The sequence below is a fragment of the Nelusetta ayraudi genome, unplaced genomic scaffold, assembly GCF_046127955.1.
Source record: "Nelusetta ayraudi isolate G7.1 ecotype Tasmania unplaced genomic scaffold, CSIRO-AGI_Nayr_v1 ptg000120l, whole genome shotgun sequence".
Taxonomy (NCBI): Eukaryota; Metazoa; Chordata; class Actinopteri; order Tetraodontiformes; family Monacanthidae; genus Nelusetta; species Nelusetta ayraudi.
This window is the reverse complement of record NW_027466170.1, coordinates 2,607,639-2,745,254: the sequence shown is the minus strand read 5'-3', so window position 1 is coordinate 2,745,254 and position 137,616 is coordinate 2,607,639. Positions and strand designations below refer to the sequence as shown.

Here is a 137,616-nt window from a genome sequence, read left to right as displayed (position 1 = left end):
GGTGTTGAAGCTAGTGTTGGTGCTGCCACCCTGTACAACAAGCAAGGACATGACATGACCTGGTGATAGCTCTGCCTCTTTCCACTCAAAGGATACTGATTGGTCATGTTTGAATAATGCAGGACAGGCGCACCCGTGATTGTCATACTATGGAAGGAAAGAATATATACATTTATAACCTCATAATAATAATAATTATTATCATTATCATTATTTGCAGATGATCTGCACTGACAGAACGGGATTAAAAATGATCACACCATCACCACCATTGCACGGCTGGATGGTTCCTGTCCCCGCGCCACAGAATATAACTCATTTCATGGCCCCAAAGAATTGAACCAAGCACAATTGGAGGAATAAACGGGCAAAAGAAAGCTCCCCCACCCCACCCCCCACCCCAACCCGTCTTCCCCCCTTTCACCAACCGGCGAGCGCCGCATCAGAGGGCACCATCCGTTCAGCCCGCGTGCGCGGCGTAATAAGCCGACACGCTCCCGGCCGGCGGGTCACTCCTGTCAGCACCGCCGCGGCACACAATATGTTCACATCTTGACGTCTCGACTCTGGAGCTTTAAAAAGCCATTATAAGCCCGTGGAAAGAGGAGCTCAAAGTAAATTGTTTCCTCCAGCAGGTTCTGACGGCGCCGGCGGAAACACGTCTCACGGTTGTGCTGTGTGGTTAATAGTAGCTTCATTTTTTTCTCTCTTTTTTTTTTTTTTTGCCCTCCACCTTCACAGGAACCCCGCACGCCATGTCAGCAGTATTTACATTCCGGGAGCACATGTGACATTTTAATATGTCACGTCAAAGCTGGCAGGAAGTGGCAGCGCGGCCTGGCATGAATTATGAAGCGCTCGTGGCTGCAAACACGACGACGTCGAGCCGCCCAACCGAGACCTCGGCATTCCATCACAGAACCTTGTTTCCTGCATCTTAAATATGCTTCATTTATTCATCCATTCTGCTTCATGCCTGACGCGCCTAGAAGAGCCATTTGAAAAATGCCAGAGACACAAAGGATGATTTTTTTTTTTTTAAGGGCAAATTCTGACTCGTCAGTTCAAGTTCTAGACGTTTTTTTTCCCTCTCCTTCCTTTCTCTCGGCTGTGGTCGTCGCCTTTGCCGCTGCGTTTTGTTGCTGCGTTTTGTTGCTGATTCAAGGATGAAATTTGAGAATGGACAAAATTTCGCTCTTTCTTTTCTCTGGGTGCAGACGTGGGCAGGTTGCAGGTGTTGGATGTTACTGGCACGTAACAAAACTCCAGGGGCTCTGCCGGGGAGAACCGCTGCGCTGGTATACGCTGATGAGTTTTGCCAGCCAGTCAGCAGCTTTGTGAATGTGCTATCACTGCACATTAGATTGATCCAAACAAGCACTTAATACATTGCTTTCTGGACGGGGGCGCACGCTGGACGTGCAGACAAAGAAATCAATCGGCCTGATTGAGGACAGGGAGGCGATAGCGGAGAGAGGAGCGAGGGGTGGAGCCAATCCGGGCCGGGCCGGGCCGCACGCTGACGGCCCTGTGCGGTAATCAGGTTCTTTTATAGCGCTGCGCCGCAGGCAACTGGCGAGCCAGTCGTTGCTCAATTTAATCAATACCACAGCGGCGAGCAACCAGTCGGCAAGCCACCGAAGAATGCGGAAGAGTAGAGCTGAAGATAAACAGGGCTAGCGCTAGCTTCCGTCACCAAAGCCACGCTGAGAGTTGGCAGAATGAGTGAGGGACTGTTTTCAAGTGAGAGCGTCTCACACTGGCTTTGTTGTCTGAGTGAATCTGGATTGTCTTGGCAAGCATTGAAGGCAAAGAATCGAATCTGAAGCTACAGTTGGTAGAGACACAGTGATGCTAGCGACAACTAGCCCAACAACGACAACGAAATCTTCTTAACAGCTCGCGTTTTTCACTGATTAAAATGGTTGCTGTGAAATTCCAAAGAGACCACTTGCTCCACCTTATCCACTCACTCAATTTCAGTTTCCCACATATTACAAATGTTTCCAGAAATAAGTAACGTCTCACCACAAGGGATCCGTTTATCCCCTCGATGATGGGTGTTAATATCAAATTTTCAGGTCGTCGTGTCAAACTCTTGAGGTTTAATCTCAGGCACTGCGGTGAAATTAATTATGGCCCGTATGTTTCAGACTACAGGTGCAAATGAAGTGTCAATGAAATAATGAGACATTCGGATCGCGCGCGTGGCAAAGGTGACGTGAGAATTATTATGAGAATTATTGAGCAGAAGGCTCGGGGTGTGGTGATATCATCTGCCGTATGTGTTCAGTTTGTGTATATATAATATATATAATATGAAATGAAGGGGGAGGAGTGAGTTGATGACTTTAAGCGCAGAAACACTGAAAGCCACTTTGCAGCGAATTTGCATATTGGGTGAAATGAACTCACAGAGAAGAATAATCGGCTTTAGAAGCAAATTTCATGGCTGCTTTCCACGAAATTAAGGCCGAATTGGAGTCCTGGAGCGTAGCCTCCATCCTCCATAGGTTGAGGAACTTCAGCCAGAGTCGTCTGCCCGCTTCAGATTACAGGGTTTTTGGTCTTGGGGTTCTCTTTTGTTATGAAACGCTTACCTGTACATGTTTTTTCAACCCCTATGCTGCTCCTGTAATTTCAATGGAAACGCTTTAAAGATGCAATTGTCGAATATTGTCGAAATATCATGTAATTATGCAAAAACAAAAACTGAACCCCAGCCTGTGTTTTTCAGCTTTGCCTTTTCCTGTTTATTTTTCCCTCTTGCTGCCTGCAAATGCTGTTCTCCTGCTGCTGACCTCTCGTCCTCCCTCACATCCCTCCAAGCTGCGCCTGACCTCGGCCTTAATGTGTTTCACCTCTATTTAATTGGCTCTCCTCACCAGGAATATTCACTATCCTCCCCCTTTCTTTACAGGACGGGAGAACGTTCCTGGCCTAATGTGTTTTCATGCCGCAGTGTGTACTTGTGGTACACAGACAGCAGTCATCTTCACCTCCAGGAGGCGTCCCAGGCAGCCGACCAGAAAATAAAATACTTTCTCCTTATTAACCAGACGGGTGCACAGCGGCTCGTTGGGCCTCTGAACACCAAACCTCCTCTTCACCTGCACTGGAGGTCAGGTTTGTTTCTTTTGTTTCTTTTGTTTCTTTAAAATTCATAACACAGCAGCTCGGTCTGAATTCTTCACTGTATTAAAGTGTCATACGTAGACCCAATCTGTGATTTTGCTAAGTGGACCAATTACACAGTGACATGTTCTTCAAGATGACAGGAAAAACCTTTTGATGCCCACAAATAACAAAACAAATCTCAAGTAGCAGGCAACACGAGTCTACTTGCCGTTTAAAAAAAAGACTCACCTAAAATAACCAACCCTCCTCACCCTCCTAATCTACTAGCTACTACTGATCCTGCCAGTGAAAGCAAAGCAGGTGGCTTGTGGTTTTGGCCCCTCGGGCTCTGACTGGTTGCTCTGAGTCTCTGCTGTCGCTGGTGACTTGCTGTCAGGCCTCACAGCTTCTGTCTCAACACAAGAATTGAAGGCAGTTTGAAAAAGGTCGAATGACTGATGGAGCCAAAATGTTGTTTGACCTTCACTTACTAATTGGTGTGATGGGTGCAGCCATTCTCATTATCTGCCATGTAGTGATGTGGGGCAATCCCAAAAAATCTTCGATGGTTTGGGCACATCCTAAGAAAAACATCACCTCTGGACACTGATTATATAGTTCCACTTCAAGAACAGCAGGATTGAACCCTTAGCAGCATGGTTCTTGGCAGGGGGGATGGTCCGCATATGTAGCAGCGGCGGCCCTGCAAATACTGCGGCCATCGGTGCCGAATCTCTCCAGTTTTGCTACAAGGTCTCGGCGGTGCGGTCGAGTCGCGTGCAGCAATAAAAGTGTCAGTTGAAAAGCTCCTCTGGTCGAGACGAAGGGATCAGCGAAACTGTTTTATTGCCACCGGCCCTCAGCCCAAACCGCTTTTATGAGAAAAGTGACATTCAGCAGCCGAGAGCCTCAGAGGGCGAATCCAGAGTCCTGGCAAGAAAATGAACTGATGTGGAGAGGAAACGGTGTCGGTTTACCTCCCATTAACGGCGCAGATTATTGACAACACGGGGCAAGATGAGCGATGATGTGCGGCAGTGTGACGGCCGAGTTGGAATCTGAGTCGTAAAGCATTCATCAATAGGATCCATGAGCACTGGGACCTTTGAGACCTGTGTGTGGTTCTTATTGTCCTTTTTTTGATATGTGAATTATGTCGTTGGATGTTCCTGTCGTCATTGGAAAAATAAAATTTGGTTTCAAGAGGTCCTCACAAAAAACATGTAGCAAGAGCACAGGCCTCATGAAAGAAATAATTCAAATCACTCTGCTCATGATATTGTTTGTATAGCGCACCTTGAAAAGCCAAAATGATTGGACGTGTCCGGTAAATCTGTGGTTTTCTCCATCAATTCCACAGTGGGTAAGCCTTAGATTCATTGAGGCATTTTTCTACTGCTGCTACATGTCACATAAAGGTTAATGTGAACCGGCTCCACGCTACTGCCTCAGCATTCTGCCACCATGGTGCAGTCTTGCAGAAATCAACAACTGCGGTTGTGATTAGGGAGCAACCGGAGTGATTTCCTGCGTCCCTCCCGCTGGTTTTTCCTGCCACCGAGGGCCACAATTACAGTAAATTCATTACTTCATAAAACCTATTATGCCACCATTAAAAGTCCATTATAAGAGGGTGTTGTTGGTAGATAGGAGGTGTTTGCTGGCCCTCCGGGTATCCGTCACAGATGCTTAAGAGGCGGACAATTAGAAGACTTTAAGATGCCAAATAGCTTTAATCTGGGGTGACGGGAACCGGTGGGTGACTTATATATTTATGCAAACAGTCGATCTGCAGCCCAGGCTGACCTGTAGCATGGCTAATATCCTCACCTTATCTACGCTGGAAACACACAGCGGTTTAAAGCAGCAGCAGCGGCGAGCTGCAGAGGAGCAGCAGCAGCAGGACATGTGTGCGGGCCAAGAGGAAGGAAATTTCTCCGGTCCAACCTCGTTACGGTGACAAATAAGGCCGTCAACACATTACGCTCAACGTCCCAGTTCTAATTTGATCACGACAAGCCGCGGGACTGGTTGACGATGAGATTTGATCCACGTTCCGTGTGTCTCTGCCACCTGGACGCATGCACTGTTTGTCAACACGCCCGTTAGCCGCCGCTAACCGGTTGGTTTTCCCCAAGCGGAATCAAAGAGATCCAAACCGGAGGGGGAGGATCTGTGGGAACATGCTGACAGGCTTTTTTTTTTCTTCTTGTCATCGTTGTTGTTGTTGATGGTTTGACAGCTCGCTGAGGAAGCAGCAGTGTGTGACTCCTGCTCTATTCGTAAACATGCCGATGACATGCCGGCATGCCTTCCAGACAAGGCATTTGAAAGTTGTTTGTGAATAAGCTCCGTGGACGAGTGTAAGTGTTTACCTTTGGGATTTTGTCAATTGGGAGAATGTTGGCGGTTAAGCTCAGCTTTTTTTTAGGCAAAAGTGTTTTGTGTTTGTTTTTTTTCATTACCTTGACATACCACCCGCTGCTTCCATCGTCCTCATGTGTCCTCAAGTGCCACCCGATGCCGCAGTATGACGCATCTGTTGGGGTAAAAACTTATTTAAAAAAAGAAATGCATGCATCAAAAACCTTAAAGTGACATTAGTCCTGCAGCACCGCCTGCAAAGCAGATTGATAACAGGGTGGCTGCAGGCAACATAGGTAAGCACTCATGACTTCAGGTAGTGATCAATAAAGATAAGGCAGAGACAGTGGTCACTCAAACAGAGGGGACTGTTCTTTAAATGCTGAGTGTGTGGTCACTCAAATTAAGAGCACTGTCCTTCTGACAACACATTGGTAGGAAGGCGAGTTTGACCTTTTCCTGTCCAGGTGGCGTTCCCTCCTTCTTTGTCTTTATTTATCACACTCTCAGGGCGTCACTCTCACTCTCACTGCTCGTAATGGCCCAAATCATGGGTCCAGAAGAAGTTTCAACCACGACCCCTCCCTACAAACAACTAATAGCCAATCAGACAGAAGTTCATCTCATATAAACTCTGTCTGGTTTCAAGATCTTCATTCTCGCTTGGGATGTCACCTGGAGGCTTTCCATCGTGGTTCAACTGGGACTGCTCACCTGGCCAAACAACAGGGAATCCATGCTCACGATTGCTCGTTTTTTCAGTGTTAAACCTTCTAGAACTTGGACAAACCAACACACCACACGTCTCATCAGCTGTTTTTGGTTTAGTTGTTGCTCTCAGGAAACAAGTCACTAATTTCCCAGGTAAGCCTCAGTTAAGGGCACAAAAAAGAAATTGGCCTGTCAAACTGTGGAGGCTGTGACAGTCTAAGCGCATCATCCTTATTGCATTGCTTTTTCATCAAAACACAGTTTCTTCAGTGTCTCAATGTGTGCAATATATGCAGCTTTACTTTTGGCTGCTGAGGCTTCGCTTTCTCCTTTTTACACCGTCTGAGCAAAAACAAAAATGACTGGAGGAGGCTTCTTTTTCAGTACAGTCAGCGATATTGCGCCAAATAATAATAATAATGAGCTTATACTGACGAAACATCAAGAAGGGGGGGGGGCCCATCTGAGGACCTGCTGCAGCCACTCAACTCATGCCCAGCTGAAGCAGGCGACTAAGCCTGACGGCTAAAAGAAGGAGAGGAGAGAGCGGTGCCACTGGCCCACAGATGGCGCAGGGCGGAGTACCAGTGAAGGTGGGCCAGGAACAAAACCCCCTATCATATTTTGCATATATGTAATAGTTTTTTTAAACAAAAAATATAATCTGCCCTCCTCCTCGACATCATCACCTCCTGCCTGCAGCCGTGAGCATGCCGCACTCTCTCTCGCTCTCTCTCGCTCTCTCACTCTCCCTCTCCCTCTCTCTCTCTCGCTTGCTTGCTCGCTCTTCCGCACAGCAACACATTCATCTTTTCTTCTTTTGTCGTGTCTCCACTCATTCCCGGGAATGTCACTTAACTCCGAAATTGCTCTGCCCGAGGTAGAAGGTATTTGTTTTCAGCGTCTGCCTCACAAAGCCGGCCTCATTTGTCAAGGGGAGGCTGATTGGAGGGTGCCGCCCCGCCGCCCTCCATCTTGTATTGATCACCTCTTGTCACGGCCGCCTTTCTCGCAGGTGACGAGCGTTCACTCGCTTTCGCCCGGCGCTTTGGTGTTTTTTGCGCGTGCCGTTTATCTTTTACACGCTCTTTGAGGGACGCGGAGGCTCATCTTAACATCCGCGGACGTGCCTGTTTACACAGATCTGCCAAATAAATCCGACTTGAGTCGTGCCTGTGGACGACCTCATGCCATCCGCTGGGTTTAAAAATATAAAGCACGGCACGGGGGCAATTTTTGTGCACGTCGTTGTGCAGCATGTTTGTGCCTGCACGCTCCCCAGCTTCTGGAGGAGCCACGCTCCTCTATTCAAGAGATTTGTGCAGACTGACCAATAAAAAGCCATCAGGCTGACGAGACCTTCGCCTGCTTTGTCCCCCACACTTCCAGTTCGGCAGTAAGCCCTGACACTTTCAAGCTGGGTTCAAGGAGTATTTTATTTTTATCATTATTATTATTAATATTCTTTTTCATTCTTGTTCACTGAGCTGCGGTTTTGGCTGCTGCCAGGATCCGAAACCCGCTGGAGACGTCAATAACTCAACGTTGTTGGCAGCCGTCCACCTCAGACTGTGGCTGCCGATGAAGACTCTCCACTATAACACACAACTTGACATTATGCACTGTCCATTATGTTAATCGTGGAAGACACCTCCCACCCAGCCACACAGCCACACAGGCCTGCCTGAGTCAGACTCCTGACAGCTTGAGCGACCATTCGGTATGATGATGCCTCCTGCCAAAATTCCAAACCTCATGTGGTGCAAAAATTCCCTGAGCCAATGTTTTCCAATAAAATTCCTCCCTGTTCCATTCATCTCGCTCGCTCCTCTTTTCAGGAAGTGTGAGCTGAATGACTCGGTTGTGAATTATTAGACGCACTGTCACAGTTTTCAGGCCAGTGGCAACACGCCCAGCACGGTGCTGGTTGCACCTTGGTTTGTGTCCCCTTCCACACAAAGCAAAAGCAAGGCATCAGCTTTGCCTGAGAGTTTTTTATTTTGTTGTAATGATTTGCTGTCTTTACACATCGGGAAATCTATCTGTTGCTTTGTCGCCCTAAATCTTTTCTTTTCATTCCTCAATGTCGCTGAAGGTCACAGCAGGTGATTTAGCAGGCATATCATACAAAAAAAAGGTCAACTTTTTTTGCAAGGTAGTGTGTACTTACACGCTACTCTGATGATGCTGATGCTCTAAATGTCATTTTTTTCTTTTTATTCAAGGCTTAATGCGCACGTGCACTCCCTCCTCGGGCAAACAGGTGGCAGTATGTGGGCCCAGACGGGCGACGTCACATGTCATTCCTGTCAACGTTTGTCCTGACCTTCACTCCCAATAAACAACACCCCTCTGCCCACCCCACTGCCATGCAGACACACACACACACACACACACACACACACACACACACACACACACACACACACGCAGACACACACACACACCCCGTGATGTTCTTTTAATCAAAGAAACAATAAAAGTGAAATGGCCGGATCTCATTCAGCGTGACGGATCTCAGCGGCTGTAAAATAAAAAAATAAATAAAAAAAACAAGGCCCATAATGCAGCTGTACACGTAGGTGCTGTGCAGAGATTGTGTGCGCATCATGACAAAAGGCCATTAAAAGGGTTTATCAACGCTTTGCAGCAGCCTCCCCGAGACGGCACGCGCTCGCAAAGAGACGAATGTGTTGTCGGCAACGTTAGCGGCGTCGGCCTGGACAACAAGCGCATCGTGTTCCTTTTTTCTCGCCAGACAAAAAAAGACAAATGTGCCGCGAAGGGGTGGGGGGGCAGTGAGAGAGAGAAAGAGAGAAAGAGAGAGAGAGGGATATGAAATCTGAAGAGGCAGCCTTCGCTCCGGTGTTTGGCAGCACCAGATCACAACGCCACACTGACCCCACATCACCACAGCGGATTCGAGATAAGCCTCCCGGGTGTGGTGGCGAGGAGGCGAGGACATGACCCCCATTAAAACCTCACAACACAGACGTGTGGGAAGCCCTATTCCGGGACAAGCTCCTGTTTCCCCCCGTCTCCCGGCGCCGGCAGCTGCTCAGCACGCCCGCCGAAGTGACCTCGCTTTTGCAAACGACAGCAGCAGCCGAGTTAAATCCAATGAAATGTCCTGAAATGGCTCCACACCGACATGTTTAAATAGACGTTGTGCGGGCGAAAGGTCGGCGGCCACCAGAGCCGACAGCTGTGATGACCGCCGACGGCCGACCTGCCGCTAATCCCGTGTGTCGGTTTAATGCCGCTTGTGAGGAGAGGAGCGCAAAGTAATAATCCGCAGATAAATACGTTCAGCAGCAAGACTGTCATTGTTTACCGTTTACAAACATGCTGCTGCTGCGAACCGTCGCCGGAACCCTGATCCCTCAAACATTGAGAGATTTCCTCGAGAAGTTCTCGTGGATTCCAGCTGAAAACACTTCAAACTCAAGGTGATGTAAGTCAATGTCCGTCAAGGAGGGGCTTAGCTCAGGTTCTACGTCTGTATCCTCAAACCACATTTCACAAATTCCTAACCCTAAATTAGGGTTAGAAGAAGATCAAGTTCACAGAACCGCAACAATTAAAAATAGCTTCAATACTGCAAATATCTCTGAAATGCAAAAGTTATACCTTTCATGGCTATTGGATTGCTAAGATCTGTGTTGTTGCATCTAAAGGAGCTTGAACCTGAGTTCTTTTGGCTTGAAAGCCAGTTAAAAAAAAAAACAAGGTTCCTAATAATCACCAACACTGTGGTTGCTGCTAAATGTCCATGAAAAGGAATTCAACTTTGTTTTTTCTTCTCGGGGTGCTGCAGGGACATACATGCCAAAGGTCCTCGGCACATGGCGAGGTCGTCAACAGAGGGAGCTGCAGGGCACGAGGCTTGGCAGGTCGACCCTTTTCTCCTGGGCGACTCCTTCTGCGACTTTGGAACGCGTGCGTTTTCATTTGCTGAAGGCAAAGGAGGCAGCGGAGACCAGTAGAAGATTTTCCACTGTCCTCGATATCGTTCCCTGCCCTTTGCTTTGTTGCAAAGCTAACTCCGCAAAACAAGAGGGCGCTCTCATGTACATTCAGCAGAAATTCTGACGGCTCTTTCCTCCAGAAGGAGACACGGTCTTGGATTTTGCCCTCGATTGGCATATTGTTAATGTGATTAGACTGTTTATACCATCGCAAAAGCCCTTGATTTAGCACGGTGACAATTTCTTATCAGCACGTGACAGAAAGTCATCAAAGTTGCAGAACGTCGGGGATCTTGTCATGTACTCCCACCCACTGTTCTCCTGGGTACTGATTTGCCTCCTGCAGGAACTAACAGCCGAGTCTTGCCAGTAGTCCCACTTTGAGTAAAGTTGAAATGAACCTAAAATGAAGCCCAAATTAATGTGGCTGCAAATACAGCGAAAACGACAGAAAAAGTTCTGTCTTCTGACCTAAAACTGCCCACAGCACGATTTTTTTTCCCCGTTCAATGAATTACTACCAGTCTGTTCTCAGTTTAGCAGCTTATTGATAAGCCATTAACAGGAGCTGGCTCCAATAGAACTCGTGTCACTAAATATCAAATTAGTGTTCTTGCCTAATCCCCTCAATTTTTTTCAAAGTTGAACAAATCCCAGTCGCACTCCTTCCGATGGGATCCGGGTGGGGGGGGTGCAGTGTTGGGAAGAGCAGGAAGGACCTGCGGGCGCCCTCGCCGGTACTCATCATCCGTTGAAGTGACGCGCTCATTTACAGCACGAGCCACAATCATGAGTTATTGGGTTAAACGGCCGGCACGTCTGGCTCTCCACACTCAGCTTCACACTCATTAGCGGCTCGTTAGAGAGAGCGGCAGCGGTTCAAGCGAGCTCAAAGAAATATAGAAACGTTACGAAAACATCCGAGTCACTCCTGGCGAACCGGCGACTGCCTCCAACTGAGTGTCTCATCTTCCACCGGCGCACGAGCAAAGCTTTTACACTTGATGGTTATGGGCCATTGACCACTTGATTGGTTATTGGTAATTGCACCTGCCGGTTCATGGAAAGCTCACAGGACAGTGAGAGTGCAGCAGCAGGGACTTGTTTCAGGTTTAGATTTGACAGACTTATGAGCTGAGAGATTGAGAAGAACATTTTAAAAATAAACTGAAGTAAATGGGTAGAATAGATGGAGTAGGAGACCCTAATAGAGTGTTGAAACCCGACCCCTACCACCCGACGCTCACTGCTTTGAAGCCGCTCAGCAGTTCACACTGCGACACTTGTGTCGCCGCGTTACAACAAAGGTGACAATACCGTCACAACTCTCACAGCTGGGAATAACGAGCACATAAATGGGTTTTTGCAAGGGTCGAGCTGTAAATTGGTTAATCCCACAATTTTGGGCCACTTCTGGTTAATTAATGACGCCATATAGACAGTTGTCCCCATTTAACACTCAGCAAGGCTTCTTCTTTTTAAGTGACCTGGGCCATTGGGTTGAACATTGAACATCTGAAGCTGAAGCTCCAGCTAAACAAAGTGCGGTGAGTCTGATCTCGCCTCGGACTGATAACACTCCCCCTCGAGGTGCATTCTGACATTTTGTGTTTGGCCAAAAATGCACCGGAGTGAGTCAGTGCGATGCGGCCACTTCCTCTCCGTATTTCCATAACGATGAGTCAGTCCTGCTCGCTACCTCCCCGTCCTGTCCAATCAGGTCGCAGCTCCCTGCTCTCTCCTCTCCTGCCTCCGCTGTCCTTTATCACCTTGTCCTGTCGTCTCCTATTCTTAGACTGCTCTGTCTCCCCTTCCCCTTTTCTTCCCTTCACCCTCCATCCCTCTGGCTCTGCCGTCACGTGCGCACTTTGGGCGACGCGACCTCCCGGCAGATTTATTTTTATTATTACAGTCAGGTTAAAAAATGACTTGAATCATGAGGTTGCGTTCAGGGACTGCAATGTCATCAGTCCTCATTAGCCGGCGCGCTGATTTGTTTAACTGATGGATGCTGGCCAAGTGTGTAACCAAGCTGTTCTACCTTCAGCTCTGTTTCCTCATCCAGCCCCCCCCCCCCCCCCCCCCGCTGCCGCCGACACCCCACCCCACCCCTGCAATCAGGGCTTGTGTGCCGAGGCTGAAAATAGAATCTGCTGCATCAAATTCCCAGTCCTCCCGCTTAAGTGCCGATGGCTTAACGCGGCGCTGCGACTGCCGATCGAGGTGAAACTGCCCTGCACCCTGAGCCGCTCCATGACAAAGAAATCACAAGACATTTATGCAAAGATATTAGCTCTGTAAACCTGTGAAGGGACGGTCGGCCCAAATGTTAAATTCAACAGAGGCTCTATGTAGCCATGACAGAGGGAAAGAATCCCAATGCCAAAGGCGATAATAGTGACGTGTGCTGGTCAAGTAATGGACGTTCAGAGTGCAGCTCCTGTTGTTGTTGTTTTCATTTGTTGTTTACGGCTGAGTACATGGACACGACATTGGGTGGAATCTATGTTCCTCTGTCCAAACTTCCCTAATGGTTATGTGGATGAGAAAATGTCACTATATCACTTAATAGTGGCCCATAGTGAGTCAGTAAAAATCCAACTGTGGGTGAAGTACGCCTTTAATAAGAGCGTTAACCTCCGCAGACGACAACTTGAGCTCTCTGTAAAGTCAAATGTGCGCACGGTGTTGTGAAACTGCAGCCGGTTAAAATGTCATACATTCATCGTTTTAATTAAAGCAAGGGAAAATTAGCATGAACACTGTAAAAAATGATTGCAGTCGAGGTGAGAGGACTCGGGTTGTCCTTGAAGTAGCTGCAGCAGGAGATGTCTGGGACAGTCGCTGAGGTTGTGTCTTTTAGTCGTTCTCTTGGCACGACTGTAAAGGACGACATGATAAAAGTACACAGGAGGACAAGGACGGAGAGGCAGGTTTAGCCTTTAGCAAAGCTTTTAGGTCACATCCAGAGTGTGTGTGTGTGTGTGTGTGTGTGTGTGTAGACTGAGAGTAATGACATGAGATTAACGACCTTCATAAAAACCCAAACACTTCTTGTATCAGTCGGAGTCGGGGGAAAAAAACTACATTTACAAAGGTTGGATCTTTGTGAGGCGACCTCAATGACTCTCGCTGAGTCTCCACCTGCCTTGATGGGATTTTTCTCCTCCGTCTAGGCACCTCACCACCACCACCACCACCACCACATTTTCATGCATTTCAATGTTAATAAGCGTATCACGTTGAAGATAAAATGAATTAAACATTTTAAACCTGGCTCGGAGAGTTTTCCCCCGCATTTTGTTATCGCACAGCTGAATATATAAATGCTTTAAAACTGCAACCAATCCTTTCCACCTTGCCGTACCGCGCTGACGACGTATTCAAATTCAAATCAGTGTATGATTAATGGGCGCGATGCCTGCACTGCGACGCGCCGTTGTTAAAGCACGAGCTTCCTCTTCCTCTTCATTTCTGGCGGCGATAAACTTCAGCCTCGGGATCTTCTCCCCGCGTTGCCACTTTGCAGGAGTGACCCGTCGTATCCGACTTCCATCAGCGACGGTTTCACCTCAGCCAGATCTCTGCGTCACGCGCGACGTTTGGCGGATTTTAAAAAGGCAGAGTTGCGCCTTGTTAGAAGCGGCCGCTGCCGTAATGAAAGTAGATTCCTACTTTCATTACGGCTGCGCGACGTCTCCTACCGGAAGGCAGCCCGCTAGTTTCATTTAAGTGTGTGGTAATTAGGACGCTGCCCCTTTATCTTTGGTCTTACAGTCTGAAAGGATTACCACAAAATCAAAGGCACCTCTTTTTTTTTTACAGGACAATTTCATCGATCCCATTTTCTGCACTCCACATCCACAACAAAACAAACTTCTTCTTCTTCTTCTTTTTTTTCCCTCACCCGCCACTCAACCTCCAACCCACTGTAAGGCTTGCAGCTTTCATCTGATTGCAGCCTGATAGCTGCAATTCACTTCTGATCAAAGCTGGGTGCGCCGGGCCTCGTCTTGAGCAGGGAGGCTAATCTGAGGGGTCCCTTTTGTCGGATTAGGATGATGCAGGGAGGCGCGATGTGTGTCGCGCTGGGTGAGAAAGCTGGAGACACTGTGACCGAGAAGAAGGCACACCACGCCGAATTAAGGCGCTTTCACATCGGCATCCTTCAAATGGGGGTCCAGGTTGAACTCTCTGCACCAGCGCAGTCCATCCTCGCCTCTGCAGCGTCTTCGCCGCAAAGCCTCACAGTGCTTCCAAATGTGGTGTTTTGCTCCGTTATCTGTGGTGGATCTGCAGCTCCAGTGACTGCCGCCGTGAAAAGGAGAAGTAAAATCCTGCGGTTCCATTTTGAATAACTTCACATCCCGAAAAAAGAAAACAAGAAACTAATCAGTGACGATTTTCTGTTTGTTTTTTTCCCCCTGGGCAAAAAAAACTGACTGACGGAATGGAAATGTGTGAAAAATCCTGCTTTATAGACTGCTGACAAACATTGGCACGTGCAAAAGCTTGTGAAATGGACAAACATGCTTATAACAGACAAAAGTTGTTGGTGTCTTTCTATCTGAATGATCAGAGATGTTTTCACAGGACACAGAAGGGTTGAAAAGCGGCATTTTTGTCCTTGTTACAATTTGATGATCTAAGCCGGAAGAAGACGTCGGCCTTCCACTGCTGTCACTTCAGGTTGGCGAGCCGCTCGCCATCCGCCATGATCGGCCTCACTGCCTCTAACTCGATAATGCTTGATGAGGTTGAAAGTAAGGGCAGCGAGGCCTTGGGGTCTTTGTTGTGAATCGCTTTAAAGAGATCCAAAAGCTGCCTGGATAATGACGGATTTAAAAAAAAAAATCCCATATTTCGAACTTCTCTCATTCTAATATGCTCCTTTTTTTTAACAATTGAAATGATGAAACATGACGACGATATTCAAGTCTATCCAATAGTTAAGACAGAGATGGAAGACTGAGCCTTGTTCAGAAGTTCTAATACATACAGCCAATGTCATCACTTCGTTTGGCTCCCTTTTTAAAAGGCCAAGCCAATTGAACATGAATTTATCTGCATCACCGCAGTACAAGGACACAGAGGGGCCGGGGAGGGGGGGGGAGCTCCTTGGGTGCATCAGTGAGTTGCAAAAAGATGAGATTTCTTTTTCTTTGCCACATTAATAACTAAATGATCATCTTTACACAGCTCAGCAGCTTCCAGAAACTTGTTTTTATTAGAAAATGATTAAAATTTAACCCCCGCGCCATTCATCACCTAACTCGCTTCATCGGGAAGCTGCGTTATAAAACACAATCATGTGGCAAGAAATGCATTTCCAAGACAAACTGGCTTTTCTTTTCTTTAACGTCTGACTTTTATTCCAAAAGCGATTAAACAAGGTGCATTCTTCCCCTCTGTATGGTGTAATTAACATTTTTGGGCTCCCTCCGCAGCCACAAACGTCGAAATGTCCAATTTACCCTTGTACAAGAGGGATGACTCAATACGGTGCCATCTGAGGGTTCGCAGCTCCGCTGCGTGAATGCATAATTTGATTTTCAACGATTTTCTTTTCCTCACTGTAACAGTCTTGACTTCTGCGCTGCGACTCCACGTCAACACCTTCCCGCTTTTCTTTCCCTCCCTCCCTCCCACCGAACCACCTTCCATCCCCCGTCGGCGGCGTCACAATAACCAACTCACGCTCAGTGAATTATGCGAGACGAACCCAACAATTATCCGTCTCCGCCGCCGTGTGATGGCTTTGATTTGTGGCCGGGGTGGCGTCGCCGAGTAAACAAAAAGGAGATGAATCACACCGCCGACGCCGCCCGCTGCACAGGAAGTGCTCCTGCAGCGGTGGCTGAAAATGGAGGGAGGTTTCTGTCGAAGGTAGTGACGGCTGCACCGCGGCTCTCCAGATAAGACCCGAACAAAGCGTTTTGCAAGACCCCTGCTGATGCACTGGGACACTGACACAGACGAGATCTGCTCACGTGAAGATAAGAGTGTTCCTGTGGCGGCACCGTGGATCCATCAGTCATCGATCAGATTGGGGGAAACTAGAGGCTACAAGCCCTCCGGGGAGATCTTGGGGTTTTTTTCTCGAAACTTGATTGATCAACTGGCACCTCCAACATCAACCAACACAGGAATATGGATGAATAAATGTTCACTAATTTATTACAGCCAAGAAGAGTCTCCAAAGGGTTTTGTTGTTTCATGGAAAATAATAAATGTTCTTTTTTCCATTGTTTAGATTTCTTTTTTTATAAAATTCTGCCTTTCTGTAATTTTTTGGCAATCAATTCCAGCTCGTTCGTCTTTAAGATTTTGTGAGTTCCTCCATGTGGCATGAATCAAAAAATCAACGTGTCTGGCATCCCAATCTGTTTAGAAAGTCTCAGCTTTCATCCGGCTTCCCTTTTCCACACTTTGCTCCTAAAATGTGCACACAAATGCGTGAACTGATGTGGAACCTCTTTCTCCGTGGCTGCTTCGACGAGCAGCCTGGAGCTTCACGCTGCAGAGAGACACTGGCACAGAAGCCGCTCTCGACGTCTCAGCCACTCGTGCTAATCTGCTTAACGGCCACCGAGACGAAGCTGCAATGAGCCGCACTGATGAAGGGAAACTGAGTCTGTCTCTTTTTTTTTTTTAATGAAATTAAAAAGAAAGTAACACATGCATTTTGCACTGACATTCAAATATCATATGTTCAGTATCATCATGTTTTTATGAGTCGTGATTCAGACGCACGAATCACGGCAGACACACCTGCTCCACCTCAGCAATCGAACTCACCTGTCTGTCATCAGCTCATCACTGCTCAGTATATCCGCACCACCCTGCTCAGCGCTTCAGTTGCTGTCAAATCATTTCTCTGTACAAGTCCAGTCTGTGTTGCGGCTGCTTTATGTGTTGTTTTCTCCCAAACGCTCCAACTGCCTCGTGTGTTTCAGCTGTACGTCCACGCAGACGCGCACAAAGGCCCGATATGTGTTTAGTGCCAATGGGAAGTGCAGCCAATGGGCTGCTGGTGTGCAGTTATTTCAAACACTTCACATCATGAGACAAGACTGACGGGGCTTTCCAGGAGGCGACAGCAGATACTTTGGCAAGAATCAGTGGAGTCAACGTCACTGTTTCCAGTCAAAGTGGACGTTTGTTGTCGAAACTCTCGAATGAAACCACACAAGCAGTTTGGAAACTTGAGTTTTTATGTTATGTTGCAGTCGGTGACCATTAAAAGCCTCCTCAGTAGGATTTGTTCCATCTGTGGAGCTGCAGAATGATTACGTGGAGGTCAGCAGAGGCTGTATTGATATATTGATGAGTCCTCGACGTGTGAACAATCATGACGCAGGCTAAAACTTAAAGCCTGGTTTGTTCATACGGTCTACTTTCTTTTCAACTATGAGGTTGATGAGTGGTTACCCACTTAGCTTTATTTGGACCTAGTCGATGGGATCCGGACCGTAGGTGTGCTCGCTCACAAAACATGCTCACTTTTTTTCATTTTTTTTCCTTATGGAGATAAAAAACGGTCTGCGTGAACTCAAAGCCGCTCAGTGTTAAGCAGCAGTTGTCCCTCACAGCGGGACCTGGGACTCAATTAAGAGGGAAGCAGGCACGACGACTCCTCTGTGCGAGGCGACGCAGGATCAGGAGACGTGTAAATATCACACGTGCATCACAATGTTTACCTGCCTCATTAAAACGCAGTCACGCTGTGCAGGCCCACGGCGCTCAGAGTTCAGCTCGACGTTCGTCTGCCGTCTGTCTTCTCTCAAGCGCAAAACCAGAGGGCGTGAGGTGGGAGGTTTAGCGTGACAGCTGAGACTCCTCCCGGGTTCAAACTGCAGTTTAATCACAAAAACCACAAAGCTACTAGTTACCGCAGGCTGTGAGCCTCATCAGGAAAATGGTTAATTAACTTAATGAACTCCAAAAAACAAAAAGGAAAAAGAAGTCAATCAGGATTTTGCACGGAAATGAGGGCTACATGCTAAAGCTGTCTGGGAGCCGATTGAATTAACGCAGGAGCGCGGGAGCGTCGCAGTGCCCTTTCAGACGAGACGCACTTCAAATTGAGTCTCTGCGATAAAACCATTAGTGAAGCCGCTTCCTCTCGAGTTGCGCTTCTCATCTCGCCGCCACCGGTAAAGTTTGTACGTGCGCAGCGTCTCCCTCGCCCTGTAAATGAAATGGGACAGGCGCCCGCCGCACCGCCTACACTCTGTGGTGGCATCAGCCATCTTCTTTGGAGTAGTCTGCTGGGGAAGCAGCATCTCTGCTGCTGACAAGAGACTGAACAAGCTGGTGAAGAAGGCCAGCTCTGTCCTGGGCTGCCCGCTGGACCCTGCGGAGGTGGTGGCTGACAGGAGGATGATAGCTAAACTATCTTCTCTGATGGACAACACGTCCCACCCCCTGCAGGGGACCCTAACAACACTGGAAAGTGCAATAACCCTCCATCTATTTAGAACGTGCAATAATTACTTCAGCTGTGCATATTTTTCACTGTTTTTCTCTGTATAGGCTCTTGTTCGCTTATTTCTATTTCTATAGGCTCTTGTTTATTTACTTTTTTACTTTATACTGTTTTGCACTATTTTAGGTTATTTTTATATGCTCTGTTCACTTTATTCTTGTTTGCCCTATCTTCTGGCTGTTGTAACACCTAAATTTCCCCGTCGTGGGACGAATAAAGGTTTATCTTATCTTATCTCTTATCTTATCTTATCTTTAGAAAATAAAGAGAAGGGGGGGAAAAATTGCTCTGAGTTGCATTCATTAAATTTGAATGACTCCTGCAAAGGCGCCGATTCCTGGACATATTTCTGCACTTTGTCATGCTGATAGAATCAGAGATGCTGGAACAGGTTTACGTGCATAAGAAAACGTGTGTGTGTGTGTGTGTGTGTGTGTGTGTGTGTGTGTGTGTGTGTGTGTGTGTGTGTGTGTGTGTGTGTGTGTGTGTGTGTGTGTGTGTGTGTGTGTGTGTGTGTGTGTGTGTGTGTGTGTGTGTGTGTGAGAAACCAACAATGTTCAAAAGGACCAAAATGTACTTACGTCCTGGTTGTAAAATCAGGCTATTTGCAGTGATTTGAAGTCCCCTGTGAAAACAGTCACAGGTGTAAAAAGTAGCCATTTCTTGTCAAAAGAACAGGTCTGGCATGTTACTTGTCTTTCTGCCAGGTAGTCATTTCTCTGCCGCGGGTGAAAATGTTGAGGGAAATATTTCCAGCTCGCACGATGATGTGTAAACTCTGCAAACACAATACATACAGTCGCTCAGTACGAAGTGAGCCATCGATTCTGATGCATTCTGCATTCCAAATGGTGACAAATATTGTCTGTCTGTTTGTTTGTTTTTCTGTGTCTGTGTGTGTTTGTTTGTGGGTTAAAAAAAACCTCAATGGAAATGCAAACATAAGTTAACAGAAGACTGCCAGTAAATGAGCTATAAACGACACACTGCCTCAGCTCGTACATTCGCATCTTTTCCTGTCTTGCCTCGCCTGCTGTGGTTACCATCGAATTTGAAGTACTGTCCTGCAAAAATTAACCTCAGGTGAAAATGCTGCCTCGGCCTGGGAGAGCTTGTGAAAGCAGCTGAACTCCTGAAAATTCCAGTATTTTCTTTATTCTATAGATGGCAATTGACTGGCATTGAGTGAAAACGTGGCTACGGTGTCCACCTCTTTAAGAAAATGACTTCCTCGGCCTCTTGAGCGTTAAAGCAGAGGGAAAGTACAAGGCAGCAGGGGTTTCTTCGACCCGACTCTTAACACAGGGGGTTTTCGTCTGAGGTGAAATTGGAAATGCTTGACTGAATCCATTCGGTGACTGACCTCTGCCTTCTGGGACTCCTCCTTTCGCCTCATCAGGGGGTTGGGCTTGGAGGCAATTATTGCCGCTGTTCTCAGTTTCTCACCAGCACGCAGGGAATTAAAGTATCCTTTCTTTTTCTTTTCTTTTTTTTTCCAGCTATAAACCGCAACCTCTGTTCACTTGGCAGGTCATTAATCGCGAAAACAGACACAAGATTATCACTGATGAGCTACAGCAGATTCCCTCCTTCACCTCGGCAACACTTCGAAATGACAATTTGCGGAAAATTTGAAGATTGGTGAGTGTGCCGGGGAACTCATTCCGCTCTGGGAAACAAAAGAGAGTAGCAGGTTTAATTTAGTCGCACCGCCGGGACGGCAGCCTCACGAATCTGGACGTCTGTCACAGTCGGTGGCGGGAAAGAGAAACAGTAATTTGCGATGCTTCATCATCATTGATGGTATCAAGAAACTCTGGCAACAACAATAATGTGCAATGTACTCGATCAGTCATCGATGAGCTGATAAGGCAACAATTCAGGAGGAGCACTTTGGACAGCACCGACAAAAGTTGCTTCCCAGACTGCTGCTGCAGGTTCCTGGTGCCTACAGCCCTGGTTGTCTCCCACTGAAGTCGCACTAGTCGCTCACCATCAGTCAAATTGCCTCCCTTACATGCTCTTAATATATTAGATGATAAAAGCAACAGTCCCAGGTTTTACTCCAGGCTCAGGAGTTTATATTGGCTCGTAAAAACGGGACATTAAATACTCCGACACTAAATAGATAACCCACACGTAATTCATTTCTCTGAAATTTACTACATTTAACCTTTTTTTTTTACCATTAAAGCTTTACAGGTACTTTCTAATCCATGTAACTACTGTGAATTTTAACAGACTTGAGAAATAGGTGGCCTGTAATGTGTATAAAAAGACGTGTTTCCCCATTCTGTATCACAATCACAGCGGGAAGGCCACTGTCTCGGCAGACTGTATGCGTTGCAGGTGTAGGATGCAAGGAATGGAATGGAATAGAAATGTAATGTACAGAGATAAATATTGTGTTTATGTGGAATCAACGCAGCATTTTACCAGCATAAATAAAATACTTCAGGTCAGGAACCCGTTTGGATCCAGACGTTTAACAGTGTGTGTTTGTCCATACAAGACAAACCAATGGCTGATCGACTCCTGGCATCAGAAACAGCAGCGTCCACGAGCACGTAAATACAGGCAGAGTCGCCTTCTTGTGCAACCTCCCGTGAGCACACTCGCGTATCTGAGGCGACTGTGGATATTTTGGCTTTAAAAAAAATATATATATATTTTCCAGATACTTGGGCGCCCAACACAAAAACAACTGGGTTCTTTTTGAGCAAACTACCCCTTGTAATCAAAGCATTATGGGGTTAAAAAGAGGAGAGGTGCGGAGGGAATATCTCTCTCTGTGTGTTGGTGCGATGTGCCTTATCTCAGCAAGCCGGCTGTAATAATCCAGATGACTGAATATTTCTCCTCTCTGCGGGCCTTGAAGGCAAACACATTATCTCCGAGCGATCTGCCACGTTCGCTCCCTCGCTCCCCACTTCCCGTCCGTCCGCCCCGCCGTGGCTGACGTCACAGTGCCACCTGCTGACCTGAAGCACCACCAGCATCCGTCCCCCACAAAGGCACGGGCAGCCGTTACCAGGTGAACAGCGGTCTCGGCTGTCTCTACATTTCATTATGCTCCGTGTTCAGTGTTTATCCTCGAGCTCTTTAATCACACGCGAGGAGGAGGAGGAGGAGGAGGAGGAGGAGGAGGAGGAGGAGGAGAAGGAGCAGGAGGAGGAAACGTGAGATATTAGAAGGACTAAATGGAATAAATTCACCAAGTGTGTAATTGCCAGTGTCTCAGGCTGTTGGTTAATGAGGAGGGAGCTCGGGAGGAAATGTGGAACAGGGCAGACAAGTGCGTAGTGCAGCAGCAGCAGCAGCCGTGAACGGAGGCAGCAGTCACACCTGGAAGGCCGCGACACTCATCTGCATTTTGTAAAAGGTTCTTTGTGTTGTTCTCAGTTGACGCAACAACATTCACGGGCAGGTCAGAGAAAACAATACAGTATAAGCAATACAAATTGTGCCTTTCTTTTTTCTCATCTCTCAGGATGTGGCACTTACAAAATAAAACACAATGATCAGCTAATCCCATAAAACAATTTGTTGCCTGTTGTTTATATGTATGTCTCATTTAATGTTCAAACAGCCATCATCCGCGCCCATGGTGCAAACAAGCACAAGTCACCATCACAACGTGAACACGCCACACGCTCGGAAAATAAACAGCAAAATGATCGACGGCCAGATATTTAACAGCAGCAGCAAAAATCAAGCAAGTACCTACTATAAATACAGCAGCAATTCATTTAAAATCGTTTGTTTTTTTCGTATTGTACCTCAAGATCAGCTGCTTCACTGGATGTAACAGTAAAGTAAAGTAAATAATTTGCACCCTTGCAGAGTTGCTCATCAAAACTATTCCATGTTCCAGGGATTACACAGTGTTTTACATGATGGGGAGCGAATCCAGTCTGCAAGGCCTCAGTGAGCTCACTGCTAATCAGCAAGAGGAGGACAGAGGTCAAAATGTCAAAACACACCTCCACTGAAGACACACACACACACACACACACAGCCACAGCGGGAAGCTGACACGTAAAAATGGAATGAGGAAAATCAAGGTGGCCGATGAGCCGCACGCAGCCATCTGTTATTGTGATGCTGAGCTTGGATTGTTGCTCGCAGGCCTGCGACCGCGTGCAGCCTCCGCTTCATGATCTACCGACTTGCCACTGAAATAGAAACGGCCATTAATATTGTTATGGCATTTGCATTTTATTTATTTATATTTTTTGCTTCGCCAACGCCTTAGTTCCGTCTGACGCCTCGAGGGCTCCGCCGTGCACGCCACCGTTGTTGTGCATTTGCTGCCCCGTCAGTCTTGCACCTCGAGGAACAAGAGAGTTTTCGGTGGCGGCAATGATCCAAAATGTCCATTTTGACGGATATTTGTTAATCAATGAGGCCAGGAAATAAAACCATCAAAATAGACAATATCAAACAAATGTTTACGGTTTTAACGGTCATCAGCTCAAGCATGAAGGGTGAAATATGCTGTTTTTCTGGAGATTTGTAGAATTTCTTGGATCTGATAATGAATCAAGTGATGTTCATGTTGTCGTCTTTTGTCTTGCTAGGAAGCAAAGCCTGTCGAACCCAGGCACCGCTGAGTTGGCCGGGCTCAGTGCACATCAATCAGCAGGTTGTTCCAGAAGCACTCGCACTAGTGCCTTTACTCGTTTCCGTGTCAGCGCGTGTGAGAGTGTACGAGTTTCATCCCGGGGCAACTCAGAGGGAGGCTGGGAGGCCATCGGATTCATCACATAATGGATGGCCACTGATATGTCTGCAGAGACGCGCAGCGGCTCGAGACGAAGGCAGCCGTAAATTTTCGGTTCACGCGTGAAGCCACGGCCACATTTGCATCTCTCGTCTCTCATCTGGCTGTATGAAATCAGCTGTAAAATGAGCTGCGGTGCAGTCGAGGCCCCTTTGCATGGATCACTAGAGTCCTTCCACAGAGGTTTTCAACCCACTTTCTGCCTCCAATCTGAGAAACGACTGGCACGGACCATGAGCTGAGGTTGACCCATGAATGACTTGAGTGACAGTGGGCTGCGCACACAGATAGACGGTGGTTTGAAAGTCAGCAACATTGTTATCTGTCCAAACTGACTGAACTGTGTTTTTAAAAAAAAACAATATCAATTTTTGCTTGTTTTGATTTCAATTTAAGCAAAGTCCATGAGTGCGAGTGTGGAAGGGGTCAATATCTGTGGCTGTGCTACATCTGTGTGCCTGCGTTTGTTGATATTGTGCCTGGCGGGCGGAGGGTTTAAATGCTGTGGGGGGGTTTTGTTTCATATTGTGAAACACCTGGGCATTATTGGCATAATTACGTTTGAACGGTGCTCTACAAATCACGTTTTAGTTGATTGGAACTGATTTTAAGAGGCTCCACTGTTTACTGACAGGGTACATATTTGTGTTCCTAAAGCAAATCGTGCTTTTATTCTATGATTTTGTTTTCTCTTCACATCCACACCGAGGTTCAGATGTTTTTGCTGAATCGGCTGCATTAAGCATTTCAGCTCCTCCGCTTTCTTCACACAATCGTTCTCAGATTCACACACTGAATATTTGTTGATTCCTTGGACATTTCCCACGAAATGAACTGTGAAATGAAGGGGAACACACGACACCGTCGATTTCTCTCACGGTCGGAGGCTGCTTAGGCATTTTTCACAAAGTGATGCTCACCCTGGCCGCGGAAACGTGTCTTTTGCGCCGTCTGACAATGGCATGCTCATTCAAAGACTAAGCACGATGTGTGGGAAAAATAAAACAAAATAAAAATCACGGCTGAGCACAGCTCACCCCGTATTGCTTGCACTGACCTATCAAGTTTTAAACCACATTGACTATTAACTATAGTCAGAGTTGATCTTTGACCCCATGCACTTGTATGGGAACTCTGGGTTAGGGTTGTCTTAAACAATTGAAGATGTTGGTGCAGCTGCAGCGCCGATGGTATTTACATCATAGGTTGCAAATGATTTGGCGTGCATGCACTTGAGGTGAATTGGGAACTCTAAATTGTCTGGAGGTCTGTGTGAGTGCGAATCGTTCTTTGTCTTTCTATGTGACCCTGTGACGAACTGGTGACTTGTCCAGGGTGTCTCCCTGTCTGCGGCCTACGACGGCTGGGAGAGGCTCCAGCAGACCTATATACGTCTATAAATTTGCAAACCAGGGACAACCCGTTCACATAACTTCCTGGATGGCCTTGTCCCAATATGCTCTTGGACCGCCGTGCCACGATAAGAAGCGCTGCCCGAGCATGTGACTCCCTCCATAAACAGCTCACATTCATCACTGATGTGCACCTGGAGGTGTTTGTTAAACGGTGTGCCAGCAGAACGCTGCACCTTCGTTTGTCTTCACTGCGAGTAAATCCATTTAATGCCTTAGTAAGTTAACACCTGGATGGTAAGCTCTTGGCTAATTAATGTCACAGCTGATTTCACAATTTAATGTTATTCTAGTCTGTGTTGCAGATGGCTTTGACCTTCTTCTTTTTTTTTAGGGAGACTTGGGCGCCCACACGGTGAAAACTGAACTTTCTCAGTGTTTTCTAACAACAATAATGGCATAATAATTGTTAAAAAAAAAAAAAAAAAGAAAAGAAAAGAGACACAGAAAGAAAGAAAGAGAGAAAAATAAACAGGGAGGTGTGAGCCTGCTTTACTTCCATTTTCTTTATTTCTCCAGACTTTCAAAACTACCTCGATATGGTCTGACATGGCATAAGTATTTGAAGAATAGCTGCAAAAAGGGGGCTAAAAAATGCAGTTCTCCAGAGAGTTTTGGGATCAGTTATGGTGTTGGGCAGCTCCGCCTACAGATCAAACGGAATATATTCAACCTCGTTGTTCAAGATTTACGTTCCTTTATTCCAACGGGGCAGGTACCAAAATCGTAACCCCCGGGAACGTGCTGGGGCTCGTGGAAATGCCTGATTACCGACCCGACCCGTACCGAGATGTTACCTAGGGCGCCCAAGGAAAAACGCCTTTTGTCACAGTAAGTAGCTGTTTCCAGCCACTAGAGGGCAGCAACTCTTATTTTGAAGAACTACGTTGTGTTGGTGATGTCAGAGGGGGTTTGCGAACCTCCCGTCCCACAGTGGGTTTCATTGTTCAGCCTCTCTGCAGTTGTCTGACCACAACAGTGAGCGATGGCTGCAGGTCTGAGGCTTTTTTCCATCCTGATTTTGTGTGTTCACATCACTGGTAAGTTGTCTTAAACCAGCCTTATTAATCTGTTTGACTGCCATAATGTTTGACAACAAAGAATTTGAAGCGGGGCTCTCATTGAAAAAATAAAATCAATGCAGACAAACCGTTCGAGAGACATGAAAGTTTGTTGTTCTCATCCCAGGTACACAGCATGCTCTCACGCAACCATAACCAGCCAATCATATCAATCCATGGTGCTTGTCAGAATCAGAGTTGACATTACTTTATTGATCCTCGGGGGGGAAATTGCTCGGCCTTCACGGTATTCAAAATCCTACTGTTTTCATCTTTCAGACACACATGCAAAGCTGCGTTTCGCCTCCTCCTACGGAGACCACATGGTGCTGCAGAAATCTCCTGCCAAGGCCATGCTCTGGGGTTACGCACCCGAGGGGACCCAGATCAACATCTCCCTGTCGGGGCCGCCGCAGCAGGAAGCCACAGCGGTGGCGGACGGAGAAGGTTGAGTGGGACCACATTGCAAAGTGTCGAGTTCAAGGGCCCCGCAACTCTTGAACACAGGTTCAAGAGGAGCCCCAATGCACCATGGAACTTTGTATTAATGACGTTAAAAACTCTCACGCAACATGTATTTACTGTTTAAAAAATTTTATAGTCTTCGTATTTTACATTACACAATCAAACAATCAATGGAACCAACAATCAAAAAGATCAGTCAAAACAAACATATTTGGACATGTCGTCATTTTCAACCTACGAGAGCAGAAAAACACTGAGTTCAGGACACCTTTCGATCGTGTGGAGGATTTATCTTGGTTTATCAGTGTATGCGCTGACTCAATCTTTGACCCAGATGTTCCCTGCTGACTGTCAATATTTTCTAAAGACAAAAAAACAAACAGGAAAATGTCTACTTTCATACTGTTTTTTAATCCCCATTAGGTTTTATCCTGATGATTAAAAAAAAAAAAAAACTAAAAACTAAGCACCACAACTTAGTTATTTTTTGTATATGACAAGTAATTTATTTTTCTTTCTACGGCATAAACCGTACAGTTTGAACAAAAAAGTTGGAAGGATTTTCCTTCACAAGATGATGGAAAATTGTCAGATGAAAACCCAGCACACTACCTCATACACAAAAACAAGTCAACAGGAGTTCATCCAAACACGTGGCTACTTGGTTGACTTTCTGATTCTTGCAGGTATGTGGCGAGTCAGCCTGGAGCCTGTTGAGGCTGGGGGTCCCTACAGTGTGACTGCGGCATCTCACAACGAGACAGTCACTCTGACTGATGTGTTGTTTGGAGACGTCTGGCTGTGTGGAGGACAGAGCAACATGGCGTTCCCAACATCGAGGGTTTGTCAGAGGGGCTTTTTTTTTGTTATTACAAACAGGTGCGGTCTGAAAAAAGTGGTTTGTATGATTTTTTTTTTTGTCAAAAAAAAATTCCTCTCTATTAGATTTTTAATGCATCAGAGGAGCTGAAGCTGGCAGCGGACTTCCCTCACGTCAGACTTTTCATGGTGGCCCTGACGCACAGTGAAACTCAGCAGACTGATCTGATGGCCGTGGCTCTTCCCTGGTCTGTGCCCACGGCAGGTCCGTCTGTCGCACATCTGCTGACACTTTTCACAAAGTTTGTGCTTTGTCTTTGTGTTTGAAAGTTTAACCCCAATGAACAAATGCACAAAATTGCAGTCTATTTGCTGCAATTGAGTACCGGATGTTTTTAATGGAAAACAATAACCAGTCCATTATAGGCAATGGGCTAGTGCAAGCATAAACATTAAGACGGGCATTATGAATGAGGAAAGTATATTAGCTATTGGTTAATTAATTTAAGAGATTAATGTGAACTAATGACAGGAAATTGACTTTAATAGGCAACACTAAATAAAAACAGCTAGTGGAATTGGATGGATTTGATTGGATTGCCAAAACATAAAAAAACAAACAAAAAAAACAGTTTATTAACCAGAGTCTCAAGCAACAAAGTGGATGGACATAGGCCAGCGCGCTTCCTGTGATTCTATCAGTGATTAAGCGTTGCACTGATTAACGTGTCTGCAGAAAACTTGTCCCGGTTCTCAGCGGTGTGCTGGCTCTTTGGACGTTACCTGCACAAGTCGCTGAAGTACCCCATCGGCCTGGTGGAGTCCTGCTATGGAGGGACACCAGTGGAAGCCTGGTCCTCCTCCAGGGTTCTGCAGCAGTGTGGACTGGAACACAGCACGTGAGGGGAGGAGGAGGTGGTGGTGGTGAACAGTAGTAGCTGTTTACCTGGCTCTTGCCAAATAGAAGGTTTCACATTGCAGAACATGCAGAAAGAGTTTAAAGGGAGACAAACCTCAGACATCTGTCTAGTACAGAATTATTTTTTTCTTAATGTAATGCACTGTGGTGTTTACCTGAGATTCGTGCCAAAGCCAGCCAGTCAGGAGTAAAAAAAAAAAAAATGCGCACATAGAAAAGCACAGTTTATTGAAAAGTTCTTACTTGTAGACTAATTTTTAGCTCAGAGACACTGTAACACCAGACTTCACTCTTCACAGAGGAACATGGCCACCAGCCAGTACTTCTTCCTTGTGGAATGCAATGATCCATCCCCTGCTCCGTACGGTTATCAAAGGGGCCATCTGGTACCAGGGTGAGGCTGGGGGCCTCCGCACACATCATCTCGCTTTGCATGTCTGCATTGCCATGTGTGTTTTTGTGACCTCTCTGTGGCTTCCAGGGGAGAGCAACGCATTCCACAACAAAGACAAATACAACTGCTCCTTCCCTGCTATGATCGATGATTGGAGGATGGCGTTTCACCAGGCCTCAGGAGGGCAGACGGAAGACGACTTCCCCTTTGGCTTCGTCCAGGTCAGTAACACTTGCATTGCGAGCCGTCCATCCAACCATCTTATCTATCCATCCATTCATCCATCCCTCCTGTGAGAAAACCACAGGTCAAATGCAGTACACAGTTTCTCCAGTAAACCTAATCCACCATCTACATGTACTTGCAGCTTTGTACCTTCACCAAATACAGCAAGGACCTGAGCTACCCAGAAATCCGCTGGCACCAGACGGCCGACTTTGGCTTTGCTCCCAACCAGCGGATGAGGAAAACCTTCATGGCCGTAGCTCTGGATCTACCGGATGAGAGTTCACCCTACGAAACGTAAGTACCAATGTACGACTGAATCCGTTGCTCGATCTCAACAAAGGCGTGGAAGATATGTATGATGTCTATTGGGTGAGTTATCGCCACTCTCACATTTACACTGAGCAGAGTGAATGTTACTTTAGCTTCTCTCTAAAAACTGGCACTTTGTTGCACCTTCCACATGTTTGGAAGGAGACAAGGAGGCAGCTGTGACGCACTCAGAGAGATAATTCTCTTCTGTCAGCCAGGCAAGAAGTGTCCATGGTGAAGACACTTATTTTTTGAAGACATCGTTTCAATGAGGAAACGTTCAGGGTCCTGTAACATGCTGGCTTAGATTTTGCTGTGCCGTGTTTTTTTGTTTATTTCCAGAATCCATCCCAGAGACAAGCAGGATGTGGCCCACAGACTGATGCTGGGCGCGAGATCTGTGGCTTACAATGAGGTTGACGTCACCTTCCGTGGGCCATTCCCCCAAGCCATCACCCCCTCTGCAGCGGAAGTTGTCGTCAGCTACGACCAGGCACTGTCTGTCACTCTGTCCAGAAACACCTTTGAGGTGAGACTGGTGGCAACGATGATGATGAAGAATCAAACATCACAAACACTTACCACCTTGTTTGTCTCTTTGTTTTGTTTTGTTTCTTCAAGATCTGTTGTTCCAAGATGCCGCAGTCATGCGAAACCAGTTCCAGTTGGGTCGAAGTTCCCATCAAGCAGTGGAATGCCACCAAGGTTGTGTTACACCCAGTGGTGTGCCCACCCTCAGAGGAAGTGACTGGCCTCCGCTACGCGTGGAGGGACTGGCCCTGCGACTTCAAGGCCTGTCCAGTTTATAGTGCCAGCAGCACTTTGCCGGCGCCTCCATTTATTAGCCAGCGCTATGAAGCTGACGGAATCACGTGGCAAGAAGATGTAAATTAGAGATGTGCTCGAATGTACCTAAAGTTTGCCTCTGAAAACTGAAAGCAAATAGTTGACCATGAAACTGAGGTCATAGTGTCTATCCGGTATGATGCCAATAAAGAAACTTTTTAAGCTGTGATGTGAGGAACGTGTCTGCCAAAAACAGAGAATATATTTTACATATTTTATTGTGAAAAAGTATCGACTTTCAGAGAAGACTTACAGAGTCCTAGTGGTTTAACAGTGGCCACAGGTTTTATTTCTCTTATTGACATTATGAACAAAGGAAAAAACTCTTCAGCCACACCACAAGACACTTCTGACTCGCTTGACATAAAAATAAAATAGCTTTGACTTCCTCTGGGCCTTTGTGTCCTCGATAATATGACAAACATTGAAAATGGACGTTGGGGGAAGGTTGCCAGCTTGGTTCCCAAATCAGGGGCTATAATATGAGGTGGAGGGCTTCAGGGTGGGTGAGGTCAGGTGGTCTGACAGGACAGTGGTCTGAACCGACTGGCCTGAGGGACACAGAAAATGATTCAATATTGTTATAAATGTCTACTCTTAAGACTTGCTTGTCCAACACAATGTAGATTCCTGGCAATCAAAGCCGTTCCGCAGGTCCCGACCTGCACTGTGCTCTGAGCTGACACCCTCCTCGAAGCCCTGGTGCCTCTGGTAGGCCTCAAAGTTGACGGAGGCGTCGTCCTCTGACAGGCTGTGGGTTATCTGGCCTTCGCCAGGCCGACATACCTCGAAGCGAATCCACCGGTAACTGAGAAAACAGGAGAACGGGCCTCAGTCAGCTTGCGGGTGTGATAATAATGCATGCATCGCAGACTGAATGATGTGTATGTCAGAAGGCAAAGGTCATGAATATCGTGCACTAAGAGCAGAGAAATTTACTTGCTGCACTTGCGAGCCCCTGGACAGCTCTGGATGAGGTTCTGGATGGTCGGGTGTGAGAAGCCAAAGAAGTCGGCGCCTGATGGCACAATGGGAGCCACGGGCTTGGAACTAAAGAGAGAGGAGTGTCTTATTATTACCGGTATTATAACAACGTATTGTTATTTTTATTTTTTTTTACGTTTTTCTTTTGAAGTACCTGTACCTGACGGATGCAATGGCCTTCAGGAGGTTGGAGTGGCACGTCAGGGCGGACGAGGCCACAATTGCGCTCTGAGGATCGTCCTCAGGCACAATCTCAAACTGGGGGCAAAAATACAGAAATGCAGTCTGACTATATGTCACCAGCACGGGGGCACCAGATAGCCCCCCCAAGGACCACATGAGCAGCCCGCAGGCTACTCTAACTCTAACTAAAGGATAACTGAGAAAATGTGTTATTTCAGGAGAGCGTAGCAAACTGGTTGCCCTTCATATGACGCGGTGTTCAAAAAGGTTGCTGACCCCTGTGTCAGACCTATGCACGGATTTCACCCACTAGTGTCACCCTGGAGCCAGCGACAGACGGATCCGACAGCGTACCTGCGGACCTGCACCCCCGTCCTTGATTTGGCAGGTGTAGAGGCACTGCTGGTCGGGGATTTTCATGCTGGCAAACACTCGAGTGCTGCAGAAACCCACTGGGTAGATGGCGCACTCATCGTGGAACAGCATCCTGTCCGTGATGATCTGAGGGACGGAAGACAGTCACAGCTGAAGACACTTTCGCCACCGACAGACCTCGACAGTGACGGCGGCAAGGCGACGCTGACCTCCCCGAGGCTGTAGACCGTCAAACCTCCCAGGACGATGGGGAAGACGGGCCGGCCGGACGAGTCCAGAGGGATCGGCTGCACCACCTTTCGCGAGCCGTCAGTTAGCTTTCTCTTCTTGCTCATCTTCTTCGGCACTGGGACACGACACAGGAATTGAGGCATCAAGTGGAAAAAAAAACAAACAAAAACGACAACTTTCAAACACTTCAAACTGTATCAGCACAGAAGTGCACAGACAGCAAACAGACTCCTGGGATTGACTTTCTTATCGGTGTCCTTTAAGTCACGACAAAAATAGGAAGAGACTGTTGTTGTGGTGAAAACTGTTTATTGTAACTGAATGGCCTTTCTGGATTTATCAAAGTGACTTTCTAGTTTTTGGGGAAAGAAAGCCTCAGCTTCCCTCTTGACTGGAATTAGCAGGTTTAACAACCCAACATGCTTTTATCTAACAATTATGGTAATATGCCCCTAAGGTAGCCATTCACACATGTAGTTAGCTTCAAGCTGTGGCTAACTGCTTCGAATGGCACTAAAAAGAAAAATGCTATTCGTCAACTGTGACTAACGCTGCAGGTAAGGCAATTGGGCACGTCAGAGTTTGGTTTTCCACACACTCTTTTCTAAGGGGGTATGTAAGAGACGTCGCTAAACTCTCAAGAACCAAGACAGTGATGATGCACTCCATCATCTGAGACACAGGTATTACCAAACTAAATTCACAAACATGAATAAAAACTCTGGCACTTTGCCAGCACTCACTGTCCTCCTTCCCGTTCTCCCTGCCTCGCTCCTTCCTCTCTTTCTTCGGTTTTTTCAGAGGTCCATCCTCTCCTGTTGCCGCTAGCGGCACCAGACTGTGAGACCCAGACTGGCCCGGGGCTGTGGCAGGACCCGTTGGTAGCGCCACAGGCAGCAAGGGAGGATGGGAACTCGAGCTGGGCGTTGGTAGCATCTCACCCTCTGTCAAAGACTGGTACTGCAACAGAGACTTCAAAAGAAACCTAGACGAGAAACAAAGTGTGACTGTGAATCAACCACTTGTTTATACTCTTGCCAAAAAAAACCCTAAAGGGGTCCAATTTAATACCAATTTTCAGATGATTATATTTCATCATTATATCGCAAGTGGGATTTTAGTTTTCTTGCTGAAATCAAGGATGTGTCTGTTTCGACAGAAGACCGTTGTGTTAACTTCTATTTAAAGTGATTATTTTGTTGCCACGACAAGAACACAACAATATTCTGACCAAGCAAGATGGCTTTCACTCACCTCCGCTCCTCCTTCGCTCGCAGAAACTTTTCCTCTAAGTGGGCAATCTCATCACATAGAGCTGCGTTCTCCTGTTAAAGAACTGACGCTTATTATAAATTCTCATCACATCACGTGTGTATGGCAAGAAGGAAAAGCTTCAGAGATATTTTTATTTTAAATGAAAACAAGCTTACAAAAATCATGGCGCGGGCTGTTGTACGCAGCCTGAGGTACTTAAGTCGGTACTTTTCCTTCTGGTTCTTCCGTAGGCCTCGCTTCACCTTCGGCTTGGTCTCTGTGGAACCGGTGGGCGAAGGGAAGGCGTGAGCCGAGCTGCCTGACCCCGAACTGGAGCCGAGGAAAGACTGGGCGGCGAAGGCATGCAGCGCCTGCTGACGCTCCTCTGTAGTCTGAGAAAAGAAAGTCACTTGACATTTGAAACACCTGAGGCTTGTGCTCACGTTGCCCTCATGGGAATAAAATGTAAAACCTTAAAACATTAAAGGAACTATAATGCAATTTTTCACAAAGGGAATGAAAATGAAGTTTAAAAAAAAATCTATTCTAAAATAAAATTGAGAAAAACTAGGGAAAAAAAACACAATAAATGAAGTCAACAACATTAAATATGAGGATCTGAATAAGGAGGTAAGATTTTGCATCACTGCACCACTTTGAAATCTTTGTGTCCTTTAAAACTCACCAGCAGCGCAAAGACTCCATTTCTGTTCTCAATCCTCTTGAATCTCCTGCTGCCTTTTTGTGTCTGAAACATAAAGAGATGACTGAGGCCAGAGCATGGGGGCAGAGGGAGAGACAAATTAAACTGCTAAAAGCTTGAAGTAAGTGGTTTTGCAGGAGCGTGAGGTCAATAGCAGATGCTGTCATTCCTTTGTTATTACAAAGATGCAGCAGCATTAAGGCTGTGCTCATCACAAACAAACTATTTGTTTAGGTTGCGAATTAGATGTGCCTGCTTCGTTTAAAAAAAAAAAATAAAAAAAAAAACATTAAAAAAAAAAAAAAAAAGCAGGAGGGAGAAACAGAATGAAGAAGCAGAGATGCTAAATGGATGAGCAGTGAACCGCAGAGGACGCCTTCGGGTTGTAAAACACTGCACTTACCTCTCGGTACATGACTGCCTCGAGGCTCGACTTTGCACTGTCATGAATGAAATTAAAGATTCAGGAGAAAAAAAACACAATATTAGCATTAAGATAAATGTCTCATTTCTTCTCAGCCCAAAATGTGATGCAAAGTGAGAGGAAGACCAAGAGGTTTGTTTTACTTTGACTGAACAAGGCCTCTGTCAATGATTCTCTGTTTGATCTCCTTAATGTGCATGGGGCGACCGGCTTCTTCCAACACAATCTGCATGAGAACAAAGAAGCCCATTTCACAAAAATAACAATCAGCTCGCACAATTTTACCACACAATTCAAAGCCAAAATGAGGTGTAATTTAAAGGTACCTGTGCAGCATCAAGCCAGGTGAGGTTCGGCTTCTCCGCAATTTCGCTAGATTGTTCATCGCAAGAGAGAAGAAAAAAAATGGGGGGTTAAGTTGAGGCCTTGATTATCATAGTTAATCGACGGACAGTCTCTTTAGCATCATTTACACAGCGCAGACATCACCATTAGTTCTCCATAGCCTTTAATAGGCTTCAGACCAACTGCTTAATGCTTTCATTTGTATCACACGTATAGATGAAAATGTTTCTAAAACCTAATAACAACAATAATAATAACGTCACAATGCAAAACCTCTCCAGTGTCTCCGGGGTCCCTGAGAGACTTGAGATGCTGTCCAGAGCAGGAAACAAGGAGTAGCTCCCCTGTCCGTCAGCCTCCATCTCCGACTCAAACGTGTTGAGTGACTCCATAGGAGCCAAGAAACTGGGAAGATACACAGTAAGCAAACGATATCCTCTGTTCCGCTTGTCTCCAGGTTGCTGCTCATCGGACGCTTAGCAAAACCTCGCATAGACCACACAGGCACGACACTGCATGCTATTGCAATGAGCCAATGCTTGCTTAGCAGCTTAGGCTACTCGTTAGCAGCCTTTAGCAATTTCATAGACGGGTCATTAAAAAGAGGCGTATGGCTAATAAATCCAACGTATACAAACCTCTAAAATGATTGTAGTAATCCAACTTTTGTGCGTCGCAGTATTCCTTCCCGGCTGCAAACCGGAACCATCAGGCGTGTTCAGTGTATTATTGTCGTGCAGAGTATGTGATACTCTACACTAACCGTGACCAGTTAGCATTAGTAACAGAATTAGCACCAAAAAAAACTTGTCGCTGAAAATAATTGTGTTTAGACATTTGCTGACGTTTAACACTGTAGAACCAACGAGAGCGGACATTTATGTCGCTGTTTACACCGATCTTATTATTGGGGACAACTTACCGGATATCCTGTGTGTGTGTGTGTGTGTGTGTGTGTGTGTGTGTGTGTGTGTGTGTGTGTGTGTGTGTGTGTGTGTGTGTGTGTGTTCCATCGTATTCGATTTCCTGTGAGCGTTTATGTTAAAACGATAATTCGGGACTGAGCCACAGCAATAAGACCAGCTCTGACAGAGCAGGTCAACGCAGGGCGAAAGACCCGTTTGAAATTGCAATCTTTTTTTCTATATTATTATTATTATTATCATTATTATTATTATTATTATTATTATTATTATTATTATTATTATTATTATTATATTTTTAATCGTTTTTCTATGTTTCTCTTTTTTTTTAATAATATATAGCTGGGTACATTTTCCCTGGCATGAAGTACGAGGCCACATTTTTGACGAATGTTGTGTCCAGAAGCAAACTTTAGAAAAACAAAATTTGAGGTAGTGTGGGTACATTTCAAGAGCCAATGTCTTCAAGCCAAGTTTCTCTGCCACTCGTCAACATCGTGAAGCAATGATAAAAACCAGCCACAACACTCTGGTCCTACATTGAATCCTTCCATGTGGCTAACCCTGACGTGAAAGGCCCTGCTGTTCCCATTTCCAAAACTGAAACAGAACATTTCATGACAAAAGTTTAGACATGATCATTAACAACATTATACCAGTTATACCAGGGTTGTGATTCAGTAAGGGATGGTGTAATCACAGAGGAGATCTCGCATAAGTCCGTTTTAAGCTTTAAATTGCAACCCTGGAGTGTTCAGCCCACAACTCTTAACCTCCTGTTAAACGGTCCAAATCGCACAGCTAAGTTTCACGAAGGCAAGTAAACAAAAAAAAAAAAAGCATTTTTCTTTTGTCCTTAATGCACAGAATGAATTTAAAGGCAATCAATGATTGACCACTGCTTCCGCCTGACTTTCATTCTTTTACAAAAAAAACATGTGAAAACCATTTGCCCACACAAGACATACATTTTAATTTTATTCAAGGTGTAGCAGGCATGCTAGCTCTAGCCTCATCGCATTTTCAAAGTCGGCTGTCAGTTACACATGGCCTTTTCAGTAACAGTTGAGCCAGCTATAGTTGAGCAGCACACGATTCACTCTCCTTGAAGAAGGGTTGTACTCAGTCTGCCTGGCTCCGGATGAGAAATACAAATAGCCTGCAAAAAGGAAAAAGGCCATGATTTAAACAAGGCAATATTTCCACTTAAATACCTATGTCCAAAAACCAATAAATCCTCACCATAATTCTCAAAGACTGCATCCACTCTGGAGCCAATACCCCGAAAATCCCATCTGATTGACCGGGGGTATCCACGGTCCATTTGGTTCCTTACCTCATCATAGCTATATTAAAAAAAAAATTAAAAAAAGAGGTTGATCACTCCAAACTTACATCTTGGAATAACTTTCTGACAACTACAAAATAAAGAAAAAGACTAACCTGTAATACTGCCCTTTCACAAAAATCAGTGTTTTTCTGGTGGTTTGCATGTAGACGGCTGCATCCACCTTCTTAACTGAAGAGGGGAGGCCAAGGCTGGTGAGTCTCTTTGGATAACCCGGCATGATTGTCTTTGCATAAGCCCTGATGCCATAGTAATTGTTGTCTGTAGAAAGAGATGTTTAAAACATGTCAATGAGCCACAAAAGCAATCCAATCTTAAAACGGATCTGTGGGAAATCACCTTCGAAAAGATACACCATATCCTTGTAGGCCACCTCAGCTGCAGCATCAACATGATTGATTTGTGGCCATTTTCTGCTGACCTTGGTCAAGGGGATCCCTCGGAATAGTGTGCTCTTTCTCCAGTAGTACCTAGTCAAGGTGCCCGATTAAAAACATTTTTAAAGGACATTTTTAAATGTTCTACAAAAGCACAGGGATTGCATACAATCAAAGGTACCCAGTTTTGAAGAAGTACAGGTCTCCTCTTATTGAAGTTGCAGCGTCAAACGCCAGACTTCGGCTGCATTGCTCATCTCTCGGGTTGTCTACATTTGGATCCTCTGTTGGCTCTGGTTCTGGTTCTGGTTCTGGTTCTGGTTCTGGAGTAGGTTTCGGTTTTGGTGCTGTTGTGGGCTGTGGTCTACGGCTGCCTAAATAATTTGAAAAATCAAAAGTGGCACAGCTGAAATTCTGGCCATTAAACAATCGTAAAATGAAAATTCTAGAGATTTCCCACACAATATTATAATTAAAGCAATTGAAACAAGCAGTATGTAGGATGGCATGGTTTTTGCTTACCATACAGGGCTTGAACACCTCGCCTGTCATCATCTGGCAGTCTGTAGCCGTTTGTATTAACATATTGGTATGTTGGAAACATGAGCGCTCTTCTGTCTCTGGAGTGATCCAGGCCCAGAGCGTGACCAAACTCATGTGCCGCCACCAGAAGCAGATTCACACCTGAAAACAACATTATCATTCTAGTGCTGGTGCCATATTACTGTTAAAGACGTGTCACTTATTAAACAAACTAAATAAATGGACCACAAATATAAGTACTTTGTACCTATACATTCTCGATCGTGCCCTGAAAGGTATTTGCAGACAATTTCAAGTTCCAAGTGTTTTTTGGTTTTTTTTTTCATCTTTTTCTTTTAGAAATCTAACTAAATTGCCCGAAATCACACTTCGAACTCATGATTTGAAATGATTGATAGGAGGTTGCTTCTTCTATGAAGTCTCAACAAATGATCGATAACTGACAAGAAAAACAACTGCAAATCGGTCGTCTGTCCTGCTTTCACAGTGTTTACCTCTCTGGGCGAGAGTCCATGTTTCATCATCATCAAAGTGAGTGTCCCCTCCCTGTGCCTGTCCAGGAGAGTTGGCGTGAGCTAGGACTCCACCTTTTCCATCAAAAGGGTAAAAGTCCCCGTGATCTAAAAGACAAAGCAGAAGTCAACCTTTGAAATATTTGCACACTCATTGATCAGTTCATGAGAAAAGAGCTGATATCACTTATCTTCTCTGGTTGAGAAAAAACAAATGTGAGTGTAGAATCTTGATGTTACAACTTTTAATGGAAGTATGGGTGTTTTTCGCGTCTCTTGCTCGGTCCAGACTCACATCCCCCCTTGAAGAGGATCATGATGTCTGCAGTCCCTCTATAGATCTGTTTGAAGTCCAGTGGGATGACATCGCTGTAGATCTGGAAGGCCTGGTCAATGGTGGTGTCCACCTGGCTCTGCGGCAGATCTGGGGTGTACTGGGTGATCCTGTTGGAATCAACTACTTCTTTGTTTAGAAATTCAATCACAAATCAGGCAATCATTTGACAGTGTGCCACATCCTGGTCACCTATACGTGATCAGCCTTTTGGACCATCTGGGTCTCCCAGGAAAGTGTCCATAGCGACTGATGTCTGCCACTCCACACCTCGGAGCCTTCATCATCTCTATAGTCTCGTTATTTAAGTCGCCAGTCACCTAGCGGCAATGTTTGGGTAAATATTTTGTCAGATAATTGTTATGGGGGAAAAAATCAAAACTCGATCAATCATTACCTCCAGGCCAAAAAAGGACTGCATTGTCTCAAGATCCTCGGTAAAGTTGCTCCTAATCAGTCTTCGCAGTGTCTTGTTTCTCACCCCAACATCAGAGAAGAACTGGGAGAGGTAATTCTGCAAAGAGAAGAAAGGAGAATTAGAATTTTTACAATTCTATTATTTACAGTTAAGTCGGTGTCTGTATGTCTCGTAATTGGAGTTAGGGTTAGGGTTTAGGGTTAGGGTTCTGTTTTCATGTTTGGTGTTTTACCTCAGCCAGGTCTTGATCGTTCGGTGTATCAGTGGGAGCGACGGTAGGTGCAGCGTAACACACAGCTAAACAGCCTAGGGATAAGATCCAAAAGAGGTGTCGTGCCATCTTCTTAGACGGCAGCCACTGTCCTCTCACAAGCGCGCCAAAATCAGCGTGTGCAGTGTTGTCTCGTACTTTAGCACAGAATTTTGAATGGCCCCTTCTTTCCCCTGGAGGGGTTAGCTAAACAGAGTCTGCTTCTGATAACAGCGGGGGCAGGAGATAATACAATTTCATCATCTTTAGTCTGCTTAGACCTTTGTATGATTCACTTATTGCTGCATTTCGGATATTGTCAGGCGAACGGCAGGAAAAAAGCTGAAGAAAAAAATATCTTTGTGTATTTTTTTCTCCTGTGAACTTTTCAAAAAGATTCAATGTTTAGAGACCACAGTCCAATTTGATGAATGGACATGTGTGCATACCATGTGTGCAAAATACCCAGAAGATACCTCTCCCTGCCAAAAGGAGGCGCCAAATTTCCCTCGATTGTTTAGGGCAGTGGTTCTCAACTGGTGGAGCCTTAGGACCCACGTTTCGACCCAAATTTATTCCACAGCAATCAAATATGTTCTACAAAAATAAAAAAAAGCTAGCCCACATTATATTATGTCTAGTAAGTAAATAACATTTTATTAAATTGAATTGTGTGTTCTGCAAAAGGAAATGCCCAACGTTTTCTCTCTCTCTCTCTCTCTATACATATATAAATATATATGTGTGTGTGTGTGTGTGTGTGTGTGTTCGTTCATGAAGCCGTGATCCAGTCAAAACAGCTCTGCAACTCACTTTTGGGTCGCAACCCACCGGTTGACAAACGCTAGTTTAGGATTAGAAGCTGCAGGCTGCTACTGCAGTTTGAAAGAGTTGCAGACATGAAAAGAATCAGAAGAAACTTGAAGAGTCATGTAAAAGTCTTTTTATTATTGTTTAATAAAACAACTCTATGCTGCATGCATCCCCAGAAATCTGCGTTAAATTAAAAACAGTACTGATTTTACACAAATATGCAAAACTCAATGTGCACACAAGAAGAAAATAATAATTTCATTTATTTTCTATTATAATTATCATCTTCTTCTTTGTTATATTTCTTTTTTAAACCTACTGATGATGCATTTGCTATTCAGTTCTGTCAACATCCACTCCAGGGATTGGCTGAGAGCACGTTGAGCAGCCGGTTCTGTCTGACGTCGTACTGGTAGGATTTGGCCCCACTGATGAGGAAGATGCTGCCTGTCAACACAATATGATTGTTACCTCCATGTGTCAATTCAGCAAGCCAAGAGATAATGTAACAGCAACAGACAAAAAGCTATAGTGCTTGTGTAGAAGTGTTCCACGAGAGGTAAACCCCACCCGCCTCCCACAAACTTACACACAAAGAAATTACAAACTTCTATTTCAGTTGTTCTCTTTGGGTTCAGTATACCACTGTAAACCGAGACAAGACATCTGCTTCTTTTTATTCTCTCTCTTTTACCCTCTAACTTGAAGGCAGCATCAACTCTTCGGGGGATTCCAGTCCAGTCAGCCCGAATGAGTCTGGGGAAACCAGGATCCATCCTCCTCCTTCGCTCATCGTACCTGAGAGCGCAATAGTTACGTCAACATTTCACACAAATCTGCCTCTATTTAGACACTCATCCTTTTCAGGCAGAATCATTCATAAAACAATTTGGATCTTGATGGAGTTCCTGCAAAATTTCCCTGACCAGACTTCCTGTTTGTGTCACAATGAACACCTAGCTGTAACCACATCTGTTTGCTCTAAAAGGAAGGTGATTGCTCAGACAATAATCAGAAGGGCTGGAAACATTTCAGGAACTTTTCAAGATGGGTATTCAAGAAGAAAACATTCAGTCCTTCTTACTAAGAATTTTATGTTGAAAGGAAACGTTTTTGCTTTTGAGGAAGTACCCAAAACACACACCTGTAATAAAAGTCGCCAACAAAGAAAAACGTTTTCCCGTATTCGCCGACGTGCATAGCGGCGTCAACCTGCCGGACGTTGGACGGCAAGCCAAGCTCATAAATTGTGCCAATGTTCAGCCGAAGCCCTTGCAGCACCAAGTACCTCTGACCTGGAACAACAGAGTCGTGTCACAGGCGAGGAAACATGCCACAAAGCACCGCAGAACTCATGGAGAGCTGCAGCAACTCAGCTGCGCAGGGCTGTAATTTGGGCGCAGTGTCATGTTCCTTGCCAGGAAATCCAGCTCCGTCATGCTGAAAAGCACTAAGTGATGCTTTGCAGGCTGCCCATTACTGTACCAGTCAGGATGTAGACCGCACCGCTGGCAGGGATGTCGTAAGCGGTGTCGACCTGAACGCCGACGTTTGGTAAATTTGCGGCGCCGCTGCGAGTCGTAAAAGGTGGCCGTGTTGTCGTCATCCACATCTGCCTGAAGGGGGACACAGTGAGCAGGCCTAGATGTGCATAGACACGTCCCATAGTTCACGACTTAACAAAAACCGTACCCATTTTTAAAGAAAACCAAGTCACTTCCCATCATCAATGCAGCATCCAAGGAAACCGAGTCACAGTTGTTTGGCCTTGGATTTGCTCCTGCACCACTGGTCGGCTTTCCTGATCGAACACACAGCGGAGAATAGCAACAGTGTTTGTGATGAATCTTTCCACTTCCCTCTTGGTACGATGAATGCATTTGATTTGGGTCCTCACCGTAGAGGGACTGGATACCGAGCACATCGTCTCTGGACAGAGAGTACTGAGTGCTGCTGCGGGATCTGTAGTTTGGGAACATGATGGCAGACGGGTCTCTGGAGTGAGACAGGCCCAGTGAGTGTCCCAGCTCGTGAGCCGCCACGGCCAACAGGTTGTAACCTGGAATACAAGACGGTGATGTCACAACCACAAAGAGTGGGGCCAACACAAGGAAATTAAAAATTTTTGCAGTTGTATTTTTGATGGAATTTTTTCTTACATATGCATGCATATGCATGTTGCATGAAATAAATTGGATTGGTGATGCAAACATTGGAGGGTCAATGGGAAAAGCGGCAGTATTAGCATTATGAATACTTTTCTATGGGTTAGGCTTAGAGTTAGAAAAGGTTTGCAAAACGTGCAGGAAACATGCAACCCAAACCGACCTTGTCTCCCATTTGTCCATGTTTCATCCTCATCAAAATGCACGTCTCCTCCCATCCCTTGTCCTGGCTGAAAGGCGTGAGCCAGCACTCCTCCAGGACCGTCAAAGGGGTAGAAGTCTCCATGAGCTGCAGAAGACAAAACTCTTTGTCAGACCAACACCCAGAGATCAAGCTGCTTTCATAGCCAGTAAAGGAGTTCTGTTCAGTTGCCGTCCTCTTTACTTCTGCGAGCGAAGGTCAAAACAATGTCGGCCGGTCCACGGTCCACCTTGGTAAACTTCAGCGGTGTTGCATCACTCCACATCTTCACGGCCAAGAGAAACGACCTGTCCTGGTCGGCTCTGCTCATGCCCGACATGTATTTGGCGATCCTGTACGCAACCGTCACACGCATGTGTAAAGAACCACAAACGCCACTCGGCTCTTTAACACAAAGCTTCACCGCTATAAACACAAGGTATCTCACGCGTAGGTGATAGTGTTTTTCCTCCACTTGGGCCTGTTGGGGTAGAAGCTGTAGTTCTCCACATCCGGAACGCCACACCTGGCCGTCTTCATCATCTTCAGGGTTTCAGGGTCCAGGCGACCTGTCTCCTTCAGCCCGAAGAACTGCTGCATCTCTCGGATCTTCTCCTCCAAGGCGGGCAGGGAGCGACGTCTTCTACTCACTGACGCGTTTCCTCTGCTGGGCTTCATGTTGTAGAACCTCTTCAAGTATCCCTTCAAGCATGAGACACATGACTTTGACTAATACCGTGTTGGCAGCATCTCAGCTGGAGGCCCCGTCTCTCAGGAATTTAAATCCCAAAATATTTTGCCTATCATCTGTATTTATACTTCTGTATTCTTATGTAGCGTCTTTGTGTTTTTGTCTGTCTCCTGGTCCCCGCCCCCTTCTGCTTTCCCCGCCTCCAGCACGGTCTGGTCTGCCATCCACACCTGTTCAGCCGCAACAATCAAGCTCAGCTGTTCATCATCAGCTCATCACTGAATGCAGTATATCAGCTTCTCCCTGAGCTTGACTTCCTGCTGGATCGCCTCTCTGAATGCTGTGTCGTTTTTAGAGAAGGTTAGGCCTGCTTATCTGAAAATGTTTGTGGGGGTTTTTTTTTTCTCTCTCAGGAAGAATTCCACCACCGTCTGACTCACTGGTGAATGATCTTGCTGTTGCAAACAACAACAGGACGCATTCATCAGCGCACAACACACATGATTTCAGATAGTCTGAGAAAAACAACTTTAATTTCCAGAGTTGTATTTGGTCACAAGTTCTACAACAAAGGCTTTGGGTTTATTAGTAAAAAAAAAAAAAAACAATCCATTGATTTCATTTGTCCTTTTGAATTTGAAAACTTGTATCATCTCACACGACACCATAAGTAAAACATTGAAATGATGAGAATGCAGGCTGGACGCAAAGGTTATTGTTAGAAAACACTTGTTTGATACAAAACCTTTAACTTTGCTTATATCATCTCCCCATGCAACTTCATTTAAACTATTTGTGATAAATAAAAAGTTTTTTTTATTATTATTTTAAGTTTCTGTACATATTAACACTCAGAATAACATATTATAATTTAATTGAATGTTTTAATTGAAACACTTTAAAGGTGCCACTTAAATAATTTGGATGAAAATCTATAATATTTGAGACTTGAATGTCTCAATGTTTATATTCATTTTTCACACAATTCAGAAATTGCAATAGTCATCAATAAATATTCTTCATCCTCATCATCTCTTGCTATAAATGATGATTAAAAAAAATCTTAAAGCTGTTTTTTCCAAAGGTACTCTTTTTATGACCTTTTCTTTTCTTTTTTTGATCACTGGTATAAATGCCCTTCCAAAATACAATTCAGTTCAAACGTCCCTATTCACAATAATATTCATGTTTTAAAAAATCAACAACAACTTCAGAATATATCAGCCGGTATAATTGCGATCATCTGCCCACAAACCTCAGCCAGCTGTTCGTCCTCAGGACTCATCCGCTGATCCTGCTCCACAGGGCGACTCGTCGCGCTTCCTGCGATTATTGCAGAGCCCAGAACTGGAAGCCACAGCCAAAACAACTCCATCTTTCAAATGAACAATTGCACCAGGCGACACACTTTTATATATATTTTTTCTCTGAGCTATTAGGCAATTGGCGGGCCCAGCAATGCATGTCCCCTCAGGGTCTACCTGTGATGGAGGTTTTTGTGGTCAAAACCTCCAGATGAGTTGTCTGCACTGTGTCTGGGTCTAATGTGGTGAAATATGGGTGTGCGACATGTTTTGGAGAACACAAACCGGGAGCTAAAAGTGTTGTTTGGTATATTTTGCCTGATTCTATTCAAGCAAATCAGAAACCCGCAGGTATTTTACAGACAAATCACATTAGCATGGTGTCACAAGGAGATTTGACATCGAGGACAATCGGAGAGACACTTAGAAAACATGATATTAAAAATCTTCATTCAGACAGAGTACAATTCTTCTGGAGTGAAGGAGCAGTGTGTTTTTTTTTCTCAAGGTCTTTCTGTTGGCCTCCCTCTTGCACGTTCATGGATTTACAGGATTTCAACACCCGAGCCAGGAATTTGCTTTCTCAATGCCGACAACTTGTTTCTGGGTGTGGTCGTATTTGTAGACTCGTGGCCCAATGAAGAAGTAGATGAAACCTGTGGCGAGAGGAACGAACAAACAGCGTGAGTCACAATTTCGGACTGGAGTTTGTCCACCAAAGGGTTAAATGACGTGAAGATGATGCACAGGCATTTTGATGAGGCATCACATATGAAAACAACAAACTGCTGTTGTGTAAAATGTTGACGCTTTTGTGCTTTTAATATACACAAATTACAAAAGTCTTGGAATACAAAAGTGTCAGTGAAGTCTTAATAGTCTTAAATGAGATTTAAACTAGAATTAGTAAGTAAAACGAGACTTGTTGGAATTGTGTCTTTTAATCCTTTTTTGCGGGGGGGCTTTCATCCACACATAAACAATGTGTCTGGCCACAAAAACAGAGATTTCTATAAACTCCTTCTAAATGACGATTGAAACAAACAAACAAAAAAACATTGCTGGTGCTGTGTTTTTCACAAAGACATGAAAAACATTTGTGAATCCAGTTGACTTGACAACTTGAGTTTTACATGCAGACTCAGACATCAGCTTCATGTGTTCACACAGCTATTTTTATTTAGGCATGACTTCATATCTTCTGTCCCTTTATCACTCATGAAAAGTCTAAACAATGCAAAAAAAAACATGCTCCTTTTGAAGTTCTATTTTTGGGGAAATATTCATGGAATTAGCATTTTGGATAAAGACCTAGCAGACACTGACAGGAAAGAGTGAAGCAGCAGCACATATACATGCCACACGTACACAAAACATCATGCATCCAGCCGTCGCTTTGCATTGATTATGTAATTTTAGTCGGTTTCTAGATGCAATTGTGGTTGTGCATTACATCCAGCAGACGTCTCTATTTGCACTGCACACATGCGAGCAGTAATTGCACAGTGCTGCTCACCCTCTTTGTGAACGGCTGCATTTATCGTCGAGTTGATGCCTGGAAAGTCCTCGCTGATGTACTTTGGGTAACCGAAATCCATAACTCTTCTGTTTTCGTTGTAGCTGAGGAAAAAGTGATGTAAACAGTGTTTAGTGGAATTTACGACCGGCAAACATCTGGCCGTCTTTGAAAACTGAGACACAACGCCAATCGCCGGTCGCTACCAGCATGTTTGTTCTCTTTGTCTGATAGAAAACAAGGATGATTTAGTCGGTGGTACCGCTCAATGCAGCAAATGCACTTTTAGTCTAGACATGTGCGTATATGACATGTAATTCACCCTCACTGTAAAATTGAAGACTAAAAAATGACTTTTGCTTCTGTGCTGTGTTCAGGAACCTTGGTGTCCCAGCGTGACACTTGGTGCAGCAACTTGGACACTTGGTGCGAGTCAGACACAAAATGCCGCAGGAAATATGGTTGAAGGAGTCTACATTTTTACCTCCAGTAGATATCGTGCATGAAGAAGAGGGTGCGTCCTGTTTTAACCACGTGCACTGCTGCGTCGACGTCCTGGACCCAGGCCGGGAAGCCAAAGTGTCCAAGCGACCGTGGCTTCCCTTTGATGAGCGAGCCTCTCACTGTCCAGAACATGGACTCTGTGGACGCATCGTTGATGTATAGTTGTCACAGTGGCTGTACATGAAGAGGGATGTGTTTAAATCCTATTACTCATTTTTACCTCAACCTCTCAGCCCCTTACTTCGAGTCACATGAGAGAAGAGTACATTTTAAGTAGCTTTTACTTTAATAGATGTTTTTAGCGTTTTTGTTGTGTTTTTATGAAGAAAAAGATCCTGCAGTCGCTTACAGTCAAGAGAAAATTGATTGTTCTTTTAATTTAAAAATCAGTACATTTGGAAGGAGGAGCTTTGTGAGATGAGGGCGAGGGATGAAATAGGAAGTGGTGTTTGATGGAGTCAAACTGTCACCATGAATGAGATAAGCCGTGGATCTGCGGGGGACCCAGAAGGCGGCGTCGATGCTGCTTTCAATCTTTGGCATGAAGTTGGAGATTGGACCTTCTTTGATGTCATCTTGTGCGTTGTGTTTAATCCAGAGGTATCTAGTGATGGGGAACAACATCAGACACAACACATTATTCATTGAAAAGAGATAGATAGATACATAGATGGAATATTTTCCAGCACATATACCTGTTTTTAAAAAAGAAAGTTGCATCCCCAAGAGTGGACACAGCATCAAAGGTCACATCTGGGTCGCATTTGTTGTGCATGGGTCGAGGGAAAAAGGGACCAGAGGCCCAGGGTTTGTGCTGAGAGCCGGAGCCGTATCGTGAAAGGTAACTGTGACGAGCCTGGGCTGGATCTGACACAACATCACAGCAAAGTAAGGTTCCAGCTCAGTGAATAAGAAAAGTGCAGAGTGAAGATGGTTGTCAGCGTTTTTCTTTGTATTTACTGTAAAGTGCATTGACATTGGCCACATCCTCTCTGGACAGCAGGTTGGCTGGACGGGGGTATTTGTAGTTGGGATACATCAGAGACTCTGGGTTCCTGGAGTGCTTCAGCCCGAGAGCGTGGCCAAACTCATGTGCAGCGACGAGGAAGAGATTGAAGCCTGAAATGGGACGTGCATCAAAATCAGTGGCAATAGGAGGTGAAACAGGAAGCTGTTAAGTGCCGCCACCGCCGCCGCCGCCACTAACCAGTACCTGTGTCTCCGGCGGTCCACCGCTCGTCGTCATCAAAGTGCGTGTCCCCTCCGACACCCAAGCCAGGACCAAAGGCGTGAGCCAGCGTGCCTCTGGGTCCGTCGAACGGATACAAGTCTCCGTGATCTTTACACATCAGCCGAGGGCCCCGTGGCATGAAACACAAACCGCAGAGCATAGCGCAGAAAATTACAGGCCTGACTTGAGCCCGGTCTGAGCCCAGCAGCCCATCATGCCACTGCCGCTACCGCCGCCCGGATCACTGCCACTCGTTGCACATCAAGTTCCATCAACAAAGAAAAATCTTGTTCGAGCCACATCCTCCACGCCAAAGAGAGACCCACCGCTGGTCACAAACTCCACCACGATGTCGGCGCTCCGGCTGTTGGTGCGGACGAAGGTCAGGCGGCTGGCTCGGGCCCACACACCGAACGCCGACTCGAGCAGCGAGTCCACGGTGCCGCGGGGCAAATCCCGGGTGTACCTGCCGATACTGCAGAGGGCCAACAGAGGGTCCCGTGTCAATTAGCAAGCAGGGGAAACAAGAAACATTTATGATGCAATAAAGAAACTACAGAGGTCGAGTATGGCACAATTTTCAAGAGCTTTAGTTTTCCTCACGTCCTCAAGTCTGACCAAAAAAGAGAAAGAGCATCTTGAGTCGTCTTTTTATAGCTTTCTGCCAGATATGGTGCCTTGTTGGACCTTTGCCATGTTGGATTGCACAAAGCCGCAGTATAAAAATAGAGGTGGTTGCAAAGTAGTCACATAGGGAGGAACCAACACTGGGCTGTTCAGCTTCGCTATAAGGGGAGCGTCAGTCCCCTTTGTGATGTCACAGAGGGCCGACATTTAGAAATGATATTGCCCAGTGAAAACTTTGACGGTGCGACTTTTGCATTACGTGGCATGTTTGAGGTTGTCGTCGCTGACCATCCCTCTTGACGACACGTTCCAACTTTCTCAACTCTTGCCTGTAATTAGACCGTCGTCCTGCACGCAAGCCCTAATGCAAACACAGCAGTATCACAAGGCAGTGTCACTTAAGGTCACACACGCACAATTATCCCGCAGCCCGCAGAGCTGCGCGAGTCCTAAGTGCAACATGTCGTCGTCGTCCACTACGACGATGATTTGCATTTGATTGATGACTTGAGCGGACAAACAGACTACTACAGACGCTTCCTACGCACTGGCAAGAGTTTAAAGAGTCTCGGACAGCAGACTGTTCTATTCTTTGCAGGTTCAATCCCGGTCAGACAGGCTAGTAAATCTGCTGTGTCGAAACAGATTCCTGCTTCTCTTCAGAGAGAACAAAAGACAGAGTGAGAGCAGTAAAGCGGCTGCGTTTTACCTGTAGGTGATGACATTCTTGTCCCAGCGTGCACCCTGGCCATGGATGTACTCCTCGACGTCCGGGACTCCACACCGAGGGGAGCTCATCACCTCCAACGTGGTCGAGTCCAGGGAGCCTGTTACGTTGAGCCCGAAGAATATCTGCATGTCTTTGACCTTGGAGGTGAACGAGAGCGAGCTCCGCTTGGCGCGACCGCTCGGCTCAGTTTGCAGGTCGTAGAAGCGCTGGAGGTAGTCCTGCAGGAGGGTTTGACAGGCACGCCAGATGGATGGGGTGGCAGCAGAGAGCCAGGTGGATGCAATAAGAGCAGCAAAGTGTCTGCACGTAGCAGCTCTTTAACACAACTCACACTTCACAACTCATACATAAAAAAATCTTTGCAATACTAAAAGAAATATACCCTGAAGAAGTTTTGAGGGTTTTTTTTTTTTTTAACATTTACAAAGAGAAACATCACATGCAGTAGTCCAGCTCATTCACTTACAGTGGCCAGCCTCAAGTCAAGCTGTGGTTCAGTGGACGGAGAGCTTTTGCCCGTCGGCGTGACTGTGGGCGCCGTAAAACACCGACCGGGCAGAAGCGAGACCAAGACGCAGATGCAGGGCAGCAGCATGACATGCATTTCACAGACTTAAGTCGGCAGGGACGCGAGCGGACCAGTTTTTAGACCATGGAGAGAGGAGTTCTGGTTAATGGGAAAGCCTTTTTAAAGGGCCACTGTGACTCACGGCACCTCCAAAGCCGAGGGAAGACTCACAGGGCGCTGTGGATTCGGGGAGGGGTTTGGACAGAGCCGAGGACCAAAACCAACCTTTTTTTGCCCAGTGACATTTCGATGGAGGGGTGAAATCTTTGTGAATATGTATAAATATCTGTGTGCGTGTGTGCACGTGTGTATTTATGTGTGTGTGTGTGTGTGTGTGTGTGTGTGTGTGTGTGTGTGTGTGTGTGTGTGTGTGTGTGAACTAAAAACATGTTATTTTGCTTTTAGAGTTTGTGCATGTTTAACAGTAAGGCAACTATGGATATATATTAAATATATACATATATTAAATATATACATACATATAAATATTTATACACATAGACACACACACACATATATACAGTATATACATACATATGTTCTCTTTAATTTTTGAAGATGTGATTTTGCTTTTATGTGCATCGGCAAATATGAATATATATAGAATAGCACTGTGTATACATATATATATATATATATATATATATGTATATGTATATATGTATATATATATGTATGTATATATATGTATGTATGTATATATATGTATGTATATATATGTATATATGTATGTATATATATATATATATATGTATGTATATGTATATATGTATATGTATGTATATGTATATGTATATATATGTATATGTATATATATATATATATATATATATATATATATATATATATATATATATATATATACATATATATATACATATATATATATATGTGTGTGTAAGCTACTCAGATCAGTTTTGATAGTTGAGTTTTCTCCTGCTCAGGAGTTCCTCCGTCACAACAATTCCTGCAGCAACTCCCACGTATTCTGCAAGAAACCCCTAAATAACAACATTATAGCGCGCCACTGTCCCGTTTTAGCAGCAAACACAGCGAGACCTTTCATTGACAAAGTTCGTTCAAAAGAAGGTGAAATTGCAGGGATGGATTTCAGGCCGCTCATTGGCAGCGGGATGGCTGCCAGCCAGGTCGTCGGGACGGGGGGGGGGCGGAGCCACGGTAAATTGAGGCTACAATTACTGTTAATTGGTTGTTTCGGAGCTTTACGGGGTTGTCAGCATTCCTCTGCTCTCCTAACGAGGTTCTCCAGAGGGCACACCGCCCTCATACAGAGACTTGCAGGACATGTGTGACACATTTTTTGTTTTTTTTTAGTGGGGAACACAGGCGAGGTAATGAAGTTGTTTATGGCAGCAATGATGTGGAGTTAAGAGCACTAAGGTTATGAGTTGGGAGGTATACTTTGGTAAAATAAACTTTCACAAATATTTCTGAAGCAAACATACTATTTGGTTTGATAATAAAAAATAAAGAAACTGTCTAAGTCTAATCTCAATATTTTGGGAGAGACTCATTAGCTAGCTCATTAGCTCAGTTGAGATTCGATTGAGATGTCAGCAGGTGGGCTTGTTTACTATTCGAGTAGTGCAGGTCTGCCTTTGATGTCTAATTAAGCTCATTGAGCGCCCAGTATGACGGTGTAGAGTGTTATTTTATGTTTGGTGGTTTTCTGTGCAATTTGATTGAGGCTACATGGTGAAGCCGGGGCCCATGGGTTGACGCTGTTTACAGCGTTTCTATTTGTAATAGTGCTGTATAATGTTTACATTTATGTTTATCATTCTTGTTCTGTATCTATTGCAGAAAAACACATACACACACCCATACACGGTGAAACAACAGTGATGTACAGCCCTCTCTGTCTGCAACCCATGCCTGTAACTGCATACTTTGTGCCCGATATTACCAAAAGTAAAGAGCTCATAACTGCATTCAACCTCTCATCACTGTCTTGACCGACGCCCCAGGGGCGGGTGAAGCTAAACATTGAATCCGCCCAATGCAGTCCGCACACATAACCCCCACAACGTATAGTTATTTGCCCCCTGGTGGTTGACTGCGGTATAGGTCATAAATGCCTTCATCTCTGGGCATGTGTCTTGACAACTTGACAACTTTTTTTTTTTTCTTCTTCATAATTTTCATAATGACACGAGGAGGCTCAGTGAGCCGGAGATTCGCGGCAAATTGAGTTCTGCCTCCCCCCTCTGGCCATCCAACGGTACTGTGTACATTTTGATACTACTCGCCCAAAGTTTAAGCCGCTGAGAGGTCACATATTTTTTTTTTATCTTCTACCTGTAATTTGTTTCTAATTTGTCTGGAAATGTAAAATCAACACGATCTCAACAATATTGCATAAATACTTTCCATGTATTGTATGTTGTTGTTTTTTTATTTCCCAAAAACTGATGATTTTAGTGATTGTTGGTCCTGATTTTGACTTTTGTTTTTCACAGTGAAAGTGCCTTTCAAATTTGTGATAACGTGAGATTAGATATAAGGGAGGAAATGGAATGAATACTGAAACGAGTCAAGAAAAGGTTACCTGCATTTAGTCAGGAATCGGCATTGTCTTTGTGACTGTGTGGGTTTCCACTGGTTCTCCTCTCAATTTGAAACACGTGTCCCGAGTGTCTGTGACTGAAAACATTGTCCAGGATGTGGATCTGGTTTCCAGAAGCCTGCTGCTCCTCAGAGGTGGACCGGCTAAATGCAGAGAAATGCAGAGTGTACAATAAAATTACATGAAGTTTTTTTTGTTTTTTTTTTTAATTGAGAGTTTAAAGTTCATGTTTTTGTTTGTAGTTTTTTTTTCCCGCGTCACTGGCCAACTTGCAATATTTACACATATTGAAACCACCAAACACAGAATGACTTTGCCGTTTTTTGGGCGTAGCACAGGGCTCTAATTTTAATCTGAGAAAGGGAGACCATCCTGCAGCCGCATCCACAAAATTTCCAGAACTCTGCACTGTATATGTCGCAGTGACTGTGTGTGTGTGTCTGTATGTGTGTGTGTGATCGTGGGTCATAGCGCAAGCTCACAATGCGTGTGCGTGTCAGATGGCACTGACAGGACTGTTTTCAAACCGAGTAGGATGTTTTGGTCCCCGCCTCTCTTTTAAGATCAGATAGAAAATGAGATTTTTCGCGGCTCAGGTTCGGAGGTTTTAACTGAGGTCACCTTGGAGGTGGTCGGGGTCGTGGTGAGGCTGCACAAAGGAAGTCCTTGTAAAGTGCGTGCGTGTATGTGTGTGTATATGTGTGTGTGTGCGTGTATGTGTGTGTGTGTGTGTGTGTGTGTACGTGTGTATGTGTGTGTGTGTGTATGTGTGTGTGTACGTGTGTGTACGTGTGTGTACGTGACTTTAAAATAACAGTAAAAATCCCCCCTCCCCCTCCCCCAACTGCCAACTTCCCCCTGGCATGACTCAGGAGCAGCACGTTAACCACCGTCTCTAAACTGTGATGTTACGCCAAAAATATGTTTGTCCGCCAGCTGTTTACTGTGGAACACACAGTCTGTTTCCCCCACAAACGCATAATAGCTTTGCCCTGTGGTCGAACTCTTTAATAAGGCAGAATTATTCTTTGTTACTGCGCACACAGATGCACGCTCACATTTTGTTTTTCATCACGGACGTTCTAGTCACTGCTGATGATTCTGATACTGCGTCACACTTAACGTATACAGAGTCTGAGACTCGCCCCAAAAAACAGTTATTAAGGGGACATTTTCCACAGGTATGTTGATAATAACAGCATTTCGAAACGCAGTCACCGTCGTCTGACGCTCCGTGATTGTTGTCGGCCAAGAAGTCGAACTATTACTGAATTCTGTTTCCTCTGTGACCTCTTGTTTTCAAAGGTAACATCTTGAAGGAGAGGATTTTGTTGGCATACCACATGGAATGGACAGAGCGAAATTTAAGTGTATTAAAATAAGGATTTGTTGTTGTTTTTTCATCTTCTCGTAAAAGCCAAGTGATATTCATATGTTTTAAAGGAATGAATAACTACACCCCAGCCAACAGGCCGTCGCCTTGTACAGACAGTTAAAAAAATAAATAAATAAAAAAGACGACATGTTGACGCCTGCATGGCCAACAGCAACATGCAGGTGCCAAGACAGTTGTTTCGTTATATTTGATTTATTTGTTGTCACGCCTTTGATGTTGATTTCCTGAAAGTATTCCTGTAATTGGTTTAATTGCCAGCTGGAAGGAAACTTCCACACCCAGCCACTCCTGAAAAATGCCATCAATATGTTTGCCCACATTTTTGTTTTGTTTTGTTCATTAAAATCCAGATATTTTGGTGAATACCATTCACACTTTTTTTTTTTTTTTTTTTTTTCTTAATGTAAAAGTTAAATCCTCCTCATCATCAAACAGCCCACATCCAATGCAAAAATAGACGCTCTGCCTATTTTGGGGCTTTTCTCCAACGGACACATCTCTTGATAGCTTTGCAGCTGACACACACGTCCTTCCCACAGGTCCATTTGTCACTCACGCATATAAAGTCGCTACATGTGTTTCGGTTTGTTTCTTTGTTTCTTTGTTTGTTTGTTGGTTTTTTTGCACACATTTGTGTTTGACAAACGTAAAACTCCCGTCCGTCATTGTCTGACTCAAACCGTGGCTGCCACAGATGCGTTTCCAAAAACTGAAGTGGGAATGTTTCCCTTGATGACTTAAGATGTCGATTCATCTTCCAGCTAACGTAAACTGCTGGATGTCTGTTTCTCATTAGCGCTTAACGTCATCCTGATGTCTCTGATTCACACCTAACGGTAAAGTCTCGAGTGTCCAAATCAGTTGGAAAAGGATTCGTTGAAATCTTAAACACCTGGAGAGAACAGGGGGGAGGGGGGGGGAGTGCATTTTTGTTTGGTTTCTTGATTCAGACTCATTCGTCACATCCTAAAACTACTTCTACTAAAATAAGATGTAGTGTGACTGTCATGAGACTGCAGCTCTGAAGACATTTGTGTTATTTCCTTATTTTTATTTATACGGCCATTGCTTTATTACAATTATTGAATAGGTGCTGCCGTGACGTGATAATTAAAGGAGGATCCGGACTGTTGTCGGTCATTAAACGTCTCTCTGGAAAAATAAATGCAAGGCTGTATGCAAGGATGTTGTTTGTCTTCCCTTCATTTTACGGTGGAGCCGCTTGATTTTTGCTTGGTCGGCATCTCCAGGAACACTGCTGACAAAATCTTTCAGTCGTCGCAATTTGGAAAACTGTCTCATCAAAGGGGTTCCAAGAAGTGCAGCCAGGCCGCAGCCGCTGCACAAGCGCGCTCTCAGCACACGGAGGAGGAAGTGGCTCGGTGCTTTCACATGAATCACTCGGACCCGCGGCAGCATAAATACCCCCGATGACTGGCTTTGACAAACACAAACGCAACAATGATCGTCGTGTTGCTGCTCGCGCTGCTGCCTCACTCTGGAGCTCTGCCGGTGCCGTCAGGGGAGCACAACCAGCGGCTTCTAGCAGAGGTACGATCTCCACCTGGCAGGACCTTCTGAGGGATTCTGGGTTGTTTTTTTATCTTTTTTTTTTTTAATATCTCAGGGGGGGAAAAAACGAATCCAAAGAAATTTGTAAAATTAAACCACCCCATGCAGCTCGTCATCATTTTGTCACTGTCAACAGAAATACCTTCAGCGCTTCTACGGCCTCCCAGCTGGCCTGCAGGGACGACAGACACCATCGGGAACCTTTGAGACCAAGATCAGGGAGATGCAGCAGTTCTTCAAGCTCAAGGTGAGAAGCATTGCAGTGTGTGCACAGACAACATCCATTCAAGTGCAGATTAAATTAAGATTTTTTTTTCTGCCGTTTGTCAACTTGCAACCGTTTTTTTGGTTGTTTTTTTTTATTTTTTTTGTGATGCATAATAATTGTCCGCTATTGGAGAATATTGAACATGCGATGTGTCAAGGTCACCTCAGAAGTCAGTGGAATGTCTACTGCCATAAAGGCACATTCATGCATTTATGGCCTGGTCATAGGAATATTATGTAAAAGTTACTTTCATCATGTTTTCTGACAGGAAAATGTGTCTTAAATCAGTTATCATCCATTTTTAATTTTTAATTTTTTTTATTTTACATTTTTTGCTTTTGGGTGCACACCACCAGCCAGGTGGTTACAACCAGTTTATGCCAGGAGACTGTTAAGAAAGGCGGGTGGGGTTCTAATAACAGAGGATAACCGAGACTCTTCATCACGTTGCACCGCCTCCTCCCATTTGAAAAGGTAACGGGAAACCTGGACGAGAACACTCTGGAGCTGATGAAGGAGGCCAGGTGTGGGGTCCCAGACATCGGGGAGTACAACCACTTCCCTCGAGACCTCAAATGGCCAAACAACAATGTCACATTCAGGTGGGGCTTCGAGAGGAGACTCAAGAGCAGAGTTCTCATCCTGGTCAGGTCCTTCCCTTTCGCTAATCCGTCTCCCGATTGTCGCAGGATCTTGAATTACACCCCAGACCTGAAGAAGGCTGATGTGGACCGAGCCATTCGCAACGCCCTGAACGTCTGGACCGACGTCACCCCGCTGACCTTTAAGAAGCTGCACAGCGGAATCGCTGACATCATGATTAGCTTTGGATCCAGAGGTGATGATTGTTGACCGAAAAACCACTGATTGTAGAAGCTTTCAGAGCCTTGTGTGTGTTGTTGTTGTCTGCCTGGTGTGTGTATTACTACCTTTTATTGTATTTGACCAATTATTGTTTATTTTTTATTTTTTATATATATATATATTTTTTTTTTTTCTTAATATTTTATTTTTATACTCTTTGATAACTGACTGCACCTTATACTTCAAACCTTTTCTATGGTGTTGTGTTGTGTCTGGAAAGCCAATTTCCATGAGGAAACCCTCCCAAGGGATCAATAAAGTGAATTGAATTGAGCTCAAGTTTTGTTTGTCTCTTCTCCGTAGAACACGGAGACTACAACCCCTTTGACGGGCCGGACGGGCTGCTGGCCCACGCCTACCCCCCAGGCCAGGGGATCGGTGGAGACACTCACTTTGACGAAGACGAACACTGGACCAAGGATTCATCAGGTGACGCTCACGATAAGTCACCTACCTTTGAATTTTGTCCACTGAACATCTGAAGCAGTTGGAAACAAACTCTTTCTCTCATCTTTGTGTTAGCCTACAACCTGTACATAGTAGCCGCCCATGAGTTGGGCCACGCCCTGGGCATGTCCCATTCCTCGGACGCTGGCGCTCTGATGTACCCCGTCTACTCCTACGCTCAGGGTTACCCGCTGGCTGAGGACGACATTGAAGGAATTCAAGCTCTTTATGGTGAGACATTGTGATGCACAGAGGTGCACAAAGTGATCAGTTAGCATATCAGTCTTACTTTTTCACCCCTGACTCCAATGTTGTGACCTGATGAAATGAAGTGTCCAAAAACTCCCAAAGCCCTGTGTTTACAGCCTCCTGCAAAAAACAACACTGGTGCATGTAACTACTGAAATTTGAATATTACAGAAATTCTAAACCCGGGCCTTTGGTAGTTTAGATGATCTACAGCATATTTCACCAAGTTTTTCAGAGGTTGCCCAGTAAATAGTCTTAGACTTGCATTCATCTGCAACAGCCTCAGTTGGGTCAGTTTGTTTAATGCAAAACAACTTCTCACTGCCTCTGAAACATTCATGGCCGTTTATCAGAAGCATTGTGTTTACAACCCACTCAGGCCCAAATCCGAACCCGAGGAAGGTGAAGCCCAAACCTGATGCACCCAACAAATGTGACCCCATGCTCACCTTCGACGCTGTGACCGAGCTGCGAGGAGAAACCATCATCTTCAAAGACAGGTGCGACTATCGATGGACTGCGAGGCTGCTTAACTTGAACAAAATCAATTTATCCATCCTGCCTCTGGCATCTGGTCTTTGCAGATTCTACTGGAGACTCCACCCCCAGATGCCTGAGCCCGAGCAGACACTGATCAAGTCTACGTGGCCCACCATCCCCAACAAGGTGGACGCCGCCTACGAGAACCCAGAGAAAGACCAAGTCATGATATTTAGCGGTGGGTCACGTTGCGCATTTGGGGGGTTTTTTTGCTTGTTTTTTTGTGTGGATGGTGTTCAAGACCCGACCTCTGTTCTGCATTTGGCCAGGGATCCGGATGTGGGCTTTGAACGGATACAACCTGGTGGACGGCTACCCCAAGTACATCCACAAACTGGGGTTCCCCAAAACAGTGCGGAAGGTGGACGCTGCCGTGCACATTGGGGATACGGGGAAGACTCTCTTCTTTTCGGATGAAGAGTACTGGAGGTGACTTTGGGTCTTCCTTTTGTTTTTTTTCCATCAGTGAATTTCAAATTGAGCATGAAAATTCTCTAAAACTCTTGTTTAATTTGTCGCCCACAGCTTTGACGAGATGTCTGGGACCATGGACGTCGGCTACCCACGATCCATTGAGGACGATTTCCCGGGGATGGATGATGAAATCGATGCTGCAGCTTATCATTATGGTACTGCTGCATCCGCCACCGTCTGCCGTGTTTATTCATCCGTCTTCGTGTATTGTGATGGTGATTTTGTGCTGGAAACATCACACCTGCTAACTTCCTTTCCACACTTTTCCATTTCTTGCAGGCTATTTGTATTTCTTCCATGAACAAATGCAGTACGAGTACAGCTACAACGCAAGGAAGGTCGTCCGCATTATGAGGACCAACTCTATTCTAAACTGCTGATGGGACACATGAGCAACAACAAAAAAATCTATTTATATATTCAAATTGCATGACACTGAAATGTTTGTTAGGTGCTTAACTTAACTTGCTGTCAGAAGTCAACATTTGAAGAAACTATGTTTTTAGTGCTGGACACATCCAAGTCGACACAGAATGCTGGGATATTCCTCGGAAGTCAATTTGACATTTTTTGTCATTATATTTATTTAGAATTTCTATATTTATTCTACGTGTTTAAACGGTTGTGTTGTTTAGTTTTAGTTTAGTTTTTATTTGCTTTTTATGTAATGCCATTACGCCATTATATTTCTACATTGGATAGAGGAGCCAAACATTATTTTGTACATATTTAGGAATGTTTTTAGTAATATTTTAGTTGAATAGAATGCGTTAACTTGACAGACTCTGCAAACACAGAGGTCTTAGGTCTTCTTTTTGAAAGATGTCACATGAATGTCCAATGTTATAATTAAAACAACTGTACTGAAATCTTCATGAAATAAACTTCAAGGAAGTGAATGTTTGGACTTTAAATTTTTCACCTTTGTTTACTTGTTATGATTACATTTTGTTTTGTTTTTTCTCTCCAAAATATACGACTGAAACACATTATAACTCAGCATGGTTGAGACAGTTGTCTACAGAGTTACATAAGATAGAAAATACAGATAAAGTTAAAAAGACGATGACGCCAAAACATATTTTTCAATCTCTGTTGAAGTCATGATGTTCTCTTCCTGTTACGCTAGAGGGCGCTTTCATCAAGTGAGCTGCTTAAAAGTTTGAAAGTCATGTTCTTACAGCTGCAGCAATGCTTCCTTTGAAGTGTGTGGTCGGCCGTTCTTGTCCCATGTTGAGCTTTGAGAAATAATTTTTTTGGGGTCCCATTTATTTCTAAATCTAAACATAATCTGTTCAAACAAACCCAAGAAAGAGAAAAGAGCAAACGATTGCATCAACATGAACGCAAACTGAAATATGTGAGTTAGTTTTCCGTCGCCCTTCGGTATCAAGTCACTCCGAGCTTCGCACCCATCGGTTTTAATAAGCGGGCGGCTTTGTTCAGCGCGGAGCCTCCCTGACTCTGACTGCTCATGAAGTGTCATCACTTCGTCTGGAGGAACCATGTGGCTCGAGCCAAGCAGAATAATCCGCAGGCCCAATCATGTGGATGTAATTACAGAGCAGCGAGTTCTTCCTGCTTACTTATGAAGCATCATGTGAAAAAGACTCCACTTCTCTGAAGCATAAACACCTTTTTAAACAAGGTGGCAGTCGGCTACGGAAAGCCGTGCCTCTTGAAATGTGCATGAGGAGATAAAGTAGGGCACTTCAAACAGAGGGTCGTAAAAGGTTGTAGACTCTGTGTGGAGCCATTCTGGGGAGCCAGGTGGGTGCATTTTGACCCTTGACCCCTTGAAAGCCCTGCAGCCAGCCAACCATTTGCTCCTTGCTTTTCCATATCAGCATTTCCACTTAACACACTGTTTGAGCACTTGGAGAGGCAACAAAGAGGCAGAGGAGGCGGGTGGAGGGGTGACTGGCGTTATCTGAGGAAGCCCTGAGAGTCCAGCTGCTGATGGAAACCAGATGGAGTAGAATAGGTAACGGGGGAGGGGGGTGGTCCTCTGAAAGCCCCTCCTCAGACCACCTCTGACTCTGGGGCCTCTTTGCCGCTCTTAGCATGTAACAGCGTTTCATAACCTGCCTGACGGAGGTCAGCTGGTGCAGCGCTGCGCTGTTTCTGCCGCGCTCGCCACGTCTTCCTGCCCGTGCTCTTCCTCCCATTCAACAGAGAGGGAAGGGTGTGTGTGTGTGTGTGAGAGAGAGAGTGGGTACAGGGGTGTGTGTGTGTGGGGGGGGGGGGGGGGGGGGGTGCATCCACCGCTTTGATGACAAGCTGCAGTGTGTGTTTGTGGAATGCAGAGAGAGGGAGAGGGAGAGAGAGAGAGAGACACTCCCACCCAGAGGTAAATCTAAGCAAGCGTGACCCAGTTGCAACCGGAGAGCAGAGCCAGGTCACAAGAGTGGCCGTGGCACTGCACAGGTGGCACGCCAGAGTAAACTCAGTTCACTCCTCCTGCACGAGATGACAATGTGCAGTCGTCCCAAAACAAACAAACAAACAAACAAACAAACAAAAAACCGTCTGATGACTTTTGCACGAGTGATTGATTGCATCACAAAGCGTTTCCGCAAGACACACTGGGGTAGTGACCGTGTCTTTTAGAAGGAATGGAAGCTTTTGCACGTCCTGAACATTAAAACTCTGGCCCCAAAATATTTCTGCTAATATTCAAAAACCTTTTTCAGCCAATCGCACGCTTCTCCTAAATCCTCCAAAGTCTGAAAAAGACACCAGGAAAATTATTTGAGGAGATGAAAAAAAATAACTTTTTGGAGGTGAACAGGCTGACGAGGCAAATTCACCCAGTCGAGAAAGACAGCAGCAGCTCGGGCCCTCCTACTGGTGGCAAGCTCAGGCACACCCCACCACTCCATAGAGAACCGTGGCGTGCTATAAACTTTGGCCAAAGTCACACAAAAAGAGAAACACACACAAGCCGTGGTGCAAGAGGTGCTCATTGCAACATGTAGGATTTTTCCGGGGAATTGGAAAAGCTGTCATCATAATGGAGAGGAATTGAGGTTGCCGTGTAAACACCGAAATCACTACCGTGCAATTAGTCTGTTTAAATTCAGCAAAAGTTGCACAATGAAACTGTCGAGCCAACAAACAGGGACGGCAGGAGAGAACTCGAGTCGCCCAGAGCACTTGAGGCTCCGCTGTCCAGGGAAAAAATTGAATTATCCGCTCGGATGGCCTGATCCTCAGACAAATGGAACCTGACCTTCCCAGTTAAATCCTTCTGATGGCCGTTGGGGCACTTAATAAAGGACACCCGCGGCTCGGCGTGCCTGTATTAATTACACGCAGTTCAGAGCTCCACTAATTGGGCCGGACCTCAGCACAGAGGCAGCTTATTACCCTCCGTCACCCCCACCAGAGACTGAACCTGCACTCATCCTGTTTACAGTCGTCATGCTCCTTTGGCATGTTTGCACTCTAATTCCCTCATAGATCAACTTAATGTGTCGGTTGGGTAACAGGCAGCTGTATTCACATCACTTGAGATGCTTTTTGTTTTTAACCCTATAAATATTTGGCCATTTCCATCCATTTTTCCTCTGTCACTGCTGCTGCAGTACCAGTTCCTTATTTGGCTTCTTCAGACTATAGTGTTACTCTTTACCTACAGTCATGGTCATGTAACGCTTTCGCTTTAGGATGGGGAAAGCAATTATTTCATTTTCAAGATTGTGAGACAGAAGCAACTTGTAACAGGACTAAAAACCTTTTCCTGACTGATTTTATCTGTTGTTCGATTTTACTGTGATTATTATTTATTTATTGTACAGTGCACTTTGAGTGCGTTATAAATAATATACATCATCATTATCATCATCATTATTATTATTATTAACAATGTCATAAAAGTGTAGCGCAGTCACCGTGGAAGTGTTGAAATGGCATCAGTATCATTTTACTTTTTAGAAAACTGCTTAAAGTCAGAATTTAACCAAATTGAACCAAATCGCCATTACACATAGAGTACAGCCCAAGGAAGAGTTTTAGGACTTCCTACATCTTCCCAGACACGTACAGCCAATGATGTAATCGGTGAAAACCCCCTTCTGGTTCATCCAGGCCAAACAGACTGGGTGGAGTCTCTGAGAGGAAGCTAAAGTGGGCTGGTGTGTGTTGAGGACCACACACTGATAACCAAGACGCCACAAGTCGTTTACTTCGCAGCTCGGTGCTGACTGGTGCTGCCTGGTGCTGCCTGGTGCTCGGCCAAACCTCCAGATTTCCAGCGCCTTCACAGGAACGCGGTGCCTGCGTGTTCAGATCAGGAAATAAAATCTCTCAACTCAACTCCAGTAGAGGGGCACACCCTGTCATGAGTCAAGGGTCGTTGAGAGAACAAGTCCCATATATCAACCTGAAAATCAGGAAGAAAAACCCACAAAGTTTAAACTCCTCTCTGGGTCCCAGGCCTTGGTTGCGACACACCTAAAAACAGCTGCGAATCCTATGAAGCATCCAGCAAATCGGCATGTGAGGCAGTAATAGAAAGTTTATTATACATACATATAAAGTTACATATAATGTAATTATATATACACAAATATAATCTCCATGTGACTTTCAACTAACAGCAAGAAAAAAGTTTTTTTTTCATTCAAATTGAAAAAAAAAAATAATACCAGACCTCAAGCCTGAACATGCAGTCGTGAGGCTGATCCACAGAATCACCACAGGAATGCCAAGAAGCAAGGCTGCACCAGTCTGCCAGAGGACAGTTTTCATGAAGTCCGACAGGCTGGCATCACTCGATGATTAGAAAGAGCCACCAGTCTTAACTAGTCAAGTTTGCTCTTACCCCACTGATTTGTTCAAAGGCCAATCAAAAAAAGGAAAAAGAAATTGGCAACTTGGTCACAGCTTCATTGTGCCAATCAGGTTTTGGCACAAACTGAAAGGCGAGCAAACGCAAAAGTTGGCTGTCCACCAAACAAATCAACAAGGAAAACAAATGTGTCATCAGGCACGGGTTAATTGCCATACAAATAAGTTCAAGTCAAAATATTTCATATGCTGGTGAAGGTGAAGCTAAGACCTGGAATGCAGACAGGAAACAGCTCGGCAGCCAAGGCCAGAGAGGAAAACGTGATCAGAAAACATTCACTTCTTTGCACGCACAGCATTGTGTTGTTCCACGGAAAAAAACTCCCCGACTTGCCCGCTGGTGTCATCGTGGCTGACTGCGCTAGCTTGTCTCCACAAAGCACCGAGTGCATTAGTCCTAATCATTGTGCTTTAGACCCGGTCCCATAGGACGACTGATAAATCCAGGCTCCCAACCTTCCGACAGGACTCGCTCAACTGGTTCCTACTTCAGTCTCTGTGTTCGGCTTGGCTTCTCTATTGGTCTGAAATTTCCTCCAACTATAAACATCCCTTTGTGTAAAACAGCATCACATTCAATGTCTAAAATTTGTGTAATTGTATTAGTGGTCTACCGTCGAGAGATATTTTTCAGTGTGGACATTTATAATAACGCCTGTAAGTCACTTTTTTTTATTAGTGTAGGTGATATATAGCCCAGTTACATAGTCATTCCCTCCAGAATTGGCACCCCCATTTTTCATGTCTGTACTGACAAAAAAAAGGCTTTGACTATACACTACCAGTCAAAAGTCTGTTTTTTTTCTATCTTTGTAACTTTCTACACTGCAGATAGATACTGAAGACATCAAATATATGAGCAAGATATATGCAATCATGCAGTAAAGAAAAACATGTGGTGGCTATTTTGATGTTATTTTACACGTTTATTGTTTCCTACATAATTCCATGTGTGTTCATACGTAGTTCTGATGCCTTCAGTGTGAAACTGCAATGTCAATAGTCATGAGAATGAAAGAGAAGACATTAAATTCATAGAGTGTGTCCAAACCTTTGACTGGGAGTGTATGTCAAAATTGGAGGCAAACTTCTAAAAAAGGCGGCACATCAATGACACGCAGCATATTTGTGTCAAGGTTTTGTGAAGGCTGGGTCAAACCTTGAAGACATTCACCGGTTCCATTTTTGAAATGGACATAGGTAGGTAAAAAATGTATTGGTGGTGGAGAAAACTGTTTTGCATATCAAAGCAGAAAAGGCATCTGGTGGTTTTTGTTGCAGGTGTACAACGTTTGCAACATTACTTCATATTTCAACCAGGTTGTCCACCCATTTGTTAATATGAAAAGTGTGCGGTAACAGTGGGACGGTCAGAACTGATCAACACAGTCACAATGCAGCTGCGTTGATAGGAGGAAGGCAGGGGGGGCGTTCAGTTTTTTAGTTTTTGCTTGTTTGCGTGTTTGTTTTGGTCCTTTTCCACCGTGTCAGAACACGATGCCCTCCATGTTACAGGCGAGAACCTCCATGTGCTGCAGCTGACCCAGCTGCCGGTGGAACTGCCCCTGCTTCTGGCTCCTCCAGCAGCTGACCCCGCCGTCCAGGGCGATGCTCTTCAGGCTAGGCAGGTGGCTCAGCATGTTGCTGGGCAAGGACTTTACGCCACAGCCGGACAAGTTCAGCTCCTGCAGGGATTCCAGGCCCCTGAACATGGCCGGGTCCAGAGTCTTCAGTTGGGGGTTGTTGGACAGATCCAGGACCTGCAGGCTCTGGAGACCCTCGAAGCTCCGCGCCTCAATTTCCTGAAGCTCCTCCAGGCTGCTGAGGGACAAATAAATCAGATCCTCCAGCTGAGGGAAGGCCCGCTCCTTGATGTGGGTGATGGGGTTCCCGTCCAGGTTGAGATCCCGCAGCGGCAGCCCCGACAGTTCCGGCACATCCGTGAGTCGGTTCGTTGACAAGTTCAAGCTTTGAACGTGCAACTTTTTCCCGTGCGACACCGCCGAGACCGAGCGGAGGCGGTTGTGGGACAAGTCCACCGTGAGTGGCTCGCTGTGGACTTTGGTTGTGAACACGTCCATGTCAAACTCCCGGAAGCTGTTGTGGCTGAGGTCGACGTCGGCCAGCGGCAGTCCGGAGAAAGAGCTGGGCGACAGGCTGGCCAGGTCGTTGTTGCTCAGGTCCAGAGTCTCCAGGTAGCGCAGCTTGGACAAGGCGTTGGGGCTGATCTGTGCACATGGAGGGCAAAGGGGAAGAGAGAAAGGCAATGGTCTGTTAGCTTTTAAAAAGAAGGTTCACGGAAAGTAATTTTCCATGCAGTAAACCAACTTAAATGATCTCCTTGGCATTTTCTACACATTCCAAACACATTTTGTCTTTGTTGTGCATATTTAAAAAGTTGAAAAAACAAATGGCGAGTGCTGGAAATGGTGTGCATTGGGTATTCATAGTAATATCTGCGCAAAGTTCGTACAATAAAAATGTTGTTTTAAGAATGAATCTCATGCTTTTAAAAAAGTAAAATGAATGTAAATTTAAAAGATAAATACAAGTTTCATAGCTTCCTCCAGCCACTGACCTTTGTTATGTGGTTGCTGCTCAGGTCCAGGTTGACCAGTGTGGTGTAGCCGGGTCCGGCCAACACGGTGTCGTTGAGGGGGCCCATGGCGTTAGAGGACAGGTCCAGGTGGGTGGTGTCCAGCGGGATGGGGATGGGCATGGTGGCGCCGGGTCCCAGCCCGCCGCAGTCCACCCTGGTCAGGCTGAAGCTGTCGAACAAGCCAAAGGTCTCCACCTCGCAATGGCAGCCCGGGTAGCAGTTCTTCACCGCGCCGCACGCGGCCGAGGCCAGCAGCCACAGGCCGATGTACAGCAGGAGGGCCATTACGTTCTGCAAAAAAAAGAAGAGAGGACTTGAAAAGAAGCGAATGACGCTCATGCACGTATCAAGAACGAGTTGTCCCAGAGAAAAGAAACAAAAACGGACCAAAAAAAACTCTGTGGAAAAACTGCAAAGCGATTCAAAACGTCTGATCAAACGTCTGACAACTATGTTTTCCCACCACAAAGCGTGTAAAACAGCTTTCTATTGACACAGCCAGTGTCAAACACCATCCGCTGTCCTACTACAAGTCCAACACCCACTCTTTCAACACTCTCTGGTCTTGTGAATAAAAAGCCCTTTGAGTACAAATGTCCTCCCCTCAAAGCAAAAAACAACAACATGGAATGGCTCACTGAATGGTTCCGATTAGTGATCTATGACGCAGGAGCTCCATGTCTGTTACATTCAACGTTTAAGATTCAACCTACTCTGACATGCAAAATCCAGATTGCTCTTCCTCCAAAGCTCGCTGGTAAAACTCGGAGGTTCACAGGTGTTTGAAGGCCACCTGCTAGGTAAGACTTGACACCATTTGGTTTAAATTAGCCTTCCGCTTATTTTGCCAGTAGCATTAAACCATTACTTCACAAGTTCATTTGAATTAACTCCATCTTCTATAGCGCCACAACTACCGCGCTGTAAAGTAAAAAGCATGCACATGCGAAAGCATCATCGTCACCGAGCACCAATAGAACAGTCAGTTTAAATCAAACTGAGCAAAATGCTGGTAAAATACCAGCCTAGCGAGCGACCCAGCCTACCTCTGCACCAGCCGCTGCTGCACCAGCATGTATGTTCCGCTTGCGCGTTAGTGAATGAAGCGCTGCGGGAGCCGTGTGCACACTTGTGCGCTTGGATAAGAGTGAAAACTGTACAGAGGTGAGGAGTTGTGTAACAGGTAGAAACACTTTGTCACGGAGGCCCCTCGATGACACAGCAGCGTGCGGGGAAGACAAACGCTCGGTGGAATCCGGGGCTCAAAAAAGTCAAACTTCTCTGTGTTCTCCGCCAACTCGTCTGAAGATCAGTCCCACCGTGAGCACGAGAAGAGAAAGAGTGAGAGAAGACCCAAGACTTCTCCGAGATTGGCAAAAAAAAAACACACCAACATTTTGGAAGCAATAACGCAAAACTTTTTTCAAGTGATGCAACCTTGCACGTCCAGAACGTGAGTTCTCGTTTAATAATCACGTTCAAGAAATCTTTTTTGCAAAAATAAATAAATAAAACTGTCTTCAAAATCTTCAGTGCCAACTACTAAAGGCTACAACTCAGATGCACACTTTGTTTCTTAACCCCAGCAGACTGAGGTATGCGGCCGGCAGCAGCCACTATCGGTTCAATCTAAACATGGGTTAATGTTGTTTGACTTTGCTTATGTAAGAGGATGAGGTTATGCGGTTAAGCGCCGGGCCGAGATGTGCCGGCTGGTTACGCCGGCTCAAAGTCTACTTGGCCAGAGTTGATTGCATTTTTTTGTTTTTCTTGACTTGGAACTTCAGGAACGCTACAGGCCGAGGCTGTCACCCGTCAACATCGGTCACTTCATGTCCTATCACCGCCAGTCCTTCAGGGTTGACTCAGGGAGTCTCTTCCACACGTCTGCACACCCGGGACGAGTCGCTGGTTCATTACAGAACCGACACGGGGAGACAAAACAAGCCTCCGCACGCACAATCACGTCGACGGACAGTTTATCGTTTGCTGCCCCAGATTAGTGCGCACGTCTTTGCACTGCTGCAGGAAACTGGAGCAAGTTGACGGAAGCCACACAAACACAGGGGGAACGTACAAACTCCACTCACCAGCACCCTCTGTAAATATTTGATTAACCTATTTAATAAAGATTTTATTACAGAAAATACGATTTCTTACTTCCAGTTGGACTTCAATTAAACATGCTGACAGCGATAGAGGGTTTGGAAACAGTTATTATGTAAACACCTACCGAGTGTGTGTGTGTGTGTGTGTGTGTGTGTGTGTGTGTGTGTGTGTGTGTGTGTGTGTACATGGTGTGTACATGCTTTTGTCCGATTTAAGCTGCAGGTTTTCAAAAGAACGGGCGCGGTTGCTAAGCCAAGTACACACGTGTCTGACTCACTGAACAAAATTTAAAGGGGAAATCACACATTTCTGCACTTGGTACCTCGGACGTGCAAATTATTCATATAAACTCTGACTCACTTGAAATGAAGGAATCCCCTTTTCTTCCCTATTATATTGTCGAGTTGTTATGGCAGGGCTGTAAACAGAGGGCTATTTTTCCTGTTTTATAGGCCCAGTGTGTTTCAAAATGATCGGATGGGATTACGCTGGTCGGATTTGATTCAATCTGATGATCTGATTTGAAAACTGAGTATTTCCAAGCAGATCCAGAGAAGGCAAAGCCTGAGAATACACACATACATGCCTATTAGCATTATTAGCATATTAGAGGGACAACAGCCTTTTTCTACACAAACAGTGTCATCGTTTTACGCAAGCAAACTTGTTTGCCAGCGGTCGTTGAACTACAGACCAGTCACGTGTAGAGAGCCAACACAGGGAACTGCGCGTAAATCAGAGCCGTCTGTCACCGCAGCTGATGCTCCTCCGCTCCTCACTCATCCGTCACTCCTGCCGGAATGGTGAACTGTCCGCACCAGCTGTTCTTCTTCGGCTCCCGCCACTAAATCTCAGCAAACAGCAAAGTGCCGTCTCTGCGCTGCCTTCCAATCAGGCTCGTTTGACGAGCCGCTATTTCCCCCGCATTAGGAGCCCGAGTGGACAATTGGCAGAGACCTGTAAAGTACCGCTCCGACGCCTTCTCACTTTCCAAGAACTTCTCGCACCTTTTCATCTCACAGAGGAAGCGGCGCGACGACTCCTCCAGTCCAGAAATCCTTGTGTGCCTGTGTGCGCGTTTAGTGACTCCATCCATGAGTGCATCTACTTCTTATCATCTCAATATTCCGAATTACGTAAGACACACCCCTTTTATAGCCTTGAAACAATCCAGGTTATATCACATTTATAACTCCCACTGACTTCTGCTCTATTTAATTATGCAAAACATGTTTTAGGAAATATTACAATGACATGTTTTTTGTTGAGACAAAAAGGTCTTCCTCTGTGCTCTGAAAGGCCTCTCCCACACTTGAACGGGTCAAATAAGTGCTCGAGGAACAGCAGATTCATTTGAAAGAGCTGAAGTGCGTTAAAACGATCAGGCAGTGTTGATGCGTCAGCACCGTCCCAAGAAAGGGCAAGATTCAGACAATTTTTTTTTTTTGCTGATTTCAGGGGCATTGCAAATAATGAAACTTCAGCAGATGTGACGTCGAGGGTTCTGTTGTGAGGTGCAATTCTGGTAAAACTCTGTAATGTTATGGTTGAGGGGGGAATCGTGAAATTAAGATTCATCCCTCTAATCAGCAGAATATCAAGATTAAAGGTTCATGATTCACCGCAATATTACACTGTAATCATTTCATTTCTGTAAATATAGAGATGTTTTCTTTAACTCTACATCTTATTTTGTTATACTTCTATTCAATGCATATTTCTATTTGTGTGGGCTATATTTCTATGTTTTCTGTCTGTGTGAAAGTCAAGAGACCCCTGACTCCTATTGTTATGCTTGCATTATGCCAGTTCAACATCTTGAATCTTATTTAGGGGACGTCGGACAGTTTAAGAACACTGACTCGGTACAGCGGCCACGGGCCAAAGGTCTCCGGGGAGTGGAGCCCAGCGCGGCGGCTCGCCACTGGCGGTGATCAGGGGCCCGTTGCACGAAAGTAGGATTCCGTCATCCAAGATGAGGAACTAAGCCGCGCTCAACCAATCCACAACACGTGTGTCCAGGCTTAATCGGTTGCAAAAAAAACACATCCAGGATGAGAGCACACGGATTCATCAAGCCAGCTGAAACCTATCCTTCCTCAGATAGACCCCCGTTATCGAGCTCAGAATCAAGGATTCGCAATGACAACGAGAGCGGCGTCCTTTTCCCGTCCGAGGCGGAAATCCTCATGGAGGTTTATGAGGAGGTAAAAGAAGAAATACAGAAGAAAGGCAACACCACCGCAGCGTTAAAACAGAGAAAAGCGTGGCGAAATATCGCAGACCGTCTGAATGCGTAGGAAGTGCACAAATACGAACTCGCTCCTCCGCTAGAACAATCGCAATTACGATCATAATAGTTAATAATAATAATCATATCCGAAAACGAAGTTGTACGAACCAGTTGAGTTTTTGTTTTAGCATCATTTGGTGCCCACACAAAATTTCATTTGTGTAACAGGACTCAGATGTTGTGTATGGAGAGAGCCATCCTGGCAACATAGTGGGAATTAATGGAAGGAAATTTCCATTACGCAAAATTGCCACTATGCTAATTGTCACGGGTAAACAGAACTCATAAGTTATCAGACAATTGTATGCCCAGCATCTACAGCAGCAAATGCAACTGGCTGATTTGGACATACAATACAAGAAGGTAAAGACTGCAGACATTTTATAAGAGTCCGAAATAAAAAGGAAAACAATAAGAAAACTCAACCTTGAAATGGAGGGGAAAAAAAAGAAGAAGAAAAAACTTAATTAGAGCAGAGTCATGCTTTCAATGCACACTGTATGCTGACTGGAACAAAAATGTAATAATAATTATTCTCATTTCCTCTTCGAGCTCCAAGAACATGACACATCTTAAAATAAATAAAGGTCAATTGAATTATGATGGTGTCTGTTTGTTTCATGTATGCACCTTTTGACCTAAAAAGAGATGAAAGTTTTTTTCTATCTGTAATCCCACCTTGGTGCTATGATTGGTTGGAAGTTGAAACTCGGGCATCATTCATAAAGTTAGAAGAAATGCACTTAATGTACCATGAAATGCAACTTCACAGAAATATTAAAACACTTTATGGTAATAAAACGTGAGAAGAGGGAACAGTTGAAATATCTATTCTTTAAGGTAGTAGATATCACAATGACATTGAATTGGAAAAAAAAGTACAGTGATAATAAACTAACGATTTGCAGCTTGTGAGGTGTAAATAGAAACCTCAATAAATGTGGCAAGACGCAAAGGGCCTGGGCAGGCTTCCAACGCCAGACTCCCAGGTGATACTCATGCGTACTAACCATTTGGCCAAGTAGCCAGGGTGCATGATCAATTATTGGAGGCATAGTGACAGGACCGTCAACTGTCACAAAAAAGAACCTCATGTAACTCTTTGATGTGTATTCATGTTTATATGGGATGTGTATTTTTATATATGATGCGTGGTAAAGTATAAATTATGTAACAAATTATCAAATGATTGCAACATTATCTCAACTAATTTCTCTATAATGATTGAAATTAAATGATTACAAAAGTTGAAATAATATAATTAAATTATTCCAAACGTTGAAATAATGCCAGTGAGTCTAGTTGAATGTGATAACAATGTGCAGTGTTGAGTGGAATAACTATTGGTTTCCGTTGGTGGCGATTGTTTACTGAAATACGGGGTGAGATTAAATAGATCCAAGAACTTGGCCTGGTCTGGAGCAGGTTCACTCCACAGAATAAATCTCCATGGTAATGTATACCATAACATGTACTTTTGTGCAACCGGATCACGGATAAATTCATCCAGGATGACCAAGATATCCCGGCTTAATCCCTTATCCTAGTTTCGTGCAACGGGCCCCAGATTTCTCGCAGCCCGTACGTGGCAGCGAGAGCTCCGGGCTCTCACCGCCGAGTGAGTGCCTCTCCGAGGCGGCAGAGACGGCGAGAGTCAGCGGCGGCCGGGCAGCCCCGCCCCTTCCACATGTCATCCTCAACGCGGCGCGTCAAATGTGCGCTCACGCAGCAACAACAACAACAACAACAACAACAACAACAACAACAACAATAACAATAACAACAACATCAAGCTTTATGTTGCTCACGAGGAGCCTTGGGCGCGAGGAGCAGCGCGCGGTAGCAGCACGGGTCAGCCCGGTCACCAGGGGCGTTCTTCTTCTTCTTCTTCTTCTTCTTCTTCCTCCTCCTCCTGCTCCGTCTTTTTTTTTTTCTTCTCCTTCTTCTTCTTCTTCCCTCCCCGAGCACAGAGGCCACCGTGAAATCTGATCTGACCACCGGGGCTCTCCGAGTCGAACACGGGAGGGGACGAGAGCGTAAAACTAAGAAACTTCACTTCACTCACTGTGGGTGTTGGTCGCCTCTCGGACGGAACGCTTGTCCTCACTTCACCGTCCCCATGTCGCTGCTGAGCCCCGCAGCGCCGCCGCGTCCCCGCTGGCACGTCGTCGGTCCGCAGTCCCGCATCGAGCTCCGCCAGATCCTCCTGAGTGTCTGCTGCTGCTGCCCCGTCACGGCGGCCCGTCTGGGTCCCAGCCCAGTCACTCCGCTTCCATCCCTCCAAGTCCGCCCCTCTCGCCCCCCCCCCTCTCCCCCCTCCCCTCCCCTCCCCTCCCCTCCCCTCCGCTTTCGACTCGGTCAAGCGCAAATCAAAGCCATACAACTTCCTGTCAATTTCCTTTCAAAATAAAGACATCGTGATGCAGCTCACACTGGGGTGGGCAAGCCTTTTGACTGGTAGGCCACAGTGGGTTTTGAAATTTGAGAGAGGAGCACTTCTTCCTGAGCTCAGGGTCATGGGGTCTGCTGGAGTCTCTCCCGGCTGTCGTATGGTAAAGGCAGGGTGACACCCTGGACAAGTCGCCAGTTCGTCACAGGGCCACGTAAGAGACGAACGAAGACAAGCAACCACTCATTCACACTCACACAAACTCACGGACAGTTTAGAGTTCCCAATTCAACTCACATGCATGTTTTTGGACTGCAGGAGGACACTGGAGAACCTGGAGAGAACCCACGCAGTCACAGTGAAAACATGCAAACTCCACTCAGAAAGGCATCTCGACAACAGCCTGTTGAATTATTGCGCTTTATGTTGAAAGGTGGGCGAAATGCGTTGCTTCCGGTCGTTGGCCGTTTCTTGTTATCTACGCCCTCTAGCGGCGCCGTCTCCAAGGCACACGCCGTCGTTACGCAATTCGGGAACGGTTTGTTTGGTTTGGCTTTCACTTGACACTTCGATGATAGTGATAAACTGAAAACGGCCACGGGAAACCTTGAGGTTCTCCGTTTTGTTCGCACGCAAAACGAAACTTAACAGGATTCCATAGTGTAAAGTCTTTTCTTTTCTCTTGTTTTCTCTTGTTTCGTGTCTTTTTTTTTACCCCAGTTTTTAAGATATGTGTTGCACTTTCATTAATTTTACTGAATCTTTTGTTTTTCCCGTATACCTCTTTGTATGTTACGTATGTTGTTCATATGTTGATTATTTGCAGTTGCACTGCCACTTTTTGCACAAGACAAATTTACTTCAGGACATTAAAGTTCTTGAAGGTTCCATAATGTAATGGAGCGGACACATTCTAAGGTGCCACTGAACTCTTTGTAAGTCAATTTAACATGTAATGGATGTGCAAAGAAAAAAACGAAAAAGTTATGTTAAATTATATACTGGCTATCACAACTTTTGTAATACACATACATTTTTGTATCTGGACATCATAAATGTATTCTAATGAGAAAGAAGTAGGCCACACCTTGTTGGATAAGACGCTGTCAGAAGCAGGGGACACAGACAGTCAGGGACAAAGTGTCAAATTATGATGAACATCTGTCCTTAGGAGAGCATGAGTACATCACAGCATCACACCTAGACATCACTGCGCACACACACACACACACACACACACACACACACACATTCAAACTGAGGGTGATAGTTCTTGGTTGAAGGATAAGAGAAATGCTGGCGTCAGACACTCACATGCCAACTTGCATGTGGTGTCTAGGAAATTCTTAGGCAGAACAGATAAGACAAGGATAAGGCTGGAAGAATGAGAACAGAAGAGTCCACGGTGGTGATAATAGGCTACATCATGAATGACGATGATTAATAACTCACTTACACAGCAACAAAATGAACTCTGTGCACTTTAAAAGACGAGGCTTCGTGTGTTTTCTTAAAAGGACCGCTGTTAAAAATGCTACCCTCTTTACTTGTGGCCAAAAACCATTATGCCATCAGCCTTCGCCCCTAGATGGCGGCATAGAGCAGGTTTTCTTTGGGAAGTCAGAGAATGGTGTCATAAAAGTTGTAAGAAACAAGGTACAAAATAAGGCGTATGATGTTGGAGACAAGAAACAAGACCAGGAAATTTGTAATAAAGTCATTGTGATTTAGGGGATTCTTTGCCTCCTCTTTGTACCAACAATGTTTGATGCTGTTTCACCTCAGCTGGGAGATAAAAAATGTGGTAAATAATTAGATCATACCGGTCAGGAGATAAATGATAAAGATAATCATCAGTTTAGGTTTTAGGTATTTAATGATAGAAACCCTCGACAGAACAAATTACCTTTCTGTCTTTTTCCCCATTTACAAATGTTTCCGAATCCCGATCAACTCTTTTCTTTATTTTGTCTTTTTACCAGCACTCATGGTTCATTACGAAACATTCTGCCGCCGCCCAAACGACGTGCTGCGTTCAGTGGCCGCTATGTGCTGCACATGTATAGCGCTGAGTCGTCACTTCTGGCCTCCTTTCTTTGGACGCAGGGCTGCGTCGTCAAGGTGGCGCCTTTAAGAGGCTCATCAGCTTACGTGGGATCTGGGTCAACAAAGGTGGAACCACTTTGCATCCATGTGTGCCCACAGCACCAGCCTAAACAGTGAAAGTCCCGGGCAGTGCCTCTGCAAACAGAACCGATATCAAGTGAAAGCAAAAGTGTTCTTCTCCTGAAGAACCCTTTGAACCCACGGATTCGACATCAGGTCCGTTGGTTCGATTAACAACAGGACGTTTTCCTACAGCGACTTGTGTTTCTGGAAAACACACATTGTACCAAATCAAATGGAAGTAATCAGCTGAAACTAATCAAGGCTGCATTCCATTTAGATCACATGTTTCTCGCTCCTTCCTCTGCGCATACTGTCTCACTGGAAAACCCCTGCTGCAGTAAACGGAACGTAGCATCAACAATTTTTACATCTCATGAGTCTGTCCCGGGTCAATACTGATTTGACTTTAGTTGTGAATGTTGCATGAGCTGTTTCGATAGAACTGAATCAAATGTAACTGGTGGGATGAGAAAGCGTCAATAATAAGTGTTTATATATTTTTTTAAATTGCAATTCCAATTAAACCTGCAAGCAGGGTTGGCGGGACTGAGCCCACCCCATGGACTTGCGGCTGACAAACTGGCAGCACTTTCAGAAAAGATGTCTAAACCAGTATATAAGTCTAAGTAAAAGAAGATTTCAATAATATGAATACTGAACAATTGCGTATTGGCAGTGTAGTGTGTTTAAAAGTGTAAAGGACGAACTGAAACAGTGATTAGTGAGTGAATTTAGTGAGTTTTGGAACTATGGTCACTATGGTTCCTGATTGTGGTGTTTTGAGATTTTTTCAAACAGGTGAAAATATCTCACTTCCGGTTTGTTTGGGGTTATAGGTTAGCATTTATGAAAATTAGGTATGAATTCAAGGAACACGTGGGTCTTTGTCCCATGTGTCTACGACCTTCCTAGAGGGCGCTATGGCCATTCTAGTTTTTGGTCTATGTAGGGGGCGCTATTCAGCAAGTGTGTAAAATTCTTTCAAAAAAAGAAATTTTTCAAGGGTTCTGACCTGCGTGCAAGATTGTGCAACAATCCAGGTATGTTAAGGGGGTGAAATTGAGCGCCGGGGCTCAGTCCCAAATTAATTACAAAGCATTAAAAGGGTGATTGTGTTGATATTAATAAGGATTGTTAATTATTTCCAAGGAATAATAATTTACAATTGTTTGACTAAACCCACAAATACAGCCATGAGTTGATCCCTTCCTTATTAAGTTTATTGAATTTATTTTAGACAAAATTAAAAGGTGCAAAAAAAAAAAAAAAACTCTGACGCAAGCAGAAAGCAGCAGCAGAACTCAGGGGACCCACAGGGAGAGCCCTTCGTTAGCTCTAATCACCAGCACTCCACCAGGACACCGAATCATTTCAACTGTGGACCCTGCTGCACTGTGGGCACATCGCGGCAATTAGAGCCCGGTTCAGGTGTCTTCCTGTAATGTAGCTGCGTTGTCTCCATGGCGAGAAACAGAGAAAGAGAGAGAGACAGAGCGAGAGAGAGAGAGAGAGAGAGAGAGAGAGAGAGCCAAGATATGTGTGTCAGAAAACGTTTACCAACTTACCAACCTTTACCAACTGTGTTAAACCACTGAATTCATTTCTGTGATTTTTGGGACAAAATGAATTGAATGAAAACGTTGAGTGTGAGTGAGCTGACGGAAGAGGCCTCCTCACTCTCTCGCCGTCCCTGCGTGGATGATAACAAAGCTTTTAGTCTCAGGCTTGTTGTCAATCCTCTTATATTGCGCTTCACTGAAAATGGATTAGTGAGTAACACCTACAGTTCGGTCCCAGGTCACTTTGAAGGGATTCAACTAAATGGGCAGCTGAATGCGCCCTCAATTTTATTTTCTTCATTTTTTTTTCTACAGGGCTACTCATTTTTTTTGGGGTGGGGGCCTAAAATATGTGACTTTTTTAAGTATCTAAAGACCAGGGGTGTTTCTCCTCCTCCTCATCCCTTCTTCCTCCGCCTCCCTCGGATATGCAGCCAGTGAGCAGGGCTGTTGATGGAGACGCGCGGCAGCCCTCAGATGCGCTGACGGCGGGACGTAAGTAGCTCTCCAGGGTGCTGAAGTTGTCTCTGCACGCGATAGACAGCCCCGCCTGTCACTCCCAGCCCCGGGGACCATCACCATGACTGGGCCGTGTCCGCAGCGCCGTTCCTCGGGATGAAACTGGTGGCGATTTCAGGTGAGGTGGGGACACCTGAGAGGAGGCGAACGCACTGATGGGATCCATGCACAGGTAATTTGGCCCTTTTTCTTTATATCTGTGATGATGAAATTGAAAATGGGAATGGATGTGACTTTTTCTTATTGGCAGGTGCCACTGTTTTCATTGATTGGACGGTGAGAGCAGCGCCCGCTGGAGAGACGATGCAGCATATTCCTGTGAACGTGCGAGGAGCGCTGTGGGAGTCCAGCCACCCCTGTATCCCCCTGATGAAAAGCAGACCCACTTTAACGACGCTGCCCTTGTCTAACTTCCTGCTATGGGTTCTTCTCGGAGTGCTGACGCTGCCTTGCTGCGTACGCTGTTTGATTTTCAAAGTGGGCTTGCTGGGCCCCTGGAACTGCGATCCCATTTACTACAGGGCGCTGCCCGCCGCCGCAGCCAGGCTCGCCGTCAGCAGGATAAACGGAGACCTCAGCCTGGATCTGGGACTCAGCTTGGATTTTGTCATGCTGCAAGAGCCGTGTGAAACCTCCAAGGCACTCACCGCTTTCATTCACTACGAGGAGATGGCCGATGCGTTTGTGGGCCCTATCAACCCGGGCTACTGCGTGGCAGCCTCCCTTCTGTCCAAGAACTGGGAGAAGGCCCTCTTCTCTCACTCCTGCATGAACTACGAGCTGGACCGCGTCATCGGATACCCGACCTTTGCCATGACAGCTCCGTTCCCCACCGAGGTGCTGTTTGCCGTGTTGCGACACTTCAGGTGGGCCAGCGTGGCGGTGGTCTCGTCCAATGAGGACATCTGGAGGGACACGGCCGGCCGGGTGGCCACAGCGCTGAGGAATAAAGGGCTCCCCGTTGGCCTGATGACATCCATGGGTTTGAACGACACCGAGGTGGAGAACTCGCTCAGGAAGATCCAGGCTGGTGCAGGGGTCAAAGGTGAGGCAGCACACGGTGCAGGTGGTTCAATGGATAATGTGTGTACCACTACAGCCAATTCCAGTAAAAAGCAGCTTGTTTTTTTCGTATGAAAATGTCCAATTTCTTTTTAGATAACATTGGATAGACTTATTCCACAGGTTGAATAAGAAGCTAAAAATTGTAAGATCATCAAAATAACAACAGACCCATTATTAAAAAGAATTAAGTTAATGAGGCTGAAATGACTGATTTTTTAAATGCAATAAATAATTCAATGAATTACTGTTATTGCTGCCGTTGATCAAACTTACTCATTTGACAACCCCCTAGAAATATATATAAGTAAAACACACTCTATTATTGCTCTTTTGGTTGCGCTGACTGTCGATGTCCTGTCAAATGTGCAATGTGCAACGTGATGTTTCCTCTGACCTCTGACCCTTCAGTCATCATCATGTGCATGCACTCCGTGCTGGTCGGAGGTGAGCAGCAGGCTACCTTCCTCCTCAAAGCCCAGGAGATGGGCCTGACGTCGGGCCAGTATGTGTTCATCCCCTACGACACCCTCCACTACAGCCTGCCCTACGCCAATGTCTCGTACCCGCCGCTGCAGAATGACAGCCGGCTGCGGCGGGCCTACGACTCTGTGCTCACCCTCACCGTGGCCTCGGAACTGCAGTCCTTCAACGAGGCCTTCTCTGATGCCCAGAGGAGCGGAGAACTGATGTTCGCTGTGCCACCAAAGCAGGTAAGGACCACACTAATGGAAGCAGCTGCTGCCAGCTGTCATTTAGAAGTCAGCCAAACCACTTGAAATACACCTGGCAATTGGTTCTCCTACAGGTGAACCCACTGTTTGGGACCATCTACAACAACATCTATCTGCTGGCCCAGTCCATCCACAACACTCGAAGGGCAGGCATGCCGCTGTCAGGCTCAAATCTGGCCTTCTTCACAAAGAACATCACCTTCAGCGGCTTCAACCAGAAGGTGAAAGTGGACGTTAGGGCGAATGTCCAGACCAACTATGTCATTCTGGACACTGACAACACGGGTGGCCAGCTGTACCAGACGTACATGGTGGACATGGCGTCTGGAAGGCTTCGCTTTGCCGGGAGGTCAATCAATTTTCCGGGAGGATCTCCGCCGCCGTCGGACTCCAGTTGCTGGTTCGACAAGACTGCCATCTGCACAGGAGGTGAGTGCTTTTATAACTTTGTGCATTCTTGATTGTAATTTATTTTGGTGAATCTGGTCCAACCATTCCCTTGTGCCATTTCTTGCACCATCAAGATAACTATTTCACCCTCAGGTGTGGAAATCACTTACATCGTGGTGGTGTTGGCCGTCATCGTGGCTCTGGCTTTAGGAGGAGTCGCTTTAAGTTTTTACGTCAGGTACAGATTCAAGATACGGCAGTAGATTAGTTGTATTTTGGGATGGACATATTCCCACCAAACCCTTGAAAAATGTAGAGATGTTTTTTTCAATAATGAAAATTATTTAGATAAGCTCTGGCTCTTAAGAATGCCAAAATCTGCTTCAATCTGGATGTGTTGAAATCTTATCAGCCCATAGAAAATGTAGTAGAACATTTGTCTAATCACTATCTAGGTGTTTTGTTTGTTTCTTTGTATGTTTTTATGGGATTTTTCCACATTCTTCTCATTCATCTGCAACATCATGTGCAATCAGCTAAAGACAGTTAATTCTCATGTAAAGACGCTGCTTTTATTTTACCCTAAATTCAGTGGAAGAAAAAAAAGAACTGAGCAGGTTTCCTTATCTTCTCTAAATGTGATTGACAGGAGGAGACTCCAGCAGATCCAGCTGGTCCAGGGACCCAATCGGATCCTGCTGACCTTAGAGGATCTCACATTTATCAATCCTCAGCTTAGCAAAAAGGTGAACACCATCTCTGCAGACAATCACGTCAAAACACACACGCACACATGCACACACGCACGCACACACACACACACAGAGTAATCTCTTCTCCGAGTCATTTGTGGCATTTGACTTCCCACAGAAAATCACTTTGGAGGATCTAACAGAGTCCAAGAGCGCCCTGGAGGACAAATCCGCTGACCTCTCTCACTCTGTCAACAGCATGCAGACGGTGACCCATGAGACCACCAGTGTAGCTGTGTTTGAGGTCGGTGGCGCTATTTCCCTGCCCTTCTATGAATCTTCTGTTTCCCTTCTCTTCTGCTTCGCTATGAATATTACTTTCATTATTAATCACCGGCATAATGTTGACTTACCTCTCAGTTGGGGCAAAACGTTAACTATCATACTAAACATGACAAGTTCCCTTGTCCAGTTGAAATGTCTCCAACAGTCGTTTGTTTTCTATCCTTCTATGACTGCATGGCATCTTCTCCAGGGCGACTGGGTGTGGCTGAAAAAATTTGAGGAGGGTCAGTTCAAAGAGGTGAAGCAGAGCTCCACCAAGATCTTCACCAAGGTAGAGAGATGTCAACTTTGCAAGAGGGGCGGAATGGAATCAGTTTGTCCATTTTATAAAGCAGCATACTCAGAACTAACACTCTTCCACTTTGTCAGATGAAGGACCTGAGAAATGAGAATGTGAACCCTTTCCTCGGCTTCTTCCTGGACTGCTCCATGTTCGCCGTGGTGACGGAGCACTGCTCCCGAGGCAGCCTGCAGGACCTGCTGCGGAACGAGGACGTCAAACTGGACTGGATGTTCAAGTCATCGCTCCTGCTGGATCTCATAAAGGTAAAAACCGACAAAGGTGCTGACGATCAGGCATTTCCTGCCTGGACAGATCTCTGTATTTGACTGCGCGTCCTGCTCGCAGGGCATGAAATACCTCCACCACAGGGATTTCCCCCATGGCAGGCTAAAGTCTCGGAACTGTGTGGTGGACGGGCGTTTTGTCCTAAAGATTACTGATTACGGCTTCAACGAGCTCCTGGAGTCGCAAAAGGCTCCAATAGAGGAGCCTCCACCTGAAGGTATCCAGACACACAAATGGATGGAAATGTTCTCAACAAGAACTCTCAAATAAGAAAAAAAGTCAAGAAGTTGGGGCTATATGTGTGTATTTTTTTTATCTAGATCTTTTCTGGACGGCACCAGAGTTCTTGAGGGACCTTTCGATCACTCGTAAAGGCACCTACAAGGGAGATGTGTACAGCTTTGCCATCATCCTTCAGGAGGTGGTGGTCAGAGGTCCACCATACTGCATGCTGGGTCTATCAGCAGAAGGTGTGTTTTCAAGAGGAGGACAACCTCAGAAACGCATTCAGTGTTTTTTAATTGCGCTCCAAAACCGAGTTCCTCTGCTCCTCTGTTGCCCTCAACAGAGATCATCCGTAAGGTGAAGAAGCCTCCTCCAATGTGCCGGCCCACTGTGGCCCCTGACCAGGCTCCCCTGGAATGCATCCAGCTGATGAAGCAGTGCTGGGGCGAACTGCCGGAGCGCAGACCCACTTTTGATGAGATCTTTGACAGGGTACCTGTTGACACTGATGAAAGCACATACAAGTACAAGTATGGGTAAAATAAGCTAAAGAATCCAATAGTTTACCAATTTTCAGATCTTTATTTTTTTTTAATAATCTTTTCACATTTGAATGTTGTCAAAAAAGCATAAAAAAAAACACCAAAACAAGTGCTACAGCTCTTCAGAGAAGAGAATATTTGGCAAAAAAAAAAAAAGGAATTAAAAGGATGTTTTAATACTGATGCTTGTGTGATTGATGTGGCATCAAATTTAGATACAGTAGTTAGCCATTTGCTACTTAAGAGATTGGTGTATAATACTGAATCATATTTGATTTGTTTCTGGTCATTATCAGTATCAAAGTCGTGTCTCACCCATTTGTTCATTCCAGTTCAAGTTAATCAACAAGGGCAAGAAGACCAACATCATTGACTCTATGCTGAGGATGTTAGAACAGTACAGCTCCAACCTGGAGGACCTCATCAGGGAGAGAACAGAGGAGCTGGAGGTGGAGAAGCAGAGGACAGAAAAGCTCCTGTCAGAAATGCTTCCACCGTGAGTCTCACACACACACACACACACACACACACGCACTCAATAAAAATGACACACACCAGGCCTGACTGTTGGTTCTCTCGCCCATCTGCAGCTCTGTGTCCGAGGCTCTGAAGACCGGTGGCACAGTGGAGCCAGAGTACTTTGACCACGTGACAATCTACTTCAGCGACATCGTCGGCTTCACCACTATCTCATCTCTGAGCGATCCCATTGAGGTGGTCGACCTTCTCAACGACCTCTACTCCCTGTTTGATGCTGTGCTCAGCAGCCATGACGTCTACAAGGTCAGAGGACAAGCATACCGCCACTGCAAACTTTCTCTAGTCGAGACTGGATAAAACATGGGAACACCTGTTGCATTCCCTCTGTTTGGATCATCACACCAAGCTTTCTTTCTAACTCTCTGTGTCAACGCTGTCCAGGTGGAGACCATCGGCGACGCCTACATGGTGGCGTCAGGCCTTCCAAAGAGGAACGGCAACAAGCACGCCGCTGAGATCGCCCACATGTCTCTGAACATCCTCAGCTCAGTAGGAACCTTCCGTATGCGGCACATGCCAGACGTGCCCGTCCGGATACGCATAGGCATCCATTCGGGTGAGCCAGTGAAACGCCATGTGCACAGACTCAAACATCCTCCCCAGTGGCGATGACGAGACTCCGTCTGTGTTTCCAGGACCGTGCGTGGCCGGGGTGGTGGGTCTTACGATGCCTCGTTACTGCCTTTTTGGAGACACGGTCAACACTGCCTCCCGCATGGAATCCACTGGGCTGCGTGAGTGAGCCAAACACTCTCTCCCACACACACACAGACTCACCTCTGTCTCCTGTTGTTCTCATCGCGCTCTTGCCTCTTTGCCCCTCAGCTTATCGAATCCACGTGAACATGAGCACCGTCCAGATCCTCCGTTCTCTCAACGAGGGCTATAAGATAGAAGTCAGAGGCAAGACGGAGCTGAAGGTAGCTGAAGTTTTACCAATGTCTCCACTGCATCATCAACACAGACATGCATTCATTAAGCTGTGGTTTTACAGGGAAAAGGTATTGAAGAGACATACTGGCTTGTGGGAAAGACAAACTTCACAAAACCTTTGCCAAAACCACCGGAGATCAAGCCAGGGTAAGAGCCTTGAATCCCTTTGAATGAAAATCAATGATAGCTTTAAATTGTGAGTGATGTCTCCCGACTTGTGCAACTACCAGGGAAGACAATCACGGGCTAAAGCTGGGGGAGATGGCTGCGTACAGGAGAAAGAAAGCAGCCTCTTTAGTGCGAGCACAGGAGGTAGAAATCTGCATGTTGTCTGGTGGCAATTTACTCCTCTTTTCATCTGCACACGCTTTGTAGTGTTCAACCTACTGCTCTGTGACCTTCTAATCTACTGACTTTATCACCTTCTCCATCTTCTTAAGCAGATTGAGGAAAGCCGGCCTTTGTTTTCACTTTCAGTGTGGCACACATTTTTTCGTTATTAGTAGATTAGGATTTACTACATGTTGACCGTTGGCTGTTGTGTGCTTTCCGACGTTTCAAAATGTGAGTCTTGTGCTCGGAGAAGACTGTAAGAAGGCACGCATGTTCAACTCTACTCTCTGGAATTCCTCAGGGATAACTGGCAGGAGATGGTAACGGAGGAAATCAAAACCCTGTTCCGGAAGGCCAGGAGGCAGGTGGAGAAAAAGATCTGAGCTGGGAAGGCAGACAGGGACAACCGGACGAGCAGAAGAGAGGGACACAAAAAGCTGGCTGGGCCAGGCCAAGCGCAAAGAGCGCCACCCAGCCTATCACTGTGGCTTAAAGCGGACTTGTTTAAGAGGATTGTTCGTCGCCTGGCTAATCTGCCTGCCGCCAGCGCAGCAGAACACGGTGGTGCTAATGTAATGAGAGTTGTCGAACAAACCTGCCGACAAGCACGGGGGCGGCGCCTCAGCACCAGTTCACTCTGAGGGCTCACTGACCACTGAGTGGTCATCTATTGTCAAGTCGCAGCGCCCCCAGATGCCATATTTCAAAGTGAAATGTTGATTTTTCTGTCGTCTTTTTTTTGTTTTTGTTTTTGTTTTTGTTTTTGTTTTGTTTTTTTTAGTTGTGGCTGCTACATAGCTATGGCTAAATATTTTATGTCATTATCCCTTCAAAATGTGAAAGCTGCTTCTACACCGATGCATATAGAATTGTCAAAAAGAACATTGTCCATTAGTACTGGTCACACAAATGTATATGGCTGACATGGCTCACCATTCTCCTTTAAAAGTAAAATGAAAAAATTACATATCCAAGTACCACCAAGTCATACCCTAGTCCCTCTGAACCATGTGGAAAAAGTTTTACATCATCCATCCGTCCTCTGGAGGGCCGTCCTGGTGGCCTTCTGAGGAATATTTGTAGACCTTGAAATGAGCATAAACCAGAGGACAACTTGACGACAAAAAAAAAACATTCCTGCAGATATTTTCACGTTCAAAATATGTGAATATTTTTGTAAAAGCTAAACGGTGAAATATTAGCTACAATGTTGTTGTATTTTATTTTAGTCATAAGATCAAGTAAAAATAATGAGTATTAAGTATCTTGCTTTTTGATTGTTCTCTCTCCTTATTTATTTATTTTTTGTTTTGTTTTGTTTCAGTCCCTATTATATTTTAATTAACAACTGATGTGAGTTATTTTTCAGATAGTTCAATGAATTTCAATACGTGACCATATTTAAACGTGTTCAACATTTAAGTTCAATCCCCCTGTTAATTTTAGATTTAAATGACAATTGTTTACGATTCGTAATGAAAAGGCTCATTTTGGGTCACCTCACACTCTGTGATAGGACCCCAGTGACGTACGACTGCAGGTTGTGTATTTACTTCCTCTTCGATACCAGTTGGAGGTTAGGAATTGATTTTATGAGTTGGATTTGTTGGCAATGAAGACCACCATCGAGTACTTTTATAAGTTCGTTAGAAGAAGAAGAAGAAGAAAGAATGAACCCAAAAGTTACGATCTGCAACGTTGTGCTGTCGTCTCAAGTCCAAAACGTCATTTGAGTCATTTGAGTAATACAGCGACTAAATGTTTTCAGGGACACGTGCGTTTCCACTTTTTGAAAGTTGTTTTGTCGACCGTTTATCGTGGTCATTTTGTGACAGTTATTAAATTGCTCAATGGCTATTGTTTTGTGCAGACATTTAGCTGCGTCCTGTTAAAAGTAAACGGACCCCATCTAGTGGGCAAAATCAGACATTGACTTTTTGGATTTGAATTTTCAAACGTTCGTGGTGAGGTAGGATGTGAGTTGCATGGTTTACAGTTATTATAAATATGAGAATTGAATATATGATTTCATTATTAATTCCACCAAAAAAATAGAAATTAATGCTTACTATCATATTAGAAAATTTTGTTTTGACCTCTTGCCCTTGCCTGAAAATTAATATGCTCACTGCTCAACTGATCTATAACCAATTGATAGCGTAGGAAATGTATGTGAATTATATGGTTAATTTCCACCACAGTGCAAAGTGTACGGGTCATGTGTATAAAGATATGTCATCGCACCATCAGAGCCATGCACTCCAGTTGCTATTTCCCCCCTTTGCTTTGTTTTATTTCATGTCACAGCAACCACCACAGATTTTTCTTCTTTTTTTTCAGTAGCTTCCTGTTATCCGACCTTTGCATTCCAGACATATGATGCTTGTTTGAATTCCAGCCAACTGGAAAGATTGTTATCCTTTTGCTGGTTTGTGCTCACATATCGCTGCTTAACGCTGCTGACTGACAGTGTCAACTGTGTCCCTAATGCTCTGCAAACATGGAAATCACATGCACACACAGACACATAAAAATGTTTTCCCCGCAATTATTTTATTGGAAAAAAAAAAGCATCATTAGGATGTTGCACATTTCCAACAGCTTGCCTGTGGAAAATAATAATACCTACAGCAACAAGTCAGTGCAGACTGAGGGTAGAAATATCAAATGTGAATCGGACCTGGATGGGAGAAGTGCTGAAAAAACCTGTGCATTGATCTTTTTCTTTAAACATTAAAGATAATGCAAGAAAACACACGTGGTGACAGGCTTAAAGACAGGCAAAAACAGAGAGCCAAGAAAAAGAGATCACACTTAATATAAGCATGGCATCTGCTCTGCCAACTGCTGCTTGCTTATGAGATTTTCAAAAACATTTTGATCTCTGGTGGCTCAAAGCTGTGACAAAAAGTGGAATTGTTCCCTGGGAAGGTTAAGTTTGCATGCAGACATTTGTACTCCACAAACACACCTTGGAATGTGCTCCTGAGGTAACAGACATACCTAAAAACTTTTTTTTCCTCATGTCATACTTTCACAAATAGAGCTCAACGCCACAGTTTAAAACATGAACATTATAGCTCATCACGCATCTTCTCCCCCTTGGGTCGGACCACTCTGCCAATGTAGATGATGGACTTGGTCTTGTTGTCCTTCACCAGGAAGATGAAGGGATGATCGATGTAGAAGAGCTTAGGGTTTCTCAGCTTGTCGGATCCGAAGATGCTGGTGTCAAAGGGGTTTCCTTCCACGTCCATCTCCAGGGATGAAGCGTGGTAGAGGTTGGAGAGGTACAGGTCCTTTTTTCCAGAGATGTTGGACAAATCAGCCTTGGTCTTGTCAACAGCCTCGGTCAGGCCAAGTTCTGCGAGGTGTTTCTAAAAAATAAAAAAATTTCAAGTCAAATAAATGGTAGCTGATCCTCTGTTTTTAACAGTTTTTAGGTGAAGACACCACCATTTACCTGCAAGTTGTGACTGACGTCAACTGAGACCTTGGGCATAGAAATAGCCACTGCCTTGCTCTCCATCTTGCTGATCCAGGAGTCAACCTGATTTCTGGTCAGGATCTTCTCCAGGCGTTGAAGAGGCTCCAGTTGGTACGGCATGATCAGGATCATTGAGGCCTGCTTCTTGCCCAAAGGCATGTTCAGCACAAAGACATTGTTCTCCTTGTCCTCGTAGAAGTCATACAGACCTGCCAGAAGAGGCTAAGTGTCAGAGACATTGCTTGGTTATCTGTAAGATGTGAAGATGGAGGAGAACCTCACCAGTGCGATGCATCATGGAAACTCCAATGGTGTGTGATCTGCTGACCAGGAAGCCACGTTTGTCCACCATTTGTTCGTGGAATTTCTCATCCCAGTGAGCTGTGAGGAAGCACAGAGAACTCAGCCTGGCGTTTCTTTTAACTTCGGACCAGACATTAAAGGTCAAGTATTTTGACAAAAGAGCCACAACATGGACTTACGCTTGAAGAACATCGCATTGACGATCATGGCACCATCTGGGTTCTGGACATCCTTGGTGATCTCAGCTAGCTTGCCATCAGTTGACTTGGACGCCCACTCATTGATGGAATTCACAGCACTTTTCTTGTCCCGGAAGTTTATCTTGGAGTGGTCGTAGTTGTAGTGCTTCTTGCTGCTTTTCACAAACGCGTCGGCGAAGGTGACGGAACTCGGCCCGTACAGGCGGTTGCTGATCTTCCAGGTCGTGTTGCGTTTCTCTGCGTCACTCAGCTAGGAAGGGTGTGAGAAGATGGTGTGGGTCAACCTTTGGGCTCTCGAACAGGATTAGAGAATGTCAGCGCGTTGGCATTGCTGAATTTACCTCGCTGAGCAGCTCGGACAGGCCTGCGTGCAGATGTTCATCCTTCAGTTTGTCGGCGCTGAGGACGGTCTTTACCTGGGATGCGGTGTTGGCCTTACCGCCGAGAGCCACCATCCCCAGAGAGGAGGCCACCACCACCGGGGAGATCACAATGTTCTCAATATCTTTCTCCTTTGCTATCTGGTGGTAGAGGCTGTGTGGAAATGAAACAGAGATTACCTAACCATGAAGTCTGCCGCAAATTTTGCACATCCACATCAACGTGTGTAATTCAAACCTAAAGGCCAGGTTGGCGCTGTTGTCAGCCAATGTGGTGGCGTAGCTGCTCAGCTTCTTGTCTTCTGCGGAGACCACAATGGCCAGCAGACAAAGACCGACAATGTTTGTCATCCACATCCTGTCTCTCTCCTCGGGCGGCAGTGGAACCCTGTTAAATCACCAGAAATAGAATTTCAGGGTTACACAACTCTCTCAGACAACTCTCTCAACATTTGCATGCAAGTCTGTGACTTGCATGCAAATGTTAAGTCTTCTCCAAAAAAAAAACCTAAAAAGAAAATGTGTTGCTAATTTTCAGTTCTATAAATGAGATGTGTGTATCGGATGAGAGATGTCTTTAAAAAAAAAAAAGATAAATAAATAATATATACATATATATATATATATATATATATATATATATATATATATATATATATATATATATATATATATATATATATTTTTTTTTTTTTTTTTTTTTTTCATGAGATAAAAAAAAAATTCATTGACTCTCAGGAAAGTGGTTGTGAGTGGATAGACTGTGTGGTGGGTGCAGCCCCCACAGCAACTCAGGCAGCCATGTTGGCTGCCACGTAAGCAGTGGCTGCCACCCACTCGGAGTGAAGCTCTGAAGCTCAGGTTTCCCCAACCTAGTCCACGTCTGCCTTTCATCCCTGTTATTGGGCTAAAAGCAGTGAAGATCCAGAGGAAATCTGTTTTTTTATTGCAACTCTGCTGCAGCTTTGTGAGGCTTTTTTTGCCCTGAAGAAAAAGTGCTTTGTGAGCAGCCTCAGTAGGACTCATCACCTAATGTTCAAATGCTGAAGGCTTTAACTGAGCAGTTGCATCTCCAAACATTTTTTTTCGCACCCCTCTCCAGTGGCCCATGTACTCAACACCCTTGCATTTAAACATTTGCAACAGCAGAGAATCACTTTTCATTATGTTCTGATACCTTGAGATGTTTTGCTGTCTGCGATTTTCATTCTGAAAGACAAAGTTAGGCTGTGTTGTGATCTGCATCAATCCAGCAATTAAACACGAAACACACTCTTGAGTTTTCCCATCTTTAGTTTCCCTGATTTTAACCCACTTGAGCTGCACCAATGTTGCTATGCAAGCCAAGTGACTTATTTGAAATCAGGAACTTGACCTTTTTTCATTGGTTGGGTGCGAGCAAGAGAAAGAGAACTTTTATCCAATCAGCTGTGCCACGGTGGAGCAGCAATCTTTTTTTTTTAGAAATAGATTCCAGGATATTAAAACCCGTGATTTGAATCACTGCAGCGCAGCAACAACAGGCATTAAGTGCTTTTTCTCTGTAGTTAAACTACAGTACTCAGTTTGTAGGTCAAACAAACTGAGGCACAGAAGAAATTTAAAACAGCTGCAAATGGAAAAGGGAGGGGGGATCTTGTACTGTAGCTTTAAACACAAAGCCTCTCTGGAATCTCTGCATTCCTCAAGACAAAGACTGGCCTTATTTAATCCTTACCTGGATAAGATCCGCTGGACTTCTTCCCTCGACCGGTGTCCCGTAGCAAAGCAGTAAACGAAGTTGCGTTCCCCTGCTCTATATATCCAGAGACAGAACTTTCTAGAAGTGGGTATGGGATATTCAAATGAAGGAGGGGGAGAGCTGGACGCTCCCCCTTCCTGCTTGGGATGGGGGAGGGAGGGAGCTGCTGTTCCAGGCTCAGCTCTGAAACTTTCCCAGCAGCAGCAGCAGACGGAAATGGGGGAGCTAATCTGATTTCGGTTCAGCACAGAAACACGAGCCCAGAAGAAAAAGTGCCCGCTGACTCAATCCATGGCCGCAGTTTCATCATATTTTTAAATGTAAACTGCAGCAGTGGTGAACGTGAGCAGATAGTTTCTAAGTGTAAAATCTTTGGAGCATAGCGTGAGAACAGTGGATCCCGAGAGGTCTGGATCTGCATTCCTCTGCAGGGGTACTTCGGTAGCAGTTAAAGAGTTTGTGTTGTCAGAAAGAAACTAATAAAAGCTTTTGTGTAATTTCAATAATTTTAGTCCTTTTGTGCAAAACTCTCGGTAGAATCTTCCAGAAAAAAAAAAACCTGTGGGTTTCCCGTCAAAGCAGTTCTCCAGTTTGTCCCCACCCCCGTTGTGCCACGTCTCTCCAACTCAGCAGCTGATTGCAGGAAGGCCTGGAGGATGGGGCTGTCGTGGAGTCGTAAAAGTTGCTGCGTCTTCTTTATTTCAGCCATAAATACTTTGATTGTTGTAATTTGGAGATTTTGAGGCACCGTGCTCATCCTTCAACTGAGTGATATGCTATAAAGCCATTCCATGTCCACACTTGACTTGATCAACAGCCTCTTGTGATTCAAGTTTGTAAGGTTGCCGGAGGTCCTATTCTTCTATTCTTCGTGTGTGTCAAGACTGAGTAGCCACTCCTAAACCTGGCATTTTAAAGGATTATCAGCTCCTAATTAAAAAGGATTTGGTACAGGAGCAGACTTGAAGCCCCTTCCTTCACCTCCTGCGTTTGTTTGTCGATGAAACCCCTGGAGTGACGCCGAACAAAGAAATTCCTCATCCTGCTCATACTACAGGCGCATGTAGGGTCAAACAAGTCTGGACAATCTCTTCACACACTCATGATCCCTTTTAAAAATCCTTCCATTGTCTGGTCGTGTGTGTGTGTTCAGTTCAACCAATGAAATGATCAGAGCCCTGCATTGGTGCAGGCTGCCTCAAGAATGTGATGTAATCACATGGAAAAAGTTCCATTCTGGAGTTGGTGGTTTTAGGAGCAGAAAGAAGTGATGTTTGGTACCAATACGTGAATGTAGCTGCAGCAACAAACTATCTTGACACCATTCAGCAGACCTCAGCACCAGCCACGGCTGACAAAAGACCACAAGAAGGTCTTTGTGTCTTATTAAAGACATAGGAGCACTTTCCTGTAGTACCCTGCAGTATGTAGTATTTTAAAGCTGCTGCTGCTGCTGCTTCTGCTGCTGTGATAAACGAGAGACCTACACTTGGGGGGTTGTGAATGTATACAGTGAGCAGCTGTGTTGGTTTTACAAACTGCAGGGACAAACAAAATTCCAGCGGCCAGTTTCCTTGACACAACATACTGCTGTCTGATGCAGCTCCCAGATGAAACTACTGTTCCCTGATTTTGCAGCTTTGGATGCTTAAAAAAAAAAAAAAAAAAAAAACTCTTGCAACGAGTAGTTCACACTGACGCAAAAACTTGAGTGATGGAAGCGGAGAATGGCAATGATGTAAGAGCTGGGGAGGGGTTCACTCTGCTGTATGATGTATCTTACACAACTTTGGTGAAGCAGCGTTCATGATCCAAAAACACTGTGGAGGCTGCATGGCAATAAACCGGACGCCTGTTTTAATCATATGCGTGTGTGACTGACTATTTGTTGTTTTAGTTTTTCTTTGTGACATCTGTCGTGATTTAGATTTTTAAGTTCAATGTTTCCTGTTTTACTTCAAGAGGCTGTTTTTTTCTGCTTGTATATTGGCTACATTCTGTTCACAGCATACTGAGATCTTGCGTAACTTACTTGAACAAAAGTCTTGAATCTATTCTTCTTATTCATATCTAAAATATTATTTGTCTCTATTCTTCAGTTTAGATTTACCGCTTGGAAACTAGTGCTGCTTCTAGCACCAAACCACAATGCCTGTGATGTTGTGGGGGTGGGACTAAAGTGGGGAACAGTTGGGTTTAAATTAAAGCTGTCTAAATATAGACTGTTTAGAGTAGACTCTTGAGGCAAAGGTTGGACTGTTTGGTTGAAATGTGTCTGAAAATTTGAATGACATATTGCTATTTTCTTTTAACTATGAGTAAATGTTAAATGTCCATGGTCAAGTGTTTTATTATCCATCAGGGTAACAAACAGTTAATGATGGCCAAACATTTCTAATAAGAATACAAAATTCCAGAAAGGAAGAACCAAACCTCAGTTATTCCATGTAAAACCAGAATATGTTCACTAGTAGCCCGTGTGTTTTTGATTTTAAAAAAAATAAATAAATTAAAAAAAAAAAAAAACTGACTGCATGCACCGTCCATTTTTTGCCACCTGAGGGAGACGTAGAGCCACCACATCTTACACGACTCGGCATCACCCCAGCTCCCTGCCCATTCGATGGCAAACTGGGTGGAGGAGTTCTACACAGCAGAGCTGCTGACTGATGGTCACCTGTGGAGAGAGGAACAGAGGGCTCCTCTCTCCACAGGGACCGATTTGATCTTCAAAAAGGAAGTGATCCTGCGCCGAGCATCCACCCGGTTTCCGGCCCTGTGGATCCTCGGAGGGAGGCGATGCCAGCATGTGTCTGGGTGACTGTGGCTTAAATGTCAACGACCCTATTAGGCCAAAGCCACACTGCCGTCGGACGATGTTTGAAATGCCTTTTAGAATGTAAAGGGATAAAACAGGACGTGATTATGGAGGACCTGGGTGTGTATGATGTTCCACATTTACTCCACTGGATGGGCGGTTCTCAATTAGATGACCTCTTGATGGGGCACTATATCATGTCAGGCTCCCATTTAGCTCCACACTCCAGTAAAGAACTCTAATGGGGAGTATAAAATAGGCCAATGCACCCTTTAGGGCACTCTTTTTTTTTCTTTACTACGAGGCCCAAGCACTCATTAATAAATGTTGCTATTTTTGAAGTGGACAGAAGATGACCATTTATTGCATGACTGGCCATTACAGAGGATTCGTAAATCATGATGAAAAGGGAGATTCATTTCCCGCAACCTGCGTGCTGTTGAAATTGGTTCTTCGATCGTTAACATATCTGATGGAAGAGGATGGATTGTTGGCTGCACTGGTTCTTGACAGTGGAATGAAAGAAGAGTACGAAAATGCATGCCTTCAAAATAAAAGAATAACAATACTTGAATCGTTTTGCACGTTGTTGCATTCAAGTAACATCGGAAAGTCTTGTCCACACGACGCTGTTACATTACTAAACCCTGCTCAACTCACGTTTCTCCTACTGGCGATCTAAACTGGACGGGGAAGTGTTTAATTCCTACTTTAATCGTCCGTGCTCGCAAAGAAAGAGATGTTTACGGAACGGTGCCGGTACGGGGGAAAAGAAATGGATGGGCCCTGAACGCGGCAGCCCACGGTGGGGGTAACGTGAGCTCGGTTTTGGTGACGCCTACTGACGCCGGTGTGGGCGGTCTGAAAATAAAGAGGTCGGCAGTCGCTCCACTCCCTTCAGTTACTACAGCAGTGGAGGACCTGGGAGTCGCTGGTGGGCTGTGCGGCGGCGGGGCTTCACCGACAAGAAAGCAGCGAACCCGCGGAGCGGCCAGGGGACATGAGCCGGGACGCCCGTTAACAGCGCCGGCAGTGTTTCATCCGCCGTAAAGTTGAGGTCAGTCGGCATCTCAGCCCTCCGACGGCACCGCTGAGCTGACACGGCTCCCCCAAACCGCCAGCGCCGGTTGGAGCCTGCTTGGGTGGGCGCCGCCAGGCTAGCCCGCAGAAGTGGACCCAGGCGTCGCACAGGTGAGTGTGACGACACGGTCTCACCTGTCACACATTTTTGTTGTGTCGAAAATACTTCTCTCTTTTCTTTTTTTTTTCTTTTTTCTTTTTTTTTACTCCAGCTTTTCCCTTTTTGTGTTTTTAATAAGGCTCATGCGTCTAAGTGAACTTCTTGTGTTGTTTGTGTCACAAGCACGCAAACGAGCGAACATCGTTTGGTAGACGTGAAGCGCGACACTGTCTGAATACAAACTTACTTTTACAAACAAAACTTGAATGGTAGGTCGTGATTCGGGCGGAATATTATGATGTATGGATCGAAATTTACATCAGAAACCGTGACGTATATACCTCGTGTTTTGAGTTGCGTATTTGTACGTCATTATTTTCCATATGAAATGTTTTTTTTGTTTTGTTTTGTTTTGTTTTTAATCATCATCGTTTTGGACAGGACTGTGTTCGTCTCTCTGCTAAGGCTGTTTGTTTTTTGACGGTGTGCCAGGCATGAATATAAACTCCTGTCACTTAAGGGGTTGTGAGCCCTGCTTGTGGGACAAACGCCTTCTAAAAAAAAAAAAAAAAAAAAAAAAAAAGGCATTTAATCAGCTGTCATTTCTGTCACTTTCATTTTTAGACTTTGCAACTTCATTCATACCAGCGTGTGATGCCATTGGGTTTTTCTTTTCCGCCCCCAGTTGTTTTGACCTTGCTCATTGTTTTGTGTGTTGATCTTTTTATCTGCGGTGGATCAGAGATTGAAAACTCCATCCTCCTGTTGGACTCATTTCATCTCTGTGTTGTCAACACACCAAGATCACCCAATCAGTGTGCTCTTGTTATTGGTAGAACATCTAAAACAGGATTTATTCAATGGAAAAGAAACTAACTTTATTTAAGCCCTGTGCATGTGAAAGGTGTGTTATTGATTGTGTAACTGATCATCATCTTGTTGGCAAACATTGCTGCTGTGCTGAGTATTTACGCTTGGTTAGTATAAATGATTAAGCTGTTGAAATGCAGAACGCCCACGCAGTTTTAAAAATAACACCATTCCCTTTTTAATAATTTCTTTTGAGGGGATTCAAACCTTTCTGGTCACACTTTCTCTCTGAATATGATTGAAGGGAGAACTTGACAGAGGCCACCAAGCAGTTTTTCTGCCTTTCTTTTACGGCCTTCTTTGCAGTTGAGTTGAGTATTTAAGTCGACTATCGGTGATGAAATGAAGCCCCTGTGTTTTGTAACTTCTTTTGTGGAAATGACTCGTTTGGGGAATTAAAACAGACACAAAGATTAAAGGTTAGCATCCATCCCTCTGCTTGGATTTAGGTGGGTGTTTCTGAGGGTATACGTGCATGCTGAAGGTGCTCGGGGTATTGCGAGAAGTGCTCTAAAGATTTCCCCTTGACTTGAAATGTCACGTTAGGAGAATAGATGGTCGACCGAGGGAGATGTAATAGGTCAGAGCAGGGAGGGAGGAATGCGGCGTGCAGTCAGTGTTGTCAGCAGTTACCCACTGACTGCCAAACAGCCTTGGTTTTTGATGTTGTTCTCACGGAATGTTGTAAAAAAAAAAATTTGTAAGAGTCTGTTAAACGTGTCGTATTCGTTATAAAGGTCCATGTGCACCTCTGGCAATTGATAACTCTGGTGCAGTTAATTTGACATGTAAAGCTGCACTGCATAGAAGGTATTTGACCCTATTGTCCAGCTGACTCTGGTATTGATTCAGCACTCTGGCCGCTTGGCTTCTCCTTGCTTATGTAACCACTGTGTATATTACATACGTTGTGGCGAGATGGCAGCTTTTTTTTTTTCTTTTTTCTTTCTTTTTCTTAATAGACAGACAGTATTTACTGTATCCAACTGACCTCAATTTGATACCGTAAAGCAGAAAGTCCTGACTCACACACTTACTCATCTTCTACTCTGAGCAAGGCCAAAAGCTTCCACCACTCTGAGGAGGTTCGCTATTAACCTATCGGGGCCCATTTGGTCCCTCTCTCCAAGGCAGTATTAAATCTTAAATTCAAAGTAATGACTGGCCAAATTGGATTTAAAGAAAACTCTTTTAAGAGCGCCATAAGCTCCACAGTATCTTACCTCGCAAGACCCTATTTAATTTAACCATTTTGCCTTTATAAAGCCCAATTCTTGGCTCCAATTGAACAGGGCCAGTAGAGAAGTAATGTATTGGGCACTAGCAGCTCCTACTGGGAAAGTGGGATGGTAGGGTAGTCTAAACCCCTCACCCTGGACCCTTCCCCATCCACTTCCCAGGAAGGTGTGATCACGGACAGCGTGATGGTATTTGAGATGCAAAGCAGCCTTGATTAAAGTTCCAAGCTCAGCAGTGCTGAGGTTGTTAGCGTATCTGATTAGGGTTCCTGTTGGAGGTTCTGAGGAAGCGGCCCGGGGGAAAACATGGGGAACTCACATGGGGGTTGTACACCTCACCGTGCCTTGTATTTGCAATGGTGTCTTAAGAGAACTGAAAGGCACATGAACCTGTTGGGGAAACTCGGTTAAAAATCACGCCTGGACTCTACTGCCATCTGCTTGCGTGATTTTTGTCATGGCTTGTTGGTTCATTGAAAAGTGGCTGGTTGCCAAGGCTTGTTTTGTCTTGCCTCTCTTTGTTTTTATTGAGAAAAAATTGTTCTGAAGACACTGTCATTTTGGTAAAACAGTGTTGACAGAAAGATATTAATATCAATAGTGGCACCTGCCCGAAGACTGACCGACCCACACGTATGTTGGTGAAATGCCTAGATAAACAGATGGCATCTTGACAGGGGGGAACAACAACAACGTACATCACCAGCATTCTTTGTCCTCTGGCCGTGAAGAAACAGTCACTCTGACAAGGACACAGTTTAAATGCTATCTATTTGCCCGCAAGTATGTTCCATGAGTGCTTTTGTCAGCTGTTTTTTTTATTTCAGGCCACATTATCAGCATGTGGCTATTTCCAGTGACAACAAAGCAACACCCTACAAACAAAGTGTTCTATAAAAGTATTCCATAAAGCCGCAGAGCACAACATATTATTGTTGACTTTCAAATTATATATTCCTCCCAAGATGTGCCATTGGAATGTTGAAAATAGCCAGGGTGTATTCTGGGATGAGGGTGTTTCAGTTCCAGGCTCTTGAACAAATGTTGCGTCTCGTCCGAGTTGACGGCAAATGACCTTCTTCCTAATCCTAATCTGATCAACGTTAGTTCACCAGATATCGTCTTTATCAATCTGTGCCTCCTTTGTCAAGCGACGCGCTCGGTGCTGAGGAACACAGATAATGAGCCGTTGTTGACGGCATTGTTGTTGTTATTGTTGGAGACGCGATGCCTGTTTTGACACAGTTGATTCAACATTTGATCCAAATAAAAGACTGTGTGTACGGCGTGTGTGTGTTCTATTTGGAAAATATTTATTCCCCATCAGTCATTTGAAAAATGTTTGGTTATTTGCTTAAAAAAATGACCCCGTTTGTAAAGACCTTTTTTTTTTTTTTTCCTTTCATTTGTTCATCTTATGAGCGCGCTCCAAAATTAATGCTGCTGACATAGTGAGACGCTCTTAATGCAGCGTCGCACACAGAAATCTCTGTTGGCTGCATCAGAAACCTGAAGCAGTCTCTGTAACCGTTGACATAAATCAATAAAGGAAAGCAAGGCGTAACTGACACTGGAGTCGTGTGATTCGAACGTCCAACAATGAACATTTATTGGAAAGAAAACCCCCCTTGTAGGCAGGTGGATTTTCAATGATTATTAATGCACTGTGTGGTATAATTTCTGCTTACACACAACAGAAATGTGTTTTTTGTACAGCCAACACCACTTCCCCTCTGGACATACGTGCATATACAAACCTATGTACACGAAAAGATTTTTCATTGCCTTGCCCTCCCAGGTGTTTATGGTGCCTTAATTTCAACGCTAGTTTCTAACTGTCAATTTTATGGCTTTTTCCTCTTTCTTTTGTGAGGGTTGCCAGCGGTTGGTATGAACTACAGAAACACCTCTATTGAAGGAGCTTACAATCCTTGACAAATCTTTCGAAAGGACCATTACCTTTATTAAAAGCTGCTGGTTGGAAAGCGTCCCAAAATATCTACCTCCATACCTGCCCATTATTGAAAAATCATGCACGGTTTTGGAAAGTGGTGAATTAATGATTACACGCCCAGGTGGCTGGAAAAGGGCCGTTGAGCGGAAGCCGCTGGCAGCAGAGCGGCGAGATGAGCTCAGCCGGGAGCTCGCAGCTCAGTTCTCTTATTAAAGCTTTTACTATTATTGTTATTATTAGCGTGAAGGAACATCCCATCCAAATTAAACCACAGCCGTTTAAAATAAAGAAACAGCCTCATATAAGGTTGGAGTGTAGCATCCAGATGTGCAGTTTGTTTTAACACCCTCTGGTGCCCGTCTCACTCCTTGGAAACCTCTGGGTTTTATTGGCTGTTTTCTTTTATTGACTCCTCTTCCTCCTGATGTACCTCACGTGTTGTTTTTAAAACACGGAATGTGACAGCTGGTTTACTTTTTTTCTTGTACTTGTCATGTTGTGCTCATCACAGCCTCAACTCCTGCCTATTTATTCAAGTGCTAAATCTGTATTTTGCAGGGCCTCCGAGCGTGCTCATGATAGATGAGGACAAAGCGTTGAGTAGCAGCACTGACAGCCATTATTCATAAAGGCTATTGAATGGTTGGGTGGATTTTTTTTTTTTTTTTTTTTTACTTGAGTAGCAAGTTAACAGCTGTTTTAGCGTGTTGGTTGTCGTAGCAAAGGCCTGGCACAAAAATCAAGGCAAACAGTGGTTGTACAGTGGTGCCAGGTGTTTGCTGGAACAGAAAAGCTAACCACTTGCTTCAGGGGGCGTGTCGTTGGGTTATCGGGACCAATCAAATCCATTAACATCAAGCAGGCTCCACACACGTACTCTCCATCCACGTCAATCACTCCCCCACTGCAGACGTACCGTGCTTGAATGCTAATGCAGAGAAGAAGCAGCAGCATCCGCTCTACATGGCCATTCTGCAACGTTAGTCGCGGCGCAGTCACTGGGTTCCAGTTGCTTTCACTCATATTCAGCCAACTTTCTTAGTGAGTTCCGTCTCTTACCGTGGGGCGTCGTTTCCTGCATGCTGTTGTTAGCGCTGAGCTGAAACCTCCACTCAGCTTAAGTACAGTCGTCCAGGTTCTGCAGGACCTCATTTTTCCAAATGGCCCTTTAGCGTGGAGCTGTAACTTACGGGTTCTTGGCAGCTTAATAAATTGCATGGGGTGAGGACGCATTCAATCAGATACAGTCTGGGCACTGCGCTTTTGCATAGCCAAGACCCTGTCAACGGTACGCTCTGATGTGTTTCGCTGCATATAACAGGAATCATTAACTGCATTGATTTATTTGTTTAATTTTTCTGGGTAAAAATAGAATAAAAGCGTCTATGACCCACAAAACATGACAGCATGGTGACTGTCTTTGAAGTGCTGCGTGCTGGTTTAAAAAAAAAAAAAAAAACTTGCTGTAGCCCCACTATGAATTGAAGACATGTCTGTTAATAAATGTGTATATATATATATGGATGCTGCTCAGGCTGTAAATTGTTGCACAAATGTTAAGAAATAAAGTAGCGCAAAAAAAAAAAAATAGGACGTTACATTAATGCAGGCCACCAGCTTGAAAAAAAAAAAATGGTAGGTGTATAAATTCAGCAGTTAGTGTCACCCAGTGTCTTCAAGGTGATAATTATTGAACTGCATACACATAATTAGCTTCCAAAGTGGAGGCCTGTTGGTTTGCAATCTACCCACGTGTCCTTTCAGGAAGGGTCCAAACCCCTGAAGGATTACTGGGGATTTTTCTATAGGATGTTTCCGTCCATGCCGCTATACATCTGGGTGGTCCACCCACCACATACTCTGTAATACATACGTTGGAGGGATTGAGAATAATCCAATCTTTGGCCTATTTTTGCGACGTCGTCCATTCATTATGCCGCCTAACTCAACAATTACCCTCAGTACTCGGAGCTCCCGGCTCTATTTTTATTGTTTGCTTTATCCCTGTAACCTCTAGCTAGCATTCGACCTCTGCCACCTGAAACCAGGCATCAAAGTCCACTCTAATCTGCTCAAAGCATCATATCAAGGTGGACATATGTATTCACGCAAATTCTCTGACCCGCTTGCACCACCTACGTCCTTACTTCTGCTTTGGAATGAGTAGTCTTCTTTCTTTTTTGAGTTTCCTTTTGATGTACTCGATAAATGAAAATTAATAACACATCAGCCTTCCGCTGATCAGTTGATGGAGTGTTATTTGATTAATATTGCGGATTGTCACAGGCCCTCATCACTTAGATTAACGAGCTGTCAGACAGTGTTGATTGGGCGGCACAAAGCCCCTCCCTCTGCCATGCTGTCGATTTGAATGATGGTAAATGGGTTGTAAATAAGTCTCATAACTAGACAATTTTTTCCTACTGCGGGTTGAGTGGATTGTCTTTGCTATCTCAGTGCTTGTAGGGATCACGTTCAGAACACCACTAGCCTGATTTACAAAGACCCCGGATAACAAACAGATTGCGTGTGCTGTTAGTTTGCGTACATGCCGAGTTATCTACTGAGATTGCACACGCAAACCAAAACCGGTGCAGTGATGGCGGCTGCCCTACTTAACTGAGGGTTTTTGTTATATATTATATATTTCTGATCTTTTGAATGGTGAGAATATGGACCAATTAAATGGCTGTAAATTAGAACATTTGCTAGATCATTGTCATCTAGCCATGGTCACTGCTGCACAGTTTTGCGCCAAGGTCAGATGAAACTGTCCCACAAAAACCAGCAGTTTCCCAGCAGACCCTTAACCTTCACTTGGTGCAGAAACCAGATGTTTCTCCTGTGGGCCGAGTCAATTCTGAGAGAAATCCAACCTTCTCTTTCCCTTGAATCGCTGCCAGTGAAACAGTCACTCTGACGGTTGTGTTGGAACAAGAAGCGGCACCAACTGTCGGCAAAGCACCTGCAGCATCCAACCTGCCCCTGCTTGTTTTATTGGTCTTTATCACTCAGGTGTCACTCATCAGCACTTTCCCATGCATCTTCTCATGTCCGTTGTTGTTCTTGTTGTTGTTGTTCACGTCACCATGGTGTCCTTCTTCTGATCCGCCGATCATCACCGGGAATTCAGGTGATTGAAAAAGAGACGAAATCTAGGAAGTGTTGGATCGGTCAACTACTTTGAGTTGTGTTTTCCAAGTCGCTGAAATCTGGGTCTCGTTGTGGACATAAACTGCTATCAAGCTCAAGAACAAATCCACGATCCTTACATTCAAGTCTCAGCAGGACCTGGAAAAACTTGTCCTGTCTGCGTGGTGCGATGGTGGGATTTGCCTCAAGACTTTTAGCGTCAGTAAAAGTGAAAAAAAAAATTAACTTTTCTTCTGTTGCACTGTTGATGTACATTGTACCTCGCCGCCTCCTTGGCTTCACGTGAAGCCGTTTGAAGTGCCTGCCCTGTTGGAATGTGCTATTCAAATAATCCAGCCATGCCTGTTGGAACTGCAGACTTGAACCTGAGCACAAACCTGTTGTGGCTTTTAAGATGCTTACATCAGCAAAATACCAGGCAGGAACACATGACGGTAAACCTACAGCAAATATTATCACCTCCTCTGGAGCTTTGAGAGATCTGAGGTCGGCCTCAGCTGGAAGGACAGAATTAAAATCGACATGTTTTCCACATTTTTGTTTTCCCACCCCTCTCTGAGAGCCGATGAGGAGACTGTTTTTAACCCAGAAACTGCTGAAGCGTTTCCCGTCCTGCAGACCACCACCACCCCCACCACCCCCTTGGCTGTGAGCCTTTCAGATTGGAGGAAACGCTGCAGCAGAAAACACTGTGAAAACTGCAACTGCAGCTTTTCTTTTTAAAGAATCGGATGAACGCCGGCCGTCCAGCCACGGGAAAGCTGCGACTGGGTTGTCAATATTTATGTGCATTTGTCGTCGTCGTAATCAAGAGTGAGGCATGATGGGAAAGAAGCGGCGACAATTAAGGAAACAATCAAGAGGGAACTGGTTGAAAAAAACGACTCGGGCAAATGGTCGATTGCTTTGAAAGAATGGAGATTTGCCGTCAACCCCCCCTTTTTAAATGCATGTTCGGGCAGCTGGGTTTTTCTCTGAACGCACACTTTTGTACAAAACAACATTTGACGCAAGACGCATTTTTGCATAAACACCAATTACGGCCTATACCCTGAATTTAAGCTTATTTTTGGTGATGTCATTGCCTGGTTGTCCGACAAATACCAGGCCTAAAGTCGGTGTTTTGGTGGTTTTCAAAACCTCCAACTTAACACACACACACCGCACACACAAAAACCCAACATTTTTAACCACTTCAAACACTCGGCTGTAATAATTAAACGCTGTTTGCGGGCTGCTGTGCGAGGAAAGCCGCCCTGTTCTCACGCGCTCAGGCGTTTCAGTGACACGGCGGCGGGCGTGAGGGCAATCGAGCGAGCGTGACACGGTGGTCACACCTACCGCCGCCTCAGCCGTCACATCCATGTTGTATAAACGCGACGCCACCGACTCCTCCGCCAACTTTATCTCCTCTGCACGCGATTTCCCATGCTGGGTTTTTTTTGGGGGGGTTTCACCCGGGAGCCTGCCGTCCCGGCGGGGTCAGCTGATGTGTGCAACGACTTCGTGCTGATAAAAGGATTAATTTCAGAGCTTTAATTTCTTTTTTTTTTTTGTAATGGGGGAAGGGGACGAGAGGCTCTTTTTTTTATGGTTACAACTCTGCCTGATTATGTTAATGTCCCCACATCTGATGCTGAGAATGAAAAGCCTGTTTGATGTTCGGCTCAGTCTGTATTTCTGACTCTGGCTTTGGTGAGAATTAATCTCCCCCCGTTGTTTTTCTCCTTTCTGGCGCTAAATGCGGCACTGCGACGCAACACAAGGACGGCTGCAGGTTTGAACACTGTTGTTGTCTTCTTCTTTTTTTTCTTAACGAGTGACAACACGCTGGAAGCGGTTGTTACCGCGCCACGATTCATAGCTGTGCAGTTGCAGGCCACACAATTGTTTTTCAAGGCTTGGCCCGCAAGCCCAAACACATCTGCATCTGTTTGGATACAGTATAGTCGGAGTCATGGATCATATACGAGACCATGTTGTGTTTGTCACTGTTTTGCCAGACGACTGTTCTGTTGTTCAATTCTCCACTTGTGACACACTGAATACATTAAGAACAACCACAGCGTGTGCAAGACATAAATATTTTTAAAACAGAAGTGGCAGTCGATCAAGTCTTTGCATGAATTCCAAAACTACCAAGTATGATAAATTAGACTAATGTTCCAATTGTTTAGCTTATTCTTGGCTGACCCGTATCACAGCTGGTGAAAGACGCTTGCCAAACTCAAATTAGAAATCAAATCTTGTCTCCTTCACATGAATTTTTTATGCTTTTAAAACCCATCTTTCTTCAAAATGAGAATATTTTCAATGTCCTCATGCAAACTAAACGTCTCATCCACCTTTGGACTCAAATCTCTCCCAGTCTTTACCAAACACTACAGTCTTAAGGCAGATCTGATTTGGTCCCAGTATCAGACGAGTGTAATTGCTCGGCCACTTGTTCTGCAGTCCCTGATCCGATTAAGGCTCGAAGCCCTCAGACTGTCAGTCTGCGTGACAGCTTCATGATGGACAGCGTTGGACTAACTGCATTTCGGCCTCTGACATCCCGCAAAGGAAATTCTGCGACGCAGTGCATTGATCCCTCTGAACTCTGCTCCTCCATTCCTTCCTTCTGTCTTTGCCTCCCATTTGTTCAAGTGAGACTTTTGCTTTTTTCTTCCATTTGTTTGCTAATTGCAGCTGCTGCTTGTGGTTGATTAACACTTTTGCACAATGCCTGTCAGGACCCCTCGCAGGCTTGATGAGGGGGGTGGAGGACGGTCATGATATACCCCCCAGGGGGCCACGGAGGGGGGGGGGGGGGGGTTGTCCCACCCTTCTCCGAGCTCTTGCACTAATGACAGGAAGCGTGGCTGCAGATTCTAATGAGCAGCTGCCCAAGACAGTCTCATTACGGCAGGAAGTGTTGCCCTTATCGTGCAGGAAGTGCGGCGGGGCCACGCCGTGCCTCACAAATCTCTGTGTATTTACTGATTTACATTTTAAAATGATATTTTGTTTCTCGCTCACCTTGAGACGGTGTGTTTTCTGAAGCGCCTTCGCCTCCTCCCTGGAGACGGATGTAAACTGGAGATAACGCTTGGCACCGCTGTCACATCATTATTGTTATTATAGCTGATTACGCCGTCTCAGTGCTGAGTCAGCAGCTGCCCAGTGGGAGGATTTGCACCATGACAGAGACTCGAGGGGAGAACTCCAAAACATTTGAACAGCCAAACTTTCACATCTGCGAAAGGGGGGGAAAAACAAAACAAAACTTCACACTGAACTGGCTTTGTCACATTCTAGATGGTGTAATTCAAACACATCAGTTGTTAAACTGGGGAAATCACATTAAACGTTTCCCTATAATATCCTATTATGGGAGTTTTTTGTCTGACTCTTGAAGGGCCTCCACAAAAGCTTATGTTTCGGTGATTGTGAGAATCCTTCATCAGCCGTCAAGCGAACCAGTCAGATTCATGTGAAAGTGAAGTGAAGAATATCCCCACTGGGAAAAACCTTCTTCTGCTGTTAGTGTGAAAATGCCATCCAGAGCTGAGAAAACTGCCACGACTGCAACATCGACCTGGATCGTCCTCAGTGGCAGCCAGTGTTCACAACTTGCAGTAGCGTCTTGCTTTTGTCACAACATAATCTCATATAATTACACTTGAAGGAAGCAGACTTGATGTCAAATCTCATGGAATCTCAAGACTGATTGAAAATACCTGATGAGCAAAAATGTAGATTTGAAATCTGAGCAGTCGCACTGACCGACACGGCTACCGGTCGTAGAAGTTTGACTGTATCTGGTGTTTTGGTGTGATATCAGCCGTTTTGCTGCACTTTTGAGAGACTTTTTATTTATTTATTTATCTTTTATTAATGCCGAGGATGAAATGTCACCATTGCATCGCATCATTGTTATGCCTGTTGGCCTTTTCCTCGTCTGGCCTTTGTTCTATGGGGGAGGGCTGGCAGAGAGCCGCCCACACAGTGCAGTGGCTGTGTGATATATCTGCCATGCCTGTGATTTAATGTGACGTCCGCTGGGCGGCTGCTTCACAGAGCCCTCCTCAATTTTATTTTCCCCACGTTGGTTGGAAAACAGCAGCTGGACATCAAAACGAAATGCTTTCCAGGCTTCTTGTCTTCTGTCGCTGTCAAACAGAAGCAGCTTTTTTTGTTTGGTTGTTTTGTTTTATCATCCACTAGATGGGAGCTTTTAAAAAGTAAATTTAGGCCATTGATTAAAGAAGGAAAACCCCTCAGTGCTGCACTGTAAAAGCCTTCAAGGTACCTGTGTATTCCTTCTCCAGCTCTTATTGTGTTAACGTTTGTCATCTAATTGTCATCTAAATGTCAGTGTTGTTGCACCAGTTCAAGTCCCCAGTGAGCAAACGGTCAATATTTTGACTCTGCAAACTCTGAAACGCTCTTTGTTGTCGCTTGTTCTCAGGATCCGTTTTGCCATCAGTGGGATGTTAGCGCTCTGGAGGCAAGACTGACTTGAAGGAGCATGGTGAAACACCAACCCCTCCAGGTCTATGAGCGCCAGCTGTGTTTGTCGTGCATCACCGGCATCTACGGATGCCGCTGGAAACGCTACCAGCGTTCCCACGACGACACCACCAAGGTAAGATGAGAGCGAGCGTCTGAAATGTTCTGTACGCTCCAACATATCCCGGCCTCTAGATGTTTTTCTCTGCATTGATTTTTTTTTTTTTTTTTTTTTCAATGGAGAACAATGACCAAATATGTCCTTGCCAGCAGCCTGCTATTCGGTTGCCTTGAGCTTTTCCCACACAGAGGTTCACTTGATACGTCGGGTTGTTTCCACTTGTTTGTCGTCCGCTTCGTTCCACACATGAAGACTGAGTCTTGGTTACCTCCTGCTGTTTATTTACAGCTTTTAGTTTCGGACGCCTGACTGCTATGTTGTGCTGCAAGTGTTGCCTCCTTATTTCCACTGGTCATTCAGCAGATTCTGATGGACCTCCTTATTCATCAGCTCCAATAATAAATTGTAAAACCACGAGATGATGCATCCAGGTCCATCCATCCTCGTCTAACAGGTCATCAGGGGTCAGCCTCTGATTGGGTGAAGATGTCGTACAAGGCGCGACACAATCGATTATGGCCAGTTGCCAACAGTGCTTACGACAACATTATTGGGTTCTGTCATGAATATGGATGAAGATGGAATTGCGCTGTAAAGGCTCGACAGGGAAAGTGATGAATTTTGCCTCTTGCTCTTTGATCCCCCGCACACCCATCCTTGTTTTCCATTGGTTGCTGTCTGTTCCTGCCATGGATGTATTATAAGAACTGAATACCAGACTGGATATATGGCAGTGCCGATTATTCCCAGTGGCCAATTGAGGTACTGAGCAACTACATTGAAACGAATGGGCCGTCACCTTGGAGTCTGGGGGCTGGTTCCAGCTCGAGCACTTGCTAACCTGGTCGTGGATACAAGTGAGATTCCAAGAGTGATCCAAAGTTCTTGTTTTGTTTTGGGTTTTTTTTCCATTTGAGTTCGATGACAGGGATGAGTGAGATTTGACAGGTGAAACCCGACCTCTCCAGCTGGCAGGCAACGGTTCCTGAAACTCTGTCCTTTCTCACTGACCCACACAGAAGGAGGAATTACAGCCTGCACAAGATGAAAAGTCTCTCCCGAGCGCTCCCTTTGTTCCCTCCGCTTTGTATTTTGGAAAAAACACACAGGTTATGTTGCTGCAACACACTCGGACACACACGCACGCACGCACGCACGCACACACACACACACACACACACAGCTCACGCCCTAAAATGTGCCCAGCGCGCTCGCAGACATTATTTCTGCTCTCACTCTGCGCTGTGGACAATAACACCGGCTGTTTAAAAAAAGAAGCGTCCATCAGCACCCTCAAATGCACCTAAACGCACCGCCTGCATTGACCTCACACCAAGTGTGTAAACAGACACAAATAATGCAGGCGCTGGCGGGGGCGGCGGCTGGCGTATCCGATGTCTCTCGCATCATACAGGACGCAGGACTAAATAAAGAAACATTGATTTTTTTTTTTTTTTCCGCCTCCTCCTCCCGTTAAGCAGGAAAGTGGACACTGGGCAGCCCTGTTTCCTGTTGCACGTGGCCGCGTTTCTGTCGGCCTGACGCGCGCGTGCAGAGTCAGCGTTCTGCGCTCGCGTTCGCTCATCCCTTTTGTCTCCGACTGTGCGCGGCCGTGCTTGGCACTCGTCTCGACCTCTGGGAAGAAGCACATGGTCGGGCAGGGAAGTCGGAGGCTGTGTGTGTGTGTGTGTGTGGGGGGGGGCATCGTTCAGAAAAAGTCGGGAATCCGTATGGTTTGTCCCAAACGATGAAAAGGAGCTGGTTGTACCGTCTGTCTGTCTGTCTGTCTGTCAACAAACTGATCCACGCGTCACACGACTGGAGCCCAGCCAGTCGCACAGCGCTGAAAGTCTGACAGAAACGACCAGAAGACCCCCTTTATCATCCACACAAAGGCTCCTGACACTGATTTTTTTTTTTCAGTGTCAGTCATTTTTTTTCCATCTTTGTTCGCTCCGACGAGGCGTTCAGGTCCGCCGCTCGTCCTTTAGGGAGCCGCTCGCTGAAGAAGCGGTCCAGGCTGAGTGCCGCGAGCCGATCCAGCCTCTCAGTAATTATTAAAAGGCTTTCCGTTTAGCCAGTTTCGCCATTCAGTCACACAAAGGCCTTAAATATAGACACAGAGTGTTGTTGTTTTTTTTCTTCTGTCAGTCATGTAGCGGCCGTTATTAGACCTGAGCTGTGAAATATAGAACTAATGTGGTCGGGCAACACATTTAGACTTGTGTGGCGGTGGGGGGAGGAAGAAGGGCTCAGCTTCATTTGCTAGGTCAAGATTTTTTGGACAAATTAGGGAAAAGGGAATTTTAAACTAATGAGATTCATACATGTGCTCAGTCAAAGGCTGTGGTTTCTTAATTATTATTTTTTAAACAGCTGTCAGTGCAAATGTAAAACCGATGACGGATTAAAATGAGCCCTCATTTCCTAAAAAGGCTTTTTATTTTGAAGCGATCCAAGAAGTTGTTTTGGAAATATGTCCATACCTTCCATTCCAGAGATATATTCCATTTATTTTCACCCAAGTGACTTTTTATTTCTAACTTTGTGACATTTTAAAACGAAGGAAATGTGATTTGTTGCAGCCGTTTATACACTTTTAACTTGTTGCATGTTGCTTGGATGGTGTGGCCCTGTTGGAGGCCAGCATGTAGCACCAGCGTGCGTGTGTGTGTGTGTGTGTGTGTGAAATTCCAGAGACTTATCTGGATACGCTCAGGAATGCGTCGAGGTCTGAGGCGATAAACTGCCGCCTCATAGGGCAACAGAAGCACCGTCAGCGAAAGCGAAAGCGTGACGGCGAAAAGCAGCTTTTCTCCAGACCTCCACTGCTTTCTTTGCTGATTCAGGACCATATTTCTGTCTCTGTGGTGTTGGCACAGAAGGACGACGGCGTGCTTTACTGAGTTCGACGGACGCGTCGTTACTGACCAGTGAGAAAGTGGAAGTCAGACCTGCCTCTCTGCAGACGGATGAGTGGCGCAGGGTCTTTAAAGGAGGATATGTGTGAGCAGTAACCCTGCAGAAGAGCTGCAATTCAAGCTTTGAAAACCAGGGTTTAACTTTAGCTGCTAACTCTTGCTAAATCCACAGTGACAACAGGATGGTGACTCTATGTTTCACCGATAGGAAGCACTTAAGCCAGCTATAATAGCCGTAACAATGTAACGTGTGGGTCCGCTTCAGTGTAATATACAGACGGTTCATCTGTTTGACCTTCATGTTTTCCCTCTTTTTCCTTCCAAATCCTTCTTAAAGACTTTTTACTAGATTGACGCGTAAGATAAAACCTGAGGATTTACAAGAATGATTCAAATGGTGAAGAAGGTCATCACTGAAGCAGATGTGCAGATATGAGGACGATTAAAAATTTTTAAAAATCATCAATTTGAAATTGCCACAGGAAGTTGCTCAGGTAGGATGTGCAGTGTTGTCATGTAGAAGAGAGAGAGAGAGAGAGTGTGCGCGCTGTCTCTTTGGCGGCCCACGGTGTCGCTCATCACCTGCAGGGCGGGGGAGGGGCTCTGGAATTACAGCTGAACAATGTGGCCTCTCAGGGCCACGGTGGGATCTCCCCTGGTGCTTCCAGGCAGTCATTAAGGACCCTGGGAAGCTGGCTTGGCGCTTTGTCATCACTGAGCTGCCAGGACCATGGTTACCTTTGTGTCACCTTGAAGGGAGTCGATAAATGCTTTGCTTTGCGTTGTCTTTTTTTTTTTTTTTTCAAGGCGTTATTTTGTTATTGTTATTAATTTTCTTTTATAAAATCACAATTCCAAGGTCATACTTGAGCACCAGGTGGACCAGGTGTAAGCAGGTCAAACAGGCCATCGCACCAGCAACGTCGTCACATCAGCAGGTTGCGGTGATAATGATCTGATCTTGGTTGCGACAGAGCAGCGTTCAGCCCGACAGTCTGGCTTGTTTGACTGGGTTCCTCTTATCTTGACGCTGCACTGCACACAATGTGCGCAAGTCATGTCCCCGCACAAAACACTCAGCCGTGTCCGTGTGACCTGAATATTTTGTATACTTTTTTTTTTTAATTTTTTTCTGTTATTTTTTTTCTTTCCTTTCTTCTTTTTTTCATATTCTTCTTGGATGCTAAGACCCGAGGCTTCAGTGTAATGCTGACCGTGTATACGACACAACTTATTTTTTTTCCGATCATTTTGATCATTAAGTGAAAATTCAAAAATGTCCTTGCTTGCAAAAAACACATTTAGAGCTGGAATGGAGGAGGCCAACCAACCAAACACAGTTGAAGCCACCAGCCTGTGAAACTCATTCCAAGCCTCAGAAAGTTTTGCAGATGTCGTCATCTTGGATGGTGTCAGACTCTGAGCACAACCTCTTTAATCGCAAAATGTCATCACTGCTGTTCTCATCGTCTTTGCAAGTTCTCTTTTAACGCTTGAGGAGAAGTTCATGGGGTCACAGTGTGTTGGTGTGTCTGGGTGTGTGTGTTTTTAATAGCAAAAGCTCAGATGTGTTTTAAATAAAGGAAGGAAGGAGTAAGTGTGTGTGTGTGTGTCTGGGAGAGGGAGGCGGGGACGGCCCACCCTGCGTCTGGAGAGTCTGCCAATTATAATATCTGCTGCGGTACAAAGGTGCACGGCAGTGGATGGCAGCAATTAGTCGGCTTTTGTGTACGCAAAGTTATTAAGAGTTGTTCCTTGTTAATGAGCAAAGTGTGTGAGGGAATTCTGCCTGCCAGGGTCAGCAGCCAGGTCAGCACCGGCACTCAGGGAAAGTTTACTTCTTATGGGGAAAGTTCAATAACTCCGCCCAACAGTCGCAGCATTGTCACATATGGAAGCTTCTGGGTTATGTTTGGCCTTTGTGTGTTTGTTGCGCCGCTCTGCTATTGAAAGTGGAATTAAAGTCTTGTTTTTGTGTGTGTTTCTGCCTGTGCAGTGGGAGCTGCTGTGGTCCCTCATCCTCCTCCTCACCTTCTGTCTGCTGCTCGTCTGGTTCTACTTCTGGTGGGAGGCGCACAATGACTACAGCGAGTTCAACTGGTGAGTGCACAGCCAATCGGAGCGCGTCTTCGGGGAGTGCGCGCTCGGGTCAAACTGGAGTCAGAGTCCCATCAGCGTGACTTTTTTCTTTCTTTCTTTATTTATTTTTTTGGGTCCCAAACAAATTAGATTGGTCCACTCTTTAGCTTTTTCTGATTTCCCAAATCGTTCTTTTTAATCCACCCTCTGCTTTTAATCTGAGCGAAAACCACCCAGATTACTGCATCGTAACAGATGGCCCGTCCCCCCACGTCCTGCTTTGTAAACGACTCGGATGACTGAAACTAAATGTGAATTTATTTCAGTTTTTATTTTATTTATTTGTTTTAACTTTGATTCATTATCAAGACTGTGTACAAACTGGACAGATTATGGGCCGGATTAAAACCGTTAATGGTAGAATTTGACGTCTAAAAGCGCCCCTTGTCAGTTGTTAATGTGGCAGAGTCGGCCAGTATCTGGCTGTTGCTAAACTTTGTTTTCCCAAGAGCACTGATTGATTGGTAGATAAGCAGCTGAATAAATGTGTGATAAACACCATTTGTTACCGTTCAGTCTGACAGCTGATGCCACATTTACGAGGTTCTAATCCCATAATTCCTGCCCCTTATCTTGTTTGTTATTTCCTAAAAAATAATTAAATTCTCCCCCCCCCTGCAACCCCCGCACCCCCCCACCCCCCCCACACACACACACACACACACACACACACACACACACACACACACACAGTCTTGTTTTATCTGCAGCCTGACATAAAGATTCCTACATTTCCTGATGCTTGTTGGCACTTTCAGATAAAATCCCACCCTTTGCATGTGTTTTAGCAGCAGTGAGTGTCGACCGTCTGCGCTATAAATACATTCACAAAAGGCCCAGAGGGTCTGCACTTAAGTGATGCCGCTTCGGCACCGGGTCAGTGGGACAGCTGATAAGACCCGCTGACTTAATTAGTGCTGCAGACCCCAACGGACGGGATGGCACTCCCGCAACTGGTGATCCGTTCGTCGCTCCTTTTGCATCTTTTTGTGCACGGCTCGGAGGGAAAGAGTGACGGCGCCGGGCCTGTTTCCTGCTGTCTGTCACGTCGTTGCTCCCCAGACAAAAGCAAGCAGCTGTCACTTATCTGCCGCTTCAGTTGTCACCGTCAGAATCACACGGCCCCTTTTTCCGGCTCTCAGGGGAGCTCTACCACACTGGTTACCTGGTGAGCTCTGCCGCTTCGGCCTATCTGTTGGTCTCAGGGCCGCAGTCGAGCTTTAATTTGAAGGGAAACCTGATGCAGTATCGTGTGACTTTTAACTTTGCGGCCGGGGCCTGCAGCTGATTGGGTGTGACAGGCTGCCACCATGAAAGCTCAGCTGGCATCGCAACACGTCTTTTAAGAAAACACTCCTGCATCAAACGCAAACAACCCGTGAGACACTTTACTGCACTGGAGTCGTAAACCGGCGGGCAAATTGTCGGCCCATGGCGAACCTTTTATTTGGCCGCAAACTTGTTATTATGTAACGTCCTTTTCATGTCCACCAGTGTAATTAAACACTTGAAGAACACTGGAGAAGTGTATTTTGCCTGATGTGGGGCACCAAACCTCTTGGACAGGTTAAATGAGAAGATAGGATTTGTTGGTTTATTTGTTATTTTTGTTGTGTGTGTTGTGTGTGTGCTCTGCAGGTTGCTCTACACTCGCTCGGGAGAATGGAGCGACGGCACTGTTCCCATCCTGGCCACCACTGCTGTGGGCTTCACCTACATTGCACTTTTAGTGGTGAGTCTTGGTATAAACAGAAACCCAACTTGTTGGTTGCAACGCCATTGGTTGTGACTTAGCTCTGTACAAATAAAAGTTGATTGATTGAATGATCTATAGGCTCATCCAGACATCAAAGTTTTCACCGCAGATCTGTTTCTAAACGTTGTCCTCTGTTCCACCTGTCAGGTTTTGGCCATTTGCCACATTGCTCTGGGGCAGCAGTTGAATTTGCACTGGCTCCATAAGGTAAGACGCCTACGAAAGAGTATTAGGGCCAGAAGAAGAAAAAAAATATTACATTTTTTTTAAGTTGAAATTTCGTGAATAAAGTCGCAGTAAACCAGAAACTGGTGCTCCACTAAGCTTGTTCGCAGAGCCTTTCGACTTTATTTTCGACATTTTATCTCGAAATTTTGACTTAATTCAAAATGTAAACTTTCATCACGAAATTTCAACTTTCAAAATTTTGACTTATTTCAATTTTATTCACAAAATTTCAAATTTGTTCTCAAAATTGAAACTTGAAAAGATTTTGAGTTATGAAATCAAAATTATTAAGAAATATATATGTTTTTCACTTCTTGTGGCCCATGCATGCCATGTTAATGTTTTTTGGCTTGCTGGCGGGTGGACAGCTGAGTTACAGTGCGCAGTTCCTCTCTGTGTTGCTGGTCAAACACTCCTCTGTTTGCTTGTCACCCGCGTACATTGTATTGGCAGTCTGCTGAACTTGTGCTGAACTTACAGTCGGGATCGCGTAGTTCCCGGAGGGTTGACAAACGTTTGCGCGCGAGCGTTCTGTACATGCTGTCAGTAAAGCAAACACAAGGTACAACAAATTGTGTTTGGGGGCGGGAAAACGAACTGAGAGCACTTTTTTGGGGGGTTGTGTGGCGCTGTTGTTGTACATGTTGCTACAGTTGACCACCTGTCTGACCTGTCTCACCTCTCACCTCTCAACAGATCGGTGTGACAATCGCCCTGCTTACTACCATCATCGGGGTGATATCCGTCAATCAAACGTGGGCCCACGAGTGGGACATCCTCCCCATCTCACTGCAGGTCAGCGGAGGGGGTGGAGTCGTTTGCTTGATTACACAATGCGTGCAAGATGCAGACTGATGGCAGGCGATTATCTTTTATAACCCTAGACTTTCACCGCAATTAATCTGCAACAAACAAAATAATGGGGTTGTAAAAGTGCTCACCATCAACGTGGATGTCTAATTTCACATTAAAGGAACCTACTTGAGGCACCTCTGTCACGCTTGTATTTGGGTTTTTTAAGAGTCAACAGTTGTAAATTTGGCATCTGACGGCACTCGGCCTCAACGTGGAGTTCCCACCTGTGGAGTTCCACAAGGGTCAGCGCTGGGGACACTGCCGTTCCCCTTTATTTTCTTCTGCTTGGCTGCCATAGCTATTGGTTAAACATGCAACAAAAGGAAAAATATCCTATATCTTAAATATATGGACAAGTGAAACTAAATTGCAATGTAGTCCGAACCAAACCAGCTGAAACAAATCTGAAAAACAACATTTAAACCAAAAAAAATTTTTTTTTTTTTAATCTGACTTTCCCCTAAATAGCCAGCATGCACGCGCGTAGCCTCAGATCCGCTGACAGGAACCAGATGACTCTTCCAGCTCAACCTTTAAGACTAAAAATGCAACTTTTTTTGTGAAGCTACCAGCCTGATTCATGTCTTTGTCATCCATTAGTAACTGCTTTTAATCTATCTATTTATATCTGCACTGATCTGCTGTTACTCTGTGCTTACAGGGTACCTACGGCAACAACTAACTCCAACATTTATTTTTGCATCATTTTTACATTAGATCTTACCTTCGTTATAAATGTGGACAGTATGTAATGAGAAGACACTTGATCCTTTATTTATGCTCTCACAGTTATAATTGCCAGCTTGTAACCTGAAAGAACAGACTGTTAATTCCACTGGCAGAAGTTCGGGCTGGCTGTGTGTGAGTAGTTTGACCAGCTCCTTGACCCCAGATAAAATCTCTAACTTTGTGCCTCTCTGTTTGTCTTTCCACCTTCTTTTCTCACTTTTCTCATCACACTCCTCTCCCTCTCCTCCCCCTCATGCCTGCTTTGTCTCTGTTCTGTCTTTCCTTGTCTCCGCCCCCCTTCCGCTCTCCCCTCTGTCCAGGCCACAGGTCCGTTCCTGCACATCGGGGCTCTCGCGGCGGCCACAGCTCTGTCGTGGATCGTGGCCGGGCAAGTCGCCCGCGCCGAGAGAACAAGTAAGTTTGAAAGGGAAACTAAAGTAAACTACAGTTCCTCCCTTTATTGGCCAGGGAGGAAGTGTGGTGAATGATTAACACTGTGTGGACAGAGGCCCTGACCTCCACCCAGGCGACTGGAGATAACCGGCATTCCTGCGAGCTCATGTGATGTTTTCCAGCCGGGACACCTCAGATTGCTTTCAGTGCGGCCAGGATCGATGAGGGCCGGGAAGGTTGGGGGGTGGGGGGTGTCGGTGAAAACGGTGCCTGGCAGTGGACAAACCAAAAAAGTTTCGGCAACCATGAAAGAGCTTTGAGTGCTGTTTACTTTCAGGGAAGACAAGCGTGCGAGAGGCCTTTGAACCATGACATCACTGTGTTTTTGTCCATTTAAAAAACCCCCGTTTAATCTCATGGGAAAATTTTCCGATGATGAAAGCATGTTTGAAAAATGTAGTTCCGTTAAACAATCCTCCTTGTTTTTCAATGCACTTTTTTTTTTAACACTTTTATTTATAACTTTTTAATACAAAAGTGCAATAAACACAGTATTTGACCAATCATGACCGGGATGTAAGCCCCCAAACCCCCACTCTCCATCCAGGTGACCAACAGCTGGGTTGTCAATCATACTGCTTTATAAGATTGTACTTTGTAAGACATAAATCAATACGTTGAAAAAACAGAACAAAAAGAACAACAAACATAGAAAAAAAAATGTAATAAATAAAAAGGGCAGGTAGATAAGACATGAATAAACAGTACCACGTATTGATAGTGCCTTGCCAGAATCACCATTCTAATCACATCCCGGATCCAGTGAATATAGGTCTGAGGACTGTGTCCTTTCCCACTGAGCAATATGAGGCGGAGAGCAGTGATGTGAATGCAATAGCATTTTTAATGAAGACGGGAAAGTCCTTTCCCGCCCTTGACTCTCCCAAAAATAGCAGTTAGCGGATTAGGAGTCACTGTTTCACCCCCTATTGCTGACGGCGATTTGAAAACGGACAACCAAAAATTTGTTAGAACTTGACACGACCAAAACATGTGGGCTAGAGAAACAGGGGAGTACTGACATCCAGGGCACTTTGGTTCAACATTAGGGGATATTTTGGCTAGTTTGTCATTGGAGTAGTGCAAATTAGTTGCACTTTTTATTCATCAGCTTCTCTTTGGTGCACATTCACACAAACCTTTGACATTTACCTCACTAAACCCTCCTGTTAAGGTGCCCAGAGAATGCGTTTTGTAAAATGGATGCATCTAATCGGACCCAGCCAGTTTGGTCACTACAGCTTCAGCCCTCTCACTTGGTGCGAGGACTATCATTAGTCACACACAACCGCCCTGTGGCGCGTTACAATGTCCTAAAAAGGATATTTTCCTCAGCGAAAAATCTTCAGCTTGTTTTTTTGTTCCTCTTTACGTACCGTCTGCTTCTGCACCGTCGCTGGTCTCTGTAGCAACCAGGGCGGTTATTGGTTGTTACTTAAGAGAGCAATCACACACTGGCAAGCTAGTCGAGCAAGATTTCAAAGCGTATCAATAATAACTAGCAACGTGCTACCAAGCTAGCAACGTGCTACGAAGGTTGGTTGTGTTTCAACCACAGCATCCTTTAAAATTTTTAATATTTTACTTTTCCTTTTGTCTGAAACGCAGCTGGTAGCAGGTCATCCCCTTTTTGTCACCAAGATGGATGAGCAAGATTTTTTTTTTTTTTTGCTAAATATCCAGTTTGTCTTTCATCTCCTAAGAAATAATTGGGCGTGTGACCTCCAGGAGACGTTGGAGAGGTGTAGCGGATGATTAGTTTCAGCCCCTTCAGAGAATTGATGTCGATGTAACGGCTGCTTCAGCATCCCCAGCCGATTCTCTGTGTGTGTGTGTGTGTGTGTGTGTGTGTGTGTGTGTGTGTGTGTGTGTGTGTGTGTGTGTGTGTGTGTGTGTGTGTGTGTGTGTGTGTGTGTGTGTGTGTGTGTGTGTGTGTGTGTGTGTGTGTGTGTGTGTGTGTAACGTGAGTTGTCCTCTCAACCCGGCCTCTGAGCTGACCTTGGAACACTCCTCTGTGTGCGTGTGTGTGTCTGCATGTTCATGCACACACCGCTCCTCACTCACCTGCACTGTTAGATTCAGGGTAATGTGTATGCCCTTCACATTAACCTTGAAAATGTTGCCGACTAACTAAAAAGGCGAGTGACCGTTTCCTCCATGTTACGGTAACTAACTAACGAGCATCACTTTAATTTACCAGACTGAAAAATAAGTACCCCAGATTTAATAAGTCATCATTAGCACAGTCCTCTCAACATGCTCATGTGTTCCCTGTGGGTTGGTGCAGTCTGATGCACTCAGCCTCTATGTTAGCCCTCTGTTTACGATGTCCTGGATAACAAAAATAAACAAGCATCGGCTTTTTAGCTTTCTGCTGAAACTGATGCTTTGTTGCTCCTCCTCTCAGCCCTCCAGGTGGTGTTGATGCTGCTGTTCTTCAGCGTCCTGCTGGGCCTCTACGTGGCTCCGCTGTACATCACCTCCCCCTGCATCATGGACCCCGAGTCCCTCGGCCCGCGGCCCGATGTCATTGGTCAGCGTGGAGCCCCGATGGTGAGTCAGCGGGCCGCTATGTTCCGTCCGAAAGTCCTGCGAGTTAGACATTAACTCGGCAAACGGCCGAATCCTCTCTGATGTCGGTGAGGTGCACTGCAGGTGAATCAGCGAGAAACTGCTCGCTGTCGTTACAGGACGACTGGCGTTCTGTTCTGCTCCTTTGTTTGTCTTCGTCACTTGTGAAACGTTTCGGTGAAACCAGTGTTTTTCTTCATTCAGTCAGAAAGCCAATCAGATACGCGACCCCGCCCCCTCTGTTCAGACGCCCTGTTGGAGCCTGTTGGCTCAGAGTGCATCCCAAGGCCACGTGGCCATTTGATTCATGCACTCTTCTTTTTTCTTTTTTCTTTTTCTTTTTTTCTTTTTTATCAGTACGTAATTTAATTTACGACCTTGGATCAATGTCAGGGTTTATGCACCGGCTCAGTGTTACGCAACTCTTGTGGGGAAAGTGAAGGTGAATACCTGGTGATTCATAGCGCCTCCTACCTGCACAGTCAGGCACACCCACCCACCCTGCCTGCCTGCCTGCCTGCCTGCCTGCCTGCTGGCTCAGGGGAAGCACATGTGGGAGTCGCTTGGAGAAAGAGACGGTCACATGACCAACCCTGGTGGTCTTTATAGCATCAGAATAGAATGATGTAAATAAATAGTATATTATACAGTACATGTACATCCTGATTGTTTTGTAAGATGACTGTGATTTATGACTATGTATTTTAAGACAACATATCAAGACTCTAAAACTGAGTTTTCATTAATCAGACTTCATCATTGTTAGCTGCTAGCTGCTAAAAGCAACACGTGCGACAGCGACTCGAGGAGCTCGTCGCTATTGCACTTTAAATTGTCAAATCTGGTTTTCCCAGCTTTCCTCTTTGCAATTAAACGCATCACTAGTGTCAGCATGAGGCTCCCACGACGGCAGGGTCGTAATGAAGATCTGTGTCTCACGTTGACCCCCTCGCTGTGAATATTGTGTGGCGCGATTGCTTCAAGTTTTGACAGATGTTAATCATTTTCATTCGTTTAATGCCAGGGATTAGAGAAAAGACGGGGATTAACCTTCCAGACACTTTCATAACTCAACCTCTTTTGTGTTGACACAAGAACTCTTTCTTTTCTCGCAGAGAGACTTTGTCGCCACTTTGTAATTGAATATTTGCAGTGTGGATGTTTGTGTGTTGTAGCTCGCGCCAGAGAACACACTGTGGTCCTTCCAGAGGGCTTTGCAGATGAACGTCACCGGGTTGGAGGCTGACGTGACTATCAGGTACACACACACACACACACACACACACACGCACACAAGCACCATCAATGCAGTCCTGAAGTCCTCCAGTCCCTTTAGTTCCTCCTTTAATAAAACAGCGTCAGACCTCTTGAGAAATATGTTCAGATGAATTTTTGTATTGAAAACACAGACACTGTGTGCAGTAATGACCACCTGAGCTGCTTATTATGTTGACATGATAAAAGTCACAGTCTGAAGTTCAGAGACGCAGCGGGATGAAGCAGAATGAGGCGTCTGCCTCTGAGGGACGCTCCTAGTGGAGACTAATGGAAGTGCGGCTGTCGTGAGCTACTGACGGCAGAGCATCTGAGGGCGCTCAGTAATTAGAACCGATGACAACTACACACACATGCATTTCTTACAATGCTTTGAACAGAACTTTTTATTGCTCCCCCTGTGAGTTGTAAAGGCGCACAGGAAAGGTTGCTTCTTTTTTTTTTTGCTGAGAATTTGAATTGCAAATCTGTCTGTCTTTCTTTCCTGGACATGCACGTCTTTCTACCAGCAAACAGGGAAATGAATCAGGATCTCTTGCTCTTATTCGACAAGGCCTTTACCGTTTCACTTAAAATCAACTCCATTCGGTTTAATCGTGTAGTTTGAAGTACACGCTGTCGTCCATTGGTTTACCACAAATCAGCAGGAAACTCTGCGTCTCCTCATCAGCTGTGTTTCCATGGCAGTTGTCATTGTGATATTTAGGTTTTGCGCAATGGGAACGCAGCTCGTGACAGAGTGATGGGTTAGCAGCTATGGTTTAGTTGCCAGCAATTATGTTGGCAATTATGTATGCAAACAAAGATAATGGAGCAAAATGCTCTTTTGAAAATACTCTTGTGAACAATGTGTTGCCTAATGCGATGCAGATGCATTAGCCATTGTCACGAGCCATTGCAAGGGCAACGGGATGATGTTGAGCACATGCTTGACAGGTGTCAAGGTTAGATTGCCTTGAGTTGCCATGTGACCACCAGACCTCGTGCGGAGATGCCCTCAGGGCGTCGCGGTGTGTAACGACCCTCCTCCTCTCCGCCTTAGCGTGGACGGGGTGCCCTTCCTGATGCGAGACCGCACCCTGCAGAGGACCACGGACGTGGCCAAGGTCTTTCCAGACAGGCAGGTGGACGAGGCCTCCAGCTTCAACTGGACCGACCTGCAGCAGCTCAACGCAGGACGCTGGTTCCTCAAGGTGCGCCGCCTAATTCAGCCTCAGCCTTCCTGCTTCTGATACTTCTGTTTTGTTGTTATTTTTGTTTGTTATATAAAGTCTTGCTCTTGTCTCGATCTCGATACTCTCCAGTCTTGATAATGCCTTGGTCTGGCCCTTTGTGACATCATAATGGGCTGATTTTCAGCATTTTGTGAAAGGTGGATCTAGCAACGTAAAGTAATTGAATGGTTAACGTTTCTTTTAAGCGAACGTGTTTCACTTTGAGCCGACGTCACCCCTCTTCCTGACCAACCCCACCCTTCAAACCCCACCCCCCTACTAAACCCCTCCCCACCCACTCTCCACCCTCAGGACGACCCCTTCTGGACGGCGCCCGGCCTGTCGCCCCGGGAGAAGCAGCTGATCGCCAACCAGAGCGTGTGCAGCCTGGAGCAGCTCCTGAAGCTGGCCTCCTACCACAACAGCACGGTGGTGTTCCGGCTGCAGAGACCCCCCACGGACCACCCCTGCCACCACAGCTGGATCAACGACACCCTGCAGGCCGTGCAGCGGTCCGGGATCCCTCAGAGCCTGGTGGGTGTGCGCGAAGTCTGCTGCCTGAAGGCTTCTGTCTCTGGACTCTCGGCTCCCCCCCCCCCTCACCCTGTCACACCTGTGCTGCGTTCAGGTGATGTGGACCCCCGACGAGGAGCGAGCCGTGGTGAGGCAGCTGGCCCCCGAGCTGATCCAGACCTCGCTGGACAGGCGGAGTCCACGCAGCCTCCTGGAGGACGGCATCAGCAGACTGCTGCTGCGATACAACCAGGCCAGCACGCAGGAAGTCCGGTGGGAACACACACACACACACACACACACACACACACACATATTGGACGTTTTGACGTTTGGATATTGAGACATATCAAATATACATCAAAGACGCATTCACTGATTTTCAAGACTCTTTCTCTTTCTGTGTGTGTGTGTGTGTGTGTGTGTGTGTGTGTGTGTGTGTGTGTGTGTGTGTGTGTGTGTGTGTGTGTGTGTGTGTGTGTGTGTGTGTGTGTGTGTGTTCTCTCCAGAAACTACACTCAGAGCAGCATCAACCTGACGGTGCACACGGTCAACGAGCCGTGGCTCTTCTCGCTGCTGTGGTGCGGCGGTGGCGTGTCCTCCGTGTCCTCGGAGGCCCCGCACGTCCTCAACAAGGTGCCTTCCCCCGTCTGGATCATGGTGAGCGCCCACTGTTTGCCGCCGCCCCCACCCCTCGGAAGAGACGGCGCCGCCGACATGAAGCGCCCCCTGGTGGTCAGCGGCTCCGTGGTGAAGGTCGTATCCTGTGCTTGTTTTGCAGAGACCGGATGAATACTGCCTGATGTGGGTGACTGCAGACCTCGTCTCCTTCGCTGCAGTTTTGGGAATATTTATCTTCCAGAAGTAAGAGCTCCCACTCTGTAGAAAATGCAAAAATTGGGAAGAAATTTATATATTTGTGTATATTTACACTTTGTATTTTTTTTTTCTCTGTATGCAACATTAGTCAACCAAAAGGAAAACTGACCTCCAATACACTTTAATCCACAACCGCAATTTACAAAAAAAAACACAAAAAAAAAGCAGAAATTTACCTCAGAATTTTTTTTTTAACCAAATGATTTCAAATATTTCCTCAATATTTGCCATCCTGCAACACAATTGAATTGAATTGAAGTGAATTGAATTGAATTGAGTGACTTTTTAATATGACCCTGCAACGAGAGAGTTGCCAGAGGTCGTCGCCCTCCACGGCTGCGTGGACGGAGTGGTGTCCCGACTCGGGCTTCTCTACTCAGTAGAATCTTAAACGGATTTCTTCAGCTTCTGACTGATGAACGGTGTTTGATTCTCTCTGCTGACGTGAGCTTCTGCCTGCTGCTCAACTGACCGCTCTTGTCTCCCACTTCCTTTCTGTTCTTCCTCTTCCTCCTCTGCTGCACTCTGGCATCTTCTCTCAGTTATCACACCATCAGGTAACCAGGTCGACTCTTGTGGCCTCTGTTGTCTGTTGTTGTCCCCCCCCACACACACACACACACACACACCTCCTTCCCCCGATTTCTGCTCCTCTGTGTCTTATTTATTCCTCTAACAACCTCCGTTAGATTTTTCTCACCCCTGCTCCCGCTATTACTTCTGCCTTTTCTCCTTCCTTCATCCTCTTCCCTCTCACCTGCATCGTGATTCTGCTCACATCATTAAACCCCCCTGTTACCAGAGTCTGGTGACTGGCTGTCTTTCTCCACACACAACAATTGCCGACCACACCAGGAGTCCCACAGAGAATCCACATTTACTCTCAGTCTTATGAAATTCAGAAAGAAGCTGCAGACTGTTTATCAGGGGAAGCACTCCAGCAGTGCCGCCTCGTTTTCTTTTTTTCTTTTTTCTTTTAATGCTGACAAACTTAAAAGCTTACTTGTTTGTTCACTGCGATCAATGCTTCCCAATTAGCCAGATTAATATCTCAGTCTTTTCCATGGAACCTCACATTAGCTGAGCAGGGATTCAAGTCAGCACACTTGACTGCAAACGGTTTTAATTACATCGATGGCAGCTTTCAGTAAAAATTACAGCAGCGGGAAAGTGTAGAAAGTCCTTACACTGCACTGATATACTATTTTCATCACGCCACCGTGTTTTAGTAACAATTTGCTAATTATAAGAAAAGGCACCTGGTGTTTTTTTTATGGTTTTTCTGATTTTCCTGCTGCGCTGCCGGAGTCTTTCTGCAAATGTTTAAATCAAGTCAGTGTCTCTGACGTAAAGCAGATGCCAGTATGAATGTAAAAAAAAAATCAAGTCAAGGTTATGATCAGACAGAAACACAATCACTCATTCACACCCACACGGACATCGCACAGATAGTACTGACTTCCTGTAAGCCTGAGAGAACAGCAAGGTTTTGAGCGTGGACCCATTTCCCCGACTTCCACATGCAGTCAGATTCACCACGGCTAGTTGGAAAGTCCCGCCCCCTTCTACCTGATTGGGTCAGGGTGAGGAACTGAAGCTCTTCTCTGACCTGACTCCTCCCCCCTGCAGGTACCGCACCAGCGGCATGCGCAGCTACAACCCCGAGCAGATCATGCTGAGCGCCGCCGTCGGGAGGTCCAGCCGGGACGTCAACGTGATGAAGGAGAAGCTCATCTTCTCCGGTGAGCTCCGGCCACTGCGGCCGCTGGCGTGATGTTTGGTGGCGCCCCACCCCTCCTACACCTCCCCCCCGAACCCTCTCGGCGCTGGTCGTCTGGGCTCCCGGACGTCTCCCTCTCTCGCCTTGAGAAGGCCCAGCGCGCCGGACGCCCAGCCCGCCAGCCCAGTCAGCATGCGCCTCTCATCTCCCAGCATGCCTCGGTGCCTGTGACTGTTCTCGCTCTTCCTCCTCCTCCTCTTCCTCTTCCTCTGTTCCACGTCGAAGGTCGGCGCCGTGAGCGGCATGCGTGATGTGCATCGGCAGTGTGAGTTCCTCCTTTGTCCCACGCATCCGCTGCATCCCTCGTTACCCCTCGCACCTCCCCAATCCATCCATCCATCCATCCATGAATCCATCCCATCATGCACCTCCCCGCACAGTCCTCCCAACTGGACACATTGGCGTTCTCTAATAATGGCCGCGCTCTGTCTAAAGATCCCACTGTGCTAACGGGTTGAAGGTGAGTTGCCAGCGCTGCATGTTTTCTATTCATTCCATTGGCTTTTGTTCTGTGTGCTCACTGATGCCCCCTTGAGGTTAGAGACCAAGTTCAGTCCGAAAGAGGATCAGGGCCACTTGAGAAGGAGGTGCTCTTTGGGTGGGGTGAATTCATAGACGCTCACAGATTCAGTGAAGTCCTTGCACAAAAGTGCAGGATGAGGACCTGAAAAATCCAAGGCAACTCTGTTGTATATCAAACATTAAAAAGCCTTTATTTTGGCATGGCTACACAGATTAAGGACTTTGACTCTCATAGTGAACTGAAATTTTCTTTTTTTTTTGCAAATTTTAATAATTTCTGAGAAAAATCGTTTTTATGGCTTTGATCCTCTTTCTGTAGGAAGACATTGTACCAGAAACTTGAACCCGTCACTAACCTGTTTTCTCCACCACCTCGCTCCCCTCCTCCCTCCTGTCACCCTCTAGAGGTGGGGAATGGGACTGACGCTACTGAGGAGATGTACGCTGACGACAGCTTCAACTACTACAACAGTCGGAACATTAACCAGTAGCCAGGAATTAGCCAGTGCCGGGTTCGAGCCGTCGTTCGACATTCCATCAGTCCGCCCGCGGCCTGATCTGCTGCTGAGCCCGACGGAGGACACGCCCACTGCAGCTGCTTTGTGTACATGCTGTAGATAACCTTCTGTTTGTTACATTCTGTTCATCCTGCAGGATGTCCATGCACTGTTTTTGTGTTTGTTTTTTTTTTATCATTATTCTTATTTAATTCGCCAAACCTTTGCAGACGTTTGCAGGTCCTCCAAGTTACAGACGCTGATTCCATTTTCAAGATTCTTTAATCGTGTCACCTTGTTTTTAAACGACTGTACGTGACGTCTTCTCTCTCTTTTTTTTGTTTTATAAACATGTGTGTTGCAGCATGAGAATGAAATGCTAACAGCTCTTTATGCTCCTGCCTTCCGCCACTGTGCTGTCGCCCCTGATGATGATATTTAAAGAGAAACACTGTTTACTGACGTTCCTGCCTTCTTCTCTCAGTGAAATATTCACCTTGTATATTGTAAGATAGAACCCCCCCCCACACCCACCCACACACACACACACACACACACACGCACACACCTGTGACCGCCTGAGATGTGTGAGCTGTGCTCCCACCCACTGTGTGTGTGTGTGTGTGTGTGTGTGTGTGCGTGTGCGTTTACTTGCTGGGTACTTGTTCTTTTCACCCGTGTGTGTGCTGTGTCGTGCTGCTGTGTGAGATGACGCCTCAGTTTGAGCCGAGCTATGTGTTGAAAACCGCCAGGTCAGTTACTGCTGTAAATATGAACATTTAGGTATTTGAAGGATCTCACAGGGTCAACACTGATTGCCTTCCTTTGTTTTTGTTTTTGTTTGTTTTTGTTTGGGATTCATTTTGTGCCTCAGGAGAAATAAAATGTTGAACACAAAAGTGTTTCCTGTTGATTTAATATTTCAGTCAGCTTCAGTATGAAAGAAAGTTGGGCCCTCTCCAACATCCCATCCCTTTGAATGGGAATGGTGCGCGGTGGGGGGGGCGGGGGTCAGTTCTGTAATTGAATATGCATTCATTGATTTGGATATTACAGGCCCAACTGAGAGTGTCTGTGTTTGACAGAACAGAACAGACATCCTGTCTCCATTTCTCACTAACAGACAGTTGGGCACCAGGATGCAAAGCTCCAGTCCTGTGTGAGTTCATCCTCTGTTCATGAACAGCAGATAAGGTTTTTAGTAATGTACTGCACATAAAAAAATACCGTTTAATAACCAGCCGAGGTCTTTAAAATTGCTAAATAAACATGAACCTCTAAGTTTGGTCTGTCTAAGGATCCCCGTAAGTAGTGTTGTTACTACAGAAAGCGCGTTGCTTCATTCCCACCACAAGGGGGCGGCAATCAACTTCTAAACTACAGCCGCTGCACACTGGAAGACACGTTGTCGCAACCACGTTAGGCTCATTTGGAGCTGCAAAAGCTGTCGTATAGCAGAGTATTAGGTTAGGTACTGCACAGTTGTAATCTACATCTACATTTTATTTTATTTTTAAATGAGCGTATGACAGAGATCACGCCTGTCGGAGCCCTTCCACTCATGTAACACATTTATCTGCCAGCAGCATCTTGTGGCAGAAGAGTGGGACTGCAGTAGCATTTTCACTGTGAATACATGATGCTTCTTTGAACTACTTTTCTGTAGAATTAATAATTATTTTAGAAAGAATAAATGTGAAAAGGAACAGCTGAAAAAAATGGGCCAATCAAGACTGGATGACCCACTTTCAAAGAACAGGTGAAAAAATAAATCTAAGTTCTTTCACCTGCTTTTTGTAGAATTTCTAGAATTAGTACTTCTAAGATTCTATCTTAGAATGAATACAATTGAAGAAGAACAGCTGAAACGATGTGGATCAAAGGGAACAGCTGAACAAAAGTGGATCAATCAAGACTGGATGACCAGCTTTCATCTTAACCATTTCATTTTTAGACAGGCTGTCGCCTGGTGTCAAAAAATCTTTTTTGTGATTTAGTGCCAAAAAATATTCTTTCAGAAAAAAAGGAACTGGTTTGCTTTCTTTATCTATCTAACCTGCCACTGCCGGAATTAGGATTTAAACCTAAAATTGAGGATATAATCATTGTAAACGGTTCAATGACGCACCATTGAACACCATGAAAACTAGAACACAAAAATAAAAGGTTTCAGTGAGTACTTCTCGAAAAACAATAAAATTGATATTTAACATACATTAATTAATAGTAATAAATAGAAAGTTTTGATCAAAAATAAAACAACGCTGAAGGTGGCACCACATTCGCCGCGGTGCTTCTGAGGTTTCGATTCCACCTTCAAAAAAAAATCCGCAATTTTTCAGACATGTGAAGTATCATTGTAAAGCTCTACGATCACAATCACTTGACATATTTCATGGAAATCATTTTTGGCCTTTTGTGGGGACTACCGTGCTAACCCTAATGCCATACAAGTCTATGGGGTGAAATTTCAACTTTGTCCTAGAGACATGGGGCCACTTGCTGCTTCATCAGGAGCCCCCAAGAAGCGCCCACACCAAATTTGGGGCTTCTAGTACTTGAGGAACCCTGAAACCCTAACCCTAACCCTAACCCTAGTTTCAGCCTTATGGTTAACCCTAATTCAATGCAAGTCTATGGGGTGAAATTTCAACTTTGTCCTAGAGACATGGGGCCACTTGCTGCTTCATCAGGAGCCCCCAAGAAGCGCCCACACCAAATTTGGGGCTTCTAGTACTTGAGGAACCCCGAAACCCTAACCCTAATTTCAGCTAACCCTAACCCTAACCCTAGTTTCAGCCTTATGGTTAACCCTAATTCAATGCAAGTCTATGGGGTGAAATTTCAACTTTGTCCTAGAGACATGGGGCCACTTGCTGCTTCATCAGGAGCCCCCAAGAAGCGCCCACACCAAATTTGGGGCTTCTAGTACTTGAGGAACCCTGAAACCCTAACCCTAACCCTAACCCTAGTTTCAGCCTTATCGTCAACCCTAATTCAATGCAAGTCTATGGGGTGAAATTTCAACTTTGTCCTAGAGACATGGGGCCACTTGCTGCTTCATCAGGAGCCCCCAAGAAGCGCCCACACCAAATTTGGGGCTTCTAGTACTTGAGGAACCCTGAAACCCTAACCCTAACCCTAGTTTCAGCCTTATGGTTAACCCTAATTCAATGCAAGTCTATGGGGTGAAATTTCAACTTTGTCCTAGAGACATGGGGCCACTTGCTGTTTCATCAGGAGCCCCCAAGAAGCGCCCACACCAGATTTGGGGCTTCCAGTACTTGAGGAACCCCGAAACCCTAACCCTAATTTCAGCTAACCCTAACCCTAACCCTAGTTCCAGCCTTATGGTTAACCCTAATTCAATGCAAGTCTATGGGGTGAAATTTCAACTTTGTCCTAGAGACATGGGGCCACTTGCTGCTTCATCAGGAGCCCCCAAGAGGCGCCCACGCCAGATTTGGGGCTTCTAGTACTTGAGGAACCCTGAAACCCTAACCCTAATTTCAGCTAACCCTAACCCTAACCCTAACCCTAGTTTCAGCCTTATGGTTAACCCTAATTCAATGCAAGTCTATGGGGTGAAATTTCAACTTTGTCCTAGAGACATGGGGCCACTTGTTGCTTCATCAGGAGCCCCCAAGAAGCGCCCACACCAGATTTGGGGCATCTAGTACTTGAGGAACCCTGAAACCCTAACCCTAACCCTAACCCTAGTTTCAGCCTTATGGTTAACCCTAATTCAATGCAAGTCTATGGGGTGAAATTTCAACTTTGTCCTAGAGACATGGGGCCACTTGCTGCTTCATCAGGAGCCCCCAAGAAGCGCCCACACCAAATTTGGGGCTTCTAGTACTTGAGGAACCCTGAAACCCTAACCCTAACCCTAACCCTAGTTTCAGCCTTATGGTTAACCCTAATTCAATGCAAGTCTATGGGGTGAAATTTCAACTTTGTCCTAGAGACATGGGGCCACTTGCTGCTTCATCAGGAGCCCCCAAGAAGCGCCCACACCAAATTTGGGGCTTCTAGTACTTGAGGAACCCTGAAACCCTAACCCTAACCCTAACCCTAGTTTCAGCCTTATCGTCAACCCTAATTCAATGCAAGTCTATGGGGTGAAATTTCAACTTTGTCCTAGAGACATGGGGCCACTTGCTGCTTCATCAGGAGCCCCTAAGAAGCGCCCACACCAGATTTGGGGCTTCTAGTACTTGAGGAACCCCGAAACCCTAACCCTAATTTCAGCTAACCCTAACCCTAACCCTAGTTCCAGCCTTATTGTTAACCCTAATTCAGTGCAAGTCTATGGGGTGAAATTTCAACTTTGTCCTAGAGACATGGGGCCACTTGCTGCTTCATCAGGAGCCCCCAAGAAGCGCCCACACCAAATTTGGGGCTTCTAGTACTTGAGGAACCCCGAAACCCTAACCCTAACCCTAACCCTAGTTTCAGCCTTATGGTTAACCCTAATTCAATGCAAGTCTATGGGGTGAAATTTCAACTTTGTCCTAGAGACATGGGGCCACTTGCTGCTTCATCAGGAGCCCCCAAGAAGCGCCCCACACCAAATTTGGGGCTTCTAGTACTTGAGGAACCCTGAAACCCTAACCCTAGTTTCAGCCTTATGGTTAACCCTAATTCAATGCAAGTCTATGGGGTGAAATTTCAACTTTGTCCTAGAGACATAGGGCCACTTGCTGCTTCATCAGGAGCCCCCAAGAAGCGCCCACACCAAATTTGGGGCTTCTAGTACTTGAGGAACCCTGAAACCCTAACCCTAACCCTAACCCTAGTTTCAGCCTTATGGTTAACCCTAATTCAATGCAAGTCTATGGGGTGAAATTTCAACTTTGTCCTAGAGACATGGGGCCACTTGCTGCTTCATCAGGAGCCCCCAAGAAGCGCCCCACACCAAATTTGGGGCTTCTAGTACTTGAGGAACCCTGAAACCCTAACCCTAGTTTCAGCCTTATGGTTAACCCTAATTCAATGCAAGTCTATGGGGTGAAATTTCAACTTTGTCCTAGAGACATAGGGCCACTTGCTGCTTCATCAGGAGCCCCCAAGAAGCGCCCACACCAAATTTGGGGCTTCTAGTACTTGAGGAACCCTGAAACCCTAACCCTAACCCTAACCCTAGTTTCAGCCTTATGGTTAACCCTAATTCAATGCAAGTCTATGGGGTGAAATTTCAACTTTGTCCTAGAGACATGGGGCCACTTGCTGCTTCATCAGGAGCCCTCAAGAGGCGCCCACGCCAAATTTGGGGCTTCTAGTACTTGATGAACCCCGAAACCCTAACCTTAATTTCAGCCTTAAGCGTAACCCTAGCCCTAATTTCAGCCTTAAGTATAACCCTAAAGCCATGCAAGTCTATGAAGGTCAAAGTTCAACTTTGTCCTAGAGACTTTGGGACACTTGCTTGAACTGTGTGTGTGTGTGTGTGTGTGTGTGTGTGTGTGTGTGTGTTTGTGTGTTTGTGTGAATGTCTAAGCCAAAAACCAACACTCAAAACCAAAACCTCAAACAAACCCAACCAAAAACTTGTGTTGTGTTGCGATGGGCGAATTTCTGAGCATTTTGAATGTGCAACAACTGGGAGCAGCAAGAAAGTAAGAGGAGCTAAGAGACTCTAAAGACTCCAATGAGCCCAAAAATTGCACAAATGACAGTTACATTATGGTTTAGCAGGAAAAGAGGGGGAGTCTTTCTTTTACTTGAGGAGTAAAAAAACAAAAACAAATAAAGTAGAGTTCAACCAACAACCTCTAGTTTTACATTCTTTAATTGGGTTTTAACAATTATCTTTTTTGAGTTTGGTGGTTTTACACTGATCTCACAGCTGTTTAGAAGAGAGATGTGAGGTCAGAAAACAAAGGCTTACTTTGCTTGCAGTGTATTCTCTTACCACTGGATGCTGCTAATCTCAGTATTTAAAAAAAAAAAAAAATACAGACTTGAGGAAAATATTTTCGTTCATACTTTATGACACAACATATTTGTATAAGTAACCAAAAATAACAGTACAAGACAAGGTAATGTTATAACAACACTGGCTGTCATCCCACGAATTAACAGTGGAATATTTGCTGCCATTTAGTGGACAGAAAGCATATTGCAAACAGTGAGTTTCCAAACAGCATTTTTAAGTAAAGCACATGAGACGCTGCATGGAAAAGGCAAAATTCCAGGAAAAATACTTTTAACTTTAAAGCTTTTCTCTTTGAACTCGCAAAAAAAACACACTCAATTCTCAGAGAAAATGTGCAAAAATGTAATTTGCAATTAGAATTGGCAAATCAACTCTTAAAGGTGCCAACATTCAGCTCACTGGTCCGTCTCTCCCACGCGTATTTTCGCGCATGATTGTGTCTGTAAAGCTGCGGCTGCGCGCAGTAACAAAAATGCACTCAAAGTAGTAGAAAGGTTCAGGGGGCCACACGCAGCTCCGCCAGGCTGTAAGACAACCGTGGATGAATATATGAGGAAACATAGTTCACAGTTAATGTGAATAAATAAATAAATAGACAGCCAAGGCTGAGTGGCATATGTACAGAAGAGGATTAGCGCCACAAGAAGGACATTTTTATTTAAGTTTTCAGTCAACTTCTTTGAAATTTCAACTGTAAACTTGAAGAAAAAATTCTCTTCTTGTGGCGCTAACCCTCTTCCGTACATATGACTGTGTTCCCTGAACACCACTAACAAGCATCCAGACTAAAGCTCACCGCAGGTCAGTGGAAAGAGAAGCTTCCTGTCGCTGCCAGTTCGGCCGCAACACTTTGACCCCTAGAGGAATGTTCGAGAATTACAGATCCCATATATTTTCCCAGCGCGCTCTTCGTGAAACTGTGACTTAGACGAACAAACACGCGCATCTGGGAACCTTTGAGGAGCGAGTGTTCAGGGAGCAGCGTCCCATCTCTGCGGCCTCGTTCTCACCCACCATTAGCTGAAGTTCGTCTTGCGCAGGTGCCTGTTGGGGATTTCTATGGCGCTGACCTGCAGGGGCCACGAGCCGCCCATGATGCCGGCCTGAATGGCCACGCCGGTCACCACGGCCAGGTCGGGGTCGACGGACGTGTTGGGCTCCTTCCCGAAGAACTCGCTGATGAGTCTCCGGATCCGCGGTATCCGTGTGGAGCCGCCCACCAGCACAATCTCGTCCACGTCCTCTTTCTGCAGATTGCCCTCGGCGAGCACCGTCTCCACCGGGGCCAGGATCTTCTGGAACAAGTCCTCGTTGAGCTCCTCGAACAGCTGCCGGGTGATGACGGTCTGGAAGAGGACCGGAGCTGGAGCAGCTGGAGCAGCTGCAGCCGAGCCCTCCTGGGGCTCCTGGAGGTGGAGCGGGACCCGGATGGTGACGCTGGGATGGAGGGTGAGGTTGATCTTGGCAGCCTCCACCGCCTGGCGGAGGCTGTGGATGTCTTCTTTGAGAGTGGGCGGCACGCCAAACTCCTGCCGCACTCGCTCGCTGGTGAACTGGAGCAACCTCTGGCTGAAGTCTTGGCCACCCAGCTTGTTGTTCCCTGCAGAGAAGAGCGGCAGCTCAAATTGATGCTCCAGCTTTAGGCTGAATGAGTCCACTTTGAAGCAACATTCACTGCACTTCAGTGTTATTCTAAGGTTAATTAAGAAAAGAAAAATCCTCCTCTCTCTGCTCTCACCTGCCATGGCCCTGGTGAGGAACATCGCCCCCTGCTTGTTGAGCAGAGACACGTCCAGGGTTCCTCCGCCCAGGTCCACCACCAGCACATTGAACACGTCCACCTTGTGCAGGCCGTACGCCATGGCCGCCGCCGTGGGCTCGTTGATCACGCGCAGGACCTCCAGACCTGCGTGGAGGAGGAGGGAGTGAAAAATAAAAGCATGAGCGTGACGTCAGGAGGACGAAGAGGAGACGACGAGGAGCGCGATGAGAGAGGGCGGGCGCTGACCGGCGAGCTGCGCCGCTCTGACTGTGAAGTTCCGCTGGCGCTCGTCGAACTCCGCCGGCACCGACATCACCGCCATCTTGATTGGCGAGCCCAGCCGCCGCTCGGCCATCTTCCTCATCTTCAGCAGCAGCCGCGAGCCGATGAACTCCGGGGTCACGGCGAAGCTTCCGTTGGCGTTGACGACAAACTCTGCGCTCCCGTTGTTGCTGATCACCTGCAAGAAGAAGGGACGGGAGGCGTGATGAGTGTCACAACACTGACACCTGGGAGGAAAATGTCGTGTGACAGCTGCAGGGATGTTTACTGCAGAGTTTATTCATTTAATATTAGAAAAGGAAAATGTGAGCGCTCAGAGGACTGGCTTTGTTTGGACAGGAACAGCCTGCTTGACTGAAGCTTTTCTTCAGTCATATATACATATATATATATATACATATATACACACATACACATATATATCGTGTATATATGTGTGCGCATACTATATATACAATGTATATATTGTTAATTTCATTTTCTTATTTATTTTGAGATGTTTTTCTACTTGATACTCGATTTCTCTAATTGATATTGGTTATTTCCTGCTTTTGATCTCGATTTCTCCTCGTACACCTCGAGTTTGGGTTGCAACGAAAGTCATTTACCCTTGGGAATGAACATTTGCATATTCTGACAGACTTTGGCTTCGTCGGCACAAAAGTGTATAGAAAGGATTGTCAGTTATCTTCAAAGTGTTTCTGTTTCTTTTTCTTTCTTTGATATCTTTAAAACACGGGCTATAACCTAATAAATGTAACAGAAATCCATTATTTCCCCTCCATCTACGGTCAAAAACAGCCCGGGGATGGGGGATGGTTGTCTCATCACGACGCACCTTGAACGGGTAGCGAGCGCTCTCCTGCTCCAGAGCCTCCGGCTCGAAGATCTTCCCGATGAACCTCTTGGCGTCGTAGATGGTGTTCTCCGGGTGGCTGTCGGCCACGTCCGCGGCTTCGTGTCCGACCAGCACCGCCGTGTCGGTGAACGCCACGGTGCTCGGGATGCTCAGCCTGCCCTGCTCGTCCGCGATCACCTCCACCTCGCCGCTGCCCGCCTGGAAGATGCCCACGGAGCAGAAGGTGGTGCCCAGGTCCAGGCCGATCACTCTGGCCTTGGGGGGCGGCAGGTACTGCTGGCCCAGGTACCCGGCCAGGAACAGGGCCAGGATGACGGAACCTGAAAGACGACGGGCGCCGACACCGGCCGGGTTAGCTTGGCTGCTGACATCAAAAACCCGAGCTTTATACATAAGAGGAGGTGACATTAGACTTACCGATCAAGGAAATTTCTCCCGACATTGCGACACTCTGTGACGGTATCACTCTGTCGCTATGTCCGCTGTAGTGTCACAAAATGTGGGTATCAGAAACCAATGACTGCTGGTGTTCTGGTCCAGTGGGTGATGGTGCGGCGCGGACGAGGAAATTGTCAGGCTACCAACAAAACACACGTCAACGTTCGCAGCTCCGGGTGGGTGAATGCTGGGTAATGTAGTGTACGTGTGGGTTCCTCGACTCGGTTAGTGAGCAAGCTTATCACTGCATTTCCCGTCAACGCTTGCGGTGTTACTCATACGTCATATTAAAGGTGACGCGTTTTTCCGCAACAGAGCTCATTTATGTTGATAAAAGTATAGTTATTAATTTATAATTACTCATATCCAGTGTGGTAGCTGCATTTTTGGCGTTTATAACTAACCAAACATTAACAAACAAACAAAAAAAAGTCCAAAATTTGATTGGCTATGCTCTTTTTTGCCACGTTGATTTATAAAGCTAATACGTTCCGGAAAAAATATTAACGTTTTTTGTTTTTGTTTTGTTTAAATTGCTAACGGTCTCAAATAAAGAAGTTTAAAGGAATGAGCAGGGTGTTTTTTTTTTGTTTGTTTTATTTGGTTTTTTAATAATTAGTAATTAGAATTGAGGAGAAAAATGCAAGCGTGTACAAATTTCACACAATCCCTAAAGTACAAATTATTGTACTTTGTTAAGTACAATGATACATTAACATTTTTTTTTGTTGTTGTTGTTGGTGTTGTTTTGTGGTGCTGCATCAATCAGTGTATAATTCACATATACGGTATATATGGGTTTTTTTTGTTTTTTTTCTGTCTGTTTGTTTTTTGCCCTTGGGTTGAGTAAAATGTACCTGTAATGTAATGCTGAGATAGATGGACTCATGGGTTTTTTTTCAGTTTATTTACAAAAAGGCTGTGAATGTTGCTTTTCAATATAGTTCATACACAAGCCCTGTCAACCATTCACACTCAATTACACAGACGTACATAAATCCAGAAAAATAATACATGCTCTTCTGTACAGTTTTCATCCTTGGCAAGATTTGGATTATTTAAAAAGACGCCTCCACCAAAACCGAGAGGAAACCACGAGGAGGAGGGAAACGAAAACAGAGATGACTGAAACGTCGAACTGAGATCAAAATCACAAGGACACAGATAAATAAAGGCTGCATATGGAAAAACACTGAGTGAGTCAAGATCAAATAAATACAACTGGGCACATACGTCTCCCTTTCAACATATAACAAGAAGAAAACTTTTACAAGTTGACCGTCATCACAGAGAAGACGATGGTCTCCCTAGTCTTGGTCATGGCTCCTGCTTCACAGAGTTAACAACATGACATTTTGACACGATGGAGGGATTTTTGTCATCGCATTAGGAAATCAGTGCGTCTTCATCCTTTTTGCCATCTGAACACTCGGATGGGATGAAGCAGCCCGAGTCTCTGGGGCAGTCACTGTCTTCCTCCTGGAGGCTGAGGGACGATTTGTGCTGCTCTGCTTCCCTCACATCATCCCCTGCAGAAGAAGAGGGGGAAAAAAAGCCACATGCGGTGAAATTAAATTTCATATTGTCACAAAACAAAAGGCTCTCAATGGCGCAAAGTCCAAAAGTCTGTCTCTGAACAACACTAAGTGTGTGTCTGCGTGGCTAAAGTGCAGCTGCTGCCCAAACAGAAACTCCTGTTATTCTGCATACGCTGCACTAAGAGCAGTCGTGTTTTCCCTCCAGCAGGTTTCACTGCTTCAGTTTACAGGAAGGCTGTATGAGCATTTTCTGTCTGAGTAACAGGAAGCCACAGAAGAACAGCAAAGCCTGTCACATTTTCTTTGAAATCATAAGGCTGCCTATCAGTGGAAAATTACGTTTACTATTCCAGCAGAAATTAAATTAAAAACAAAAACAAACTGAACCTAAACAAAGAAATTCTTCATTATATTCACTTACATTTTGTCGTCAAAAAATTCTAATGGTAAGGAATACTTTGGCATTGCACTAAAAACCACCGCTTGATTATCAGCGACACTTTGGTATTCTCGTAGATGTAGTCTAGACTTGTTGTTTGTTCGCTTATCACAAAACAGTGCCCTCTAGTGGATACACACACTTGATCGTTTACAGTAAAAGGGACTTTTTTTTAAGGGATAAATATTATCCCTCATGTTGAGGGAGGAGAGCGTAGAGAAATAAAATTTGAAAGTAAGTTGAATATTTGTAAAGACAGCTTTTTTCAGACAAAAGTCTGTGAATGCTTCTTCATCTTTTTTTTTTTTTTTTTTTTTAACTTTTATTTAAAGGAACTGTTTGTAACCAGTGATGTTGATCGTGACTTGACAAACCTTCTGTGTAGCGGAACTCTGCGGCGGCGAGCAGCCTGCGCCGGTGCTCGGGGTCCTGGACGTTGAGCTCAATCAGGTGTTTCTCCTGCAGGTGCAGCAGGTCGTCCACTGTCTGGTAGCCGTTCAGCAGCAGGGCCGAGGCGTACTCCTGCAACAGCAACAGTCACCTTTCATCACTGTCATCATCACAGTGATCCGCACAAAACCAAAACTCCGCTCCTGTCTTCCACAAACAAACTGAATTCTGACAGCGTGTGGTGCCGGCTGCTGAATGTAAACACGGGTTTATTTGATCTTGAGCGAAGGTATTTGTGGTGCAATGTGTAATGTGTGTGCTGCACATTAAACCCATTATTCATTAATAATGGTGACTTACTGATGTTAGCGTGGCATCGTTTTTTTCTTTTTTTACCCAACAAATTTTTATTTTTTTTTATTTTTTTGCCTTGTTTCTTTTTAATTAGTATCATTTTCCATATTTTTGCTCTTTGCTGTTGCTGTAATTATGCACATTTCCCCACTGTGGGATTAATAAAGCCGTTCTAATCTACTCTTCTATTCAAACAACCCATCTGACCACCAGCCAACAACACTGGGTGAGAAATGTGACATGAGGCTTTGTGAAAGACGTCTCTGGGCGCTCGTACCTCCAGCTGCAGCCTCTCCAGTAGCTCCAGCAGCGTTTTAGGCCGAGGCCTTTTGCACAGTTTCTGTTGTCGGATCTTCGGCACCTCCTCCTCTTCCTCCTTTTTTTCCTCCGCCAGCACTTGCACGTAGATGAACTTGAAGGTGCCCACTTTGTTGTTCAGCATGCCCGTCCAGATGCCCATCGGGGGCTTGCTGATAATGTGGATGATGTCGCCGACCTGTCCGACATGGAGAGTGCAACACAGTAAGTCATGAGGCCGACACGCACCTGGTCTCCTGCTGGGGGTTTGAGGGAGCTCACCTTGAGTTTGAGGGATTCTGTGTCGTAGGGGCTGGGGACAAAGTCGGTGTGGACCTGGGCTCTCCCGCAGAAGCTGCCCTGGTAGGAGCCGTCCTCCTCCAGCCTCAGGCTGTCTCTCTGGCCCGACCCGTTGGACTCGCTGGTCACGCCACCTGAAGCCACAGACACACGACGACACAGTGATTTAACCCGCAAAGAAAAAAAAAAAGCAGTGCGGTAAAAACGTGTCAAACAGCCAAATATCTTATAGCACATCATGTATTGGAAGCTTCTAAAACATCTGATGTGCTTGTGCAGTGCTCATACAGCTCTGCGATGGCTGAGATTTAAAGTCGAAGTTCAGAAAGGAGTTTAGTTGAAATGTGTGATGACACTCGTCTAGTTTCATCTCAGGCTGCTTCTAAATGGCTTCACTGGCAGAAAGAAACGTGACTGGCCCACTTCCCGACGGACAGAGGTCCAATGACGTTTTTGTTGTTGTTTTTATTATTCTTATGTTGTTGTTTGTTGTTTCATGTGCTTCCCCATTCCAAACCTATTCTAATGGCTGATGTGGATTCTTGAAAGACAAACATTACAAATAGGAAAACACTGTTTGGCTCGCCAGGTGAGCGCTCTTGTTTGAAGCAACTGGTATCTTTCTCCTTTGTTTTTTGTTTTTTATTATTCTTGTTTGTTCCATGCAGGGACGTACTGGAGGAGCTCTGTCCGCTGTAGAGACTCTCCAGAGAGTTGCTGCTTTTTGCAGATGGCTTCTCAGCAGCAGGTCTGCTCTCTGATTCGGCCTCAGGCTCTTTATCTGCATCTTCACCCTGAGACAGAAGCACAGGCAACCAAAACAAATGAGAAGACGTGTAATTGTCGCATCGACTATGCAAATCTCAATCAATCCATCGGACGCCAGAAGACGTAAAGATGATGGAGGAGATAATGGGCTTCAGGCAGGTTGTGAAAGTGCTGCAGCTCAACAGCAGCTTTTATCTGAGGGCTCCATCTGAACCAGCAGCGCCGCTCAGATGGTGTCGTAAACATCCTCGGCTCTGAGGATGTGGTTTGGATGAGACGAAGGCGATAAAGTTCTTCAGAACAACAGACAGCACGGTGACTCACCGTCTCCTCGTTGAAGGACTTGGCATGCTTCTTGCCCATCTTCCTGCGCATTGTCAACGAGATCGCCTTCATCTTCTTCCCCAGACCCGCCGACTTGTTGGGGTCCGAACTCTCGCCTTCTTCCAAGGGCTGTTGAAGAGACAGTCGGGTCAGGCCAGGCTGAGGTTCCAACCGAAAGCAACAACAACCAAAAAAAACACGTTGAAATGAGGCCTCAGCCAAAACCTCACATGTGGAGCAGGTCTGGACCACACACACCAGCCTGACTCTGCTGCTGCTGCTGGGGGGTGAATTTCGACATGTCTGCTTGTTTGCTGCTTCACTCGTCTGACGAAAAAACAACCCTTACTGAGGCAGTTTAACGGACACTCAGGGGAAGGACGGTGCTCAAGCCAATAGAGACGATGTCTTCATCACAAAGTGATAAGAAATTAACATATCTAGTAGGAAATTTGCAATGATGAGCAAATGATTTGCATGATCCAGCAAAGATCCAATTCAATATTTCACAACAAGACTCGGTGCTGGGCATCAAGAAGCTCCTCCATCTCGCCACTCTGCCTGGACTGTCTGTATGTTGATAAACCCGGCTGCTGAATTTGCTTACATGAAGCATTTTTTTTTTGGAAACTATTTGCAAAAGAACACCAAAAACCAAAACCCAGAGAGTCAGAGAGAGACAGAGAGAAATGGAATGAAGAGAATCCACAAACCGCTGGCAGGCTGTTCTCCTCCGGCTTGGCCGGCGACGAGTGATGCCTGAGACCCTCGAACCGGCCAAAACTGGTGGAGCGCTGCAGGAGGCATCAATAGGCAAAGAGTTAAGAAGACGTAGGAGAAGAAGAAGAAGAGTCATCGGTCACACTCTCACACTCTCACACTCTCACACTCTTCCAGTTGACTGCATCACAGTTCTGGTTCGTGCTTTGTGCAGAAACCTGAAGACGCTGCTGATCTGCAGCTCATCAAAGCGTTATTCTGTTTTTTAATTC

The 137,616-nt window shown here is 45.4% G+C and overlaps 11 protein-coding genes across 16 annotated transcripts in view; 4 read left to right on the top strand and 7 right to left on the bottom strand.

Moving 5' to 3' along the window:
- Positions 1 to 25,734: 25,734 nt before the first annotated feature.
- siae (sialic acid acetylesterase) lies at positions 25,735 to 30,084 on the top strand. Its single transcript, XM_076049741.1, has 10 exons — positions 25,735 to 25,883; positions 26,184 to 26,351; positions 27,056 to 27,210; positions 27,315 to 27,453; positions 27,925 to 28,087; positions 28,407 to 28,501; positions 28,589 to 28,722; positions 28,869 to 29,023; positions 29,381 to 29,567; positions 29,660 to 30,084. The coding sequence occupies exons 1-10, from the start codon at positions 25,829 to 25,831 to the stop codon at positions 29,930 to 29,932; spliced, it is 1,524 nt and encodes a 507-aa protein (XP_075905856.1). The 5' UTR covers positions 25,735 to 25,828; the 3' UTR covers positions 29,933 to 30,084.
- Positions 30,085 to 30,147: 63 nt separating this feature from the next.
- On the bottom strand, positions 30,148 to 39,257 carry tbrg1 (transforming growth factor beta regulator 1). Its single transcript, XM_076049744.1, has 24 exons — positions 39,071 to 39,257; positions 38,818 to 38,934; positions 38,613 to 38,740; positions 38,382 to 38,530; positions 38,069 to 38,194; positions 37,554 to 37,715; positions 37,213 to 37,405; positions 36,994 to 37,124; positions 36,750 to 36,915; positions 36,521 to 36,652; positions 34,657 to 34,788; positions 34,365 to 34,410; positions 34,182 to 34,264; positions 34,018 to 34,054; positions 33,597 to 33,659; positions 33,088 to 33,303; positions 32,912 to 32,982; positions 32,401 to 32,642; positions 31,636 to 31,772; positions 31,406 to 31,552; positions 31,029 to 31,126; positions 30,824 to 30,934; positions 30,547 to 30,692; positions 30,148 to 30,435 (listed from the first exon to the last, which is right to left on the bottom strand). Exons 1-24 carry the CDS (start codon positions 39,176 to 39,178, stop codon positions 30,353 to 30,355), a joined length of 3,024 nt encoding a protein of 1,007 aa, XP_075905859.1. The 5' UTR covers positions 39,179 to 39,257; the 3' UTR covers positions 30,148 to 30,352.
- An 818-nt stretch (positions 39,258 to 40,075) lies between these two features.
- mmp20a (matrix metallopeptidase 20a (enamelysin)) lies at positions 40,076 to 44,638 on the bottom strand. Its single transcript, XM_076049743.1, has 10 exons — positions 44,194 to 44,638; positions 42,696 to 42,949; positions 42,452 to 42,600; positions 42,230 to 42,355; positions 41,799 to 41,960; positions 41,594 to 41,702; positions 41,387 to 41,517; positions 41,046 to 41,196; positions 40,596 to 40,699; positions 40,076 to 40,348 (listed from the first exon to the last, which is right to left on the bottom strand). Exons 1-10 carry the CDS (start codon positions 44,311 to 44,313, stop codon positions 40,248 to 40,250), a joined length of 1,407 nt encoding a protein of 468 aa, XP_075905858.1. The 5' UTR covers positions 44,314 to 44,638; the 3' UTR covers positions 40,076 to 40,247.
- A 102-nt stretch (positions 44,639 to 44,740) lies between these two features.
- On the bottom strand, positions 44,741 to 49,575 carry mmp20b (matrix metallopeptidase 20b (enamelysin)). The gene is made up of 10 exons (XM_076049742.1): positions 49,317 to 49,575; positions 48,830 to 49,068; positions 47,820 to 47,968; positions 47,476 to 47,601; positions 47,223 to 47,381; positions 46,958 to 47,129; positions 46,733 to 46,866; positions 46,243 to 46,399; positions 45,759 to 45,862; positions 44,741 to 44,898 (listed from the first exon to the last, which is right to left on the bottom strand). The coding sequence occupies exons 1-10, from the start codon at positions 49,452 to 49,454 to the stop codon at positions 44,798 to 44,800; spliced, it is 1,479 nt and encodes a 492-aa protein (XP_075905857.1). The 5' UTR covers positions 49,455 to 49,575; the 3' UTR covers positions 44,741 to 44,797.
- A 4,222-nt stretch (positions 49,576 to 53,797) lies between these two features.
- Positions 53,798 to 58,714, top strand: mmp13b (matrix metallopeptidase 13b). Its single transcript, XM_076049892.1, has 11 exons — positions 53,798 to 54,952; positions 55,110 to 55,220; positions 55,716 to 55,843; positions 55,931 to 56,079; positions 56,409 to 56,534; positions 56,628 to 56,783; positions 57,181 to 57,301; positions 57,386 to 57,519; positions 57,611 to 57,770; positions 57,867 to 57,970; positions 58,095 to 58,714. Exons 1-11 carry the CDS (start codon positions 54,863 to 54,865, stop codon positions 58,193 to 58,195), a joined length of 1,380 nt encoding a protein of 459 aa, XP_075906007.1. The 5' UTR covers positions 53,798 to 54,862; the 3' UTR covers positions 58,196 to 58,714.
- A 3,602-nt stretch (positions 58,715 to 62,316) lies between these two features.
- Positions 62,317 to 71,958, bottom strand: tsku (tsukushi small leucine rich proteoglycan homolog (Xenopus laevis)). Of its 2 annotated transcripts, none has more exons than XM_076049767.1 (3): positions 71,733 to 71,958; positions 65,245 to 65,556; positions 62,317 to 64,894 (listed from the first exon to the last, which is right to left on the bottom strand). In XM_076049767.1, exons 2-3 carry the CDS (start codon positions 65,548 to 65,550, stop codon positions 64,154 to 64,156), a joined length of 1,047 nt encoding a protein of 348 aa, XP_075905882.1. In that variant the 5' UTR covers positions 65,551 to 65,556; positions 71,733 to 71,958; the 3' UTR covers positions 62,317 to 64,153. The 2 variants fall into 2 exon arrangements, with proteins under 2 accessions (XP_075905882.1, XP_075905881.1); XM_076049766.1 differs by lacking the exon at positions 71,733 to 71,958 and adding an exon at positions 66,312 to 66,592.
- A 4,598-nt stretch (positions 71,959 to 76,556) lies between these two features.
- Positions 76,557 to 83,908, top strand: gucy2f (guanylate cyclase 2F, retinal). The gene is made up of 18 exons (XM_076049784.1): positions 76,557 to 77,348; positions 77,777 to 78,078; positions 78,174 to 78,528; positions 78,643 to 78,727; positions 79,139 to 79,235; positions 79,360 to 79,485; positions 79,717 to 79,797; positions 79,896 to 80,072; positions 80,155 to 80,311; positions 80,415 to 80,564; positions 80,663 to 80,811; positions 81,194 to 81,357; positions 81,452 to 81,644; positions 81,783 to 81,957; positions 82,037 to 82,135; positions 82,227 to 82,321; positions 82,396 to 82,481; positions 82,969 to 83,908. The coding sequence occupies exons 1-18, from the start codon at positions 76,607 to 76,609 to the stop codon at positions 83,048 to 83,050; spliced, it is 3,315 nt and encodes a 1,104-aa protein (XP_075905899.1). The 5' UTR covers positions 76,557 to 76,606; the 3' UTR covers positions 83,051 to 83,908.
- A 1,293-nt stretch (positions 83,909 to 85,201) lies between these two features.
- serpinh1b (serpin peptidase inhibitor, clade H (heat shock protein 47), member 1b) lies at positions 85,202 to 88,879 on the bottom strand. 2 transcript variants are annotated; one of them, XM_076049830.1, is made up of 8 exons: positions 88,755 to 88,856; positions 88,215 to 88,246; positions 87,276 to 87,425; positions 86,999 to 87,191; positions 86,637 to 86,907; positions 86,437 to 86,535; positions 86,131 to 86,363; positions 85,202 to 86,044 (listed from the first exon to the last, which is right to left on the bottom strand). In XM_076049830.1, exons 3-8 carry the CDS (start codon positions 87,392 to 87,394, stop codon positions 85,742 to 85,744), a joined length of 1,218 nt encoding a protein of 405 aa, XP_075905945.1. In that variant the 5' UTR covers positions 87,395 to 87,425; positions 88,215 to 88,246; positions 88,755 to 88,856; the 3' UTR covers positions 85,202 to 85,741. The 2 variants fall into 2 exon arrangements, with proteins under 2 accessions (XP_075905945.1, XP_075905944.1); XM_076049829.1 differs by lacking the exon at positions 88,215 to 88,246 and having other exon boundaries at positions 88,755 to 88,879.
- A 3,606-nt stretch (positions 88,880 to 92,485) lies between these two features.
- On the top strand, positions 92,486 to 123,834 carry gdpd5b (glycerophosphodiester phosphodiesterase domain containing 5b). 4 transcript variants are annotated; one of them, XR_012929297.1, is made up of 17 exons: positions 92,486 to 92,787; positions 104,442 to 104,618; positions 109,521 to 109,624; positions 111,302 to 111,395; positions 111,567 to 111,626; positions 112,344 to 112,442; positions 113,552 to 113,645; positions 116,092 to 116,237; positions 117,431 to 117,513; positions 118,573 to 118,723; positions 119,057 to 119,278; positions 119,373 to 119,530; positions 119,767 to 119,917; positions 120,039 to 120,121; positions 120,679 to 120,693; positions 121,766 to 122,376; positions 122,844 to 123,834. XR_012929297.1 is itself a non-coding variant. In XM_076049710.1 (17 exons), exons 2-17 carry the CDS (start codon positions 104,502 to 104,504, stop codon positions 122,927 to 122,929), a joined length of 1,776 nt encoding a protein of 591 aa, XP_075905825.1. In that variant the 5' UTR covers positions 92,486 to 92,787; positions 104,442 to 104,501; the 3' UTR covers positions 122,930 to 123,834. The 4 variants fall into 4 exon arrangements, 2 of the variants coding, with proteins under 2 accessions (XP_075905825.1, XP_075905826.1); XM_076049710.1 differs by having other exon boundaries at positions 121,766 to 121,878; XR_012929298.1 differs by lacking the exon at positions 120,679 to 120,693 and having other exon boundaries at positions 92,487 to 92,787.
- Positions 123,835 to 128,710: 4,876 nt separating this feature from the next.
- hspa13 (heat shock protein 70 family, member 13) lies at positions 128,711 to 132,385 on the bottom strand. Its single transcript, XM_076049842.1, has 5 exons — positions 132,194 to 132,385; positions 131,756 to 132,096; positions 130,882 to 131,095; positions 130,612 to 130,779; positions 128,711 to 130,473 (listed from the first exon to the last, which is right to left on the bottom strand). The coding sequence occupies exons 1-5, from the start codon at positions 132,216 to 132,218 to the stop codon at positions 129,890 to 129,892; spliced, it is 1,332 nt and encodes a 443-aa protein (XP_075905957.1). The 5' UTR covers positions 132,219 to 132,385; the 3' UTR covers positions 128,711 to 129,889.
- Positions 132,386 to 133,091: 706 nt separating this feature from the next.
- Positions 133,092 to 137,616, bottom strand: part of samsn1a (SAM domain, SH3 domain and nuclear localisation signals 1a) — a 14,738-nt gene continuing 10,213 nt past the window's right edge. Inside the window, exons 9-15 of the mRNA XM_076049940.1 lie at positions 137,338 to 137,418; positions 136,625 to 136,753; positions 136,209 to 136,326; positions 135,515 to 135,666; positions 135,213 to 135,431; positions 134,566 to 134,713; positions 133,092 to 133,743 (exon numbers count right to left, since the gene is read on the bottom strand). Of these exons, the coding sequence (XP_075906055.1) occupies positions 133,601 to 133,743; positions 134,566 to 134,713; positions 135,213 to 135,431; positions 135,515 to 135,666; positions 136,209 to 136,326; positions 136,625 to 136,753; positions 137,338 to 137,418 (990 nt within the window). The 3' untranslated portion in view covers positions 133,092 to 133,600. The remainder of the gene's footprint in view (positions 133,744 to 134,565; positions 134,714 to 135,212; positions 135,432 to 135,514; positions 135,667 to 136,208; positions 136,327 to 136,624; positions 136,754 to 137,337; positions 137,419 to 137,616) is intronic.

What these genes read in the sequence shown, in the direction of transcription:
- siae (XM_076049741.1), top strand. Translation starts at nt 25,829, where the DNA reads ATGGCTGCAGGTCTGAGGCTTTTTTCCATCCTGATTTTGTGTGTTCAC. An exon ending in TGGCGTTCCCAACATCGAGG is followed by an intron (nt 27,211 to 27,314) that starts GTTTGTCAGAGG and finishes CCTCTCTATTAG; the next exon opens with ATTTTTAATGCATCAGAGGA. An exon ending in CTGGTCTGTGCCCACGGCAG is followed by an intron (nt 27,454 to 27,924) that starts GTCCGTCTGTCG and finishes ACGTGTCTGCAG; the next exon opens with AAAACTTGTCCCGGTTCTCA.
- tbrg1 (XM_076049744.1), bottom strand. Translation starts at nt 39,178, where the DNA reads ATGGCACGACACCTCTTTTGGATCTTATCCCTAGGCTGTTTAGCTGTG. An exon ending in ATGGACTCTCGCCCAGAGAG is followed by an intron (nt 37,716 to 38,068) that starts GTAAACACTGTG and finishes TGTTGTTTTCAG; the next exon opens with GTGTGAATCTGCTTCTGGTG. An exon ending in CAGCTCAGAGCACAGTGCAG is followed by an intron (nt 30,436 to 30,546) that starts GTCGGGACCTGC and finishes TGTGTCCCTCAG; the next exon opens with GCCAGTCGGTTCAGACCACT.
- mmp20a (XM_076049743.1), bottom strand. Translation starts at nt 44,313, where the DNA reads ATGGAGTTGTTTTGGCTGTGGCTTCCAGTTCTGGGCTCTGCAATAATC. An exon ending in CGGTATCCAGTCCCTCTACG is followed by an intron (nt 41,703 to 41,798) that starts GTGAGGACCCAA and finishes GTGTTCGATCAG; the next exon opens with GAAAGCCGACCAGTGGTGCA. An exon ending in TGCGGTCTACATCCTGACTG is followed by an intron (nt 41,197 to 41,386) that starts GTACAGTAATGG and finishes CTGTTGTTCCAG; the next exon opens with GTCAGAGGTACTTGGTGCTG.
- mmp20b (XM_076049742.1), bottom strand. Translation starts at nt 49,454, where the DNA reads ATGCATGTCATGCTGCTGCCCTGCATCTGCGTCTTGGTCTCGCTTCTG. An exon ending in GGTGGAGTTTGTGACCAGCG is followed by an intron (nt 47,602 to 47,819) that starts GTGGGTCTCTCT and finishes TGATGTGTAAAG; the next exon opens with ATCACGGAGACTTGTATCCG. An exon ending in GTGGACCGCCGGAGACACAG is followed by an intron (nt 47,382 to 47,475) that starts GTACTGGTTAGT and finishes GTCCCATTTCAG; the next exon opens with GCTTCAATCTCTTCCTCGTC.
- mmp13b (XM_076049892.1), top strand. Translation starts at nt 54,863, where the DNA reads ATGATCGTCGTGTTGCTGCTCGCGCTGCTGCCTCACTCTGGAGCTCTG. An exon ending in AACAACAATGTCACATTCAG is followed by an intron (nt 55,844 to 55,930) that starts GTGGGGCTTCGA and finishes CGATTGTCGCAG; the next exon opens with GATCTTGAATTACACCCCAG. An exon ending in TGCTGCAGCTTATCATTATG is followed by an intron (nt 57,971 to 58,094) that starts GTACTGCTGCAT and finishes CATTTCTTGCAG; the next exon opens with GCTATTTGTATTTCTTCCAT.
- tsku (XM_076049767.1), bottom strand. Translation starts at nt 65,550, where the DNA reads ATGGCCCTCCTGCTGTACATCGGCCTGTGGCTGCTGGCCTCGGCCGCG. An exon ending in GCAGCAACCACATAACAAAG is followed by an intron (nt 64,895 to 65,244) that starts GTCAGTGGCTGG and finishes CCATGTGCACAG; the next exon opens with ATCAGCCCCAACGCCTTGTC.
- gucy2f (XM_076049784.1), top strand. Translation starts at nt 76,607, where the DNA reads ATGCAGCATATTCCTGTGAACGTGCGAGGAGCGCTGTGGGAGTCCAGC. An exon ending in CCAGTGTAGCTGTGTTTGAG is followed by an intron (nt 79,486 to 79,716) that starts GTCGGTGGCGCT and finishes CATCTTCTCCAG; the next exon opens with GGCGACTGGGTGTGGCTGAA. An exon ending in TCCTGCTGGATCTCATAAAG is followed by an intron (nt 80,073 to 80,154) that starts GTAAAAACCGAC and finishes TCCTGCTCGCAG; the next exon opens with GGCATGAAATACCTCCACCA.
- serpinh1b (XM_076049829.1), bottom strand. Translation starts at nt 87,394, where the DNA reads ATGTGGATGACAAACATTGTCGGTCTTTGTCTGCTGGCCATTGTGGTC. An exon ending in AGCGCCAACCTGGCCTTTAG is followed by an intron (nt 87,192 to 87,275) that starts GTTTGAATTACA and finishes ATTTCCACACAG; the next exon opens with CCTCTACCACCAGATAGCAA. An exon ending in TGTCCGAGCTGCTCAGCGAG is followed by an intron (nt 86,908 to 86,998) that starts GTAAATTCAGCA and finishes CACCCTTCCTAG; the next exon opens with CTGAGTGACGCAGAGAAACG.
- gdpd5b (XM_076049710.1), top strand. Translation starts at nt 104,502, where the DNA reads ATGGTGAAACACCAACCCCTCCAGGTCTATGAGCGCCAGCTGTGTTTG. An exon ending in TCCTCCCCATCTCACTGCAG is followed by an intron (nt 112,443 to 113,551) that starts GTCAGCGGAGGG and finishes CCCTCTGTCCAG; the next exon opens with GCCACAGGTCCGTTCCTGCA. An exon ending in GCCAGCACGCAGGAAGTCCG is followed by an intron (nt 119,531 to 119,766) that starts GTGGGAACACAC and finishes TGTTCTCTCCAG; the next exon opens with AAACTACACTCAGAGCAGCA.
- hspa13 (XM_076049842.1), bottom strand. Translation starts at nt 132,218, where the DNA reads ATGTCGGGAGAAATTTCCTTGATCG. An exon ending in CAGAGCGGCGCAGCTCGCCG is followed by an intron (nt 130,780 to 130,881) that starts GTCAGCGCCCGC and finishes TCCTCCACGCAG; the next exon opens with GTCTGGAGGTCCTGCGCGTG. An exon ending in CCTCACCAGGGCCATGGCAG is followed by an intron (nt 130,474 to 130,611) that starts GTGAGAGCAGAG and finishes TCTTCTCTGCAG; the next exon opens with GGAACAACAAGCTGGGTGGC.